This window comes from Dama dama, chromosome 22 (assembly GCF_033118175.1).
Source record: "Dama dama isolate Ldn47 chromosome 22, ASM3311817v1, whole genome shotgun sequence".
Taxonomy (NCBI): domain Eukaryota; kingdom Metazoa; phylum Chordata; class Mammalia; order Artiodactyla; family Cervidae; genus Dama; species Dama dama.
Window position 1 is genome coordinate 19,639,687 of NC_083702.1, and position 109,704 is coordinate 19,749,390.

General features: G+C 38.3%; 1 protein-coding gene, 1 long non-coding RNA gene and 1 pseudogene across 2 annotated transcripts; 2 read left to right on the forward strand and 1 right to left on the reverse strand.

Annotated features, from left to right (window-relative positions):
* Positions 1-14,842: 14,842 nt before the first annotated feature.
* LOC133043731 (janus kinase and microtubule-interacting protein 2-like) lies at positions 14,843-32,577 on the reverse strand (annotated as a pseudogene).
* A 6,974-nt stretch (positions 32,578-39,551) lies between these two features.
* LOC133043732 (uncharacterized) lies at positions 39,552-50,252 on the forward strand. The gene is made up of 2 exons (XR_009689758.1): positions 39,552-39,620; positions 49,756-50,252. It is a non-coding gene; the product is annotated as an uncharacterized LOC133043732 (long non-coding RNA).
* Positions 50,253-55,488: 5,236 nt separating this feature from the next.
* On the forward strand, positions 55,489-72,263 carry LOC133043265 (uncharacterized). Its single transcript, XM_061124093.1, has 4 exons — positions 55,489-55,584; positions 57,783-57,881; positions 66,052-66,164; positions 71,924-72,263. Exons 1-4 carry the CDS (start codon positions 55,494-55,496, stop codon positions 71,990-71,992), a joined length of 372 nt encoding a protein of 123 aa, XP_060980076.1. The 5' UTR covers positions 55,489-55,493; the 3' UTR covers positions 71,993-72,263.
* The last annotated feature ends 37,441 nt before the right edge of the window (positions 72,264-109,704 follow it).

The window sequence follows — 109,704 nt, forward strand, 5'->3', positions numbered from 1 at the left end:
GGGGAGCACAGGAACTTGCTAATAAGATTCAAAGGTCTCTTTACAAAGTTCCTCACTCTTCATCATCTGCCCAATACTCAATTATTCCCAGAAACTTTTTTTTTTTATCCTCCTGCCAGAAATTTGTGACTGTAATTATCCTGGTCCACCATTAACTTCTCAATTGTGGCTGCATCTGTAAGACCATATCGCAGGAAGAAAGAAAGAAAGGAGGGGAAAAAAGCAGAGGATTTGATCCAACCTTGCTAGAACTACAGCTCATCTATACAATAAGAAAAATATCTGAAAAAACCCCGAAAATCAGTATCTCTTCTTAGACTGAACAGAGGACTAAGGTTACATTGGAAACTATTGCTGACAAATTGAAGAGAGACTGGTGGATATAGAGACCACAACTCATTGGAGCAGAAGCCTGAGAACTGGAAACTCCACAGGACCCAGTACCAGCTTCCTTTTACAGGATATCTTCTCTAGCTTTGTGTTCTTACCCAACTGGGTGTTCTATAACTCAATCCAATTCAATTCTGACACTAACTATAGTTTGTACCAAATCCCACAAATTAAAGACCAGTGTCCCTAACAAGACTGCCAGCCACAAGTCAGGTCCATAGGCTACTCACACTTCTGCCTGGATGACTACAAATTTAAGGCTTCCCACAACCCCCTTAGGTTTGATCATTCATGGATACAACTCTCTGAACTTACTGAATGTACTGGACATGTGATGATAATTTTATTATAAAGACTGTAACTCAGGAATAGACAAATGAAAGAGGCACAAGGAGCAAAGTTTGAGATGGGAGTAATGATTTAATCACTTATGTCTGTAGAGTAATACTTGGATAAAATGCCCTTTCTTGGAAAAATCCAGGTGCATGAAAATGCCAGTGTGGAATCTGTGTCTGGAGTTTTATCCAAGTGTTACTATGTAGGCATAACTGAGCAAGTCATTGGTCACATGATTAAATTTAATGTTCAGTCTCCCTCTGCCTTTGAAAGTCACAGATCAGGAAGCTGAAAGACTCTACCTTCTAATCACATGGTAGTTGGTTTTCCTGGTGACCAGTCCCCAAGCTAAAGCTATTTAAAACCTCCACAATGAGTAATCATATTAGCATAACAAAGATACTTCTCTATCACTCAAGAAATTATAGTGCTGTTTGAAGATCTTTGCCAGGAATAAGGGGTAACGACCAAGTATATTTACTGCAACACAGGTTTTCAACCACAAATTATAGTCATCAGTTCAGTTCAGTTCAGTCGCTCAGTCGTGTCTTTGGGACGCCATGAATCGCAGCACGCCAGGCCTTCCTGTCCACCACCAAACTCCCGGAGTTTACTCAAATCCATGTCCATCGAGTTGGTTACTAAACCACAAAAACAAAATAAAAAATGAAGCACAGTTTGAAAAGTATCAGAACTTAGATATGGCAGTAATATTGGAATTATCAGACTGGAAATATTTAAAAAACTGTGACCAATATCCTAATGACTCCAATGCAAAAAAATAGACACCATGCAAGAATAAATAGGTAATGTAAGGAGAGAAACAAAAATTATAAGAAAGAAAAAAAGAGAAATGCCAGAAAATCAAAAACACTAACCAAAATGCAGAGTGCCTTTCATGAACTCATTAATAGATGAGACATGGTTGAGGAGAGAATCTCTGAGTTTAGACTATAGTAAGAGAAACTTCTAAAACTGAAAAGTTAAAAGAAAAATGTTGAAAAAAGAAGCCCCAAAATCCAAGAGTTGTGGGACAGATACAAAAAGTGTAACATCTATAATGGGGACATCAAAAGGAGAGGAAAGAAATAGAAGCAATGTTTGAGATCAATAACGACTGAGAATTTCTGCAAATTAATCTGAATCATACATCCAGGAAGCTCTGAGAACACCAAGCAGGCCAACTGTCAAAAAACAAAACAAAACCAAAAAACACAAACCAAATACACCTAAGTATATTATAGTCAAACTGCAGAAAATCAAAGATTAAGAAAAATTTTTGAAAGAAGAGTAGAGAAAAAAAGATGCCTTACCACTTTTCTCTACCTAAGAAACAATGTAAATAAGAAGAGAGTGAAGGGAAATGTTGAAACTTTGAGAGAAAAAAAAAATCCACCAACCTAGAATTCTATATCCTGTGAAATTACCCTTCAAAGTTAAGAAGAAATAGACTTTCCCAGACAAACAGACATTAAGGGAATTAGTAGCCAGGAGACCTGCCTTGAAAGAAATACTAAAAGAAGGAAGAAAAAGGAGAGAGAAGGAAAATGATATACCTCAGAAACTCAGATCTATTTAAAGAATATCAAAGAAAGAATGATGAAGAGAAAATTAAAAATGTATCTTTTGTTCTTAATTGATCAAACTGATAAAAGTTTGTTCAAAATAATAATAGTAACTGTATTTCTTGTAGTTTATGCATCAGTGGAATGAATGACAGTTATGATATAAGGGACAAGAATATAATTAGGATTATTTTGTTATTATAAGATATTACACCACTCTTGAGGTTTTATAATGTTACTCAAAAGCAGGCTTGAATTATCTGTAATTTTGTGTTACAAGTTCTAGGACAATCAATAAAAATATTTTTTGAAAGAGAAAGAAGTCCAGTGAATATAAGATAGGAGAGAAAATGAAATAATCTAAACTGCCCAACTAAAACTATGTAAAGCAGAAAAATGAAGACAAAAATGGAAGACAAAAAACACCAGCAACAAATAGAAAACCCTTACAAACATAGTCAATATTAATTCATCTGTATAAATAACCACCTTCAATGGTTAAATACACCAGCTAAAAGACAAAAATTGTCAGAGTGGAGCAAAAATAAGATCCAGTTATGTGTTGTCTATAAGAAATCCATTTTAAATATATAAAGGCACATGTAGATTTAAAAATAAGAAAGGGATGGAGAAAGATATTCCATATGAACACTAATCAAAAGAAAGTTGGAGTAGCTATGTTATATTAATTTCATGCAGAGCAACTTCTAAACAAGAAAAATTATCAGGGATAAAGTGGGACATTATATAATTATAAAACAGTTAATTCTCCAAAAAGACCTAACAATTCTTTACATGTGTGCATCTAAGAACAGTGTCAAGATATACAGCAAAAACTGATAAAACTGCTAGGAGAAACAGGTGAATTTGCTATTGTATTAATCATTGAAGACTTCTATGACCATCTATTAGAAATGGACGGATCCAGGAGACAGAAAATCACAAGGATGTAATTGTATTAACAGCACCATCAGCAAACTGTATATAAAATAATTGACATTTATAGACTACTTCATTTAACAACAACAGAATATACCTCTGTCTGAACTTCACGTTGAACATCTGCCAAGTTAGACCATATTCTGAGCTTTAAATCATACAGTGTATGCTCTCAGTCTAGTATCTGTCTGTGGCCTGGGGGTTGAGGACACCTGCATTAAGGGATTGCAACTGAAACTACAAAACAACCACTCCATGTCTATTAAAAGAGCTGAAATCCAAATTACCAAATGTTGATGATGTAGAGCAACAGAAAGTCTCATTCGCTACTGTTGAAGTGCACAGTTACCTTGGAAGTTAGTTTGGCAGTGTTTTACAAAACTAAACATATTCATCATATAACCAGAAAATCACATTCCTTGGTATTTATCCAAATGAATTGAAAACCTACATCCACACAAAAATCTGAACATGAATGTTTATAATCACTATTCATAATTTCCAAACCTATAAACAATCAACATGTCCTTCAATAAATGAATTCATAAGCTAGTGCATCCATACTATGGAGTATGTTAGATGACAATAAGAAATAAACTATCAAGCTACAAAAAGATATGAAGGAACTTTAAATATTAATACTTATTGCTAAGGGAAAGATGGCCATATGAAAAGTCATGTAGTATAACTCCAGCTATATGATAGTCTGGAAAAGGCAAAGGAGATAGTAAAAATATTAATGGTTGGGCTTCCCTCATGGTCCAGTGGTTTAAGAGTCTGCCTCACAAAGTAGGGGACATTGGTTTGATTCCTGGTCTGGGAAGGTTCCATATGACATAAGGCAATTAAGCCTGTACATCAGAACTACTGAGCCCACATGCAGCGACTACTGAAGCCTGTGCGCCTAAAGCCCATGCTCTATAAGAGAAGTCATTACAATGAAAAGCCTGAACACCACAACTAGAGAGTCGCTCTTGCTCTCCTGAAACTAGAGAAAGCCTGCATGTAACAGCAAAGACCCAGGCAGCCAAAAATAAATAAATAAATATTTTTAAAAAAGATTAGTGGTTACCAAGGTTTTGGGTTGGAAAGAGAGAGAGAAAAGAATGTATAAGTCCTGAGCACACGGATTTTGGGAGCAGTGGAAACATTCTATTGTTCAGTCACTGAGTCATTTCTGACTCTTTGCGACCCTATGGACTGCAGCATGCCAGGCTTCCCTGTCCTTCACCATCTCCTGGCATTTGCTTAAACTTATGTCCATTGAGACAGTGATGCCATCCAGCTATCTCATCCTCTATTGTCCCCTTCTCCTTCTTCAGTGAACTGACTTTTCATTTAAGGGTCTTTTCCAATGAATTGACTCATTGCATCAGGTGGCCAAAGTATTGGAGCTTCAGCTTCAGCATCAGTCCATCAGAATATTCAGGGTTGATTTCCTTTAGGACTGACTTATTGGATCTCCTTGCAGTCCAAGGGACTCTCAAGAGTCTTCTCCAGCACCCCAGTTCAAAAGCATCAATTCTTTGGCATTCGGCCTTTTTTATTGTCCAGTTGTTACATCCATACGTGACTAATGGAAAAACTGTAGCTTTGACTATAAGGACTTTTGTAGGCTAAGTAATGTCTCTGCTTTTTAACACGCTGTCTAGGTTTGCCATAGCTTTTCTTCTAAGAAGGAAGTGTGTTTTAATTTCATGGCTGCAGTCACCATCCACAGTGATTTTAGAGCCCAAGAAAAGAAAGTCTGTCACTGTTTCCATTGTTTTCCCATCTATTTGCCATGAATTGATGTGACTGGATGCCATGATCATCTTCTTTTGAATGTTGAGTTTTAAGCCAGCATTTTCACTCTCCTCTTTCACCTTCATCAAGAGGCTCTTCATTTCCTCTTTGCTTTCTCTCATAAGGGTGGTGTTATCTGCATTTCTGAGGTTACTGATATTTCTCCCGCAATCTTGACTCCAGCTTGTGTTTCATCCAGCCTGGCATTCCCATGATGTACTCTGCATATAAATTAAATAAGCAGGGTGAGAATATACAGCCTTGACATACTCTTTTCTGAGAACCATTCTGTATAATACTGTAATGGTGGGCACACGTCATTATTCATTTGTCAAAACTCAGAATATGCAACCAAAAGAATGAATTCTAATGTGCACTGTTGTGCAGTCTTAGTCACTCAGTCATGTCTGACTCTCTGTGACCTCATGGACTTGGGCTCACCAGGCTCCTCTGTCCATGGGGATTCTCCAGGCAAGAATACTGGAGTGGGTTGCCATACCTTCCTTCAAGGGATCTTCCCAACCTGGGGATCGAACCCAGGTCTCCTGCATTGCAGTTGGATTCTTTACTGTCTGAGATGCCAGGGAAGCCCATGAGTACTGGAGTGGGTAGCCTATCCCTTCTCCAGGGGATCTTCCCATCCTAAGAATTGAACCAAGGTCTACTGCATTGCAGGTGGATTCTTTACCAACTGAGCTACCAGGTAAGCCCCTAGTAATCTTCAACTAATAAGTAAAAGATATTAAGAAGGGGTGGCAAGAATATACAGAAGAACTATACAAATGATCTTAATGGCCCAGATAACCAAGGTGGTGTGATCACTCACCAAGAGCCAGTACATCCTGGAGTCTGAAGTCAAGTGGACTTTAGGAAGCATTACTATGAACAAAGCTAGTGGAGGTGATGGAATTCTAGCTGAGCTATTTCAAATCCTAAAAGATGATGCCATTAAAGTGCTGCACTCAATATATCAGCAAATTTAGAAAACTCAGCAGTGGCCACAAGACTGAAAAGTTTAGTTTTCATTCCAGTCCCAAAGAAGAATAATGCTAAATAAGGTTCAAAATATGATACAATTGCACTCATTTCACATGCTAGCAAGGTAGTGTTCAAAATCCTTCAAGGTAGGCTTCAACAGTACATGAACCAAGAACTTCCAGATGTAAAACTGGCCACAAGTTTGAGAAAACTCAGGGAGATAGTGAAGAACAGGGAATCCTGGCAAGCTGCAGTCCATGGGGTCACAAAGAGTCCAACACAACTTAGCAACTAGACAACAAGAATAAATGTGTTGATATTTCTCGTGATTTGTGACAAATGTACCAAACTAGTTCAAGGTGTAGCAAGTTAATCCATAGTTTGTGTGTTCAGGGTCAGTTTTAGCCTCCATGAACACTTAAACTTTGGAGATGAAATTTTAAATTCATAAAATGATAGGCTAACTGACTCCCTGGTGAAAAGGGAAGAATTAGGTAGAAGTAACATTTTGATGGTTAATGTTTCTAGTAGTCTATAAATAATGCAAAAATGTTTTTCAATAATTTTTTCAAGTTGTCTGATTTCAAAAAGTCATTTGGATAAATTTATCCTGAATCCAGTTTTGGTTTTTCCCATAATCATATATCTGACAGCTGCAATATGTGTAACAAGTACTGTTTTTGGTCAGTGAATTTCAATTTTTGTTTATAGAATTTCACTTTTTTGATACGTTTTGATGTTAACAGAATAATATAGAAATGTGTAATTTTGGGTAATTTAAAACAAAATCCATAATAGCTTACTGAGATGCATGCTCAGGCTTTCCCATATTTTTATGCCTTTTATTATCCTCATCACATCTAAATACTTACAGGTTCATCCTTTATCAAATTCCTCTTAGGTCACTAAGTTGCCAGGAAATTATAAATGAAAGACTACAGAGTTTGAGAACACGGATTTGAGTGTAGATTCTAGATTTACATTGCCTAGGCTTGAATTTCAGCTCTTTTGCTTGTGATGCTCTGTTAACTTGGACAGCTCTAATAACTACTCTGTGCTTCAGGTTAGTCATTGTTGTTGTAATGATTAAATGAATTTGTATATGAATGAGGTTGGACAGTTGAAGATAGGTTCTTTACCACTAGCACCACTGTTCAGTTCAGTTCAGTTCAGTTCAGTCGCTCAATCATGCTCGTCTCTTTGTGACCCCATGAACCACAGCACGCCAGGCCTCCCTGTCCATCACCAGCTCCTGGAGTCCACCCAAACCCATACCATTGAGTCGGTGATGCCATCCAACTATCTCATCCTCTGTCGTCCCCTTCTCCTGCCCTCAATCTTTCCCAGCATCAGGGTCTTTTCAAATCAGTCCGCTCTTGGCATCAGGTGGTCAAAGTACTGGAGTTTCAGCTTCAGCATCAGTCCTTCCAATGAACATGCAGGACTGATCTCCTTTAGGATGGATTGGTTGGATCTCCTTGCAGTCCAAGGGACTCTCAAGAGTCCAACACCACAGTTCAAAAGCATCAATTCTTCGGTGTTCAGCTCTCTTTATAGTCCAACTCTCACATCCATACTTGACCACTGGAAAAACCATAGCCTTGACTAGATGGAACTTTGCTGGCAAAGCAATGGCTCTGCTTTTTAATATGCTGTCTAGGTTGGTCATAACTTTCCTTCCAAGGAGTAAGCGTCTTTTAATTTCATGGCTGCAATCACCATCAGCAGTGATTTTGGAGCCCAAAAATTAAAGTCAGCCACTGTTTCCACTGTTTCCCCATCTATTTGCCATGAAATGACGGGACCAGGTGTCATGATCTTAGTTTTTTCTGAATGTTGAACTTTAAGCCAATTTTTTCACTTTCACTTTCTCTTCTTTCACTTTCATCAAGAAGCTCTTTAGTTCTTCTTTGCTTTCTGCCATAAGGGTGGTGCCATCTGCATATCTCAGGTTATTGATATTTCTCCCGGCAATCTTGATTCCAGCTTGTGCTTCTTCCAGCCCAGCGTTTCTCATGATGTACTCTGCATAGAAGTTAAATAAGCAGGGTGACAATATACAGCCTTGACGTACTCCTTTTCCTATTTGGATCCAGTCTGTTGTTCCATGTCCAGTTCTAACTGTTGCTTCCTGACTTGCATACAGGTTTCTCAAGAGGCAGGTCAGGTGGTCTGGTATTCCCATCTCTTTCAGAATTTTCCACAGTTTATTGTGACCCACACAGTCGAAGGCTTTGGCATAGTCAATAAAGCAGAAATAGATGTTTTTCTGGAACTCTCCTGCTTTTTCAATGATCCAGTGGATGTTGGCAATTTGATCTCTGGTTCCTCTGCCTTTTCTAAAACCAGCTTGAACATCTGGATGTTCCCGGTTCACATATTGTTGAAGCCTGGCTTGGAGAATTTTAAGCATCACTTTTCTAGCGTGTGAGATGAGTGTAATTGTGCGGTAGTTTGAGCATTCTTTGGCGTTGCCTTTCTTCGGAATTGGAATGAAAACGGAACTTTTCCAGTCCTGTGGCCATTGGGAAGCCCAATTAAGTATGTTCAATTCAGGTTCAGTTCAGTTCAGTTCAGTCGCTCAGTCTGACCTGGTGACTCTTTGCAACCCCATGGACTGCAACATGCCAGGCCTCCCTGTCTATCATTAACTCCTGGAATCTACTCAAACTCATGTCCATTGAGTCCAGTTCACTACAATTAAGTATGTAGTGAATATTATTATTGGTCAAAAACTCAAATTGTTTTTAGTTAAAACACAATACTGAAAATATGGGCATATTGTTAAAAACGTCAACATTTTCTAAAATTATGTGAATCCACAGTATAATGAAATCTGATGAAAATCAGAAATGGCCAAAAATTGGCCCAAAGCCATATAGTTCATATACAACATAGAAACGATTTTGGGCCAGTTATTTTTAATGCACTTGAATTTGCTTCCCTTTAGAGCAAATTTTTTTTCCAACAAATTTATAAAGTGTTTCTATATTTCAGGAAAGAAAATGTTAATGAATATTAGTTGCAACCTCTGAGTTCTCACAGCATTTGTTACCTGATAGTGTTGTTTTCTATTTATATTTGAGCTTATTATGTTTGCTATAAGCAATTTGAGGGAAAAGTATTCTATTTTTCTATATCCTTAGTCTCTAGACTAGTCCCTAGTGCAGACTAAATGTTTGATAAATGATCACCAATGGAAAAAGTATCTAATATGTTATCTTTTTAAATACAATTTAAAAAATCTGTACTTCAGTTTTCAGTTTCTTTGACCATACTGTGTTGCGTGTTCAGTCATTTTCTTCCCCCTCTAAAAGTTAGAAAAAGATTGTAATCCAGTATTTAGCCATATATACATTTTACCACTCAGTTATCTGGTTTCATACCCCAAATCTGCAAGTGTGAACTGTGGAATTTAGAGAAAATTCATTAAACTCTTATTCCTAATTTCGTTGTGAAATGAGCATGATGAATAGACTTCATAGGGTTGTTTTGAGGATAAACAAGCTATTATAAATAAAATATATAGATAATGTTGCTGTTGTTGTTGTGTCTGACTCTTTTGTGACTCCATGGACTATATAGTTCACCAGACTCCTCTCTCTATGGGATTTTTCACAGAAGATTACTGGAGTGGGTTGCCATTTCCTCCAGGAGATCTTCCTGATCCAGGGGCCAGACCCACATCTCCTGCATTGCAGGTGGAGTCTTTACTATCGAGACACCTGGGAAGTCTGACATAGACAATGCCTGACATCTAATAATACATTTAAAAGACAATTTTTGTCATTTTTTTCCTTTGGCTTTCTTTTGCATAGTCTGTAAAACCATTATGGCTGATTTATAAGGAGCTAATTTTCTAACCCTGTGTAGACTATACTCTTGCTTATTTGTGTTTCAAATTTCTTATGTTGAGTGGGACATTTGGTCCAACCTCACCAGGATGTGTCATGCAAAACAACTTCCTAATAATATCTGTGACTTTTGCTTTTGTTCAGTTGCACCATAAATTTTGAAATCTGTGACTCTGTCCTTTGGTGTCAGCAGGAGATTTTGCAATTTTATAATTGAAAAAAAATCAATTTTTTAGTGTCTTGGGTATAAAAGGCCACCAGTGGACAAGGGGCACAGAGTTTATCCTTAGCTTTAGCGTAAAAAGGTAATGGAATACATTTGTAAATTTAGTGTGTTAAAATTTAATTAAATGATTATATCCTTCATGAGTTTGAAGTGATTAGATGGTGTCTAATAAAAATAAAGCCTGCAAAAGCTATTTTATGCTATTTTTATTACCATAAGCAATATCACCACCACCATTATCATTTTTAGTGGAAATATTATAAGGTTACATATTAAAAAAATAGAAGTAATATTTAACTTATCATGGTCATCCTCATGGTCAGCTATCAAAGATTTCTCAATATGATATTTTTTCAGAGTCATCTCTGGACAGAAATCTTGAGCAGAGTGATTACTCATTATCTTCTCTAGCAAAACTTGAATTTTTCAAAAACAAATATGAAAAGGAAAGACGTGTTTGGATTTGGCCAATATGATTGTCATTTGTTATCTGTAGTAGTCTCTACTCTGTCAGAGACAGAGTTAAAGACTTTATTTTACTTCAACAATATGCATGCAGTGTGAATAAGAACAGATCAGATGGTACTTTTAATATTCCACAAGACTGTTAGACTACTGTAAAGGTCTTGTGTTACTGAACTGAACTTGGGTCTACTCATCTGATGCACAGCAAAGTCAATCTACTGACATCAGCTTGTGGTGAAGGAAAGTAATGTAGACTACTAAACATCGAGCAAGGAGAATGAGAAGCTAATGCTCAAACTTGAACTTCCTGACCCGTTTCAAAGAAGACACAGAGAAGACACTTTCAGAGAAGACACAGACAGAGGAGACAGAGAAAGAGGTTGCAGGGTGCATGATCAGCTCGTACACAGTTCTCTGATTGGCTGACAGTAAGTTACCTGGATAATGTTTCAGGAATCGCAAACAAAGCTAGTGGATGTGAACTATTTCAAATCCTAAAAGATGATGCTGTGAAAGTACTTCACTCAATATGCCAGCAAATTTGGAAACCTCAGCAGTGGCCACAGGACTGGAAAGTTCTGTTTTCATTCCAGTCTCAAAGAAAGGCAACGCCAAAGAATGCTCAAACTACCACACAATTGCACTCATCTCACACGCTAGAAAATTCTCCAAGCCAGGCTTCAGCAATATGTGAACCGGGAACTTCCAGATGCTCAAGCTGGTTTTAGAAAAGGCAGAGGAACCAGAGATCAAATTGCCAACATCCGCTGGATCATTGAAAAAGCAAGAGAGTTCCAGAAAAACATCTATTTCTGCTTTATTGACTATGCCAAAGCCTTCGACTGTGTGGGTCACAATAAACTGTGGAAAATTCTGAAAGAGATGGGAATACCAGACCACCTGACCTGCCTCTTGAGAAACCTGTATGCAGGTCAGGAAGCAACAGTTAGAACTGGACATGGAACAACAGACTGGTTCCAAATAGGAAAAGGAGTACGTCAAGGCTGTGTATTGTCACCCTGCTTATTTAACTTCTATGCAGAGTGCATCATGAGAAACGCTGGGCTGGAAGAAGCACAAGCTGGAATCAAGATTGCCGGGAGAAATATCAATAACCTGAGATATGCAGATGGCACCACCCTTATGGCAGAAAGCAAAGAAGAACTAAAGAGCTTCTTGATGAAAGTGAAAGAAGAGAAAGTGAAAGTGAAAAAATTGGCTTAAAGTTCAACATTCAGAAAAAACTAAGATCATGACACCTGGTCCCGTCATTTCATGGCAAATAGATGGGGAAACAGTGGAAACAGTGGCTGACTTTAATTTTTGGGCTCCAAAATCACTGCTGATGGTGATTGCAGCCATGAAATTAAAAGACGCTTACTCCTTGGAAGGAAAGTTATGACCAACCTAGACAGCATATTAAAAAGCAGAGCCATTGCTTTGCCAGCAAAGTTCTGTCTAGTCAAGGCTATGGTTTTTCCAGTGGTCATGTATGGATGTGAGAGTTGGACTATAAAGAGGGCTGAACACTGAAGAATTGATGCATTTGAACTGTGGTGTTGTAGAATACTCTTGAGAGCCCCTTGGACTGCAAGGAGATCCAACCAATCCATCCTGAAGGAGATCAGTCCTGCATGTTCATCGGAAGGACTGATGCTGAAACTGAAACTCTAACATTTTGTCCACCTGACTGAAGAACTGACTCATTTGAAAAGACCCTGATCCTGGGCAAGATTGAGGGCAGGAGAAGGGGACGACAGAGGATGAGATGGTTGGATGGCAGCACAGACTGAATGGACATGAGTTTGAGTAAACTCTGAGAGCTGGTGATGGACAGGGAGGCCTGTTGTGTTGCAGTTCATGGGGTCACAAAGAGTCGAACACGACTGAGCAACTGAACTGAACTGGACATTGGTAGGTTTTGAAAACTAAATCTTATCATTAGCTCTTTGATCTTGGACAGATGACAAGTTTTAATAATTAGAACTTATATACCATGATATGTGCACTGCCTAACACATAGTGGATGCTTGGGTGTGTGTATGCTAATTTGCTTTATTCATGTACAACTCTCTGGGACCCTAAGGACTGTAGCCCACCAGGTTTCTTTGCCCATTGGATTCTCCTGGCAGGAGTACTGGAATGGGTTGCTATGTCCTTCTCCAAGGGATCTTCCTGACCCAGGGATTGAACCATATCTTTTGTCTACCTGCATTTTCAGACAGGTTTTTTTTTTTTTTTACCACTAGAACCACCTGGGAAGCCTGAGGCTTAATGGGTACTTAAAATTAACCTTTATTTCTTCCTTTACAATTCTGAGATAGTAATATTTAGTTTGTCTAATTCTTAAATTTTTGTAACAATCAAATTCATTCTTAACTAGTCAGTTGTTGAAAATGGATCATTACTATAGAAATGAAAAGTATTATATTCCTTAAGAACTAGCATGTCTCACAGAGAAGGCAATGGCACCCCACTCCAGTACTCTTGCCTGGAAAATCCCATGGATGGAGGAGCCTGGTAGGCTGCAGTCCATGGGGTCGCTAAGAGTCGGACACAACTGAGCGACTTCACTTTCACTTTTCACTTTCATGCATTGGAGAAGGAAATAGCAACCCACTCCAGTGATCTTGCCTAAAGAATCCCAGGGATGGAGGAGCCTGATAGGCTGCCATCTGTGGAGTCGCACAGAGTCGGACACGACTGAAGTGACTTAGCAGCAGCAGCAGCAGCAGCAGCAGCATAGCCCACTAAATTCTCAGGCACAGCACCCTCTCATCCACCCCGTTGTTAGCCTCACAAACCTCCTATTCTAATAAATCACTTCTTACCTATCACTTTGCCTCTCACTGGATTCTTTCTGTGCTGAGACAAAGAACTAGAGCTCTTGAGAATCTCCCAAAACAGAACCTAGTAGTTTTAAATCCATATGCAGATGACACCACCCTTATGGCAGAGAGTGAAGAGGAACTAAAAAGCCTCTTGATGAAAGTGAAGGAGGAGAGTGAAAAAGTTGGTTTAAAGGTTAACATTCAGAAAACTAAGATCACGGCATCTGGTCCCATCACGTCATGGGAAACAGATGGGGAGACAGTGGAAACAGTGTCAAACTTTATTTTTTTGGGCTCCAAAATCACTGCGGATGGTGACTGCACCCATGAAATTAAAAGATGCTTACTCCTTGGAAGGAAAGTTATGACCAACCTAAATAGCATATTAAAATGCAGAGACATTACTTTGCCTACAAAGGTCCGTCTGGTCAAGGCTATGGTTTTTCCAGTGGTCATGTATGGATGTGAGAGTTGGACTGTGAAGAAAGCTGAGTGCCGAAAAATGGATGCTTTTGAACTGTGGTGTTGTAGAATACTCTTGAGAGTCTGTTGGACTGCTTGGAGATCCAACCAGTCCATCCTAAAGGATGTCAGTCCTGGGTGTTCATTGGAAGAACTGATGCTGAAGCTGAAACTCCAATAATTTGGCCACCTAATGCGAAGAGTTGACTTGTTGGAAAAGAGCTTGATGCTGGGAGGGATTGAGGGCAGGAGGAGAAGGGGATAACAGAAGAAGAGATGGCTGGATGGCATCACCGATTCGATGGGCATGAGTTTGAGTAAACTCCAGGAGTTGGTGATGGACAGGGAGGCCTGGGGTGCTGGGATTCATGGGGTCGCACAGAGTCGGACACGACTGAAGTGACTTAGCAGCAGCAGCAGCATGTCTCAATAATTAGCAAACCATATCAGACTATCACTATTTTAACTAGCAAAAGGAGAAACTTAGAGTGTAAATGCTTACCCAAATGTTTGTGTCAGGTTGTATTCATCTGAAAGCACTGAATTTTCAGTACTAGAAATACAGGGAAGTAAGAAGACTATAATGAAACACAGAAAAGAAAAAGCTATTGAGATCATCAGTTTTTTTAAGGAAAAAGTTTAGGAAAAGCTGCTGAGGTCTTCAGTTATTTAAGGAAATAGAATACTGCTGAAACTTTGGACAGAAAACAAGTGTCTGAAGACAATTTTCATGAATGCTTTGGATGTAGTTGAAAAAACACTATGGTTACAGATGTAAGACAGATTTGGTTCACTCTCCCTATGGTTGATTTATTATATCTCCAGCTTACTAAAGCCCATCAACTAGTTAGTGGTAAATGTATAAGCCAGGAGAAAATCTAAATCTATGGATATAAAAAATTACCTGCCACATAGCAAGATTTCTTAGATTTCAACTCTTCAATTTCAAGAAGATTTCAACTCTTCTCTTTCCCAAAGTAAAGAAGATAGATATAGCCTTGTCTCTATAGTTTCATCGAGTTAGGTATGAATCTTAGTTTTACTTTTTATGACACTTTGGGGAGTTCAGTTTCTTTTTGGTTATAAAAAAGATAATACATATCTTACAGGATAGTCGCTAATATTAAAGAGATGATTTGTGTATCTTGTTTAATAAACTTAAAAAATTATTTTTATTTATTTTTGTCTGCATTGGATCTTAATTGCAGCAGTGGGATTTTTGCTGTGGCCACAGACTTCTTCCTGCTTGTGGTGTGTGAGCTCCAGGCACTTGGGCTCTGTGGTTTGCAGCACATCGGCTCTCTAGTTGAGGTGTGCAGATTCAGTAGATGCAGAGTGTGAGCATAGTTGGCCTGAGGCGTGTGGGATCTTCATTCCCTAGCCAGGGATTGAACCTGCATCTCCTGCATTGCCAGGTGAACTCTTAACAGTTGGACCACCAGTGAAGTCCCATGTGTAATGTGCCTTATATTTAAATACTGAATTAATGTTTGCTTATTTTCCCATCTCTATTCTCTCCACTCTTGAGAAAGTATCCAGTGGCCAACTGATTGATTTTGCTTCTTTCATTGCAGTTTTCCAATAAAAGGAGGGGCAAATGTGCCTATTTGAATGACAATGGGGCCAGTAGTGCTAGGAACTACTGGGAGGACGTGGATTTGTTCAAAACCAAATACATATGCCCAGATGAGGAAGCAAAGCTCTCTAACTGATTTTCACACCCACAAGTAAGATACGGAGTAAATTGCTAATTTCTTTTTAAAAATATTTACTTAGTTTTTAATTGAAGGATAATTGCTTTACAGAATTGTGTTGGTTTCTGCCAAATATCAACATGAACCAACCATAGGTATACATATGTCCCCGCCCTCTTAAACCTCCCTCCCATCTCCCTCCCCATCCCATCCCTCTAGGTTGATACAGAGCCCCTGTTTGAGTTCCCTGAGACATACAGCAAATTCCCATTGGTTATCTAGTTTACATACAGTAATGTACACATCCATATTACTCTTTCCATACATCCCACCCTCTCTTTTCTCTCCCAACCACCATGTCCATAGTCTGTTCTCTTTATCTATGTCTCCATTGCCACCCTGAAAACAATTTCATTAGTACCATCTTTCTAGATTCCATATATATGTGTTAGTGTATGGTATTTGTTTTTCTCTTTCTGACTTTACTTCACTCTATATAATGGGCTCTAGGTTCATCCACCTCATTAGAACTAACTCAAATGCATTCCTTTTTATGGCTGAATAATATTCCATTATATACATGCTTCTTTATCCATTTGTCTGTCAGGAAACTATAAACAAGGTGAAAAGACAAGCCTCAGAACAGGAGAAAATAATAGCAAATGAAGGAACTGACAAAGGATTAATTTTCATTTCCAAAGTATACAAGTAGCTCATACAGGTCAATACCAGAAAAACAAACAACCCAATTAAAAAGTGGGAAAAAGACCTAAGCAGACATTTCTCCGAGAAGACATACAGATGGCTAACAAACACATGAAAAGCTACTCAACATCACTCATTATTGGAGAAATGCAAATCAAAACTACAATGAGATATCACCTCCCACCAGTCAGAATGGCCATCATCAAAAAGTCTTCAAACATTTATATGTGTTAGTATGCTGTAATGTTCTTTATCTTTCTGGCTTACTTCACTCTGTATAATGGGCTCCAGTTTCATCCATCTCATTAGAACTGATTCAAATGAATTCTTTTTAATGGCTGAGTAATATTCCATGGTGTATCTGTACCACAGCTTCCTTATCCAGAACAGACTTTTGGACTCTGTGGGAGAAGACGAGGGTGGGATGTTTTGAGAGAACAGCATCGAAACATGTATATTATCTGTAGTGAAACAGATCACCAGCCCAGGTTGGATGCATGAGACAAGTGCTTGGGCCTGGTGCATTGGGAAGACCCAGAAGGATTGGGTAGAGAGGGAGGTGGGAGGGAGGATCGGGATGGGGAATACATGTAAATCCATGGCTGATTCATGTCAATGTATGACAAAAACCACTACAATATTGTAAAGTAATTAGCCTCCAACTAATAAAAATAAATGGAAAAAAAAAGTCTTCAAACAATAAATTCTGGAGAGAGTGTGGAGAAAAGGGAAACTCTTGCTAATTTCTACTTCCATTCTTACACACTGATAAATAAAATAAAGATGTTTCTGATAATGTTTCTAAGTAAAGACACTGTTTAGCTCTTGTTTTCAATCTTTCTCTCATGTGTTGTTATTGTTCAGTCCCTCAGTTGTGTCAGACTCTTTGCGACCCCAAGGACTGCAGCAAGCCAGGCTTCCCTGTCCTTCACCATCTCTCAGAGCTTGCTCAAAATCATGCCCATTGAGTTGGTGATGTCATCAACCATCTCTTCCTCTGTCATCCCCTTCTCCTTCTGCTTTCAATCTTTCCCAGCAACAGGTCTTTTCTAATGAGTTGGCTCTTCATATCAGGTGTCTGAAGTATTGGAGCTTCAGCTTCGGCATCAGTCCTTCCAATGAATATTCAGGATTGATTTCCTTTAGAATTGACTGGTTTGATCTCCTTATGGTCCAAGGGACTCTCAAGAGTGTCCTCCAGCAGCACAATTCGAAAGCATCAATTCTTCTGTTCTTGAAATTCAGTGCTACTTTGCTTGAAATTCAGTGTTCTCAATTTTTTTTTCAGATTTCTAGGATTATAATCCTGATTGTCAGTTGAAGGTCTGTTGTAGTTATTGTTTTTTAGTGAACCCCTTTTGTCACACAAAGCAAAAGAGACAATGTGTGTTGAGCTTTACCCAACTGTCTTCTTGAGCCATTCTGTGTGTGCTTGCACATGTCTGTCACTTGAGGGCTCAACTTGGGGCTTCTTTCTTCTTCCATTGCTTCTCAATCTGGAGAAAGCACTATGATTCATGGCAGGGAATTTGACTTATGTTTTCTACTCTATTGAAGTAAGAAGACCCATCAGTATTGCAGAGTGTGATGCTTAAGTTTGTGTCAACTTGGCTCAGCCAAATATATTTAAATCAAATGGATTTGGTCAAGCATTGTTTCGGATAGTTTTGTAAGGACTTTTTTAGATGAGATTTAAATCAGTGGAGATTGAGTAAAGAAGATTGCCCTCCGTAATGTGGATGGGTCTCATCCAATCAGTTGAAGGCTTTAATAAAACAAAGACCGACTACTTCCAAGCAAGAGGAAATTCTGGCAGCAGATGGTCTTTGAACTTAAACTGAAATATCAACTCTTATTTCACTTTGGCAGTCTTTGGACTTGAACTGCAACTCTGACCCTTCCCTGAGTCTCCAGTCTGTTGACCTTCCCTGCTGATCTTAGATTTACCAGCCTCCATAATCACATGAACCATTCTTCAAAGTAAATCTCATACACATCCTATCAGTTTTGTTTGGAGAAATTATTTCTCTACCAATTGTTTGGGGAATTATTTCCCTACCAAGAAAACTTTTACTAAAGGGGATAGGAGACAGGAAGAATGCAACATGTATTCTCTGTCTATTTCCTTTGGCTCTTTGGCTGGATGATTAGAAAGCATAGGTGTTTGATAGAGGCTCGCTGGAAACATTGGAAAGAATGAGCAGTCTGCTTAGCTCTTTCTAAAGACGTAACATTAAACAACTTAGCTTTCTGAAATTTATCTATTTATATGCTTATTTGTAAGATTTATTCATATTCATTATGCATTTAACTGTATAAAATTTCAAACTACAAAAACCAAAATCTGCATCAGTAGAAGTGCTGCTAAATAAAAAGTGATATTTCATAGCGTGAAAAAAATATGCAGCATTAAAGTTAAACTGTAATGCTGTCATGGAAAGAGCTATAAGCCACTGAGGAACTTACTTGGTCATATGATTGTTCTATCTTTTTGCAGAAACTCCATACTGTTTTCCACAGTGGCTGTACCAATTTACATTTTTATGAACAGTGCACAAGGGTTCCTATTTCTACACATTCTTGCCAACACTTGTCTCTTGTCTTTTTGATAATGGCCATTCTAACAGCTATGAGACAGCATTTCATGGTGCTTTTGAAATTTTCCTCTGATGATTAGTGATGTAGAATGTCTTTTCATGTGTCTGTTGGCCATCTGTATATCTTCTTTAGAAAAATGTCTATTCAGCTCCTCTGCTCATGTTTTAATTAAAGTGTCTGTTTCTGTATCTGCAGAATTTTTTTTAACAGAAAACATGTGGTTATTGATAAAAGTCAATTAATTAAACACATTTTAATCTTACTTAGATTTGTCTTAGTCCTTACTCAGGTATTTGCTTTTTCTCATATGTGGTCACACATCATATGATTCTATGTGTATGAAATATCCAGAATAGGCAAAGCAGTGGACACAGAACAGATGGGGATTTGACAGGGGCTGGATATCCTGGTGGAGAATGGGAAGTAACTTCTTAATGGGTATGAGGTTTCTTCTTGAGGTGATTAAAACCTTTTGGAAATAGAGACAGTGGTTGTATAACATTGTGAATATACTTCATACCACTAAATTGTTCGGTTTAAAAGAGCTAATTTTACATTACAGTAACTCCCCTGCAAACGAACTATTAAGTTGTGAACTTTCAAAGATGTCAACACGCACTGAAGACCTGATAGAACTAGAGGGCCGGAGTAAGGATGAAGAGAGACAACAAGAAGTAACTTAAGAAATGAAGAGATTCATGACCCAGAAAATGGCAAGAGGTTTTTTCTTTATTTGAGGAGACACTGTTAGATTTTAATAATATGGACCCAAATGTAGAATGGGACATGAAGGTTGTAGCAGCCATTCAGAATGAAATCAAGCACTACCAGATCATCTATGATAAGAAAAGAAGGATTATTACCCAGACACCACTGAACTGTGTGTTTTTTGTTTGTTTGTTTGTTTGTTTGTTTTAAGAGGGAAGAGAGAATTGTATCCAGCAAGGAACCAGAACTTGTGCCATGAATGTCAGATGATAGTGAAGCTGCAGTTTGCCCTCCAGCTCCTATTGCTGATGATCCTTCAGCTTTACCATCCCCCACCTCCTCTCCCCCGTCCAGTCAGTAACTCTTCCTGCCTGTTTTTGCTCGATGCCAGCCCCTCTATACACAGGTGTAGTCCTGGCTACAGGGTGGGTCTTAGCTTTTGATCTCCCTTTCACTGCTGTAAACATTCTGCCATCTTTGAAGGTTTAGAAGTATTTGCTTTTCTGCGGTCTTACCCGTGTTTTCGGTTTCTCTTTTCATCTAGGTCCTTTATCTGTCTTTTCTGGATGTCTGTTTTATCTTCTAAGTCACGAATTCTCTGATGGGCCTGCTGTAAGAGCTCCATCCTCTCCTGGAGAATCTGACAATCGTACTCTCTGCTCTTCCTCAGCATCTGCCACTGTAACTTTTCCACTGCTGTCCTCAGCTCCTCCTGCTGCTTTTCACTTAATAATTCACCAAATTTAATAACAGTTTCTTGCTGCAGAGCATTGTACAAAGTTGCTTCTAGTTCCTGGATTCTCATATATGCTTGGTCGAGGGCTTGTTTCCTGTAGTCTAGCTCTTCCTCCAGATAGCCTTTGATTTTGCAGAATTGTTCCATGTCACTTTCCAATTCCTTCATTTTCTGGTGCAGGGAAGCCTCTGCTCCTTCAATTTGCTGGATCCACTTTTCTGCCAGGGACAGCACAGTGCTGGCCTGAATTATAGCCACTTGCTCTTCATTTCTTAAATTCCCATTATCACCTAAGATATCAAGCTGATTTATGAGATCAGGTATATTCACATCCTTGACACCTTCTTTCATACAGTAGATCTGGAGAGCACTCACACCATCTGAGAATGGATGAATTTGCAGATTAAACGGAGGGGATCGTCTCTCTCTTTCTTTTAGTTCTAGGTTTGGAAACTCCAGCAGCTCATTATGGTCTCTGGCATCCTGTAGGTCCTGTTGGAGCCGGTGATTTTCTGCCTCTTGTTTTTCTATCTTTTCTAAAAGGTCCTGGTTTCTCTTAATGAAAAGTTGTTTATCTTCTACCCAGTGTGAATCCTGCCCTTTCTGAGCCAGAGTTGCTTCCAGATCTTTTATTTTGGCTTTATACCTTAGCACCTGGCCTGGAGTTGTTCTTGAGCTTTGGCTTCTCTTTCAGCATCAATGATGCCTCCAGTCTGCTCCTGCAGGAGGGCATATGCTCTTTGGAGAGCCTGGTATTCTTTTGTTAATTGTCGGAATCTTAGTTCTGATTCTTCAGCTGCCAAACTCTCATCCAAGTCATGTTGTTCAGCGCCTCGTCCACCTGCTTCTTGGCGGTTTTCAGGTCCGCAATCTCCTGTAAGAGCTTAAGGCGCTCGGCATTGAACAGTTTCACGGGCCTCGATGGTGAGCGCTGTCCTTACTTTGTCGCTGCTGCCGTCCCGGAGCGTGCACAGCGCCGACTTGAGCCTCTGGATCTCGCCGTCCCGCACCTTCACTGTCCGGGCCATCTCCTGCTCGTGCTGCTTGATGAGGTTCTCCCGCACGGCCTGCAGCTCCTTCATCTGCTCCTCGTGGAGCTTGGCTTTGAGCTCCGTCACCAGGACCGTGTGCTTGCACTGCTCCCGCTCGCGGATCCTCTTGGCTTCTTGAGTCGTCTCTCGTTCGAGTTTAGATACCCTAGACTTCTACCTTGGAGCTCTATCTGGATGTCTGTGCGCTTCGTCCTGAGGTCTTCGTTGGCAGCTTGAAGGGTGACAATGAGCGCCTTGGGCTTCTCGCCCTATTTCGCTGTTTCTTGGACATTATTACTTTCTGAATGGAGTCTGTTGGTGTTGAATTCCTCTCAAGCAGGGGCTGCCATGTTCCTATGGCTCCTCCTGGGTGCGACAGCTACTGCGTGTTGCCCCTCGGGAGGGTCTCCTCAGCCACTGCCTTGGAAGCCCATGCTAAGAGCCGGAGAAGCTGTTGAAAGAAAGGAGAGATGCAAACTGAATCCATTTTCCTTGTGACCGAGTTGGATGCAGCCTCCGAACCCAACATCAGCAGCGGCTGCCGGGATTTCTTCCCCTCCGTCTCTGGTTGGCGAGGGTGCTAATAGGAACCACCCTTCCAGCCCTCGCTGGAGTACCAGCAGTTGAAGCGGCAGAAGCAGCAGCATCACCACTTGGCCTCCTCCCTCTCGGAGGATGGGGTGAGCTCTGCAAGGAGATTTCATAGACTTAATTGCTGGACCAGACTCCAGCAGTGAGACCTTGACTTCACATTTTTAAAATAACTAAATGGAACTTTTAGAAATGAACAATCTATTAACTTTTTAATAAATCAAATAAATAGCTGATTAAACTGAAGGGGTAATTAAAGTACTGTAAATCAAAGCTGAGGATAATAAAGAGATTTTAAAAACGTCAGACACTTGAAAGACTTGTAAGATAGAATGAGAAGATGCCAGAAAACATTTAATAAGAATTACGTGAAATAAAAAGAGAGGCAATGTTCGAGGTTGTTGTTGTTTAGTTGTTAAGTTTTAAGACCGCATGGACTGTGGGCTACAGATCCTCTGTCCATGGGATTTCCCAGGCAAGCATACTAGAGTAGGTTGTAATTTCCTTCTCCAGGAGATCTTCCTGACCCAGGGATCCAGTTTGCCTCTCCTGCATTGGTAGGCAGATTCTTTACTGTTGAGCTACCAGGGAAGCCCAGTAGTTGAGGTGTCAATGGCAAATAATTTTCCAGAATTCTCATTATTGGCTAATGAAAATATAAATTGCTACAACTTCTTTTAAGAAAAATTTGTCGATATCTAATAAAGTTTAAGAATGTGCATATTGTATAAACTTGTAGTTTTCTACTGGAAAGAAATTCTCAGAATAAGCACCTGTGCAGTAATGTACTTTGCAGCTTTGTTTGTGACAGAGCAATGATAGAACCTCATTGGCTGAGTCTTCCACAGGGGAAATCTCCTGATATACTCTGCTCTCACACATTAGGAAATCTGCATTTCATCATGGGGGACAGAGTACAACTCAAAAATTAAACATTATGCTAATTAATATAACTGAGAGAAAAACCTCATTAATAGAGTTAAGAATAAAGTATATGAATAATACATAAGTCCATCAAAGAATTTATTAATTTTATAAAGACCTGCTGAAACGTGCTCAGAATAAAGCTATTAATAATAAGTACTATTCAGAAGTGTGTACCATTCTGATCCTGGTTCAAAATGAGTTACATAGTTACATTATGCACAATTCTGATGGGTTTGATTATTTGAGTAGTTCACAAACTATAAATGGTAGACTAGAAGTAAGGGATGAAAATATTCCTAGGGTGGAATATAAGACTACACAGCAGGAATGACAGCTGGGGAAAAAAGAGAACAATGTAAAGTCGAGGTATCTGACAAAAAGCTTTGCCGGGGTCCAGCCCCAGCAGGATCCAGGGAAACCCTCAGAATGAACGGCGTCGGCGAATGAGAGAGAGAAAGAAAAAGAGAGAGAGAGAGACCAGACCAGGAAGGTGCGGCAGAGTCTGCCAGTTGCTTTATTTTTCACTGTAGCCTTTATACCCTAAGTTGGTACATTTCTAAGGGGGAGATAAGCACACAGACTTAGTTTAACATTACATCAGCTTGTCCTTCACTAAACCAGGTGTGCTCTGTATATTTTTTGTTTATGAGAGTCTTTTCCCATAGATTTTTTTGTACATTATCTTCTGGCCTTGAGGTTAGCAGAAAACAGAAAAGTGGCAGTCTCAAGGTACACCAAGTTGTAACATAATAGAAATACAACCCTGTTAACATAAAAGACAGTCTTTTTGCAGAAATTCTCAGCTAAATTTATCTAAAAAGTTTAACACACAAAGACTCTGTGGCTCTGGAGAGGCAGCCCCTCTTTAGCACTCCTGGTTAAAATTAACAATTATCTTATTATTTTTACACTAGGGCTAAACTCTTATTTTACTATATCTTTAACTATATTAACAATAGTTTCCACTGCACAACCTCAGCACATTAACATCAATCAAACGTTGATCTAATAACCACTTTTAAAACAATATTTTTTGTATTCTCTAATAGGGCTTCCTCACCCCCCAAAGGGCTCTGTGCCTATTAGGGCCTTTTTAATGGTTAATCTCTATGTATAATATCTTTTGGCTTTCAGGCCTGTTGACAATTTATGGCTTGCACCTGGTGCAACTTTAAGCAACTTCAGTAGCCGACCCTGTCTTTTTTGTGGTTAATCTATTTTCTTTCTATTAGGTGTCATCTCCATGGGAACTAGATAGGATTACGTTTTTTACAGAACAGAAATGCAAAGGATTGCAAAAACAGCAGATATGGCACAAAACAGGCTCTTAGTCCAAAAGTTAATTACCTGCAAGAAGTCGCCAGCTAATCTCTGTCTAAACTATTTTCTATTAGGCGTATATGTGGCTATAATATTTGTGGGGCTTTTCTCACCCCGTAGAGGGACCTATGCTTAATAGTTTCTTTTGTTAGCGTACTGTGCTTAGGATGTTTAGAACAATCATGAGCATTTTGTGCAATGAGAGCACATATTTATCAAACAAGCCAGAATGCCAGCAAAAGGGTTTGAATTGGAACATTTCCTTCATCCCTGGCCCCTTCATAGGGTACCAGAGTCCAGGAGATTTATTAATTAGTGTTTAAGTTGGTCTTTATTCAGTGAAAGAGGAGCAGGAGAGCTCTCAGCAGGCAACACAAGAATCTGCAGCAGGGCAAATAAGAACAACAGCAGGAAAGGTGGGAGGATATAGGGTGGGGTAGAGGCCGAGGCCAACCTGGAGGGTCCCTTATCCTAGACGGCCTTGCCTGTCAGGTATTTTCCTCGTGACCTCATCATGGATGGGGTGCCGGACGGCCTTGCCTGCCCGGTATTTTCTTCATGACCTCGTCACGGGCGGGACCCCCGCATAACGGCTCCCGGCAAAGCTTGTTATTTTGAATCCCTTCCTTTGGAGGTGTATCGTATTCAGTTCAGTTCAGTCCCTCAGTCATGTCCAACTCTTTGTGACCCCATGAATCGCAGCACACCAGGCCTCCCTGTCCATCACCAACTGCCAGAGTCTACCTAAACCCATGTCCACTGAGTTGGTGATGCCATCTAACCATCTCATCCAATGTTGTCCCCTTCTCCTCCTGCCCTCAATCTTTCCCAGCATCAGGGTCTTTTCAAATGAATCAGCTCTTTGAATTAGGTGGCTAAAGTATTGGAGTTTCAGCTTAAACATCAGTCCTTCCAATGAACACCCAGAACTGACCTCCTTTAGGATGGACTGGTTGGATCCCCTTGCCGTCCAAGGGATTCTCAAGAGTCTTCTCCAACACCACAGTTCAAAAGCATCAGTTCTTTGGCACTCAGCTTTCTTTATTGTCCAACTCTCAAATCCATACATGACTACTGGAAAAACCATAGCCTTGACTAGACGGACCTTTGTTGACAAAGTAATGTCTCTGCTTTTTAATATGCTATCTAGGTTGGTCATAACTTTCCTTCCAAGAAATAAGCCTCTTTTAATTTCATGGCTGCAATCACCATCAGCAGTGAATTTGGAGCCCAGAAAAATGGCCACTGTTTCCACTGTTTCCCCATCTGTTTGCCATGAAGTGATGGGACTGGATGCCATGATCTTAGTTTTCTGAATGTTGAGCTTTAAGCCAACTTTGTCACTCTCCTCTTTCACTTTCATCAAGAAGCTCTTTAGTTCTTCTTCACTTTCTGCCATATGGGTGGTATCATCTGCACATCTGAGGTTGTTGATATTTCTCCTGGCAATCTTGATTCCAGCTTGTGCTTCTTCCAGCCCAGTGTTTCTCAAGATGCACTCTGCATAGAAGTTAAATAAGCAGGGTGACAATACACAGCCTTGACATACTCCTTTTCCTATTTGGAACCAGTCTGTTGTTCCATGTCCAGTTCTAACTGTTGCTTCCTGACCTGCATACAGGTTTCTCAAGAGGCAGGTCAGATGGTCTGGTATTCCCATCTCTTTCAGAATTTTCCACAGTTTATCGTGAACCACACAGTCGAAGGCTTTGGCATAGTCAATAAAGCAGAAATAGATGTTTTTCTGGAACTCTCTTGCTTTTTCAATGATCCAGTGGATGTTGGCAATTTGATCTCTGGTTCCTCTGCCTTTTCTAAAACCAGCTTGAGCATCTGGAAGTTCCCGGTTCACATATTGCTAAAGCCTGGCTTGGAGAATTTTAAGCATCACTTTTCTAGCGTGTGAGATGAGTGCAATTGTGCGGTAGTTTGAGCATTCTTTGGCATTGCCTTTCTTCGGAATTGGAATGAAAACTGACCTTTTCCAGTCCTGTGGCCACTGCTGAGTTTTCCAAATTTGCTTGCATATTGAGTGCAGCACTTTCACACCGTCATCTTTCAGGATTTGAAATAGCTCAACTGGAATTCCATCACCTCCACTAGCTTTGTTCGTAGTGATGCTTCCTAAGGCCCACTTGACTTCACGTTCCAGGATGTCTGACTCTAGGTGAGTTTGAGTGATCACACCATTATCTGGTGTGATTATCTGGGCCATGAAGATCTTTTTTGTACAGTTCTTCTGTGTATTCTTGCCACCTCTTTTAATATCTTCTGCTTCTGTTAGGTCCATACCATTTCTGTCCTCTAGTGACCCCTTCTTTGCATGAAATATTCCCTTGGTATCTCTAATTTTCTTGAAGAGATCTCTAGTCTTTCCCACTCTATTGTTTGGATTGTTCTATTTCTTTGCATTGAACACTGAGGAAGGCTTTCTTATCTCTCCTTGCTATTCTTTGGAACTCTGCATTCAAATGGGCATGTCTTTCCTTTTCTCCTTTGCTTTTTGCTTCTCTTCTTTTCACAGCTTTGTATGGCCTCCTCAGACAGCCATTTTGCTTTTTTGCATTTCTTTTTCTTGGGGATGGTCTTGATTCCTGCCTCCTATACAATGTCATGAACCTCTGTCCATAGTTCATCAGGCACTCTCTCTAACCACAATTTCTCTGTACTGATTACAATTTTCAACTATCTTGGTACTCCTTTTTACAAAATACATCTTCTAAAGAGTTGTCTATAATCCCCTCTTCACTTACTCCTCCTAGTCTCTTCCTTGAACCCACATGAATGTCTGGTTTTGTTTGTGTATGATGTTCTTCTTTTTCTCTACCACTTCACCAAAACTGCTCCTGTCAGGGTCACGGGTGACCTCCCCTACCTTCTGACCCACTCTCTGGCCAGATGTACCCCTTGGCAGGATGGAATCAACCTCATACTTTAGAGGAGGCATGATCAGATCCTGAGCTCTGATAAGAAAATGCTGCAGCTGGCGAAGTCCTCAGAGTGCCTTGCAAACGTGTGAGAACCTTGTGCTCTGCCCTGAACTACAGAGCAGCCCCACCCTTCCCCACCACCACTGATACCCCTGCTGAGGTTGACCTGTTATATTTTCTGGGTTGTATTTTCAGAAAGTTCTGTGAAATCTCCTTTCATCACGGAAATAAGGCCGACGTGATAAAGACATAGGCCTCTCTACAGGAAGCACTGCAAACCTACTCTACCTCTAAGAAGTAAAGACTTGTTGACATTCCTGTATGCACAGCACCATTAAATTCTTCAAGCTGCATGGTTGATCTGTGTGGTTGATCTTCTGCCAGTTGTAAACCTCACTATCTGTCTCTAAGCCAAACACTCCAATTGGAATTTTGGAAGTGGAAATATCTCCATGGGTTGGCGTGGCTCTGTCTCAGCCCCGAAGGGACAGATGAGACACATTTTAAAAAAGCACACACACCACCAAAGAAGTACTTTTTCTCATGTGTACAAAAGGGAACTCATGGCTAGCAGGGATCTTGTCTCGGCCTTTCAGTGTTCACAGAGATTGGCTTTGGAGATAAATTTGTTCCAGGCATATTTGGCAAGACAACTTCAAACCATGGGCCTCCCGGGGCTTACTTGAGGTAGGCACATCGACAACAGCACCTCAAAATGCCAGAGGGAGGGTTTCAATTAAGACAGGGAGGGCTCCTCAGAAGGTAAGTGGCTTTGCCAAGAGCACCAGCGTGTGTGTGTGTGTGTGTGTGTGTGTGTGTGTGTGTGTAGGAGATGGTAGTGATACATCTTATAGTTAGTTGTTTGGGATAATAGCATAAGAACCAGGTTTCCTGGTGGGAATTCTTGACTCTTTGCTTATTGCTTCTGTGACCCTGGGCAAGCTACTCAACTTCCATGTAGTCCAATTTTTTGTGTGTGCTCAGCCGCTAAGTTTTGTCTGACTCTTTAGCAACCCCATGGACTATAGCCCATCTGGTCCTCTGTTTACAGGATTTCCCAGGAAAGAATAGTGGAGTGGGTTGTCATTTCCTTCTCCAGGGGGTCTTCCTGACCCAGAGATAGAACCCTTGTCTCCTGCATTGGCAGGCAGAGTCTTTACCACTGTGCCACCTAGGATGCCCCACTCCAATTTTACCTGTTGTGAAATGAGCAAAAAAAAAATGTGTCTATCCATCTACAGGCAGTTCTGTTTTATTCTGATGCTTATCCAAAGGGCCTGCAACCAGCTAGAGGCCAGAATTGAAGAAGTAACACCTTTGAGCCCCACGGAAGAACACAGAACCAGACACTTCAAAGTCCCCAAACTCCCCTCCAAACAATAGACTTTTGGGGACAGGCTTCTAATGTGCTTACTTGGACAATATTCAGATCTTTTCAGTGTGTTGATCAAGATTTACAGAACTCTTTTTAGTTAAGAAACAACTTCATGAAACTGCTGACCAAAAGTCCAGTGGAATAATTAATACCTCGGTTCGATCCCTTGGAAGATTCCCTGGAGAAGGGAATGGCAATCCACTTCAGTATTCTTGCCTGGAAAATCCCATTAACAGAGGAGCCTGGCAGGCTACAGTCCATCAGATCACAAAGAGTCAGACATGACTCATTGACTGACATTTCATTTTCATTTAAGGCTAAGTGAACTGATGAGGGATATTTTACTGTGGTTGTTTGGAATACTGTTGATAGTTTTTAATGCTTGATTTTTCTGTATCTATAAAGAAGACTCCCCCCCCCCCACCATTTCCTGTGAGTTTTAACAATCTAATAGATTCTTTTTAAATTCCATATATATATGTTAGTATACTGTACTGGTGTTTATCTTTCTGGCTTACTTCACTCTGTCTAATGGGCTCCAGTTTCATCCATCTCATTAGAACTGATTCAAATGTATTATTTTCAATGGCTGAGTAATATTCCATTGTGTATATGTACCATAGCTTTCTTATCCATTCGTCTGCTGATGGGTAAACTGAAAATTTAACATTTTAAAATGATTTTCCAATTTTTACTGTCTACCCTTGTCCACACCAACCTCAGAAATGTTTTGTCTTTACTTCTCATGGAAATACAGTCATCACAAAGTTTCAAAGAAAAGAAAACCCAGGAGCAATACCACATTCTTAGAGAATTCATCTTTTTTTTTTAATTCGTCTTTGAGAAGAACAAAGCAAGAAGCATCATCTCCGTCCTCTGAAATAGTACTCATGAATGAAGAGCCATGTGAATTCTCTTTCAGTCTGTAGAAGCTGTGGATGACTTGGAAACAAATTATCCTGAAAAGATACCCAACCCAGATGTCTGCCTTGGCTATGGGATAGCAAATCATGAAAGGTGACCAGTGTCCACAATGATAAGTGCTGCTTCTGTTTTTGATTGCCCAGAAATGACTGAAACAATTTTAGCATTGCATGCTGAATTCAGCATTTTTAAGAGGTTTTAAGAGGTAGCTAAAAATAGCTAAGTGCAAAGCCTAAAATGAGGCTGACCAGTGTCCACAACGACAAGTGCTGCTTCTGTTTCTGATTGTCCAGAAATGACTAATACAATTTTAGCATTGCATGCTGAAATCAGCATTTTTAAGAGGTTTTAAGAGGTAGCTAAAAATAGCTAAGTGCAAAGCCTAAAATGAGGCTGAAAACATTCTCTAAAGCCACAAGGTATTCCCTTTGTATCTTTGTAAGATATATGTCAAAATGATCTGACTCAGTCCTTGGCAATTACACTGGAGAGTCCTCGCAAAACTCCATGGGAAAAAACCCAAGAAACTAGAAATATAGATCAAGAAATCCCACATGTTATGATACGACAAGATGGCCGTTGGCTGTGTAAGAAAATAGAAGTTGTTGAAACCAAACCAAGAAAATGATAAAATGAATTGTTTCTTTTCAATTAACACAGAAGATAAAATGACAAATGGGGTGAGTATAACAGAAACCAGTGTAGGGATGTTGGCAAAAATAACTATGTGGTCATGAGGTTGACAGACTACCAAGCTATCAGCCATGTAAAACTATGTTTCAGTTGTTACAAGGAAAACATCTCAGCAGCTTCATTAGTACTGGATTAAAAAATGGAATCAACTCCAAGTAGAAAGGACATAAGGCAAGATGCACTGTATAATAACAATTTTTTGACTCCTTTGAATTGAATTGATAAAAAATATCAGCTGCTTCTTATATGAAAAAGCATTCATTTTATAGACAAGACTACAAATCCAAGTAAGATGTTCAAATGAAATTATAAGAGAGTATACATCCAGATTCAGAATGGCTACTCATTTAAACAGATATCTCACCTTGCCATGGGGTCTCAGGAGCACAGTGCCATGAGCATGACTAATGGCAAAGTGGCTAATTTCTGAAATAGACTTCCAGGTCACTTAGAGATGCTGGTTCAAAAATCCATTTGTGCCAAATTTGGAAGATGCAAAAGCAATGTTTAAACAATATTTTGGAACTAATACTTTAGATCAAAGTTTTCAAATTACCAGGACAAATCAAGTTTGTTTTTTTCTTTTTCTTGTGGAAGCAGAAAAGACAATGTGACATCCATAGCTGCTTGAGGTGTCAATACTCTTCCTAACCCTACTCAAAATGAAAAATAAAATACAGTAGTGGGAAAGAATATGTTGTTTTCCCCAGGGCAAACTCCTATCTCATTAATACATTGAACAACTAATTTTCCGCCCCATTCTCATATTAAAAAAAAAAAAAAAAAACAGGGAAAAGCAAAACTAATGATGATGTCAGTTGGAAACCTGTAGACATCTATATTCCTCCAATAACTCTAAAAACTGTTCTTCCATAGACATTCTTTTTTTTTCCCCCAATTATTTTTATTGGTTGGAGGCTAATTACTTTACAATATTGTAGTGGTTTTTGTCATACATTGACATGAGTCAGCCATGGATTTACATGTGTTCCCATCCTGAACCCCCCTCCCACCTCCCTCCCCATCCCATCCCTCTCTGTCATCCCAGTGCACCAGCCCCGAGCACTTGTCTCACGCATCCAACCTGGATTGGCAATCTGTTTCATACTTGATAATATACATGTTTCGATGCTGTTCTCTCAGATCATTCCACCTTCACCTTCTCCTATAGAGTCCAAAAGTCTGTTCTATACACCTCTGTCTCTTTTTCTGTCTTGCATATAGAGTTATCATTACCATCTTTCTAAATTCCATATATTTGCATTAGTATACTGTATTGGTGTTTATCTTTCTGGCTTATTTCACTCTGTATAATGGGCTCCAGTTTTATCCATCTCATTAGAACTGATTCAAATGTATTCTTTTTAATGGCTGAGTAATATTCCATTGTGTATAGGTACCACAGCTTTCTTATCCATTCGTCTGCTGATGGGCATCTAGGTTGCTTCTATGTTTCCATGGACATTCTTGAGTTTCTTTGCCTTCAATTTTTACCCTTACTGTAGTGTAAAGGTCATAGTCTTTCTGTGACAAATTTCTTTTACATTTCAAAAATCTGACCTAATACATATTCAAATGTATGTTTTTTTTTCCTTATTACAGTTCATTCTAAAGAAACCCATCCTGTCAAATCAAAAGAAGTTGCTTTCTTTTAAATAAGATATATGAATAAACGATTAAGACACATGCCTCCTGAAGTACAAGAGAACTGCTAAATATTTCACAAGCCCACATCATGCTACTGGAGACTATTGACAAAATTCCATGAAATTGATCTATCTCTTTATTGAAGTCTTCTTATATATTTTTATTGCTGTTCTTGTTAAGTTGCTCAGTAATGTCTGACTCTTTGTGACCCCACAGACTACAGCCCTCCAGGTTCTTCTATCCATGGGATTTCCCAGGCAAGGATACCAAAGTGGGTTTCCACTTCCTTCTCCAGGGGATCTTCTTGACCCAAGCATAGAACCTGCAACTCCTGCATTGGCAGGCAGATTCTTTACTACTGAGCTATGAGGGGAGCCCCGTCTTTTATTATCATTTTGTAATCATTAGGACTCACATGTTATAGACATATTGTTAGATTTATACTTACTTCATTTTCTTTTGAATAATCATAAATAGTATTCCTGCCAGGAATCTTGCACAAGCCTCTACACCAGCCTCATCTACTAGAGGTCAAACATTAGAAGCAAGAAAAATACAGTCTCACAGCCTGTGAAACTGAGTCCTCAAATTTGACACAGGTCAAATATGGAATTTTTCATGAAAAAAAATTATGCTACTCTAACATTCAATATTTAAGGGAAAAAAAATAAGTGCACAGGAAAGGAGGATAGTCCAGTGAGAAAGTAAGAAAAGATAGAAAATTTATTTGGTGGTCAATCAGTGTTTTCTAGGGAAAAGGGATTCTTGTCAAAAGACTTACCTTATCCCAGGCTCATTGGAAAGTGTCTCTGTACATATTGGCTGAGAGACTTTTAGTAAGTTAGATGTCCTGTACACAGCCTTTTATATCTTCCAATCAGATAGATTCTTGATGTGGGTATCCAGTTCACCTGGAGCTAGCTTTCTCTTATTGTGAGGACAAAAGCTGCCTTTGAAATGTATGAAATACTGCCCCCAGCTGACAGGAATAGCTAGACCTTGACATTGTTAGGAGATGGCTTGGCAGTCACAGTCAGGCCTGGATATTTTCCTGTTGGAGAGGTGGGAACATCACAGGACACCAACCTCATCAAAGGCACTCTGTTACCATAAGAAAGTGAAAGAAAATCTCCAAAACAGTGACAAAAAATCCAAGGCCATCTTATAATTTTCTAATTGGACACAACATCATCTCACTTTTTTTTTTTTTCATTTATTTTTATTAGTTGGAGGCTAATTACTTTACAATGTTGTAGTGGTTTTTGTCATACATTGACATGAATCAGCCATGGATTTACATGTATTCCCCATCCCGATCCCCCCTCCCACCTCCCTCTCTACCCGATCTCTAAGTTTCATCATTCTACAGTGGGGGGTGCAGGTAGTTATCTTAAGAATTAATGCTTTTGAACTGTGGTGTTGGAGAAGACTCTTTGACTGCAAGGAAACCAGTCATTCCTGAAGGAAATTGATCCTGAATATTCTTTGGAAGGACTGATGCTGAAACTGAAGCTCCAATACTTTGGCCACCTGGGACAAAGAGCCAACTCATTAGAAAAGGTCCTGATGTTAGGAATGCTTGAAGGCAGGAGGGAAAGGGGATGCCGGATGATGAGATGGTTGGTTGGCATCACCGACTCAATGGACATGAGTTTGAGCAAGCTCCAGGAGATGGTGAAGGACAGGGAAGCCTGGCATGTTGCAGTCCATGGGGTCATAAAGAGTTGGACATGACTGAGTGTATGAACAGAAACAATAATTTTATTGATTGCATCATATTCTATCAATTGAATTTCCCATAGTTTACTTCATCATTCTCTTATTGTTGGATAAAGAGTATTTCCATGTATTTATTTTTATAATTATTGAGACAATAAATGTACCTGTGCAAATTGCTTTTATATTTATGATTTCTTAAAGTTATGGATTCCTGGGCTTCCTTGGTGGTCAAGTGGTTAAGAATCTGTCTGGCAATGCAGGGGACACTGGTTTGATCCCTGGTACAGGGTGATCCCTTTTGCTGTGGGGCAAATAAGCCCGTGTGCCACAATTACTGAGCCAGCACTGTAGAGCCCTTGCGCTGCAACAACCGAGCTCATGTGTCACAACTAAAGAAAGTCTGGGTGCAGTAACAAAGGCCCACCACAGCCAATAAACAAATAAATCTTAAAAAAGATACACATTCCTAAGAGTATAACTTCTTGGCCAGATTATTTAAACATTTAAAATCCTAAGTAACTAATAGTCAGTTATTACTTAAACAGTATGTTTAAAAAATGATATTTGTTATCATTTTAGTTATTGCCAAATTATTTTTAAGACAACTTACATGACCACAAACTATTTCAGAGCACTTAAAGGGTACAATTTAGCATCATTTTTATGTTAGTTTGATAGAACACTGGCGATGTAACTTCACTGAGACTATGATTTTATTGTCTTTGATTAATAAAATTGAGTTATATCTCATCAATTAAATTACTATTTGTATTTCCCATTTTATTCTTTTTTTTTCTACTTTTTCCCCATAAATCTATTGGGATGCTAATGCCTCTCTTTTCAATTTGTATCTGTTATTTAGAAACTTTGTTTTGAGGTTCCAGAAGCAGAAGAGTAATGTGCAAGTACAGAGCATTTAACATTAAAGAAAAATCTTCTTTAGCTCAGAAAAACTTTCTCTTTAAACATAAATCTTTGGGAGGGAGATCATGGAGGAGTTATAAACAAAAAGAGCAATTGTCTGAGCATCCAGGTTGGCCAAAGTGAATGTTAACACATTTATAACACTGATATCACAGAAAATGAAGTGAAAGTGAAAGTTGCTTAGTCATTCAGGACACTTTGCAACCCCATGGAATTCTGCAGGTCAGAGTACTGGCATGGGTAGCCTTTCCCTTCTCCAGTGGATCTTCCCAAACCAAGGATCAAACCCAGGTCTCCCACGTTGCAGGCAGCTTCTTTACCAGCTGAGCCACAAGGGAAGCCCAAGAATACTGGAGTGGGTAGCCTATCCCTTCTCTGGAGGATCTTCCTGACTCAGGAATCAAACCAGGGTCTCCTGCATTGCCGGTGGATTCTTTACCAACTGAGCTATCAGGGAATCTCCTAGTCCCTTCATATCCTGCCTGAGTTCTTTATATAATTGATGTACTGGGGCTTCCCTGGTAGCTCAGCAGTAAAGAATCTGCCTGTAGGAAACAAGGGTTCAATCCCTGATCCAGGGAGATTCCACATGCCATGGTGCAACTAAGCCCACGTGCCACAACTATTGAGCACTGTGCTCTAGGGTCTGGGAACCACAGCTACTGAAGCCATCCTGTCCTAGAGCCCATGCTCCACAAGAGAAGCCACCGCAGTGAGAAGCCTGTGCACTGCAATGAGAGAGTAGCCCCTGTAGCAATGAAGACCTAGCACAGCCAAAAAAAGATAAAGTTTAAAAAAATTGAAGTATTAATTCTTTGTCAATAGTCCTGAAAATACTTGATACTTATTGTTCCATTTTAAAATTTATTTATTTTCATCTATATAGTTCAATATACTGAGGTTCCTTTTAAATTTATACCCACGTATAGATTTCATTCATTCAGAAATGACTTTGGTGTTTAGTAAAAAATAAAATATTTTAATTTCCCAAATTTTCACCCATTTGATTCAAGACACTGAGCAATGTTTTTCAATTCAATTCAGTTCAGTCTCTCAGTCATGTCCAACTCTTTGCGATCCAATGAATCACAGCACGCCAGGCCTCCCTGTCCATCACCAACCCCCGGAGTTTACTCAAACTCATGCCCGTTGAGTCGGTGATGTCATCCAGCCATCGCATCCTCTGTCATCCCCTTCTCCTCCTGCCCCCAATCCCTCCCAGCATCAGGGTCTTTTCCAATGAGTCAACTCTTTGCAAGAGGTGGCCAAAGCATTGAAGCTTCAACATCAGTCCTTCCAATGAACACCCAGGACTGATCTCCTTTAGGATGGACTGGTTGGATCTCCTTGCAGTCCAAGGGACTCTCAAGAGTCTTCTCCAACACCACAGTTCAAAAGCATTAATTCTTCGGAGTTCGGCTTTCTTGACCGCCCAACTCTCACATCCATACATGACCACTGGAAAAACCATAGCCTTGACTAGACGGACCTTTGTTGGCAAAGTAAAGTCTCTGCTTTTTAATATGCTATCTAGGTTGGTCATAACTTTCCTTCCAAGGAATAAGCGTCTTTTAATTTCATGGCTGCAATCACCATCTGCAGTGATTTTGGAGCAATGTCTTTATTCTCCATTAATTTATTTCACCATCTTTAAAAGAAACTTAATAATAATATAAAATAATACATTTATGGATTATCTCTTTTGTTTCATTTTTCTCTCTCATGTCAGATTCACATAGAAAACTTGTTTAAATATTGAAACATGTTTAGTATCTGAGGAGAGTATTCACTTGTTATTCCTTTCAGCATTATCTTTGAAATTTTTGATGTCTGTTCTTTTTATCTCAAGTATTCCAAACACTCAAAAATTTCAAATTTGGGGTTAGATGAGATACATACTTTTCAGAGTAACATATGTCTTCTCTTTGTTTTTATAATGTTATTTGTCATCTGCACAGAAAAATGTGTTCACAAAATGCATATTATTTTTTCTGTTTTCTCATCATTGAATTGAGTTATATCTTGCTACGAAATGGGATACTATTAAATTGGAAAGGAGAGCCCTGAGTATTTGGATGTTTTCATTAAAGAGCTGGCAACTTTCTCTAATATAAAACTGGAGAACAGTTTGATCATGTAGTGATATTAAAATTTTTACTACTGATGGTATTACCAAATGTTGCTACTCCTTCTCCAAGGGCGAATCTAAGCAGCCCTTGAGGCCAGTAGAAGACCATAAACTGTGGTTTCAGTTCAGAGAAGGAGGCAGGTGGGACAGACAAGCCCAAGCCCAAGTAAAGGGGCCTTTTGCTGAAATCTATATGCCAGCTCTCTAAATGGAGGCATGAGCTGTCTTCTACCCTCAGTTGTGAGAATTCTATGACTTATTTATTCCATCTGAGAGTTGTGGTGAAGCAAGTGTGCAAAGGAATCCTCAATTCAAGTAGGGGCTCTTCACTGACTTTCTGCACTGTCCTAGTGCCATTTCCTAAGTCAATGAAGTTGCCGGGGTCCAGCCCCAGTGGGTCCAGGAGTACCCAAGTGATGAGTGGTGTCGGTGAGGAAGGCGATGGACACACACGGGAGGTTGAGTGCAAAGAAAAAGCTCTTTATTTTTAGGACAGCTCAGTTTTTATAGAATAAACATTACCTCCCCCCTAAGTCACCTCATATTACAACAGATATTGGTTTCATGCTAGCCTCAATGGCCTAACATTTTCATTCTGCCAAAAACAATGTTCTATAAAATCTAAATATAATATGAATTCTTTGGACAATAAAACAATACATGGGAAGGGTTATAAAAACCATGTTTGACATTTCTGAGAACAGTACCATGTGAAAACCCTGATATTTTTCTTTACCTGAGACCACAAAACCTCAGTCTATAATATTTAACTATGAAGCAGCAAAACACCTCTATTACTATTGACGTACTGGCAGTGTGGCTGGTTAATATAAACCTTCTATACTATTGAAATCCTGTGCCACACATTTCCTAACTCTAAAAAATACCCGTAATATTCCATTTTTTAAAAATTCTTTTCTTTTCCATTTATTTTTATTAGTTGGAGGCTAATTACTTCACAATATTGTAGTAGTTTTTGCCATACATTGACATGAATCAGCCATGGATTTACAGGTATTCCCCATCCCGATCCCCCCTCCCACCTCCCTCTCCACCCGATCCCTCTGGGTCTTCCCAGTGCACCAGCCTGGAGCACTTGCCTCATGCATCCAACCTGGGCTGGTGATCTGTTTCACCCTAGATAATATACATGTTTCGATGCTGTTCTCTCAAAACATCCCACCCTTTCCTTCTCCCACAGAATCCAAAAGTCTGTTCTGTACATCTGTGTCTCTTTCTCTGTTTTGCATATAGGGTTATCATTATCATCTTACTAAATTCCATATATATGCATTAGTATACTGTATTGGTCTTTATCTCTCTGGCTTACTTCACTCTGTATAATGGGCTCCAGTTTCATCCATCTCATTAGAACTGATTCAAATGAATTATTTTTAATGGCTGAGTAATATTCCATGGTGCATATGTACCACAGCTTCCTCATCCATTCCTCTGCTGATGGGCATCTAGGTTGCTTCCATGTCCTGGCTATTATAAACAGTGCTGTGATGTACATTGGGGTGCACGTGTCTCAGATCTGGTTTCCTCAGTGTGTATGCCCAGGAGTGGGATTGCTGGGTCATATGGCAGTTCTATTTCCAGTTTTTTAAGGAATCTCCACACTGTTTTCCATAGTGGCTGTACTAGTTTGCATTCCCACAAACAGTGTAAGAGGGTTCCCTTTTCTCCACACCCTCTCCAGCATTTATTGCTTGTAGACTTTTGGATAGCAGCCATTCTGACTGGCGTGTAATGGTACCTCATTGTGGTTTTGATTTGCATTTCTCTGATAATGAGTGATGTTGAGCAACTTTTCATGTGTTTGTTAGCCATCTGTATGTCTTCTTTGGAGAAATGTCTGTTTAGTTCTTTGGCCCATCTTTTGATTGGGTCATTTATTTTTCTGGAATTGAGCTGCAGGAGTTGCTTGTATATTTTTTGAGATTAATCCTTTGTCTGCTGCTTCATTTGCTATTATTTTCTCCCATTCTGAGGGCTGTCTTTTCACCTTACTTATAGTTTCCTTTGTTGTGCAAAAGCTTTTCAGTTTAATTAGGCCCAATTTGTTTATTTTTGCTTTTGTTTCCAATATTCTGGGAGGTGGGTCATAGAGGATCCTGCTGTGATTTATGTCGGAGAGTGTTTTGCCTATGTTCTCCTCTAGGAGTTTTATAGTTTCTGGTCTTCCATTTAGATCTTTAATCCATTTTGAGCTTATTTTTGTGTAAGGTGTTAGAAAGTGTTCTAGTTTCATTCTTTTACAAGTGGTTGACCAGTTTTCCCAGCACCACTTGTTAAAGAGGTTGTCTTTTTTTTCCATTGTATATCCTTGCCTCCTTTGTTGAAGATAAGGTGTCCATAGGTTCGTGCATATATCTCTGGGCTTTCTATTCTGTTCCATTGATCTATATTTCTGTCTTTGTGCCGGTACCATACTGTCTTGATGACTGTGGCTTTGTAGTATAGTCTGAAGTCAGGCAGGTTGATTCCTCCAGTTCCATTCTTCTTTCTCAAGATTGCTTTGGCTATTCGAGGTTTTTTGTATTTCCATACAAATTGTGAAATTATTTGTTCTAGTTCTCTGAAAAATACCTTTTGTAGCTTGATAGCGATTGCATTGAATCTATAGATTGCTTTGGATAGTATAATCATTTTGACAATATTGAATCTTCCAATCCATGAACACGATATGTTTCTCCATCTGTTTGTGCCCTCTTTGATTTCTTTCATCAGTGTTTTATAGTTTTCTATGTATAGGTCTTTTGTTTCTTTAGGTAGATATGCTCCTAAGTATTTTATTCTTTTTGTTGCAATGGTGAATGGTATTGTTTCCTTAATTTCTCTTTCTGTTTTCTCATTGTTAGTGTATAGGAATGCAAGGGATTTCTGTGTGTTAATTTTATATCCTGCAACTTTACTATATTCATTGATTAGCTCTAGTAATTTTCTGGTAGAAGTCTTTAGGGTTTTCTATGTAGAGGATCATGTCATCTGCAAACAGTGAGAGTTTCACTTCTTCTTTTCTTATCTGGATTCCTTTTACTTCTTTTTCTGCTCTGATTGCTGTGGCCAAACTTCCAACACTATGTTGAATAGTAGTCGTGAGAGTGGGCACCCTTGTCTTCTTCTCGATTTTAGGGTAAATGCTTTCAATTTTTCACCATTGAGGATAATGCTTGCTGTGTGTTTGTCACATATAGCTTTTATAATGTTGAGGTATTCCATTTTCATTTCTAATTTTGTTAATTTGATTCTTCTCCCTTTGTTTCTTAATTAGTCTTGCTAACGGTTTGCCAATTTTGTTTACTTTTTCAAAAAACCAGCTTTTAGCTTTGTTGATTTTTGCTATGGTCTCTTTAGTTTCTTTTGCATTTATTTCTGCCCTAATTTTTAAGGTTTCTTTCCTTCTTCTAACCCTGGGTTTCTTCATTACTTCCTTCTCTAGTTGCTTTAGGTGTAGAGTTAGGTTATTTATTTGACTTTTTTCTTGTTTCTTGAGGTAAGCCTGTAATGCTATGAACCTTCCCCTTAGCACTGCTTTTACAGTGTCCCATAGGTTTTGGGTTGTTGTGTTTTCATTTTCATTCATTTCTATGCATATTTTGATTTCTTCTATGATTTGTTGGTTATTCAGAAGCGTGTTATTTAGCCTCCATATGTTTGAATTTTTAATAATTTTTTTTTTCTGTAATTGAGCTCTAACCTTACTGCACCGTGGTCAGAAAAAATGACTGGAATGATTTCAATTTTTTTGAATTTCCCAAGGCTAGATTTATGACCCAGGATGTGATCTATTCTGGAGAAGGTTCCGTGTGCACTTGAGAAAAAGGTGAAATTGAATGTTTGGGGGTGAAATGTCCTATAGATATCAACTAGGTCTAGCTGGTCCATTGTGTCATTTAAAGCTTGTGTTTCCTTGTTAATTTTCTGTTTAGTTGATCTATCCATAGTTGTGAGTGGGGTATTAAAGTCTCCCACTATTATTGTGTTACTATTAATTTCCTCTTTCATACTCATTAGCGTTTGCCTTACATCTTGCGGTGCTCCTATGTTGGGTGCATATATATTTATAATTGGTATATCTTCTTAGATTGATCCTTTGATCAGTATGTATTGTCCTTCTTTGTGTCTTTTCACAGCCTTTATTTGAAAGTCTATTTTATCTGATATGAGTATTGCAACTCCTGCTTTCTTTTGGCCTCCATTTGCGTGAAATATTTTTTCCAACCCTTCACTTTTAGTCTGTATGTGTCCCTTGTTTTGAGATGAGTCTCTTGTAGACAGCATATATAGGGGTCTTATTTTTGTATCCATTCATCCAGTCTTGTCTTTTGGTTGGGACATTCAACCCATTTACATTTAAGGTAATTATTGATAGGTATGGTCCCATTGCCATTTACTTTGTTGTTTTGGGTTCATGTTTATACAGCCTTTCTGTGTTTCCTGTCTAGAGAAGATCCTTTAGCATTTGTTGAAGAGCTGGTTTGGTGGTGCTGAATTCTTTCAGCTTTTGTTTGTCTGTAAAGCTTTTGAATTCTCCTTCATATCTGAATGAGATCCTTGCTGGGTACAGTAATCTAGGTTCTAGGTTATTCTCTTTCATTACTCTAAGTATGTCCTGCCATTCCCTTCTGGTCTGAAGGGTTTCTATTGATAGATCAGCTGTTATCCTAATGGGAATTCCCTTGTGTGTTATTTGTTGTTTCTCCCTTGCTGCTTTTAATATTTGTTCTTTGTGTTTGATCTTTGTTAATTTGATTAATATGTGTCTTGGGGTGTTTCGCCTTGGGTTTATCCTGTTTGGGACTCTCTGGGTTTCTTGGACTTGTGTGACTATTTCCTTCCCCATTTTAGGGATGTTTTCAGCTATTATCTCCTCGAGTATTTTCTCGTGGCCTTTCTTTTTATCTTCTTCTTCTGGGACTCCTATGATCGAATGTTGGGATGTTTCACATTGTCCCAGAGGTCCCTGAGGTTGTCCTCATTCCTTTTGATTCTTTTCTCTTTTCCTCTCTGCTTCTTTTATTTCCACCATTTTATCTTCTACCTTACTTATCCTATCTTCAGCCTCCGTTATTCTACTGTTGGTTCCCTCCACAGTGTTTTTGATCTCATTTATTGCATTATTCATTTTTAATAGGCTCTTTTTTTATTTCTTCTAGGTCCTTATTAAACATTTCTTGCATCTTCTCAATCTTTTTCTCCAGGCCATTTATCTGTAAGTCCATTTTGTTTTCAAGATTTTGGATCATTTTTATTATCATTATTCTAAATTCTTTTTCAGGTAGATTCCCTATCTCCTCCTCTTTTGTTTGACTTGGTGGGCATTTTTCATGTTTCTTTACCTGTTGGGTATTTCGCTGCCTTTTCATCTTGTTTAGATTGCTGTGTCTGGAGTGAGCTTTCTGTATTCTGGTGATCTGTGGTTCCTTTTTATTGTGGAGTTTTCAGCCAGTGGGTGGGGTTGGACGATTGGCTTGTCAAGGTTTCCTGGTTAGGGAAGCTTGCGTCGGTGTTCTGGTGGGTGGAACTGTATTTCTTCTCTCTGGAATGCAATGGAGTGTCCAGTAGTGAGTTTTGAGATGGGTCTATGTGTTAGGTGTGACTTTGGGCAGCCTGTATGTTGACGCTCAGGGCTATGTTCCTGTGTTGCTGGAGAATTTGCGTGGCATGTCTTGCTCTGGAACTTATTGGCTCTTGGGTGGTGGTTGGTTTCAGTGTAGGTATGGAGGCTTTTGGATGATCTCTTATTACTTAATGTTCCCTGTAGTCAGGAGTTTTCTGGTGTTCTCAGGTTTTGGGCTTAAGTCTCCTGCCTCTGGACTTCAGTCTTATTCTTCCAGTAGTCTGAAGACTTCTCCAACTATACAGCACTGATAATAAAACTTCTAGGTTAATGGTGAAAAGATTCTCCACCGTGAGGGACACCCAGAGAGGTTCACAGAGTTACATGATCGATGAGAGGGAGGAGGGAGATAGAGGTGAGCAGGAGGAGAAAAAGGGGGACTCAAGAGGAGACAGACAGATCTACGCAGTTCTCTGTTCCCTAACTGTTCTCTGTAGCCCAGACACCCACAGAGATTCACAGAATTAGATTGGGAAGAGAAGGGGGAAGGAGGAAATAGAGGTGATCTGAGGGAGAAAACGGAGAGTCAAAGTGGGAGAGAGTAATCAACACGCTCCTGAGTAAAAATGGGTACTGAATATTGAATTCTTAAATGTCCAAAATTGATATCAACTACTGAAAAACAAAGATTAAAAATCTAGGGTAGAGGTTAGACTCTTAAAAATACAATATTTAAAAACAAAAACCAAAACACAAAAAATTTTAGAAATATATATGAAGTTCGGTTTAAAAATAGTACCTCTTCTTTTTTTTTTTTTTGAGAGGTAATAGTGAACTGAAAATGAAAATTAAGGAGTAATAGAGGACTTTAAAAGGAAATAAGAGAAAAAAATTAAAAAAGAAAAAAAAATTCTAATAAAAATAGCAAAAATATATGAAAATGAAAATGAAATTTAAGGAGTAATGGAGGAGTAATAGGGAATTTTAAAAGAAAATAAAAGAGAAAAAATAAAAAAAAGAAAAGAAAAAAAATTTTTTTTTTTTAAATGTAAAAATATATCTAGGGATTTCTCTGGAGCTGTTGCGGTCAGTGTGGGTTCGGTTCACTTTCAGATAGCTCCTCATTCCAGCTTACACTTCTCGATGTCTATAGGCCCCTTCCGGTGTAGTCGGTGTTACCTACAGGGATTTAAACCTGTTGCACCGGTCACTTCTGAAGTGGTTCCATTTGTTTATTTGGTTTCTATTTGCCAGTCTGTTCAGTGTCTAATTTCCACCCTGACACATGCAGGCGGAGGTGGTCTCTTGTTTAGGTTCGCTTGTTCAGTCACACTGTGGGGAGGGAGGGGCTCTGCAGACAGATACCGCTGTCTGTGGGGAGCACTCACAGTGTTCCGGCCACACTGGGTTTGCCCCGCTCACGGGTGTGCGCATTCCCCGTCTACACTGCTCAGGCTCCCGGCTGCTCTATATGGAGCGTGCCCTGCGTTGCGTGCGGTTCCACTTTTCGGGTGTTCCACAAAAGTGCGGACTCGGTTGGGCCTGCGTTTTGTGCCTTCCCCGCCGGAGCAGCTCAGGCGGCCAGGAGCTTGCTGGGCGCACTCTCCCAGGTGCGGTGCGCCTTCTCCCCTCCGCGGTCCCAGCCTCAGTTTCCGTGCACGCCAGGCAGGTGCGTGCACCCTGTGTCTGTTCTCGGGAGCTGGCCTCTAGCCGCGACCCTCCCGGCGGATGTCGACCATCCAGAATCTCAGCAAGTCTTTGGTTAGAAACTGGGAGCCTGTTTGCAGTTTGGTAGGGGGTGCCGTCTCTGGGGCCGAGTTTGCCCCTTTCCCCTCCCCCCTGCCTCCTGCCTCTGGCGGGGATGGGCCGGTCTGCAGCCGGCTAGCTCTTCTCCGGAATTACTCAGTCCTTCCTTTGTTCTTCAAATGGGCCCGCAGTGTGTTCGGACTGGTTAATCTTCTCTCTCTCTCTTGCTATCCCACAGTTTAAGTTGCTATCTCACGTTAGCCTCCCTCCAATTGCCCTCAGGGCATTCAGGCCCAGTCCTTACCCTAAGCAATGATGCCCGCTTCTCTCCATTACACCCCCACTTGCTGGTGGCAGATGCGGGCGTCTGGGGTACTTTTCTGCTGGGAGTTGCTTTTAGGCATGTAATCTGTGGGTTTTATTTATTTTTCCTCCCAGTTAGGCTGCCCTCTGAGATTCGAAAACTTACCCCAGACCCGCCAGTGAGAGGGTTTCCTGGTGTTTGGAAACTTTCTCTATTACGACTCCCTTCCAGGGACGGGTCTCCATCCCTAGCTCTTTTGTCTCTCTTTTTATCTTTTATATTTTGTCCTACATCCTTTTGAAGATGATGGGCTGCTTTTCTAGGGGCCTGATGTCTTCTGCTAGCGGTCAGAAGTTGTTTTGTGAAGTTTGCTCAGCGTTCAAATGTTCTTTTGATGAATTTGTAGGGGAGAAAGTGGTCTCCCCATCCTATTCCTCCATCATCTTAGCTCCTCCCCTCCATGTTGTTTAAAGGAAAGGAAACAATGGACAAATAGCAGCACTGAAATAGCAACAATGAAAACCCTCTTGACCAAAGAACATTGACCTTTCATACCTCTACTTCTGAATGTAAATGCCTCTACTCTTTTCTAATCTAGAACATTATAATCTTCTAAGCAAGCAGCCAATCTATGCCTGTGGCCTTTTCCTTTTTGACTTGGTTCGGTACTTATGGTCATGTCCTGGGCTGAAGCAATCATGAGCATTTCTTATGCCCTCCCAAGCATAACACCACTTGCGTGGGAGATGGTCTGTCACAAACCTGAACAGGCCTTTCATTCCTGGTTGGTCATAAGGCTCCCAATGCCCAAGAGGCAGAGTAGGCCTTGGCCTTGGGGGATCTTTCTTAATAGGATTGGACTTTCCTGGGCAGGCCTGGTCACTGTATGTTACGTTCCCAAGAATTAATAGAAAACCCAACAACAGTAAGACAGAAAGAGGAAGGGGACATACTGGGCCCCCGGGGCAACCCCGAGGGGAAGAGCTGCCTTGCAGGTTCCTCTTCCCCCGTGACCTGTCACGGTCTGGGCACATTCCGGCGGCTCCCGACACAAAGCTTTTTTCATCTGGGCCGTGTCTCCTTCAATCCTCCAGGCCTAGTGTAAAGGCTGTGGTTAGAAGTCCTCAAAAACTACTTTTAGGTCACTTCCCAGAACTGTGTGTGTCATGGTTCAGGTGGGAAAACTGCCAGTCATGAAGGAACTTGGTGAATATATCATATCAACTGCCATAGCTCTAGAAATTTCTCACATATTGTGACACATATTCAACTTAAAATTTAATTTATGGTACCATCCTGGACTTTCCAGGACTTTCAGCTGGCTCAGACAGTAAAGAATCTGCTTGCATTGCAGGAGACTTGTGTTCAATCTCTGGCTTGGAAAGATCCCCTGGAGGAGGGCATGGCAACCCACTCCAGTATTCTTGCTTGGAGAATTCCATGGACAGAGGAGCCTGGTGGGCTGCAGTCCATGGGGTTGCAAAGAGTCGGACACGACTGAGTGACTAACATACTGGACTTTCTACAAGTCATATATATTCAGGCGTATTTTACTGAGAAATTCTAAGAGTAGATAGGTCATTCTTCACCAGAAGTCTCTATCATTTTGAGACATGTGTTGTTATTTACTTTAAGGTTATTTACCTGATCTCAGTAAAGTATTAAAAAATGAGCACACACATGGTGTTGCTGTCCTATATTCAAGTTCTGTCTCTCTTTTTTAAAGATATTTTTTATTTTAAGGTCTTAATTGGATTTATTACAGTACTGAGTCAATTTTCTCTTTTGGTTTTTTGGCTGTGAGGCATGTGGTTTCTTAGCACTCTGACCAGGTATTGAACCCACACCCTTTAAATTGGGAGGTGAAGTTTTAACCCCTGGACCATGGGGGAAACCCCTGTTCAGGTTCTCTTTAAACACTGTCATCATATTCAGTCTTGCTTCGTTTGGATCTTAACATGTACATCTTATGAGCACACACACTGAAGAAGGCTATTGCTTCTAATTGCTGTAAAATGTATTGAGCTAACTATGGTTCATTGTTCAAAAAAACTAGCTGGAGTTCCTTTTGTACAACATCTGGAGGAAAACCACTACCTTGAATTTAGACCCACACTGTTGAATCAGCATTTTGCAATGGTGGAAATATTCCATAACAATTGCAACCAAAACTGTGGCCACTAGCCACCTGGGGCTAGTGGCCATTTGAAATGCGGGCAGATTTTAAATTTTTATTTAATTATAATTGATTTAAATGTAAACACTCAAATGTGGTTAATGACTACTGTATTGGACACAGCAGCTCTAAATATTGGTTTTAAAAATTAAAGTATTTTAGAAAAGAATTTTTTCACCACCAATTTTTTACCACTGATGTCAGGAATGGAGAGCAAAATCAATACATATTTGCAAAACCCACCATAATATTGTAAAGTGGTGTACAAGTCGTTCAGTCATGTCTGACTTTTTGAGGCCCCATGGACTGTAGCCTGCAGACTCCTCTGTCCATCGGATCCTCCAGGCAAGAAAACTGGGGTGAGTTGGTGTGCCCTAATTAGCCTGCAATTAAAATACATTTAAAAAAACAAAATCTTGGTTACTTCTTGTGAAAAAGTGATACAGGTATAAATCAGATATTTAGGCATTGGTCAGATATTTATTTGTTATGTTTACACAGAGGAGTACCTGAACAAGGTATTACTCAAGGATTGATTCTAAATATCTGGTGCTTATAGTCATTCAGAAGATATTGTGTTAAAAAAGCAGTAAACAGGCAGTTAAATAATCAACCTTTGATAAAATTCTAACTAAGGAAAAACTATGGTATGAAATATAATTATGGTTATAAGGATGGGCTTTGGAGAGGAACAAGGGAGCCTTGGCATGGCAACTGTGTAATACTGGCAGTTTACATAGAATCTGTGAGATTCATTCATTTTACTATAAAGTAGGAATAATTGTTATTGTTCAGTTGTGTCTGACTCTTTGTAACCTCATGGACTGCAACCCGCCAGGCCTCCCTGCCCATCACCAACTGCTGGAGCTTGCTCAAACTCATGTCCATTGAGTCAGTGATGCCATCCAACCATCTCATCCTCTGTCGTCCCTTTCTCCCCCTGCCTTCAATCTTTCCCAGCATCAGGGTCTTTTCAAATGAGTCGGTATTTCACAGCAGGTGGCCAAAGTATTGGACCTTCAGCTTCAGCATCAGTCCTTCCAATGAATATTCAAGATTGATTTCCTTTAGGATGGACTGGTTGGATCTCCTTGCAGTCCATGGGACTCTCGAGTCTTCTCCAACACCACAGTTCAAAAGCATCAATTCTTCGGTGCTCAGCTTTCTTTATGGTCCAACTCTCACATGCATACATGACCACTGGAAAAACAATAGCCTTGACTAGATGGACCTTTGTTGGCAAAGTAATGTATCTGCTTTTTAATACGCTGTCTAGGTTGGTCATAGCTTTCCTTCCAAGGAGCAAGAGTCTTTTAATTTCATGGCTGCAGTCACCATCTGCAGTGACTTTGGGGCCCAAGAAAATTAAGTCTGTCTCTGTTTCCATTGCTTCCTCATCTATTTGCCATGAAGTGGTGGGACCAGATGCCATGACCTTATATTTTTGAATGTTGAGTTTTAAGCCAGTTTTCTCACTCTCCTCTTTCACCTTCATCAAGAGGCTCTTTAGTCCCTCTTCACTTTCTGCATAAAGGTGGTGTCATCTGCATATCTGAGGTTATTGATATTTCTCCTGGAAATCTTGATTATTATTCCTATGAAAGTAAGAATGATAATAATAGGTTAATAAATTTTAGGATACAATGCCTTGGATAAAATAAATACTATACATGTTAAACTTTTCATATAATTAAGTTTTCTTTGTGTATCTAAAGCATAAAATTATACAAATTCAGGAATATGTGAATGTTAAAGAAGAGCATCCCTGGTACAAAGGAAAAAATTACTTTGCTAATAGACAAGTAAAGAGATCATAAATCCTCCTAAATCCATAAGAATGGAATAACCTGTATATTTACAGATGTATATGAATAAAAATTCATACCACTTGGTGGCAGTATAATACATTGGATTAAACAGGACTTCAGCGCAAGAACTGATTTGGTACAAATCTCAGTTACCTTATTCAATGATTCTCTGAGTTCAAGCAAATTTTGTAACCTTTCTAAGTCAAATATATAGTGGAAATAATTATGTCTGTCTTGACTGCATCACATTAAAGCTGTGAGAATCACTTAAGAATTATGTCAAAGCACCTTCAATTTTAACATACTATATAGAAAGGTCCAAACTTTCATTCACAGAATCACTGCAGTTATGAGGCTGTATAAGAAAGTAATAAATGTCAAAAGCAATAGAAGCAAAATTATTCACTGATGAGCTGACACTTGCAAAATTGGCTGCCGTGCACCTGCTCTTCCCACCTGGCATTAGCCTCCATCTATGTCATGATATCAGGGAAATTGTTGACTGTATTTCACCAGCTGTCAGATGCTAAAACTTAATGCACACGGAGTGTGCTATGCAAAATAACCTTGCTTTCAAAGTATTTAAGATTTTCTGAGAGCTTTGAGATGTGTTTAAATCAAATTAGAGGTTTGTTTAAATCACAGGCAAATTTACTGAAAAAATGGGAGAACAACAGAATTATACAAATTAATACTTTAAATATACAAAATCAACAGGGACACTAAGAAGATTAGTAGCTGCTTCAAAGGAGAATGAATTGAAGACTGAGGTATTAAGAGACACTCAATAAAAATAAAATCAGAGAGGTATTCTATTTTTTTCTGCAAAAGTGACACATTATATGATTATGTTATAAAACTCAAATAAGAGCTACAGTTATGCTACTCTGCTATTATAAAATCAGGTTGAAAAATAATGACCCTCCTAAAATCTCAACACTTAATTCATTCCATTCTAAAGATTATTGAATATATATAATTGTAGCTTAAATCTTAAATATAAGATAAACTATTTTCCAAAAGTATCTTGCTTTACTTTTCAAGATTAAAGCTTACTGAACTCTCCTCCCCCACCATTTATTATAAAACGTTAGTTTTTCTTTTAGATCAGTTTATGCAAGTATACTTTATCTAGTATTAAATTATACAATGAGGACTTCTAGTACATTTTAAGACCATCTATTTAGGAAAAAATAAAGTTAGATTTGGAGACTGATAAAATATTTCCATGTGGTTAGATACATATCTTGGTGAGGTTTTGTTTTCTTTTTGTTTTTTTACCCTGACTTTGTATCGACTGAGATTTTTCTCACAAACGAATTGAGAGACAGCTAATGCTCTCAGATGGACTGTTTATTTATACACATAAGAATTTTTTGCAAATGCTTATTGATAATATATTTTCTTTTTTCATAAATTGTTACCTCATGTTTTCTTCTAGTTTTATATTGCTGTTTTTTTAACTGATTAGAAAGAGCCCCTTGTATATTAAGACTATATAGTTCCTTATTTTACATATACATTTCAAATGTTTTCTGTGTTACTTGTCTTTAATTTTTGTTACAGTGTACACATGATTTACACTTAATTTTCGGTATTTTTCTTTATTGCACCTTTCTTTTTTGACAGTTATAGAGGATCATTCTCTACCTAATGTATTTCTCTTTTGTCTAGCCTCCACTTGACTCATTGCAAAAGACCCTGATGCTGGGAAAGACTGAAGGCAAAAAGAGAAGAGGGCGGCAGCGGATGAGATGTTAAGATAGCATCGCCAACTCAATGGACATGAATCTGAGCAAACTCTGGGAGACAGTGAAGGATAGAGAAGCCTGTCATGCTGCAGTCCCTGGGGTTACAAAGAGCTGGACTGGACTTAGCAATTGAAGAGCAACAATCACATGACTCAGTGGTTCTATGGCTGTACAAAGACCACTTTGTTCTGCTCTCTTTTGCCTAGACACCCTAAATTTTCTAATGCTCTTTTTGACTATTTTACCTGTCACAATGTTGCTTCCTTAGTAATCTGTAATCAGGAGACTGTCATTCTTGGTTGAACCAAATTCACAGTAGGTGATCAGAAACGATGATTATTCACACGTAAATATTCACTGGTAAAGTTTCTCATAGGTCGAAGGAAAATTAAATAAAGACATTTAGGTGGTGTAGAATAAGTATCTTTGGGAAAATTGTTTTAATTAATTTATTTTTTAATTGAAGGATAATTGCTTTACAGAATTTTGTTGTTTTTTGCCGTGAATCAGCCACAGGTATACATAGAAATTATGAAAGAGCATGTTGAAGGGTCCAGACTCTACATCAGATAACATGGATATAAATTCTAGCTCCAACACTAGGTTAAGTTGCTCATGCTCCCTGCCACTCAGTTTCCTCACCTGTAAAATGGGGATAATAGCCCTGAGAGAGTGCTTTCAATGGTTGAAGGAGATGGTGCATCTCCATAATATTGTAAGTATGCAGTATTACTTTAATAATGTCGTTTAAATAAATCATAAAAATCTTTATTTTTGCTGTTTCCCAGTAGGTGAATACCTCCCTTATCTTTTTCATTCTTAGCTCTAATCATTTGTATACTTACAAGAACAAATTGCTCTTTACATTCCCCGGGCTTCGTCAACTCCATTAGTATATTTTTAAAAGCTACATTTGTTAGGTATTCTGCTAGATGATCTAAATCCAAAGATTAAAACAAAGTTATCCTTGATATTTACAAAGATAACTTTAATATTCACATAGTAAGTAAAAGGATATAAAAATTCATACAGTAACTGAATGATATGGGGGTCAACCTTTACCTTTTTACTCTGCTCTTTTAGTTAACACCATAAATTCTATTGCTATAATATTATTATTTCCTTTCTTTCAGGGCTTCCCTAGTAGCTCAGCTGGTAATGAATCCACCTGCAATGCAGAAGACCCTGGGTGGATTCCTGGGTCAGGAAGATCTGCTGGGGAGGGAATAGGTCACCCACTCCAGTATTCTTGGGCTTCCTGGTGGCTCAGCTGTTAAAGAACCTGCCTGCAATGCGGGTGACCTGGGTTGGGAAGATCCCCTGCAGTAGGAAACAGCTACCCACTCCAGTATTCTGGTCTGGAGAATTCCATGGACTGTATAGTTCTTGGGGTTGCAAAGAGTAATATTGGGATCTAAATGATATTGGGGTCAACCTTTAGCTTTTACTCTGCTTTTAAAAATTAACACCATAAATTCTATTGCTGTAATATTATGGTTTCCTTTCCTTTAAAGCTACTATCGTTTTTCTTTACATCTTCTCCATATTCTACCTGCTATTTCCCCCTTAACCCCTTACAGCCCCTTGAAGAATAGTCTTGAAGCATCCTTCCTTTAATTCCAAACCTTCTCTTTTTTTCATAGCAATTCTGTTAGTAATACACTTGGCTCTCAATCACTTACTTTGCTGATTCATACCTACTTAACACACATGCTGATCTAAATTATTATTTTTTTGGTGCAAAATTTCAAACAAATCAGGAAAGCATATTTGGTAAAATTTTAGGTGAACCACAGTCTTCTAAATACTTCAGAGAAATGCCATAAGCATTGTTTGAGAAGAAGTAAGCTGCCAGGAAAGGAAGAGGTTGCGGTTATCCTTCTATAGTTGCTTTTTTTTGATGTAGAAAAGAATAATTTAGAAATCTGCACACAACTCTTGGCCAAAATTAAACTAAGTGTGTCTAAAATTCAAAGCATAGAATAATCTTAATTATGTTACAGAGGAAATAATATTTTTGCTCATGTAAAAAGCCAAGCCCACCACTTGTGCTCTAGAACCCATCTCCTCTTGATTTTTCTGAAAACATTACTTTTGCAATTATTTCTCTTCCACCCTTTTTTGCAGTATTGATTTTTTATCTTTTCACTGGTTCATTTCTAGTATCAAAAAAAAAAAAAAAAAAAGCAACCCAAAGGAACAAAACCCCCCATGTTCTAAGGTCTACTATATTTAAAGTACAATCATTTCCCTTGATCATATATTCTCTTCCAGCTATTATTCCATTATTCATTCATTCTTCTCAGTATATTTGTCAAAAGATTTGGCTAAATGCACACTCTCAAATTCTTCATTTTCTGTTGTCTTTTCAACTCATTCCATTCTCTTCTCTTCACAAAATAATTTCTGATCAATATCACTAGGGACTTCCACATTGCCAAGATAATGGCCATTTAACTATCCCTGGATTTCTTGACTTCTCAGCATCCTTTGACATAATTTGCCAACTTTTGCTTAATAAAAACTTTCTTCTCTGTGTTTCCAAACACATCTCTTTCTTTTTTTTCTGACATCCTCGGCTACCCTTTCTTAATCTCACTTACTGGCTTCCTCTCTGTTTTAGCTCTAAATGTTGGAGTTTCTCAAGGACAGTACTTAGCACTGTAAGTACAGTCTCTGAGTGAGCTCATTTTGCTTCATATATAATTCTTTTTCTTGAGTTACAGGTACAAATATCTAAATGCACATTAGGCATTTCCATCTGGATGTCTAATAGGCATCTCAAACTTATGTCCACAATCAGATCATTCTTTTTCCAAATACAACTCTTCATTTCTTTCCTCTTGTCTTCTTGATTTTAGACAAAAATCATATTTAACTTCTCTTGTTATACATTTGGTCTTCTCTTGTGGCTCAGAGGGTAAAGAATCTGCCTGCAATTTGAGAGACTGGGTTCGATCTATCCATCATGATGAAGAGGTCCTGTTATTCAGACCAGAAATTCATTAATGGGGACAGTAAATAGAATTCAAAACAGACACCAACTTCCAAACCTAACTTCATTGCACGTAATTAAAATCTCAGAGGAGTATAAAGTGACCAGATATGGTGATTTTTATGCATGATTCCAGTGCTCAAAAAACACAAAAAATTCTTATTTATAGTAATACAACTTAAGACATTTGATATTTCAGTGCCAGTATACATTATTCAGTGATGACATCTTCAAGACGACCCTAGCAGAGTTCACTCAGTTATTCACTGTGTATGGAGTAGCCCTGGGTTTTTCTATGTTGTTGAATTATGCACTAACAATGAAAAAGAAAGAAGATACTTACAGATATGTATATGGGAAAGTACCTGTGTTTGCACAGGAAATAAATCTCAACATCGTGAGATAAATCACTGTGCATGATGGGTTCTGAGATTGCAAATACAAATACAACTTGACTATTCCTACCAGATGAACAAGGAAAAGGATGCTTGCTTTATTTTTCACAATACTGCGGCAAAAAAATCTCGTTTGGCAGAGCATATGAGTATATGACTATAGTTATTAATAGCCAACACACTAAGTGTTCATCCATGCAGTTTGGAATTCTGTTTGTGTCCTAAGACATAAATGAAAATTTTAAATACATTATGGAGAAGGCAGAAGAAAAATTAGATGACTTAGTGGATTATATTTAGAAAGTATGAGTCTATGGAAGCAAGGCAGAGGCAGAAGAAGATCAAAAGTTCCAAGAGTTCCACCAGAAACTTGGAATATTTACACATCAGTACTAAATGGCAACCACAAGATGAACAACAGAAAGTTGGAACTGCAAATTTCAACCGTTGATGGTAGTTCGCCATTCTTCAATTTGGAGGCTTATTAAAGTGTTAAAGGTGAATAGCAAAACAATGAAAAAAAATCATCGCCCAGATTCTTGGTATTCACACTCACATATGGCCACCAACAGACAACACTGTCACAAAGATGGTGACAAAATCTGTATATACAGAATTATTAACAGATGCTGCAAATATAAAACCAATAACCAGTTCCATATACACTTGAGAGCAACCACTTATTGATTTAAAAGTAACCCTGCCAAACTTCATGGTAAGAAAGAATAAACATGAAATCCATAACTGTCAATGAATTACAAATCAAAATAACTCAAAAAACATTTCAGTGAAGTTAATGTTTGTATTATTTAATGACTCATGGACCAAATGTCTCAATGGATGCTTTTGACAGGACCAAATGTCTTGCGAGGGATAAAGTATGGATACTAGAACTGAAAAATTAAGGAAGTTACTGTGATGCTGATAACCATGATTCTCACTATTGAAGTGGGAGGTTGTAGAAATGCAAAGGAAGAGATTAGAATAATCCATGTTGTAATGTATTAGATTTGGCACCATCAGCATAAACTTGTGGAGCCAACTGAAAAGCTTCTGATGGCCAAAGATTGAACCATGTGAACAATAAAGTAGCATTAGATTGTCCCTCAAAACATAAAATGAATGTGAATGACTTTCATTGATTTAAATGGCTGAATGAATAAGTAAAGGGAACACTAGTCAAACATCCTCTGCAGAATAAATCTAAATAATTTATGTAGATTCTCTCTACTGAAAAAAGTGGAGCATAAATCTCCACTGAAGTGCTGGCTGAGCATATTGACTTCCTTCTGAAGAGTACTGTGTGGAAATGGGGAAAAGTGAGTAATCTTGCAGTAGTTAAACCTGATGAACACCATTATAGTCAGATGATCAAAGTCACCGTCAATAGTTATGTTGATAAAAGTACCCTTCATCAGATGTGCTAAGAATGATTATTTATCTCTGTGGTCTTCCTCCAAAAACCTGTGTGTGTCAGGCACTCTGGCATGTCTCTTTGTGACCTCATGGACTGTAGCCCACCAGGCTCTTCTGTTCATGAGATTCTCCAGGCAAGAATACTGGAATGGGTCGCCATTCCCTTCTCCAGGGGATCTTTCCGACCCAGGGATCAAAACAGAGATCTCCTGCATTGCAGGCAGATTCTTTACCATCTGAGCTACCAGGGAAGCCCTCCGAAAATATATAGCCTAGTATAATGATGAGAAAAACATCAGACTACCTCAGCTTAAGAACATTTTGGAAAATATCTAATCAACATTCCTCAAAAGTGTCAAAATTAAAAAAAAGAAAAAGAAAAAAGTGAGAAACTATCACACTAGAGATATCCTAAGGAGATGTTAGAACTAAATGTATTGTGGTACCCTGAATGGGATGGATCCTTGAACAGAAAAAGGTCTTAGGTAAATATTAAGGAAGAGGTACTGGACAGAAAGTGAATAAAGTATAGACTTTAATTGAAAATAGTATATTAATATTAACCCATTAGTTCTGACAAATGTACTAATGCAACATGTTAATAATAGAGGAGGTGGAGTGTTGGGTATATGGTGACTCTGTAGTGACTTCACAACTCTTCTGTAAATATGAAACAATCCTGAAAGAAAACATTTATTTAAATAATGAAGTTCCCCTCACTCTTCAACCATATCCTTTGTGGTTTCACAGCTCTAGGCTTTGTTTCAATGCCACAGCTTGTAGGCACTGACTGCTTTTGATCAAGTGATGTCTCTTTTTCCATCTCATTCAAAGATGGATTATTCTGTTTATAGGATGTTTGGACAGATGCAAAACACAGAGGAATCAATGATGCAGAAGCCAAGGAAGCATCCCTATCATTGCCAACGTACGTGGACATGCAAAGGTAAGAATCCATAACCTTCCATGAGGCCACAGATTACACAGCTAGAATTTTCTATTGGTCTTTTAGTCTCAGACTTTTAATGAGAACTTTTAAGAACTAGAACTGGAATCTATTATTCAGAAAATTCATAATCTTATTCTGAAATAATCTGTTTACATACATGTCTCCCCATTAGACTGTGCAGTTTTCTATTTCTGCAACCCTTCTGTTCAGTCTAGTTTCTGGCATATAATTATATGTTTATAAACATTGTTAAATTGAAAGTAATGAATCAGATCTGACTTGACCTAGGTTGAAGATTAAGAAAGTATTGTAATGCTTATTTTGTTGAAGCAAAGTTATAAAGGCTGGCGTCTGAGTTTTGCTTCATGAACTGATATAAATATATAACTTTTATAATATTTCAAACAAAATTTAGGAAGATGGATGGTTATAGTACTTAATCTTACTTATGTTTCTACCTTAGACAGTAATTTTTAATATGATTCAATTCTTTTGATACTTTTGATATATTTTTCCTTTTGGGTGTCAATTTGATATATCTGATATATTTGGGTGTCTTTTGATATATTTTTCCTTCCTGGGTGTCAATCCCACTGAATATTATATGTTTCCATTCCAGATGTACATAAAGTTAAATGACAAATTTTAGTGGAAATGTTTTGAGTAGTTGATCATCTAATAACCACCCATTTGATTATTATATGAATTATAGTTTTGGAACAGAAGTGCTAATATAAGAATGATATTCATTCACTAGTAACTGGTGAATTCTACAGAGTACTTTGGTGGTTGATAGTGAGAATGGGGGGAAATGCTGAAATAGCTACAAAATTCTAGTGATACTAATAAGTTCTGGTGATAATAGTTCTGGGGGTATAATGTACAACATGATGACTATAGATATCAATTCTGTACCATATACTAGAAAGCAGCAGTGAATGTGCATCGTAAAAGTTATCACCACATCTACACACAAAATGATAACTATGTGAAATGAGGACTGCGTTACTATGGTTGAACCCATGTCTCCTGCACACATCTCCTGCACTGTAGGCAGATTCTTTACCATTGACCCACCAGGGAAGCCCCAATCACTTCCCAATGTATGTGTATATCAAATCATCCTATTATAAACCTTAAACGAAGTGTGATATGTCAATTATATCTTAATCAAGCTGAAAAAATTTAAAAAGCAATGAAATAAATACTTAAAAACCAAAACCAAAAAAAAAGAAAAATAGAAAAATATTTATTAGATAAAGCATACTGGTGTCTTAGACTTCCCTGATGGCTCAGAAGTAAAGAATCCACCTGCAGTGCAGGAGATGTAGGAGATATGAGTTCAATTCCTGGGTCAGGAAGATCTCCTGGAAAAGGAAATAGCTACCCACTCCAGTATTCTTGCCTGGAAAATTCCATGGACAGAGGAGTCTGGTGTTCTATAGTCCATAGTGTTGCAAAAAGTCAAACATGACTGGGCACACACACGCAATTGATTCACCTCTTATTTAGAACTGATAAAACCAATTCTTTAAAGATAACTAAATATGTGTTCATGGTAATGTAATATGTACAGAGATTGTAGATTTCTTTCCATCACATTAAGACAATGTGTACTCTCAGCGTTTGACATTTGTATTGTCAAGTACAAGTTGGCACACGTCATCCACCTCCACAAGGATTAAATCATGTGCTGTTGCAGCTGCTGCTTTTCAACACATCCCAAAAGGAGTTTAGGGTAGAGAGCAGGGTGCACACATCTCCTCTGTGCTTGAGTGACAGGTCTTTGGATAGTTAGATATTTTCACGATTCAATTTTATGAGCTCAATTCTTGTATCTCTCCATAGCTAGGAAAGCACGAAAATCTGTCACAGTGAGATGACTGTGTTTTTGTGACTAACAAAGGTTCACAAGACTAGCAGAAATCTTTTGGGAAAAATATGTGCTTGATTGCATGCATTCCACCCTCACCAAAACCACTTATGTACTGACCTTCCCCTTGCCTCTTTGGAGCAGCTTTTCATAGCTATCTGAAATGCTCTCTCCTAGGCTGTAGTCCTCATTTTGCCCCGAAGGAAACTTAACTTGCAACTCTCTAATGTAGTGCATTTTTTTTAAAAGTCAACAGTTTGACATATTTTCAAGTTTGTTTTAAATGCTTAAATGTTTCAGAAAGAAAAATTAATCATTACAGATAACCCCAAATGTCCCAAATGGCATCAGACTGCTCTGAAACTGACCAGCGTTGCCATGGTTACACTTGTTGCCACAGTGATAGGACTAACTATCTGGGGTGAGTAAATGAAATCTACACGTTGAACTATAGAGATTAACATGTGTGCTTTGGAGTTGTTGTTGTTGTTGTTTTTACATTTCTCTAACTTTTTCAGAATCATTGTTCACATTTAAGTAATATTCTCTTTCAATATTGTTTTATTGATGTTGGTATTATATGACAAAGTTGATAATTTCATTAATTATTAATCATTTCCCCCTATGTAGAGGAGGTAATAAATGTGATTTTGTACTCTGCTAGAAATTTTGTAATTAATTGGCAAACTGTGGGTTTGACAGTCACAATTTGCTGAAGTTTTATATTTTGGCAAAAGCACTTTGTTGAAAAAAATTTGCACAATAAGAGTTGAGAATTAAGTTTTATTTGGGGCAGAAGGAAGACTGCCTCCTGGGAGACCGTGATTCAGATAGCTCTGAGAAACTGCACCTAGGAGGAGGGCGAGGAGGTGCTAGTTTATACAGAAGTTTTGCAACAAAGGGCAGGTAATCTGAACACCAGAAGATTATTGTTAAAGAAAGTCGGATATCTCAAGTTAAGGAATTTGGCACTTGTTTATGTATGGGAAGATGCAAGAGTCTGGGCTCACTGAAATCATCCTTTCATATGCACCTCAGCTATCTGAGGCTGATATTCTACGTTTTCGCATCCTGAGCTTCTTTGGGGCTCACTCTCACAGGGAGTGGCTGCCATCTGATGGCTGTTAGATAGTAGGCATTCTCCTTCCTGAGTTCCCTTAGAGCTCACAGGCTCATTTTGGAGGGCTGCAATCACTGATGATGGTGACATCCTTGTTTACTGATAAGGAAATACTTCATTTATCAGTTGGTGAACAATGTGGTTTTGACACTCCCAATTCTATGAACTGAAGTTTTATATTTTGGTGAAAGCACTTAATTTTATGAAAGCTGATTTGGCCCTAAAAAAAAAAAAAACAAAAACTTACGGAGTTTACATATGATGATATTTTGAAGTTTTGACAAAATTTATCAGCTGCTTGAAAACTTAAGGCTGAGTTAAATTTAAGATTTATTGTAAAATGAGCTCTACTTCAACAAGAGCTATAGTCCTATCTATTATTGTTTCCATTTGCTGTGTCCTATTATATGTTAGGAGTTGTGACAAATATCTTACACTCACTAAATTTTAGCCTTCTATCAGCTCTAAGTTCATTAAATATCTCCCCTTTTTTATATATGAGGAACTTGAGGAAAAGAGAAACTAAGTCACTAGTTCAAGATCACACAGAATTCTAATCTATTATACCAAACAGATGCAAATGTAAATATATTCTATTTTTAAAAATTTTTATTATTTAGGTAACTTGTTTTTATTGTTTCTACTTACATTTTCCTAAGTGGAAATTCTCTGAGTCTCTAAGTTTATCATCCTTTGTCAAATTATAAGGCTAAAATGCTATAAACAGGAGTCCTCTGAATCAGTATTTTGTGAATTTACTTAAGGTTCCATATTAACCGATGCAATGGACATGAACTTGGGCAAACTTTGGGAGATGGTGAGGGACAGGGAAGCCTGGAGTGCTGCAGTCCATGGGGTTGCAAAGAGTGAGCAAGTGAACAACAACATTGATGGATAATTAAAAGGCCAAGGCTTATATTTGTAGGAATCTAACTAGTGTTACTACTTTTCTTCATTTCCTGGTAAGTCACCTAAGAATATATTCCTGCATTGACTACCCTAGCGAGAGGTTCAGTAGTGAGAATGGAACCAAAGACTGCAGCTGCATGAATCTTTCTCCCAGGAAGCAGCAGAACAGTACAAACTTCATAAGTAAGTGGTTTTATTTCATTGTGTTTTGGGGGAGGAAAACACTGGTTAACAGAAGAAAATGGTTCATCTGTATGCATACGAGAGCTAACAAAAGACGTGGCTAGCTTAAATGGTCAAAGTTAATTGTTCATATACCTATGCTTCAATAAGGAAGAGAGTTGTTGTTGCTTAGTCACTAAGTCGTGTCCAACTCTTTGTGACCCCATGGACTGTAACCTGCCAGGCTCCTCTGTCCATGGAATTTCTCAGGCAAGAATATTGGAGCAGATTGCCATTTTCTTCTCCAGGGGATCTTCCCAACCCAAGGTTCAAACCCGCATCTTCTGTATTGGCAGCGGATTCTTTATCACTGAGCCACCTGGGGAAAGAAAGAGAGAAGAAACGACTCTGATGGGAAAAACAATATGGGTTTTGGGGAAAGACAAGTGGGTTTTTCAGAACACATCGGAACTAATAAAGTTTGTGACAGTGTCTGTTTAAGCAGGCATGAGTAGTCTTTCCTTTTTCTTCGTGGCCATAAAATTCCTCCAGAGAAGGAACTTAAGGTAGGTTTCCTATTAGACTCTTTGGTGGGAGTTGTTTTTACCCTAAAGAGGGAATTCAGGGCAGCCTCACTTCTCAGAAGGTAACTGAGCGGGACCCCATGGGGCCTTTCTGAGTGGGACAGGTCTTTCCCCAAATCCTCTGCTTTAGTTCCTCTCTGAAGGATCTAATAGTATTTGATACACATTTCCAGAGGTGTTTTGTAGATGTTAAAAAAGTCCCCCTCTCCAACAAATGGAAGATGTTAACTACTTGATGACCTTGTGTACAGAGCCCCAGGCCTGCTGGAGCCTAAGAACTGATGATGTTCACCCTTGAAACACTGCCCTGTTCCTTCACCGTCAGCCATCAGAGAACTGTGCATGAGCTGATCACAGACCTTGCAACCTCCCTTCCTCATCTGGCTTTTAAAAGTTCTTTGCCAAAACCCTTCAGGGAGCTGTGGGATTTTTAAGGGCAGGAGCCACCCTGCCTTGCATGGCCTTTCAATAAACCTTGCTCTGCTCCAGACTGATGCTTTGCTTTGCTTGGCCTCGCTATGCAATGGACACATGAACTGGATTAACAAGATGTGTTTACTTTTTGTCTGATAAGCAAAGCTCAGAGGAGGCTTCTTCCTGCATCTGTTGAATCTCAAGTTGTCTTTCAGCTTAAAATAATTCTCATATAAAAATGGAATATTTTAGGTGGGTGAATTCAGATCCTTTTCAGTATTTTGAAGATGGTTTTCTTATTGTAATTACTCACTTTCAACTCTGGTTCCTGTTAATCTGTTCAGGTTCACTACTTTACTGTACTTCTCACTTACCTTGCTGCTGCTAAAACTCTTAAATACCACTGTCTCCAGCAGTCAACTTGCTGCTACTTCAAGTGTTACAATTCTCTTGCTAGTCAACAAACATATCACTATCTCTTTCTATTTTTCAAATTTTTAATTTATTAATTTGACATCACATACTTATTCAGTTCAGTTCAGTTCAGTCGCTCAGTTGTGTCTGACTCTTTGCGACCCCATGAATCACAGCATGCCAGCTTAGTAGGCAAATATAAAATACTTGGTTCAATGATGAAATGGCAAAAAACTTAAGAAAAATTCCCTACCCACAAGATGCATATGTGTGTGTGAGAGTTAGTGAAGATATAATCAAATGCCTTTTGCATGTGAGGTTTAACTGATGAAACTTTTTCCTGACAGAGGTCTAGAGTAGCTTCTTGTGTGAGGCATTAGAAACTTGAAAGGTAAGGTGAGCCCAGGATGTCAAGTGTGGTTAAGGAAGATATGATAATAGATATTGTTTTGGAGCAAAGGGCTTGCTGCCTAACACACGTAAAATTCAATACTTGACATCAGCTTTTGAGAGGAGAAGCTTTATCGTGAGGTTAACCAATAAGGAAATAGCAGACATATCTGTTAATCTGTCTTCCTAATCTGAGTTTCAATCATGCTTCTATGAATTAGGAGGGCAGGGTGGTATGTGAAATTTCTGATGTGGCATGTGCTGACTAAAGAAATATTCACAATCTGAAAGTCAAGAGTTATGTTTTATTTGGTGGGGATTTTTGGAACTCAGCCTGAGAGGCAGCATCTCCAGTGACCCCAAGAGAACTGCTCTGGGGAGGTGATGAGGGAGCTAGGATATATAGGAGTTTTGCATCAAAGGGCAGGTATTCAGGCAGTCAGAAGATTACTGTTAAATAAAGAAATTCAGAAATCACAAGTTAAGGAATTTAGCCCTTTTCTATGTATTTGTTGCTGTTGGTCAGTAAGTCAGTCATTTCTGATTCTTTGTGATGCCCTTGGACTGCAGCACAGCTAGGCTTCTCTGTCCTTCACTATCTCCTAGAGATACTGCAAACTCATGTCCATCATGTCAATGATGCCATCTAACCATCTCATCCTCTGTCAACTGCTTCTCATAGCTTCATTTAAAAACTTAATCATACACTACTTTGTATAAAATAGATAACTAAAGAGAACCTTCTGAATAGCACATTTAGTGCTCTGTGGTGACCTATATAGTAAGGAACTCCAAAAAAAGAAGGGATATATGTATATATGGACTTCCCAGTTGCTGCAGTGGTGAAGAATCCATCTGCCAGTGCAGGAGGCACAAAAGACATGGATTCAATCCCTGGGTTGGGAAGATCTCCTGGAGTAGGAAATGGCAACCCGCTCCAGTATTCTTGCCTAAAAAATTCCATGGACAAAGGAGTCTGGAGGCTAGAGTCTGTGGGGTCACAAAGAGTCAGACAAGACTGAGCACACACACATGTGTATATGTATAGCTGATTCACTTTGCTATACAGCAGAAACTAATACATTTTAAACCAACAAAAATTAATAAAAAAAATAAAAACAGTCATGAATCAGGTATTAGAGTACAAAACTCACTATTTTTTAAAATATGGTTGGAAAAAGTTAAATTTTAAAAGTCTCTTTACCCTCTCCTTTCTTCCCTCCCTCAGTCTCAGGAATTAGAGATGATCTGGATAAAATATTCTTGAGGAAGGTGGTAGAACATTTACATCTCAAGGCACACAGAGAGAAATGCAAGTTTCTCCTAGAGAATTAGCTTCCGCTAACTGAATGTGCAGACTTCCCAGGTGGCTCAGTGGTAAAGAATTCACCTGCCAATGCAGACGATGCAGATTTGATCCCTGGGTCTGAAGATCCCCTGCAGGAGGAAATGGCAATCCACTCCAGTATTCTTTCCTGGGAAATTCCATGGACAGAGGAGCCTGGTGGGCTACAGTCCATGTGATCAAAAAGAGTTGTTCATGACTTACCGCTAAACAACAGAAACTGAATATGCAAAAAAACAGTTTTAGGATGCTCAGAGTTCCATCTTGAGCATTTTGAGGGCTAGATTTCCTTCAATTTCTAATTAGCCATTCTCTTCTTCAGGGGATATTCCCGACCCAAGGATCAAGCCCCCATCTTCTGCATTGCAGGTAGAATTCTGCCTGTAGAATTCTTTACTGTCTGAGCCACCAGGGGGTTACCTTTCTAAATAGCCAATTCAGTTTAAAGAAGTAACATCACTCACTCACATTCACATACCTCTCCTCAGATGAACTTGAATCAGCATTCAAGTTACCATAAGGACATGCTAAGGAAGGTCAATATCAGGAAGAAAGAGCAGGATTTGGACTGTCTCTCTCTCTCTCTCTCTGTGTCTCACACTCACCCACATGCACACAGAGAGTTCAGATTATATGTGCTAATATACTATGATAAAAGTACACATAGTTGATTTTAGTTGCATTTCTTATATAATAGGGAAATTAAATGCAAAATTGTACATATGAGATATTTCTATTTTTATTCTGTAAAATGCCTGTTCATCATCTTTGCCCTTTTTGCAAAAAAAAAAAAAAGAAAAAGAAAAAATGGAGTGCTTATTTTTTATTTATGTGTTTATTGTTTAATATGAAAATTAGCCTTTCTCATAAGTTATGACCATTTTCTAAGTAAAAAACCCACCTAAAGCTATAAGCTTTTGCATAGTTAAATGCCATGAGTTATGCTAAAGTATATGTATAGTCTTGATGTTGAGTTGGGACTGTTGCTGGCCAAAATCCTGGCTTTCTCTGCCCACCAAAGCCTAATAAAAAATATGGAGAGTTTGGAGGAGATAGAAAGGTGGCTTTAATTCTCAACCAGTGGAGAGGGCAACACAGTAAGCTCATGCCTCAAAAACCGTGTCCCCCTTCCCATGAAGAAGTGAAAGTTATTCACTCAGTCTTGTCCAGCTCTTTGCAACCCCATGGACTGAAGCCCACCAGGCTCCCCTCTGTTCATGGAATCCAGGCAAGAATACTGGAATGGGTAGCCATTTCTTTCTCCATGGGATCTTCCAGATGCAAGGACTCAGCTTGAAGTACAAATATTAATTTTTCTGAGTATAGAAATATATACCTGAATATAGATTTATTTTCTGAGTATAGATTTTATTCATTTCTGAGTATAGATTTATTTTAATGCTTTTTTTCAAGTTTTTCCTTTTCATGGTGATGTCTGGAGGTCCTTGGGGCATAGAGATATTGGGATCATGGTAAACATTTTGTTTTACAAAGTTACTGATAAAGTATGCTTTGTAAGGTATTATTCTGCAACAAATGTGACTCTGAAAAGGACATTTTATTTTTCTAAGTGGTTTTCCCCTGGTGCCTTTTAGATATCTAGGCATTTAGTCTCTCTGTTTTTCTATCTCCTATCTGACTCTAAACTGTATGACCTTTAGTAAGTTACTTAAGCTTTATTTTAGTTGCCCTGTTTATTCTTTGCTTAACCTTAGCTTTAGTGCCTTTATTTATGAAATGTGGAACATGAAGCTAATAATTTTATGTCATAAATGTCATATAAAGAAAAACATTTCATACATTCATATGAATAAAGAACTCAGGAAATTACTTAATTGTAGCCCTTAATAGGAAGGAAAGAGAAGAGTGATGGGCTGCAGTCCGTGGGTTCACAAAGAGCTAGACACCACTTGTGTGCTGAGTTACTCAGTCATGTCCGACTCTTTGAGACCCCATAGACTGTAGCCCACCAGGCTCTTCAGTCCATGGGGATTGTTCAGGCAAGAATACTGGAGTGGGTAGCCTATCCCTTCTTAGGGGATTTTCCTGACCCAGGAATCATACTGGGGTCTCCTGCATTGCAGGGGGATTCTTTATCAGCTGAGCTACCACTTAGCTACTGAGTAACAAAAATTACTATTTCTGGCATTTATCTCTGTCTGCAAAGAGTCAGAAGGGACTTAGCAACTGAACAACAACAACAGTCTCTTTAAAGACTATCAGTGGAGGAGGCGTTCATCTCTTAAAAGTGAGACAAAATTTTTTTAAAGAAATTGTTTACAAAATTAGTGCCAAAATTGATTTTGATATCCAAACCTTATTTTTGAGTCTATTTCTTCTTTTTTTATGTTTTAGGAAACCCTAGCCAAAACTTATGCCCTAATGACTGGGTGCAGAAGAAAGGGAAATGCTATAACTTTTTCAAAACCTATCAATCATGGATCGATAGCCAAAAATTCTGTTCAACAATGAAATCACATCTCTTGGTGATCCAAGATAAGGCTGAATTGGTAAGAGCTCATTTGCCATGAAAAAGAAAAACAAAACAAAACAAAAAAAAACCCTTTTAAAACTAAGAGAAGAGCTTCTGTGTTCTCAGTGGTGTCTGACTTTTTGTGACCCCATGGACTATGGCCCACCAGGTTCATCTGTCCACAGATTTCCCAGGTAAGAATACTAGAGTGGGTTGCCATTTCCTTCTCCAGAGAAATCTTCCCAACCCAGGGATCAAACCTGGATCTCCTGCATTACAGGCAGATTCTTTAGTGACTGAACCGCTGGGGAAGCCCAGAGAGGTACTCATCAAAGGCACTACCCATATCTGATAATATTCCTGGTATCTTGGGTAGGACAGATGGAGGCTCCTTAGTCTTATTATTTATTTTCCCCATAAACATCAGTCTTCTTCAAGACTGCACATTGGTAGGCAAAAGGATAGCTATCTCTCCTTTGGGTAGACATTAATTCCTAGTTTTTGCTTCAAATTCTCTTTTCATCCCTTCATCAGTTGCTGTTTATATCATCCTCATGAATTCCATTAAGTAGCAAATGCCTTTACACAATATATGCAAGAATACTTCGGAAACCTTCCCATATTAATTTCCTACCTTAAGTATGTAGAAAACCTCTTCAACTTTCTTAAGATTTTCCTGATTAGGAGGATAAATATCAAAACCTTTTAAAGTCTGGACAAAGGTCAGAAGAAGCTGTTTTAATAGTGTAACAATTCACTTCTTCTGGATCCCTTTCACAGGATTTCTTACAGAGCAATATACAAGATGGAATTTACTTTTGGATTGGATTGAACATTTCTCATCCACAAAAGACGTGGACCTGGCTGGATGGCACCCCATTAAATCTACAATTGTGAGTGTTTGGCATTTGAGTGTGTGTGTGTGCTCAGTCATGTCCAACTCTTTGCAACCCCATGGACTGTAGCCCGCCAGGCTGCCCTGTCCATGGAATTTTCCAGGCAAGAATACTGGAATGGGTTACCATTTCCTACTCCAGAGAATCTCCCCGACCCAGGGATTAAACCCGAGTCTCTTGCATCTCCTTCATTGGCAGGCAGATTATTTAACACTGCACCACCTGGCATTTGAGTACTGTAGGGGGAATTTAATAGTTCAACAGCCAATCCCTGCTGGGGGCTGCCTGAATCTGCAGGGAGCCAACTGGTTCCTACAGATTGAAGACTTTAATCTTTGTTAGTGTGTAAATGATCAGGAAATTTGCCTTAGAGAAACAGACTCCTAAACTAATTTATTTTCATATTTGGCTTTCTTTTAGCTTATAGCTAATGCTAGAGGTATAAATGGGAAATCATAACCAGTGCAAAATTCTCTAAATTTAAATTCTTTTTGCGTGTTTCTTAAGAAAAGAAGTTTATAGAATAATTCTTATTTTTTTAATTGGAGTATAACTGCTTTACAATGTTGCATTAGCTTTTGCCTTAGTACAGCATGAAATGGTCACATGTATACATATACCCCCTCTCTCATATGCAAAATAAAGATCTTAGAAGACTGCTATGATCTGCGTGTTTGTATCACCCAAAAATTCATGTGTTAAAATCCTAACCACGATGTATTAATACACCATGATGTATTAAGAAATAGGACCTTTGAGAGATGCTTAAATCATGAGGGTGGAGCCTTCACAAAGGTAGCTTCCCCCACCCCAATAACTGGGAAATATTAAGGAAAAAGTTATATGTAACACAACAAACAGCCATTTGACTCTTTTCAAATTCTATTATCCCAGTAAACAATATCTATATCTATTTTATGTACCTCATTCATTTGTGTTTAAATTCTATGGGTAGAGAGTACTGAATCTTTGGGGATTCTGTGCTAATCCTCAAAACACAGGTAGAAGGTTTGGTGAGTCCAGGGCAAAAACTTCTACTTTCAGTATCAAGGCTTGGGGGATCATTAAAAGTTGATTTAACTTCTTGAAAATTTGAAATTTTGTGGTATCTCTTAAAGAGATGTGATGTGGAGGAAATGAAGAAAGAAAATAGAGATGTTCAATAGTGATACAGCAGACTTATCAGGCTGGCTGAGGGGAAGTAAAAATTGCTGAAAAGAAGGAAGTCACCCAACAAATGAATATTCTTACCCAGAGACTATTTACAATATCTTTTGTTAAAATTCATACTCTGTACTCACATATGCCACAATCTCTATACACCCTCCACACTAAATTAACTTAAAAAATTTATCTTTGATTATTTTTAATGGATATCTCGCAGCATATTTTTTCTAGAAATTCAGCATGATCCTTTTTTATTTTTTAAATATTTTATTTTTAAGTTTTGTTGGAGTATAGTTGATTTAACATGTCCTATTAACTTCAGATGTACAGCAAAGTGAATCAGTTATACATATATCCACTCCTTTTACCATTATGTTTTTCCTATAGAATGTGATGCTCTGCCACCCACATGCAAACCTGCTTAGAATTATTAATCTGCTGATCTGATTCTTTGAGTATTTTCTGATTTCTAAGATATTTCGCAGCTTATTTGTTTAAGACAGGAAAAGTTGGTTTGAACATCATGGAAAAACAGAATTTAGGGGAAGTTTCCATCTTTTATGTTAAGGATAAAGAATATCCTTATACACCCACATGCACAGAAATTTTCTTGTAGAGGTGTCTATGTGAGTTTATAAATTTTAAAAGGGAGTTGATCTTTTGTAGAAGCAAAGAGGCTCATTACAAACAGTGAAAAAAGATTTTGGAAAGGTCTTATTCTATTCTGGTAGAGAAGGCAATGGCAACCCACTCAAGTACTCTTGCCTGGAAAATCCCATGGACAGAGGAGCCTGGTAGGCTGCAGTCCATGGGGTCTGAAGATTCGGACACGACTGAGTGGCTTCACTTTCACGCATTGGAGAAGGAAATGGCAACCCACTCCAGTGTTCTTGCCTGGAGAATCCCAGGGACGGAGGAGCCTGGTGGGCTGCTGTCTGTGGGGTCACACAGAGGCGGACACAACTGAAGCTACTTAGCAGCAGCAGCAGCCTTCTATTCTGGCTCCTATAACAAAATACCACAGGCTGGGTAGCTTATGAGCAAAAGAAATCTATTTCCCACAGTTCTGGAGTATGGAATTCCGAGATAAAAATACCTGAATGATCCTGTTTTGTTAAAAGGATTCTTCTTGGTTTGCAGCCAGAGCCTTCTCAACACGTTCTCACATAGTGGAAGGGGCTGGAGGTCTCTCTAGAACCTCCTTTGTAAGGAAATAATCCCATTCGTGAAGGTTCCACCCTCATGACTTAAGCATCTCTCAAAGGTCCTAATCCCTAATATATCATTTTGAGGTTAGGATTTTAACATATGAATTTTGGGGTGATAACAAACATGCAGATCCTAGTAGTCTCCTAAAATCTTTAGTTTTCACACGATGGAACAGATTGGGAAACCAATGTTTCTTACATTTTAATTTTCATTTTAATTCCACATAGTAATGATATTTACAAATGACTGTTTAGGTTAGGAAAATATTTGGAGGAATTCCTTCATTAAACAAATTGCTTTAAAAAAATAAATTGCTTTTAATGTGCATTTGCTCTCTAAACATTGCAATGTCTCAAACCTCCAGATTGGAGAGTACATTCTTCCTAAGAAGAGAGAAAATGCAGAATACACAGAGTTGTGCTTTTAGCAGAGTGAGAACAGATGTCTGGGAAAGAGGCCAGCTTTCATGGGCGTCACTAGCATGTTGCCTTTTCCTCTATAGATTTCAAGTCCTTGGTGAGGTTGAAGATGATGCATGTGCTTTAATAACAAAAAAGGGTGTTTTTTCTGAAAAGTGTCTCATTCAGAATTACTGGATTTGTCAAGGTGTGGTTCCTTCAGCTACAGACAATGACCTCTGAATTGATCACAGGTATAATTCTTCCTGTTTAAAAAAATTATGCATTTTTGTGGAAAAACTTTGTTTCTACAACAAATATTATTGTGATACTGCTGATAATAGTGTGGATGTGGGTCACAACCCATCAAGGCAATCAGCCTTGAGTTCTTGGCTCTAACTGAGGACTGAAACGACATTTTCATAGTCATCTCTCATGAATGATACTGGCTGTTTCAGACAGAAACTATTGCTTTGTCTCCTCAAGAATCCTCTCCCTACACGTTGCCTTCAGCATTAATGGAAAAATTTTTTACTTTTTCAAAGACAAGCCATTGGATGTTACATTTTCGAATTTTCTACCATTGAATCTACACAATTGTCTGTGTCTTGTCTGTCACTTTTTATCTCCATTTCAAAAAAAAAAAAAAAAAAAGCCACACTTCTTTCTATCTAAATCAGATCTCCAAGTCTATCGTCAAGATTGTATCCACTTAATTTTTTTCAAGGAGATCCCTTCCTTGATTATGTCTTCTTTAACCTCTCTCTTCTTATGCCTTCCTTTCTATCAGCCATTAAACATGAAAGCAACAAGAAAATTGTCCATTAAATCACAAGTGTCTTTTGATTTCCACCCAGTTTTCCTCACCCCTTTTAAGTCAAATTTCCTAAAAAATTTTTATACTTGCCTTCCTCTTTCTGTTCCTCAGTCCACATTCTAAAATGTATTTTCTGCTTTACCTACTATTGCACTGATGTGTTCTCACCACACTTTTGACAAAATGTAGTCAGGACTGTTTGCTTTCACTTTATCTCTCAGCAGTGTTGCTCATTGTTGACTTGGCATTTGTTTTTGAAATCTTTTCTAACCTTAGCATCTATGATGCAAAGTTTTCTTGAAATTCTCTCTACCTCTCCAACTATTCCTCCTCAGTATTTTCTGCAACATCTATCCTCTCGTCTGATCTCTCTCTCTTTTTTTTTTATTGAAAAATTTATTTTTGAAACCTATGGTAAATACATATAAAGTTCAGCGTTTTTACCATTTTAGGCATACAGTTCCATGGCATTAAGTACATTTACATTGTGTACATCCATTACCACCATCCATTTCTAAAACTTTTCATCATGCAAAACTTAACTGGATCCATTAAGTTTTTCTTTTTTTCCAAATATTTTTATTAGTTGGAGGCTAATTACTTTACAATATTGTAGTGGTTTCTTAAATAATGATATTCCTCAGAGTTCTTGTGGGTCCTCTATTACACACAACTATTGGCTGAGCTCATCCACTCTATAACTTCAATTGCTATCAATTTATTTTATTTTTAAATAATTTTTATTGAATTGTATTTAATTTGCAATGTCATGTTAGTTTCAAGTGTACAGCAAAGTGAATCAGTTATCAGTTCAGTTCAGTTCAGTTGCTCAGTTGCATCTGACTCTTTGTGACCCCATGGACTGCGGCATGCCAGGCTACCCTGTTCATCATCAACTCCCAAAGCTTGCTCAAACTCATGTCCATCGAGTCAGTGATGCCATACCACCGTCTGTCATCCCCTTCTCCTCCTGCCTTCCATGTTTCCCAGCATCAGAGTCTTTTCCAGTGAGTCAGTACTTTGTATCATGTGGCTAAAGTATTGGAGTTTCAGCTTTAGCATCAGTCCTTCCAATGAATATTCAGGACAGATTTCCTTTAGGATTAACTGGTTTGATCTTGCAGTCCAAGGGACTCTCAAGAGTCTTCTCCAACACCACAGTTCAAAAGCAGCAGTACATATACATATATTCATTCTTTTTTTAAAGAGTCTTTTTACATATAGGTCATTACAGAGTATTAAGTAGAGTTCCTTGTGCTATATAGCAAGTTCTTATCAGTTATACATACAAAACAACTAATTTTATATGTAGCTGTGTGTATATGTTGGGGCTTCCCTGGTAGCTCTGTGGTAAAGAATTTGCCTTCAATACATGTGGGTTTGATCCCTGGGTCAGGAAGATCCCCTGGAGAAAACCCACTCCAGTATTCTTGCCTTTGAAACCCCATGGCAGGGTACCGTCCTTGGGGTCACAAAAGAGTCAGACATGACTGAACTACTAAACAAGTGTATCTATGTCAGTTCCAATCTTCCCAATTCATTGACAACTCCCAAGCCCATACTTCTAGCCCAGACTTTATTATAGAGGATTGCCCATTGGACATCTCTATGTACATCTCAAGACCCCTTAACTAATGAACTTAAACAGAGTAGCTTAGTGGATTGGTAGCAATGTGCTCACTCTAGTTCAAACCAGAGCTTTTGGAGTCAACCATGACTTCTTCCTTCTTCTCACTGTCAATATTCAAAAATTCATTTAAACCCTGTCAATTTTATCACATGATTATTTCTAGAGTCTGTCTCTATACAAACTTTATTAATCACCCAATCATCTTGGATTATTGCTCTAGCTTTTCTGTCACCACAGTCCATTCTCCATGTTGTCATCATGGTTTAGATTCTCTGAACCTCACATCCACCACATTACTCACCACCTAATTTCCTTCAGTGGCTTTTCATTGTTTAAACCTTTTACCATCTCCTCCAGCCACTCTTTATTCCTCCCCCACCTCCATGTTGGTAACGATGCAAGCACACTGACCTTGTTTCAGTTTCTCGGATGTGGCATGCTGTCTCTTGCCTCTAATCTAATCATGTGTTTGCCTCAGCTCAACAAACACTCCTCCCTTTCTCACTCTTCTGTTCAACTCTTTCTTATTTTTCAGGTCACCAGTGAAATGTCATTTGCAAGAAAATACTTCTGTGACTATTCTCCACTCAAGGCTAAATTATAAGGATTTAATATATATTTTCATATTTCCCTGTGCTGATCTTAATCTTAACATTTAGAACCTTTTTTTTTCCTAAACCATTGTTTAATTATTCACATTTCTTCATGTACTGTAAACTCTGTAAAGTGAATGATCCTCATCATTGTGCAAACAAGATGCCTGATTCGTAATGGTAGATAAGTACTTTTTATGTTGTCAACTATGTATTTGCGACATGTTCCCCAGCATCATTTTTACTAGTTAGGTAGAGCTTCCCCTAGTCTTGATAAACAAAACCTGCATACGGAGAAATAAAGTCACTGCTGTTTTTTTCCTTTTTAAATAAATGTCAGTGTTAGATTTACAGACTAATAAATAAAAATCTCCAGGTTTCTTGCTTGTTTGTGCTTTTAACGAAGAACCTACATTGAGGCTTGGAGCTGAGAGATTACTAATGTTTGCTGATTGACTTTAAATTTACCAACAGAACTATTTTAAGGTCTTAGATCCACTAACAGCAAAATTTAAAGATCATAAAAGAATTTAAAAAATTTATTTCAAATTCATATGTGTAAACAGAAATAATTATAGCTTTGTAGGGAAAGAAATATAAAATGTTCAACTCAAAAAATCAAATGCAAAAAGCATAAAACCATGCTTACTTAAACAAATGCAAAAATATGTACCATTTTATTAATATGAACACTTGAGAAATGTCAAAAAAATTGATAAATGTTACAATTGAAGGGAAGGGGAGAAAGATTAAGAGATCTGAAGATCTCTGACTTCAAAGCCAGGTTATCAATGATTTTTGAAACACTGATTTGGATGTAAACATTTAAACATTTAAATAACTAAATATTAAAATATGAGAGAATTAGTCTGCACGTTGAGTATTGCCTTGGAAAGAAAGTGGAAGTCACTCAGTCGTGTCCGACTCTTTGCGACCCCATGGATTTCTCCATGGAATTCTCCAGGTCAGAATACTGGAGTGGGTAGTCTTTCCCTTATTCAGGGAAAGGATAAGGATTGACCTGGATTGAACCCAGGTCACCCACATTGCTGGCGGATGCTCTATCAGCTGAGCCACAAGGGAAACCCAAGAATACTGGAGTGGGTAGCCTATCCCTTCTCTAGCAGATCTTCCCGACCCAGGAATTGAACCGGAGTCTCCTGCATTGCAATCTAAGTATTGTCTTAGATCAAACCAAAAACATAACTCCAAGAAGATAAGAGAATCAATAATTAAAATCCTAATAGTAAGCTACCCATAAGTATTGAATTACTATTCTGGGAACATATGTCCATAGATACCACATATTAATGGAGTTCATATTCCCACTTCCAAGTGAGCCCCTTGTTTTTTTCAACAAATTGAATGATAAGGTTTGAAGTTTTATTAACTACTATTGCTGTTGAGTCACTTAAATCCTGTCTGACTCTTTGTGACCCCATGGACTGCAGCACACCAAGCTGCATGTGGTTCTCCAGGCAAGAATACTGGAGGTGATTGCCATTTCCTTCTCCTAAGTGATCCCCCTCAAGTCAAATGGAGTGTCACGTGTTCACTCTCACGCAATGATGAGGTTACATTTCTATTTTTCTCCATTTATATTCAGTAGTGTTGAACACGTTGGCTTTCCCACTAATCATTGTAAAAATTAGCATGTTACTTCCCTGCTTTGTTTATGTTTATTAGTATATAAATACATATATACATGTGTATATTTATATTTACATGCATATGCAATATAGTTAAGGTATAACAAAAATTATAATCAAGGATAAAAAACTTTTCACTCTTAGAAGTTGTCTTCTCATAATTTGAGAAATTAAATGTCCGGTTCTAACCATACTTATCTATTATCGCCCCCCAATGGACATGTGAGAGAATATTTGTGATTTTATTTAAAAAACACCAAAACTCTCAATTTGTTTTTACAAAGTAACAACTTTATTTTAATACTAATTCATACACTTAGGGTAGGCTTTTAAAAAATCTATTTCACTAAGTAATGAAAGAGCATTAGGTCCCATAAAAGCCATGAGTGATACAAAGGGATTTTTTGACATCGTTACTCTATTGTTAGAGAAGGCTGATACATGACCATATAATTTTGAAAAGTACAACTTGAAACAGTGTATTTTCCTATTTGATTTTGGACACTCCAGTATTAGAAGGCTTACAGGTCTAATATGTGAGTATTGCAGCATCTATATCCTAGAAAATATGCATTGTTCTCATTTTATGCTTCTGCAAATATATGTGAACGGATTTATGTGTCTGAAGTTAGGCTGTTGCCATACTGGTGCTCTCAGAGGCCCAGATTCAGCTCTCTGACCAAACCAAAATGACCTTAAATTTCACCTAAAATATTAAAAAAAATGCAATAAGTAATATAGAAGCAAATAATTTTTGCATTAGGCAGATAACTGTAGTCCTACCACCATGCACTTATCCTCATTTTGTCATGTGAGCTTACAACTGAGATCTGTGCACCTCTGTCTGCATCCATGTCACATACCAGCCCAGACTCTCTCCTGAATGCCAGAACTGTACATCCCACTTCCTGAGAAGCATTTCCCCCTGGAATTCCTACCAGCTCCTTAAATTTCAGTAATTCTAAAATATCCTTTTCCTGCTATAACAGTTAGTAATCCCACTGTCCCTCTGATTGACTTCTTAAAGGGAAACATGGAATTTATTTTTTTAACATCTATTCTTCATCCCATTGTCTGATATTTTCTGGGAGTTTGTCTCCGAAAGAGTCACTTCACTCTTCTCTATTTTTCCTACCACCATTTCTGACACTGCCCTTATCATTTCTTCTTTCAATCAAGTGAAAAGACTTTCAAATAATTTCTTGGCCCATCAAGTATCTAGCATCTTTAGAGAAATAACCTAAAGGTACTAGAAGTTTAGAGCATCAGTTTTAAACTTCACTACTTCAGTTAGTATAGCAAATAATTCCCCCTGAATCTGGCCCTGGGTCTCCTTCCCTCTTTCTCCCTCCCCGATCCTCACTGTCAGCTCCAAATCTTATTCTTTCCCCTCTCATTCTGGTGCTTCTAGACAATTATAGCTTCTCAATTTTGTAGCATTTGCTATCCTCATATATGCTTTTCATTCTGCTGCCAATGTTTTTTCTGAAAATGTTCTTCCTTGAATATCTCCACTTTCTTAACTTGTCAATTAAAAAATATCTTCTCTGGACACCTCTTTCTCAAATTTTGGACACTTTCTTCCTTGTGCTACCAGTGAACCTTTCCTACTTCATATCCATTTGATTTTGTACTTCTTACACTGTTTGGTAATTCAATGTTTGAAGGTTCATCTATTCAGTGTCTGCTTTTCTAAACAAATTATAGGCAATGCTAATTGTCCCATTTATTCTATTCTAGTTTTCAATTAAAATAATCTTATTTACTCCTGATACAGGAGAACAATGAAGTAATAATACAGCATAAGCTGTTAAAATTAAGACCTTAAGAACAAAGTCCTGAGTTTTCTAAGGAACCATGCAATGGTTGGTTTTAATTAGGAAAGAGATTTTCTCTTTTTGTCTTTTATGTGAATCTGTATGGTTCTTTCCCCTATTCGTGTTGAGATTGAAATAATCAAATAAACATTTATAAAGAATGGGAATGAGGAAAGAATAGAGAGGAAAACAAAATGAGAATGAGGGTGAGAAGAGAGTTTAGAAAGATGGAAACTGACATGGTTGATAACAGAAGATGCAACAATGAGACTCTGCTAAGTTGTTTTCCTAAATTCTTGCAAGTCCAGTATGTGTTCTCTTATTTCAACTATTTAAATTTCTATTAATGAGTATGCATGAAGCACCCATAGGATGCAGAACACAGATTTCACAATTATTTCAAGAAAACAATGTTTTACAAAGAGATATTGTTAACCTTGAGTAAACATGAAGATAATATCTTCTGAAGAGTTACACATTCTGACATAGAACCTAATTCATTTTCTCAAATAGAGAGCAGTTTGAGCAGCAAGTTTCAAATCACTTCCTCACCCACCTGCCCCCCAAATTTGTACTATTCATGATGTCCATCGCACAATACGTCCTTGACATTCACAAATAGCATTCTGCAAGTTCACATTGTTTACTCATCACCTTGATTCTGTCACATGACAGTCTGAATGTGAAATCTTTTTATTACTGTTTCATTTTTTCCTCTATGTGTTCGGTGTGTGAAAGAGATTCACTCAACTAGTAAGTCAACCTGTTATGCATTATTCTTGTGTTGAACTACACTACATTATTTATGAGTGAATCTCATAAAGCTATGCAAATATTGCAAAACTAAAAGAAAATCAACTAGGACTGATAATGAAAGTAACTAAAATTATCAGAATTCTTACTTAACAAAACAAGCAATTTTGAATGACCTTAGTCAATTCATATTATTAAATCTCTTGAAATGTCATCTAAAATTTTCATACAGATTTTAATGTATTACCTATCAGATTTGATTCTAGAAGCTATTTGGGAACTTTTAAATATGCTGTGGCATATACATCTTGAATGCCAAGACTCTAACAGATTTATAAAAATGGATTTAGAGGTTTTGAGTGAAATATCAATGAACATTTCTAAGCATGAATTTCATGTACATTTATATTAATATATTTCTTTCTGAAGAAATAAAAATTAATTTTATGTAAATTATGTTAAATCTAGGGTGTCTTAACTTTTTGATGTGCATGTGTCTGGTTTGCTGCAAATCCATTTTCTAACTAAATGGGTACTGGCACTGCTGATCCCAATTTTGTGTAAATAGGCACATTCACCAATCCCAATTATTTTAAACCTGAAAGAAAACACAAAAGGGAAAGAAAAGGGCCAGAGAATGAGTGGATACTGCAGAAAAATTATTGTCTGCTCTCAGATTTTATTCTAACCCAACATCATATTATTTGAATATAAAGCAAACTGAATTCATATGTTTTGCCTATCCTAAAACATAGCTTTATAAACTGTATAGTCCATGGAATTCTCCTGGCCAAAATACTGGAGTGGGTAGCCATTCCCTTCTCCAGGGGATCTTTCCAACCCAGGAATCAAACTCAGCTCTCCCACACTGTAGGCAGATCCTTTACCTTCTGAGCCACAAAGGAAGCGCAAGAATACTGGAGTGGATAGCCTATCCCTTCTCCAGGGGATCTTCCCAACCCAGTAATCGAACTGGGGTCTCCTGCATTGCAGGCGGATTCTTTACCAGCTGAGCTACCAGGGAAGCCCTTATAAACTCAAAATATCAATAATCTATATGATGAAGAAGGGAAGGATCTATTGCCAAATATATTTTAAATGCATGATATTCTAATTATTCAACACCTTTGAAAACTAATTTTTCTTTCACCTGTATTATTATGGAATAATACATATTACACCTCTCACAGTTTCTGTACAGATTGGATGGTACAATGATTATATGAAGCATTGTGTTTGGAATATTATAGGCATTAAATAATTTGTATAATAACTTTTGTTACCATTTTTTTCCCGGGCTCATTTTTTCTCCACCAAAGGGAAACTTCTAGGAGAACGGTGTGTATGGATCATAACTCAGATCTCTCCATGATGGGAAAGGTTCTAAGCCTCAGTTTCAGATGTGTCAATTATATACTCAGGACTTACCAACCCTGGTTGTATAGCGTTCCATCGATCCACTTCCAAGTCTGCCCTGGTTTTCGCCTGAGTCCAATCCAATATTGAGAATGGTCAGAATATCGCTTCAGGAAATTCTTTAATAAAGAATATTTATAGAATAAATTACAAATTCCTCATTCTCTTGAATTTTTTGGTCTAAGTCATTATACATTAAAAAAAAACCACAGACTTTCAGATTTGGAAATGATCTCAGAGTGACTTTGCCCTTCTCTGGTTCATGACTCAATTCACAGGTTATGTTACTTTTGTAACAGCTTTTGTAGGAAATTGCATTGGGTAGCTTTCTCTCTTTTATTTTCTAGAAGAGTTTTTATAAAACAGAAATTAATTTTTCTGTGAAGGTTTGGATCTAATTTGATCAAATCTTTCTAGGTTTGGTGGCATTTAGGATGGGAGAATTTTGTTCAACAGTAAAATGTATTGAATAGTTATTGGTTCACTCAGGTTTTATATATCTTCATAATTTATTCTGATACATTTTATTTTCTGTTATTTATTACCACTAACCTAGCTTTATGGGTTGGTTTGATTTTGGTTAATAATTGCCTTGCATATCTTTTCTTTTTACCTTTTCTCTAACTTTCCTCTGTGTGTGTGTGTGTGTGTGTGTGTGTGCATTAGCTATGTCTCTGTAAGTAGGACATAACTGAACTTCATTATTTTTTTAAAGCCAATCTGAAAATTTTTGTCTTTTAAGAGATAAATTAAAAATATTTACATTTTATCATGATTTTTGTTATTTACCAATGTTGTGTTTTATTTATTTTTTCATATTTATTTTTACTGAATTCTGTTGGATTGATAGTTTTTATGTCTTTATTTTAACACCTTTTAAAACATTTTTTATTCTTTCATGATTACCACTTGATTCTTAAGAAATATGCCTATCTATATATACATTCTAATTTTTAGACTGTCTATGTCTAAACAATTCTTTAAATAATTGGACAAGGTCTTTTCCTTTTCTTCAAGGTCTTCTAACTGGGTGCCATAATTTTTTTTTATATCTCTATAGTTTGTACTTGTATTTCTTAGGCTGAGTATTTCTTTTCTCCTTTTCTGTGATCAATCTTGTCTATTCAGAGAACCAGTTTTCCTTCTGTATATCCTCACTTATTATTTTGTTCTACTCTTTTTCTCTTATTTATTCATTAATTTAACAAATAAATAATTAAGCTTTTGTTCTGTTTCCACATCCATCTGATATTTCTCACTTTCTCCTTGCTTTAATTTCACAATTTATTATTCTATGTAATAGAATTTATAACTTTGCATTTTTCCACCATTCTAATGTATTCATTTAAATATTTTTACCAGAATTTTCTACAAAATTAATGCTAATGTGGGTCGTTTCCTCTTCTGTCCATTCCTAGTAGAGCAAATTGTCAGCAAATGTTAAATATGTCCCTATGCTCCTTAAGGTCTTAATCATTCTGTCTCTTATCACCTCCAGCATTCTATATCTCTCCTGTTTCTGTTTCAAGGCATTTCGTATTGCACACTTTTGAATTTTTCTACTTTAGGCTTTTTTGTACCCCAGAGCTCCTAGATCATCTTGGCTATAACAACTCATGTACTAATTCTCTCCAGCATCTCTGACAAGCTGTTATGATTCTGCTTATCATTTCTTTCATATAGTCCCACAAAAAGCAATTATTATTTGACATAAAATAGGTAGACTAATATCAGTTCATACTGAGAGCTTTATTACAACTTTTCAATTCTGAATTGTGGAAATGGTTTTAGAGTTCTTCTGAGTTTCATTGCTATAATTCCTTTTGAAATGCTGTTGTTCTTATTGTTATTTTGTCACTAAGTCGTTTCCAACTCTTTGTGACCGCCATAGTCTGTAGTCCTCCAGGCTCCTCTGTCCACTGGATTTCCCAGGCAAGAATACTGGAGTGGGTTGCCATTTCCTTCTCCAGGGGATCTTCCCAACCCAGGCATTGAACCTGTGTCTCCCACATTGGCAGGCGCATTCTTTACCACTGAGCCACTAGGGAAGCCCTTGAGAATATACAGCCTAGGAACTTATGTGGTTGAACTTCTTTGAAAAACAGTTGTGGTCTTTCTCATGGCAGTAGTATTTAAATTGCTTTACATGGGGCCAAGGGAAAATGCCTCAGAGTGTAACTTGTTTCTAAATAGGAAGGGAAAGTCATCTCCTAAATGTTGCCTGATAACTTACCGTGAGGGTTCTTCTGAGGTGACCTGTGACATGAATGAGATCTGACTTGATATGAGCTCCTTCTATGGTTTGAGTAAATATGGAAAGTAGGAGTCCCCTCTCTGCTTATCAGAGGGTCTTTTCTGGATCATTCTTATTATCCACACCAGCTATAACCTCTGAAAATATAATTATGATTCAAAAGCATTGGCTTACCAGTTCCTCCGTGGTGTTGAATATAGCAAGAGTTGCAGCATGAGAGGCACAGAAGTTCTGGCTTGCTGCCCAGGTGGTTGTATTTTCAGAAAAATAGAAGCACTTTCCTAGGAAACCAATCCAGCCTTCCAGACATGATATGTGTTCAGAGGAGGATTTGTGTTTTTCAACTAAAAACAATTGCATAATATATTAAGTACTGAGGGGGTGGAAATCCTTTAATTTCAAACAGTAGTTCATTTGAATAAAATTCACCAGGTTAGCCCTTCTGTCTATGGATGTTAGACTTCATCGTTCCTAAATTTCTGTACTCTTTTTTTGCTAGGTTGAGAGAAAATGATGAATGCCACTTAAGTAGATGCTGTTATTGCTCAAACTGGGACTTGACGTTCTTCTCGAATGATGTTTCTTTCTAGAAAGTCACTCATTTTCATGACCTTAACTATTATATATGTACTGATATTAGTAAACTGATGTGTCCAACCCAGGCCTCTCATCAGGCATCTCCTCCATATAACAACTTAATAGACACTCATTCTCTCAACAACAAATATTCAGGAGTACACATCATTTAGTATGGCTATTATATTAGATGCATATTTTTAAAAGCATATTAAACATATATTAAAAAGCATATTAAAAAGCAGAGACATCACTTTGCCAACAAAGGTCCATATAGTCAAAGCTATGGTTTTTCATTAGTCATGTACAAATGTAAGAGTTGGACCATCAAAAAGACTGAGCACCAAAGAATTGATGTTTTGAATTGTGGTGCTGGAGAAGACTCTTGAGAGTCCCTTGGATTGCAAGAAGGTCAAACCAGTCAATCTTAAAGGACATCAACCCTGAATATGCATTGGAAAGACTGCTGCTGAAGCTCCAATACTTTGACCACCTGATGTGAAGAGCTGACTCATTGGAAAAGACTGATGCTGGGAAAGACTGAAGGCAAAAGGAGAGGGGGCGGCAGAGGATGAGATGATCAGATAGCATCACCAAATCAAAGGACATGAATTTGAGCAAACTTGGACGGATAGTGAAGGACAGAGAAGCCTGGCATGCTACAGTACATGGGGCTGCAAAGAGTAGGACTTAGGGACTGAAAAATAGCAACAACCAAGTTATTCTCATGTTATATAGGAGGAAATATAGGCTTATTTCATGTAAGATGTCTGAAATTACCCTTAATTCTGAGCTAAATTATGAAAGGCACAAGTACTATGAAACATTTTACAGGAGAGTTAATATGAACATATTTGGGAAATGGACCACCCATCTGCTAAAACTGTGGCCAGTGTAATTATTAGGATCACCAGAAAGATGACGACTGTGATCATTTTAGTGATACAAAATTTCTTTTTATTTTCTTTTGAGGGTTCTTGTGATTCCATAAGGTTGGAACAGATAGCATCTCCTATAGAAAAATTAATCAGTTCTTTATTACTTATGTGACCTTATACTGTTGTAGAATTTGAGATTAATATATACAAATCAACCACATTTCTATATACTAGCATTTATCAATAGGAAATCAAAATATAGCTTACCATTTACAATGGCATAAAAATATTGAATGCTTATGGATTTATGTCTGACAGAAGACATATAAAACTTGTACAATAAAGGTACCAAACATTGCTGAAAGAAACTGGACATAAATAAATGGAAAGATACTGTCTTCATGCCTCAGAACACACAGTAATGTTATGATGTCAATCTGCTCAAACTAATCTATACATTATCACAATCATACACAAAGTTCTCAGCAGTATTTTTTTTTGAGTAGAAATAGGCAAGCTGTTTTTAAAATTCCTATTGAAATGTAAAAAGAACTAAAATAGCCAGGTTTGAAGGAGAACTAAATTTGAGCACAAGTATTACCTGGCTTAAAGACTTATTATAAAAACTACTGTTGTCAATATAGCATAGTCTAGAAGTAGATCCACACATGTGCAGACACCAGATTTTTGGCAAAGATGCAAAAGAGGATATTCATTTTGGTAAACAGTACTGGAAATATTGGATATCCTTATACAACAAAATACTTTTTGATCCATACTACATCCCATATGTAAAAACTAATTCAAAAAGGATCATAGAAATAAATGTAAAAGCTGAAGCTATAAAAAGTTTCAGAGAAAACAGGAAATATTTTTTTGTTATTTTGGATTAGAGAAAGATTCAATCCAACCAAAAAGCATGATGTTAAAAAAATAATAAATTGGACTTGTATTAAAATTCTGCTCCTCAAAAGACAGTTTAAACAAAATGAAAAGTCAAATCAGAGACTGGAAGAAATATTTTCAAATTCAAAGTCTGATAAAGGTCCAGAATATATAAAGAACTTCATACTTAAGAAAACACACAACATAACAAAAATACAAACAACAAGGTGTAACAGACATTTCATGAAATAAGAAATATGTAGATGAAATATATAGATGGCAAATTACCACATAAAAAGATGTTCAGCATTATTAGTCATAAAGAAAGTGCAAATGAAAGCTAAATGTAGAAACTACTACATACCTATTAGAATAATTAAAGTTAAAATGTCTGACCACAGCAAGTATTAGTGAAAATATAGAAGAACTAGAACTCTCTCATTCATTGTTGGTGAAAACAGCAAGACCATTTTGGAAGGCACTGTAAAAATCTCTTAAAAAGCTAAATATACACCTACAATATGATCCATTATTTCTACACATAGGTAACTTCCCCAAGAGAAATGGAAGAATATGTCCATACAAATATTGGTACCTAAATTTTTATAGAAGCTTTATTTGTAATAACCCCAAACTGTGGGAGAATAAATAAATAGTGTTTTATCTATATGAGGGAACACTAGTAAGCAACAAAAAAGAAATGAACTACTGATAGAAACAATGACATGGATGAATATTATAATAGTTATACTGAATAAAAGAAGCCAAACTGAAATAAGTATATACTGTGTGATTCCATCTATATAAAATTTCATAAAATGCATATCTATCTATAGTGTCAGAAAGTTGATGTGTGATTCTCTCAAGGAAGGCATGCTGAAATTAGCAAAAGAAGAATATAATAAAGGGAATGAGAAAATTTTTGGTGTTAATAAATATTTCATTATCTTGAATGCATTTATGGTTTCTTGGATATTGTCATGTACATCAAAATCTATTGAGTTGTACACTTTAAATATGTTCATTTTAATGTATGCCAGCTTTCTCTCAATAAAGCTGTTAATATGAAAATCAGGTATCATTAATTCACGGTGTGTATCTGTTTATAGTGTTTATAAGCTCCCTTGGATACACAGCTGGAAATAATTTGGCACGGGTAGGAAAGAAGAAATGCTGACTCCCTCTGGATGGTTAGGATTCAGAATTGAAAGCAGAAACTCACAAAGTGTAAATTTGTTTATTTCACAAATAGAGCATAGCGCCTGTCACACCTGTGCTTCTTACCTGAAGATTGGGAATCTCCTACACTTTTCAAGCTTTCATGGTCATTCATGTTTCTTTCTGAGTAAGGAAAAAAAAAAAAAAAAATACAGGCAGGCTGGAGTGAATTGGTTTCAAGATTCCAGCTCAGTATCTGGACTTACTTCAGTAATCTGATGGAAGACAATCTCAAATGAGAATGCAAAGTTAAGACAATCTAAGATGAGAATATCATATTAAGGCAATCTCAAATGAGGCTACAACAGTAGTATATAAATTACAATAAAAGTTCCTCAGAGTCTGAACTGCTTCCTTTTTGGCACATGCTATCCACAAATCATTATCAATGTAGCTTGAGAAGCTACTAGAGAGGGCTGGCAGCTGAAATAATTCTTCCAACTGCTGGGTTCAGTGTGAATGAAATGAGGTTCAGTGGTTTATGAAGCCACAGGTTAAGCCTTCACACCATGGCCCTGACCTTCACATACTTTTAGTTAATTTGACCATTATAGCCAATATTAAAAAGCAGAGACATTACTTTGCCAACAAAGGTCCATCTAGTCAAAGCTATGGTTTTTCCAGTACTCATGTATGGATGTGAGAGTTGGCCTATGAAGAAAGCTGAGCACTGAAGAATTGATGCTTTTCAATTGTGGTATTGGAGAAGACTCTTGAGAGTCCCTTGGAGTGCAAGGAGATCCAACCAGTCCATCCTAAAGTAAATCAGTCCTAACTATTCATTGGAAGGACTGATGCTAAAGCTGAAACTCCAATACTTTGGCCATCTGATGCAAAGAGCTGACTCATTTGAAAAGATCCTGATGCTGGGAAAGATTGAAAGCAGGAGGAGAAGGGGACAACAGAGGATGAGATGGTTGGATGGCATCACCAGCTCAATGGACATGAGTTTGAGTAAACTCCGGGAGTTGGTGATGGACGGGGAGGCCTGGCGTGCTGCAGTCCATGGGGTCACAAAGAGTCAGACATGACTGAGCAACTGAATTGATTATAGATCCCAGCCACAGATCCAAGCCCCAAAGTTTTAAGAGTAAAATAGCAAGTTGTGAAAGTGAAAGTTGCTCAGTCGTGTCCGACTCTTTGCGACCCCATGGACTTAGTCCATGCAATTCTCCAGGCCAGGATACTGGAGTGGGTAGCCTTTCCCTTCTCCAGGGGATCTTCTCAACCCAGGGATAAGACCCAGGTCTCCCACATTGCAGGCAGATATTTTACCAGATGAGCCACAAAATAGCGACTAAGACTTCTTGAAAAGAACATGATTTTGCTTTAGTAATAATAATAATAGAAAAAAATCATATCTAATATTTATTGTGTTTCCTTGACAGTAAGTCTAGTTCTAAGCTTTTAACTTTTATGAAGTAATTTAAACTCACTGTAACATTATCAAATAGGAGCTTATCATTATTATTAATTCATAGATGAGGTAACTTCCTTAATGTAATAGAGAGAATAAAAAGTTTCCTTGAAGTAACATAGTCAATATGGGGCAGAGGTTGGCTCTGATCATTTAACCATTTTGCTCTCTTCTATTGTTTCTCTGTTTAAGAGTGTTGCCATGAATGCTCTGATGTGCTAAGCTTCTCCTTCCAGATTTAGAAAGCAGACCTCAGGTTCAACAACAACAAAAATACTGTGCTACGAGCATTTTGCTCAGATAATGATCACCAAGTTGTATTGTTTGACAGACGTGAGGATGAAACCATGGCAACCTGGATTTCAAAGTCGTCTCCCTGAGAGGCGAGCAAACAGTAATGGGTTGGCATTTTTTCAAAGTTGGATTGTAAGGCATAGAGTTCCCTCTAATTTTGTATGTTGAATTTTTTAATGTGTGAACATTATTCTGCATCCCCCAATTATTTCAGGAGACGGGCAGATTTTGTGTTTGTGTGACATGTATGTGCATTAAAGAGAGAGAGAGATTAGGGAAATGAATGGCTAGATTATTTCACTCGACTTTGCCTGGAGCACAAATTATTCCTAAACTTTACATGCTGTCTTATAACTATACATTTTGCTGAAGTACCACTCAGCTATTGCCACATTAGTGCTCTATTATAAACCATACCCTAAACCCTGGGCACTTACCAGCCTGTGCTGCGTTGGTTGAGGGCTATCCCACAGAAGCTGGCGACTCTGCAGCTCTGCCTCACACTGCAGCTTGCTTCTTGTTATCTTTGTTATCCTCTTGTCCAGGTTGAGGCACCAACAGCTGCTCCAGAAGCACTTCTCCTGGAGAAGTCAGAGGTACAAGACACTAATCCTAGCCACTCACCAAATTTCAAATCACTGCTACTATCCCATTGGCTGATGCCCCTTTCTGGCTGACCACAAACCCATGGGAAGTACCTTTGACTTCTACTGAAAGCCATACTGCATGTTACAAGGACCTTTTTGGGGATGTTTGTGCATGCTAGGTCGCTTTAGTCGTGCCTGACTCTGTGAGATATTATGGCTTTTCTGTCCATGGGATTCTCCAGGCAAGAATACTAGGGTGGGTTACCATGCCCTCCTCCAGGGCATCTTCCTGACCCAGGGATCGAACCCATGTTTCTTATATCTCCTGCATTGTCAGACAGGTTCTTTACCACTAGCACCATTTGGGAAGCCTTTCCTGGGGACAGTCATCCACACAATGCAGCTCGCTGGAGCATTTACGGAGCTCTCCTGCTCAAATCTGCTTTATCTGCCATTGGTCTGCTTTTGTGTTTTAAATCAATCTTGAATCTTTTTTGTTTGTTTTATAATTAAGGAGTTTACCTAAAGGATGAGATGGTTGGATGGCATCACTGACTCAATGGACATGAGTTTGAGTAAACTCCAGGAGTTGGTGATCGACCGGGAGGCCTGGCATGCTGGTCCATGGGTTCACAGAGTTGGACACGACTGAGCGACTGAACTGAACTTACGTAAGAGAGCTGTTTTCAGCCTCTTGGCATCCTTTAGGGACAATAGTGATAGGCAGTTACTTATATAAGGTAAGGTTCATCTTTTTTCAAAATGATTTACATATAAACTTTTCATATTTCTCCTGTATATTATCAATTCCCTTTCAAATTTATCTTTTGTTAAACAAAGAGTGACCAGAAACACTTAATAATGGGCAGATCACAAGCTTAATTTTATCACTGAATCATCCCATAACATCCATCTGGTTATATAATTTTATGTATGCTCATTCGCTTCAGTCATATCCAAGTCTTTGTGACCCTATGGGCTGTAGCCTGCCAGGCTCCTCTGTTCCTGGGGATTCTCCAGGCAATAATACTGAAGTGGGTTGACATGCCCTCCTCCAGGGGATCTTCCTGACCCAGGGATCGAACCTGAGTCGTCTAAGTCTCCTGCACTGTAGGCAGATTCTTTACCCTCTGGGCCTTCAGGGAAGTCCATATAATTTTGAAATTATTCCTTATTTTAACTTTGAAATTGTTTGTTAAATGGTCTTTAAACTTATTCAATCAACTCAGCATTCACTATTCTGCAGGCAATTTAGGAGAAAACTAAGAGAACTCTTTTCTTTCCAAGTCCATATCTTGCCTTCTGGGTTCATATAGTCACAGATATGGTCTGTGGTCCTCTCAAGTGCTATTCAAACTATTTGTAGCTCAGTGATACCTTTACAGGTATTTGACAAGCTTCAGAGCACTGTCCCTACAGAGGCAAGATGAGGAAACATAGAAAATTAGATTAGCTCTCCAATTTAATTCTCAGGGTTCCCTGTCCTAAGATCTTACTTAAGCAATAATTAAAAAACAACAACAACAACAACAACAACTCCTATTTACAGCTGTATGATGGAAAGAGAGTCCCATTGCCTGGGACAATGACAAGGAGCCAAGAACCTCAGAGCCTAAACGCAATCAAACCTAAGCATAGGTCTATGGACTTGAGGATAAACAAAAAAGCAAACACATAATCTCCCAAAGGAAAAAGGAAAATGCATGGGTGAGAAGTGCGGACACCGTAGGGGCTGAGCAAACTGGAAATACCTGGAAAGGTCAAGCACAGACCTTAACTCTCTTCCACATCCTTAGGAATGTCATTCTCCTTATTTGCTCACATTCTAATCTGCCTTTGAGATACTTATTATCCCTTCTCAAAGTGTTGATAAAACTTATTTTGTTGTTGTTACTTAGTCGCTCAGTCTTGTCAGACTCTTTGCCACCCCCATGGACTGTAGCCCGCCAGGCTCCTCTGTCCATGGGGCTTCCCCAGGCAAGAATACTGGAGTGGGTTTCCGTTTCCTTCTCCAGGGACCATTCCCCACCCAGGGGTTAAACTCGCGTCTCCTGCACTGGCAGGCAGATTCTTTACCACTGAGTCACCAGGGAAGCACTAAAACTCATTTGGAACTCTTCATGTATACATTTTATGAGCTTTGTTTTTATATGTGTATTCCTTCTTTCTTTTACTAAATATTGTTAAAAAGAATCAATGTATAAAATCCTCCAGGATAAAGAATTTTGCTACATGCCAAAGGAAAGGAAATATCAGTGCTTCTCAAGTTCTTCATTGCCACCCACCTTCCTCTTAATGTTAAATGTAGTGCACTTGCTACTGCAGATGTGATGTATATTATAAAATGTTAGAGGGGATAGTTTTGCACTTAAATTACATCACTTTTCATATTTTTAGAATAAATAGTGTAAAAACTCACCATGATCAGTCATTGTTATATGAGACATCTTTTTTCCCATGGAGAAAAAGTGTTGTTTATTTTAATACTTCTGATTTATTAAATTAATTATTTCATCTGTGCTTTTCTTTACTTCTTCTTTCCCAAAAGGGAAAGTAAAGTTTGAGGTCAAACATGTGGTATATAACCCAAGGCCTAAAATAATTTGTCCAAGTTTGGGAAAAAATACATTTAGCATGTTTTTCTCTTTTTAGAAATTATTCTCCAGGGACTTCCCTAGTGGTCCAGTGGTTAAGACTTCGCCTTTCAACGCAGGGGGTGTGGGTTTGATCCTAGTCAGGGGGCTAAGATCCCATATGCTTCTCAAACATCTCACATTTCTCTCTTCCAAAGAAACAAAACAAAAGAGAAGCAAAGTTGTAACAGAGTCAATAAAGGCTTTAAAAATGGTCCACATCAAAGTAGGAAAAAAGAAAGAGAACCACAACAACAAGAGAAGAAAACAAAAAGAAAAAATTATTCTCCATATCTCATATCATGGGCTTTCCGCTACTTTTTTTTCTTTGTGGGCATAGAAAGACTAACTGTTACTCTTTGCTACAGAGTAATTTTTCATGCACAATCTTTGAAGCCACTTCTTTAATTTCTCTCTGCCCTACCTACCTAATTTTCTTATTTCTTCACAAGCATATTTTGTCTGGGAATAGCTTCCAGCATTTTAATTTTCCTTTGGAGCAAATTCTCTCCCAAATCTAATCTGGACCCCCTGGAATTGCCACTAGTGGGGCTCCCCTACCTGCCAAAGGTTATGCACATAAACTAGACCGATCAATTAGTTTTCCATCTCTCCTAAACAGAAACTATTTCAGAAACAGATATTGTCCTGAACTAGGTCTTTCTTAGGTAACTTCTGTGTGTGTGCTTAGTCGCTCAGTCATATCCAACTCTCTGTGACCCCACAGACTGTAGCCCTCCAGGCTTCTGTGTCCATGGAATTCTTCAGGCAGGAATACTGGAGTGGGTTGCCACTTCCTCCTCCAGGGGATCTTTCAGACCCAGGAATCAAACTCGTGTCTCCTGCATTGCGGGCAGATTCTTTACTAGCCCTCTTAAGTAACTTACCTGATATTTCACATATGAACTCTGGGAGAGGAAAGGCATCTCTCTTCCTCTAGGATTAGAAAGTATAAAGAGTTAAAATGCAGAAGTTATTTTCCAGTCTCATGGAGAAAGCAATGTACAAATGAAGCCCAGATCCATGGGATAAAAAACAAAAATATAGAGATAAGTGCAGACCCCTGGAGAAAGCAGTTGAGTCCCCACATCCAGCCAGAAGACAGAGCTGGTGAAACAATATGCTTTCCTAGGTACTGCACAGTTGATGTAACTCCTATGTTTAATAGATAGGCCATATTTTATTATATGCATTTTATAGATCAGAAATCAAAAGACTGAATAAGTTAGTTTCATACAGCTAATACTAGGATGTCTGTACCCATCTTATGTGTAATGAAGTGAAGACTCTTCTTCCAAATTTAAAAAATTGCACTTGCATGTTTATTATAGTAAGTGTGTCCTGGATAGATATCTAGTTCCTGTCTTACTTAAGAAATAAAATATGGTCTTTGTAGATTGATCTAACTATCCAACCCTATAGCAGTAGAATATAGTAGCGGAAATTAGAGATTTTTGAAGGAAGTGACTTTATTTCTACCAAACCAGAAAGTTGACTCATAATGAGAACAAATAGTGGGAAGGGATGGAATATTATGGAAATAGATTTCTAACCTCAATTCTCAATATTGAAAGACAAACTTCTGGTTTCACTTCTTACATGGAAATGTGTGAAACTGCAATTTTTTTTTCTGGGAAGTCCCTGTTCTATTGCCAGAAAGGAGTTGGAGGTTTGACTGGTTTCTGAGCACCTTAAGATTGAGCATATTCACTTTATTCATTGACTTATTAATTCATTTATTTGAATGCCTCCTCTGTTCATAGCTTTATGCTTAGTGCTATAGGAGATGCAAAATATACAGTTCCTCAGGGGAGAGTAATAAATCAGGCTCCTTGTATTCAATAATCTACTGTCAAAACATTCTGGAAGTACTCAGGTATAAATCCCAATCTAGATATCTGCTAATAGAAGAAATATGCTGGAGTTGACTTAAAAAAAAGAAATAAAACAAACCAACCCCCACATTTATAGCCACAAAAATTTATTTTAAAAGTTTTTGAGTTGATTTGAAAAAATATATACACTTAGAGAAATAGAAAGCAATTATCAGGACCAAAGAAAGGAAAGCAGTTTGGTATACTGCCATTAAAAGCGCTAAGCAAACTTGTGATTAGTAAGAATTAAGTTTTGAGCTTTCTGGTAGTCAGAACTGAGGGGAAAACATGATTATTTCTATAGCTCTCATGATTGAAAGCATTGAATATATGAATTCCTTAGGGTTGAGAAATTTATTTTCCTAATATCTGAAAGTATATTTCTTACATGGAATTCTCTGTATTGAGATATAATAACATTAGACCACAGACAAATTTTTATTTTGTTGTCACTCTGTCACCAAAATGCAAGTGGTTCCTCCAGGACTAAAATAATCGTTAATGACTGATGCTGTTAAAGTTTGTGGGTTAAGATGTGTATATGATGCATGTGATGAATTTGTACAAAGCCAGTCCAAGGCAGACTGCATACCAAGAATGGCCAGGATGTTTGATTTACAGGAACAGGGGTTTTGTCCTACAGGGGTTCAAGTAGAAAACAGCAATATTGATTTTGAATATCCTGCCCAAGTTCACCACTGTCCCCCAAACTCTCATCTTCTCTCAACTAAATTTACCGTCTGGCCATTAAACATAATATAATCAAATAGCTAAGGATGGACTCTGAAACCAGATAATCTGAGTTTAAATTTCAGCTCTGGCACTTTCTAGATGTGAGACCTTGTAAAGTTTACTCCAATAATCCAGAATGTTTCCTCATCTTTAAAATGAAAATAATAGGGATTTCACTGGTGGTCCAGTGATTAAGACCCTGCACTTTCACTGCAGGGGGAGTGGGTTCAATCGCTGGCTGGGGAACTGAGATCCCATAAGCCCTGTAGCCAAAAAATTAAACAAACAAACAAAAAATTGAAAATGAGAATAATAACAGTGTCCCCTTAGTAGTTTTTTTTCTCCCCCCAATGAGGTTCAAATATATTCAAGATTTTTAAAGCTCTTAGAACTATGCTAAACAAATACTAAGTGCTATTGTAAGTGGTGATTTTTCAGTATTTGTGCTTGAGACCCCAGAGAGTGAGTTGTTTACAGCAAATATGGGATTGTTTGCAGTGTTAATCTTCTATTTGTTCAGTTAACATCTTAGTTACTGTTTATTTCAACTCTTCCAAGTATTCTGATAAAATGAATTCCTACTTCATATCTCTGTGGTCGATTCTTTTTCCAAAAAGCATCAGTTTCTAGTAGCCATGTTGATCTTGTAGTCCTGGTCTTTCTGTACCACAGTTGGCATAGCTCTGACTCTCAATCTTCTTTCTGTTGCCATGGTTCTTATTATAACAACCTAATTCTCTCCTCCTGTGTGTCAGTTTTATAGTCCATGTCTGTATTTAGAGTAGGGTATAATTAATTAACAATTAATTAACAATTGATTAATTATAATTAATTTCTGGTTAATGATAACTGTAGAATTGTGACAAAAGACTAGCTTACTTACATGTTTTCATCCCTTTTTTTTTTTTCCTTCAAAATTTAAAGCTAATTTAACTGTTTGATAGGCCTGTACAGGAGTTAGGAGCACTGGGTAGAAGAACAAATGGTAATCTAACTAGTGGCGAATGAGTTCTATGTTCTCAACAGTTCTGCTATTTGGGAACTCAGGATTATCTTCCTCTGTAAATCCTTGACTTGAATTTTAAAACTTGTAAATTGGCCTCAAACTTACTGAGGGATTGATGTGTATGGGTCCATATTGATGCACGTTGATGTATATGGATTACATATAACTGATAATCACACAAATGGTGACATTTGTACCAAATTTGAGAAAAAGATTCTAATCTAATTGAATGAAAATTCCTTCAGAACCTCAAATTTTGTTGCTTTTGATTTATTCTGCTAGATATTTGATGAACCATTCACTTGATTGTCTTCTAACATAAAAATCACATTGCTACTGGGTGCTTATAATTTATAAGCTTCTGTAGATGCCAGACTCCTTCCATACTTTTATTTATTCTTCTACTCATTCAGCAAACATATTCAGTATATACAGTATGTGAGATGAAATTCATAATATTTGATTAAGCAGATCCTATTCTAATGCTAATCTTCAGTTCAGTCAGTTCAGTTGCTCAGTCATGTCTGACTCTTTGTGACCCCATGGACTGTAGCATGCCAGGCCTCCCTGTCCATCACCAACTCCCAGAACTTACTAAAACTCATGTCCTTTGAGTTGGTGATGCCATCCAACCATCTCATCCTCTGTTATCCCCTTCTCTTCCTGCCTTCAATCTTTCCCAGCATCAGGGTCTTTCCAATGAGTCAGTTCTTCGCATCAGGTGGCCAAAGGATTGGAGTTTCAGCTTCAGCATCAGTCCTTCCAATGAATATTCAGGACTGATTTCCTTTAGGATGGACTGGTTGGATCTCTTTGCTGTCCAAGGGACCCTTAAGGTTCTTCTCCAACACCAGAGTTCAAAAGTATCAGTTCTTCAGAGCTTAGCTTTCTTTACAGTCCAAATCTTACATCCATACATGACTACTAGAAAAACCATACCTTTGACTAGATGGACCATTGTTGGCAACGTAACATCTATGCTTTTTAATATGCTGTCTAGGTTGGTCATGACTTTTCTTTCAAGGAGCAAGCATCTTTTAATTTCATGGCTGCAGTCACCATCTGCAGTGATTTTGGAGCCTAGGAAAATAAAATCTGTCACTGTTTCCGTTTCCCCATCTATTTGCCATGAAGTGATGGGACCAGATGCCATGACGTTAGTTTTCTGAATTTGAGTTTTAAGCCAACTTTTTCACTCTCCTCTTTCACTTTCATCAAGAGGCTCTGTAGTTCTTCTTCACTTTCTGCCATAAGGGTGGTGTCCTCTGCATAGTTGAAGTTATTGATATTTCTCCCGGCAATCTTGATTCCAGCTTGTGCTTCATCCAGCCCAGCATTTCTCATGATGCATTCTGCATATAAGTTAAATAAGGAGAGTGACATGCAGCCTTGATGTACTCCTTTCCCTATTTGGAACCAGTGTGTTGTCCCATGCCCAGTGCTAACTGTTGCTTCCTGACCTGCATACAGATTTATCAAGAGGCAGTTTTAATTTCCACTGTTTGTTGGGATCCACATAGTCAAAGGCTTTAGCGTAGTCAATAAAGCAAAAGTAGATGTTTTTCTGGAACTCTCTTGCTTTTTGATGATCCAGTGGATGTTGGCTGTTTGGCCTCAGGTTCCTCTGCCTTTTCTAAATCCAGCTTGAACATCTGGAAGTTCTAGGTTCACATACTGTTGAAGCCTGGATTGGAGAATTTTGAGTATTACTTTGTCAGTGTGTGAGATAAATGCAAATGTGCAGTAGTTTGAACATTCTTTGGCATGCCTTTCTTTGTGGTTGGAATGAAAACTGACCTTTCCCAGTCCTGTGGCCACTGCTGAGTTTTCCAAATTTGCTGGCATATTGAGTGCAGCACTTTCACAGCATCATCTTTTAGGATTTGAAATAGCTCAACTGGAATTCCATCATCTCCATTAGCTCTGTCTGTAGTGATGCTTTCTAAGGCCCATTTGACTTCACATTCCAGAACACCTGGCTCTAGGTGAGTGATCATACCATTGTGGTTATCTGGGACATGAAGATCTTTTTTGTACAGCTGTTCTGTGTATTCTTGCCACCTCTTCTTAATATCTTATGCTTCTCTTAGGTACATACCATTTCTCTCCTTTATTGTGCCCATCCTTGCTTCAAATGTTCCCTTGGTATCTCTGATTTTCTTGAAGAGATCTCTAGTCTTTCCCATTCTATTGTTTGCCTGTATTTCTTTGCACTGGTCACTGAAGAAGGCTTTCCTATCTCTCCTTGCTATTCTTTGGAACTCTGCATTCAGATAGGTATATTTTTCCTTTTTCTCCTTTGCCTTTTGCTTCCCTTCTTTTCACAGCTATCTGTAAGTCCTCCTCAGATAGCATTTTGCCTTTTGGTATTTCTTTTTCTTGGTGATGGTCTTGATCACTACCTCCTGTACAAAGTCACGAACCTCCATCCATAGTTCTTCAGGCACTCGTCTATCAGATCTAATCCCTTGAATCTATTTGTCACTTCCACTGTACAGTGGAGTTGATAAAGAGTTCATAATCTGAGCTACAGCCAGCTCCTGGTCTTGTTTTTCCTGACTGTGTAGAGCCATCTTTGGCTGTAAAGAATATAATCAATCTGATTTCTGTATTGACCATCTGCTGATTTCCATGTGTAGAGTCTTTTTTTGTGTTGTTGGAAGAGGGTGTTAGCTATGACCAGTGCATTCTCTTGGCAAAACTCTATTAGCCTTTGCCCTGCTTCATTCTGTACTCCAAGGCCAAATTTGCCTGTTGCTCCAGGCATCTCTTGACTAATCCTACAGTCTCTTTTTATCTCACAGACTCATATGTCTGTTTAGCCCGTAAAATCAAGTCTGTTTTCTTCTTGGAGGTATTGGATAGAAACCATTTCTATTAGAAAACATGAAATTGAGAGATTAATAAACTCATTATTGTTGATAATGGAGGAACATGTATTTTTCTTTAGTTTCAATTCTCTGCAGTGCAAAAAATTAATATCAAACAATGCATCCAAAATAAAGGGTTATATAAAGTTTCATCATTGTTCAAATAAGTATCTGATCTGATCGGTATTCACTAAATCATTTCTGATTCTTTTTTGACCTCATGGATTGTAGCCCATCAGGCTCCTTCGTGCATGAGCTTTCTCAGTCAAGAATACCATGGTGGGTAGCTATTTCCTTCCCCAGGGAATCTTCCCCTGGAGATCAAACCCAGGTCTCCTGCACTGGCAGGCAGATTCTTTACTACTGAGCCAGCAGGGAAGCCCCAAAAGAATATAATAGAAATATAATATATCTCTAAAATTGCAAATACTGACACTGTATTTTATAGCATGTGTAGCCACATAGAATAGGTCTATGAAATGTTTGGAAGTAAAGCACAGAACACAGAATCGTGTAGAAACACTGTTATTCTTCCACTGCACTGTCTGGGCATCATGGTGAATCCTCATATTGAGGTTTGAGGATATTGAGAAATTGACAATAACACAATAATAGTAGGAGGCTTTAACACCCCACTCACACCAATGGACAAATCATAGAAACAGAAAATTCATAAGGGAACACAAGTCTTAAATGATACATTAGATGAGATGGATCTCATTGATATCTTCAGGACATTCCATTCCAAATACAGAATACATCTTCTTCTCAAATGTACATGGAACATTCTCTAGGATAGACCACAATTAGGTCACAAATCAAACCTCAGTAAATTTAAGAAAATTGAAATCGTATCAAGCATTTTCTTCAACCACAACACTATGAGACTAGATATCAACTACAAGGAAAAAACTGTAAGAAACACAAACACAAGTGTCTGGAGCTGCTGGGACGCACCCAGGCTGTGACAAGGTCACAAGAGGAGAGAGGAACCTGCAAGGCAGCTCTTCCCCTCAGGGTCGCCCCGGGGACCCAGTTTGTCCCCTTTCTCTTTCTGTCTTACTGTTACTGTGCTTTCTACTAAATCTTGGACATGTAATATGTAGTAATCAAGCCTCCCCAGAATGGCCCAAGCCGAGGGTATGGCTATGGGCAGGAATAAGGAAAAGGCCACAGGCATAGTTTGGCTACTTGCTTAGAAGATTATAATGTTCTAGATTATAAAAAAGTAGAGACATTTAGATTCAAAAGTAGATGTACTGCTTCAGTTTACTTGCTCTTTGGTCAAGAGGGTTTTCATTGTTGCTATTTCAGTGCTGCTATTTGTCCACTGTTTCCATTCCCTTAATAAACAGAATATTATGGGTATTTTTGTAGAATTAGAAAATATGTAACATAGGATTTCAATAGTATAAAAGATTTCTATTAACCAGCCTCGCTGCCATTACCTCACTATTAATAGAGGTGTGTTGCTGCTTTAGAGGTGTTTTGTTGCTTCATAGTTAATCATTGTACACTGAGGTTTTGTGGTTTTGGGTAAAGAAAAATGTCAGGGTTTTCATATGGTACTATTCTCAGAAATGTCTAACATGCTTTTGTAACCCTTCCCATGTATTGTTTTATTGTCCAAAGAATTCATACTATATCTGGAATCTATGGAACATTGTTTTTGTCAGAGTGAAAATGTTAGGCCATTGAGGCAAAAGATTATGTATGGGACATTCAAGGAAAAAACCCTGTAATCAGGATTGTTCCAGATGAAGTCACTGGGAAAGATATGACAGAAAATGTTGATGGGAGTACGAAACCATCATCTGATGTAACATGGGGTGATGGTAAGGGGGAGGCAAGAAAAACAATTCTATATAATTTGAGCTGTTAAAAAATAAAGTAGACGAGTTCTTGCATTGCAACCAGAGTCTGTGCGCTTCTTCTCGCCGACGCCACTCATCCCTTAGGTATTCCTGGACCTGCCGGGGCTGGACTCCTGCACACGTGGAGATTAAGCAACACATTTCTAAATAACCAACAGGTTACTGATGAAATCAAAAGGGAAATAAAAAAATTTCTAGAAACAAATGGCAATGAAAACATGACAACTCAAAACCTATGGGATGCAGCAAAAGCAGTCCTAAGAGGGAAGTTTATAGCAATACAATCCTACTTCAATAAACAAGAAAAACATTGAATAGACAACCTAACTTTACACCTAAAACAACTGGAAAAAGAACAACAAAAACAACAAAAATTAGTAGAAGGAAGGAAATCATAAAGCTCTGAGCAGAAATAAATGAAAAAGAAATGACAGAAATAATTAGTAAAGATTAATAAAACTAAAAGCTGGTTCTTTGAGAAAACAAGCAAAATTGGCAAACCTTTAGCCAGACTCATCAAGAAAAAAAGAGAGAAGAATCAAATCAACAAAATTAGAAATGAAAAAGGAGAGGTTACAGCAGACAATGCAGAAATACAAAGGATTATAAGAGACTATTATGAACAACTATATGACAATAAAATGGATAGCCTAGAAGAAATGGACAGATTCTCAGAAAAGTTCAATCATCCAAGACTGAACCAGGAAGAAACAGAAATTATGAACAACCCAATTACAAGCAGTGAAATTGAAGCTGTGATAAAAAATATCCCAAAAAACAAAAGCACAGGACCAGATGGCTTCACAGGAGAATTCTATCAAACATTTAGAGAAGATTTAAGGCCTATCTTTCTAAAACTATTTCAAAAAATTGCAGAGGAAGGAACACTTCCAAACCACAAGGCCACCATCGCCCTGATACCAAGACCAGACAAAGACAGCACAAAAAAGAAAACTATAGGCCAGTATCACTGATGAACATAGATGCAAAAATCCTCAACAAAATTTTAGCAAACAAAATTCAGCAACACATCAAAAGCTCATACATCATGATCAAGTTGGTTTTATTTCAGGAAGGCAAGATACGCAAATCAAGATATACAAATAAATCAATATGTGCAAATCAATCAATATGATACACAATATTAACAAATTGAAAGATTAAAAACCGTATGATAATCTCAATAGATGCAGAAAAGAACGTTTGACAAAGTTAACACCCATTTATGATTAAAACTCTTCAAAAAATGAGCATAGAAGGAACCTACCTCAACATTGTAAAGGCCATATATGATAAGCCTACAGCAACCATTATTCTCAGTGGTGAAAACCTGAAACCATTCTGCCTAAGATCAGGAACAAGACAAGGGTGTCCACTTTTCACCATTATTATTCAACATAGTCCTAGAAGTCCTAACTATAGCAATCAGAGAAGAAAACGAAATAAAAGGAATCCAGGTCAGAAAAGAAGAAGTAAAGCTCTAGCTGTTTGCACATGATATGACACTGTACATAGAAAACCCTAAAGATAGTATCAGAAAATTACTAGAGCTAAACAGTGAATTTAGCAAATTTGCAGAATGCAAAATCAATACACAGAAATCACTTGCATTTCTACATACTAACAATGAAAAATCAGACAGAGAAATTAAGGAATCAATCCCATTCACCATTGCAACAAAAAGAATTAAATATCTAGGAATAAACTTACCTAAGGGGACAAGAGAACTGTACACAGAAAATTATAAGACACTCATGAAAGAACTCAAAGATGACGTAAATAGATGGAGAGATATTCCATGTTCCCGGGTAGGAAGAATCTATATTGTGAAAATGACTATACTATCAAATGCAATCCACAGACTCAATGTGATCCCTATCATATTAGCAATGGCATTTTCCACAGAACTAGAACAAAAAGTTTCACAATTCATATGGAAACACAAAAGGCCCTGATAGCTAAAGCACTCTTGAGAAAGTAGAATGGAGGAATCAACCTCCCTGACTTCAGATTATACTACAAAGCTACAGTCATCAAGACAGTATGGTACTGGCACAAAGTCAGAAATATAGACTAATAGAACAAGATAGAAAGCCAAGAAATAAGCCCATGCACCTTTGTTTTTGACAAAGGAGGCAAGAATATACAATGGGGCAAGACAGCCTCTTCAATAAATGGTGCTGGGAAAACTGGACAGCTATACATGAAAGAATGAAATTAGAACACTTCCTAACACCATACACAAAGATAAACTCAAAATGGATTAAAGACCTAAATGTAAGACCAGAAACTATAAAACTCTTAGAGGAAAACATAGGCAGAACATTCGATGACATAAATCAAAGCAAGATCCTCTATGACCTAGAGTAACAGAAATAAAAACAAAAGTAAACAAGTGGGACCTGATTAAACTTAAAAGCTTTTGCACTGCAAAGGAAACTATAAGCAAGGTGAAAAGACAACACTTGGAGTGGGAGAAAATAATAGCAAATGAAACAACTGACAAAGGATTAATTTCCAAAATATAAAAGCAGCTCATAGAACTCAATGCCAGAAAAACAAACAACCCAATCAAAAAGTGGAAAAAAGACCTAAAGAGACATTTCTCCAAAGAAAACATACAGACAGCTAACAAACACATGAAAAAATGCTCAACACTGCTCATTGTTAGACAAATGCAAATCAAAACCACAATAAGATATCACCTCACACCAGACAGAATGGCCATCATCAAAAAGTCTGCAAACAATAAATGCTGGAGAGGGTGTGGAGAAAAGGTAATGCTTTTGCACTGTTGGTGGAAATGTAAATAGATACAGCCACTATGGAAGACAGTATGAAGATTCCTTTAAAAACTAGGAATAAAAGCACCATATGACCCAGCAATCCCACTCCTAGGCATATACCCTGAGGAAACTAGGGTTGAAAGAGACACACGTATCCCACTGTTCATTGCAGCACTATTTACAATAGCTAGAATGTGGAAGCAATCTAGATGTCCATTGACAGATGAATGGATAAAGAAGTTGTGGTACATATGCAAAATGGAATATTACTCAGCCATAAAAAGGAACACAATTGAGTCAGTTCTGATGAGGTGGATGAACCTAGAACCTATTATACAGCGTGAAGTGAGTCAGAAAGAGAAAGATAAATATCATATTCTAACACACATATACGGACTCTAGAAAAACGGTACTGTAGAATTTATTCACAGTAATGGAGAAACAGACATAAAGAATAGACTTGTGGATATGGGGAGGAGGAGAAGAGGGTGAGATGTATGGAAAGAGTAACATGGAAACTTACATTACCATGTGTAAAACAGATCACCAACGGGGATTTGCTGTGTGCCTCAGGGAACTCAAACAGGGGCTCTGTATCAGCCTAGAGGAGTGGGATGGGAAGGGAGATGGGAGGGAGGCTCAAAAGGGAGGGGATATCTATCTATCTATTTATATATATATATCTATGGCTGATTCATGTTGAGATTTGACAGAAAAAAACAAAATTCTGTAAAGCAACTATCCCTCAACTAAACAAACAAACAAACAACAACAACAACAACAAAAACTCCTAGAACTTTAACATCAGGAATTAGTTTCCTACGGCTTAGAACATTGAGATAAAAAATTAAAAAATATAATCAAAGAGTCGAAAGAAAGCTTTTTTAAAAAGTTAAAAATAGAACTGCCACGCCATCCTGCAACCCCACTTCTAGATGTTTATCCAAAGAAAGTGAAAACACTGACTTGAGGGAACTCCCTGGCTGTCCAGTAGTTAGGACCCTGCACTCCTTGGATTTTGGTGTTTCTAGTTGGTCCTTCCTTTGTGTAGTATTTCTCTGCCTTTTCATTATTTTTTTTTAAAAAAACTTATTGTGTTTGAGATCTCTTTCTCCCAGGCCTTAAGGTCGAATTCTTTCTTCCTCTTGGTTTCTGCCCCCTAAAGTTGGTCCAGTGGTTTGTGTAAGCGTCTTTTAGGGTGAGATTTGTGCTGAATTTTTGTTTGTTTGTTTGTTTTTCCTCTGAAGGGCATGGCTGAGTGAGGTGTTAATCCTGTCTGCTGATGATTGGGTTTGTATTTTTGTTTTGCTTGTTTAGATGAGGCATCCTGCACCAGGGTGGTATTGGTGGTTGGGTGATGCTGGGTCTTGTATTCCAGTGGTTTCCTTTGTGTGAGTTCTCACTATTTGATACCCCCAAGGGTTAGTTCTCTGGAGTCAGTCCTCCCACTCCAAAGGCTCAGGGGTTGATCGCTGGTCAGGAACGAGGATTCCACAACTCGTTTGTTATGACATTAAGTGAGATTAAAACAAATATCCAAAAGTGAGAAACCAAATATGAACCCCAGACAAATGGCAGTTACAAAAAATGCAAATAATAATTAAATTAATGGAATATACACATACACCAATAAGCAAAATCAAAACAGTTCAACAAAAATAAAATACATTAGATTGACTCAGTGAACAAAGGATAACAAAAATTATATTTACCAGTTAAGAACAAAACTAACTAAAAAACAAACTGGAAAACAAAACTAAAGCAAGGTGCCAAGTGGGGAATAAAGCAATGAAAACAAAACTAACAAATATGTTGGGAGGAAAGGAAAGAAAGAAAAGAAAGAATAGATATGCAAAGTTAATAGAGGTAGATGAAGAAGATTTATATACATTAAAGATTAACTGCAAGGGGGAAAGAACATTAGCAAAGGTAAACAAAGGAATAAATGTAGAAAAAATATAACAGGTTTAAAATAATTAGAACTTAAAATTATGAAAAAGAGAAAAAAAAAAAAAAAAACCAGAAGAAAGAAGAAAGAAAAAAAGGAAAATTCAACAGAATATCAAAAGTCTAACATAGAGGTAGAGGTTTATAACAATAAAAAATGTGACTGAATATACACATATACACCCATAAGTGAAATCAAAGCAGTCTAACAAAAATAAAGTACAATAGATTGATCTGGCAAACAAAGGGAACCAAAAATTATGTCTACCAGAACAAAACTAACTAAAGCACAAACTGGAAAACAGAACTAAAGCAAGGGGCCAATTGTGGAACAAAACAATGAAATTAAAACTAACAAGTATGTTAAGAGGAAAGGAAAGAAAGAAAAGAAAGAACAGATATGCAAAGTTAAATAGAGGTAGATAAAGATTTATATACATTAAAGATTAACCGCAAAAGGAACAGAACAGTAGGAAAAGCAAACAAAGGAATAAATGTAGAAAAAATAATGATAGGTTTAAAAAATTATAATTAAAAAAAGAGAGGGGGGAAAAAAAAGGAAAACTTCCCAGAGCTGCCAAAGCCCAATGTAGAGGCAGAGGTTTATAACAACAATAAAAAAATGTGATTGAGAAAAAAAAAAAAAAAAAAAGGAAAAAAAAAAAGCTCAAAAGCTTAATTAGATTTCATAGTGCCAATAAAATCAATTATAAAGGGGGGAGTGTGGGAGAAGGAAAAAAAAAAAAAATCCAAAAGAATCTACAGAAAAAGTCAAAACATTAGAATAATAAATATTTTTCTTTAGTCACTGCTGTCAGAGCCCTTTCCCTCGCTGGGAGTCACAGTCCACCTCACCCCCCTAGGATGCCCTCCAACACTGTGCTTGATCTCTGGACCTGCTGAGGGGGCAGCTCAGATTCTAATCTGGTCCTGCTCCTGTGTGTTCTTGCCTCCAATGTCCACAGCTATCAGAACTAGTGCGTTTTATTTTGTGGGAGCACTCAATGACCTTTTACATATTCCACAGACACAGAATCTGCCTAGTTGATTGTGTGAATTTAATCTGCAGCTTGTACAGCTGGTGGGAAGGTTTTGGGTCTTCTTCCTTAGCCACACTGCCCCTGGGTTTCAATTGTGGCTTTATTTCCACCTCTGCATGTGGGTCCTCTACTGGGGTTTGCTCCTGAGGCTGTCCTGGAGGACTTGGGTTTGCCCCTGAGGCTGCCCTGGAGGACTTGGGTTTGCCCCTGTGGCTGCCCTGGAGGACTTGGGTTTGCCCCTGTGAAGGCCAGGTGTGGAGGTGGTGAAGCTCTTGGGCCGCAGGGGTTCTGGCAGCACCAGGTACTCAGGGGGGTTGGCAGCTTTGGCATCAGGAAGCACAGTGCTTTAGAAGGGGATGGCAACCAGTATTGGCCAGCGCACTCCAGTATTCTTGCCTGGAGAGCCCCGCTCCCTGACAGAGAAGCTCAGTAGGTGACAGTCTACAGGGTCACAAAGGGTTGGACACAACTGAAATGACCCTGCGCAAATAGGTGCAATACTTTTTTGCCTGTGGCAGCTCTGCCCCAGTGAGAGTTGAGCCTGAAAGTGGCGCGGTTGCTTGACTTGCAGGGACCCTGGTGATGACAAGTGTGCAGGGACACAGACTGCCTCTGCCACAGGAGTTATGGCCCGATCAGAGTCTTTTTTCTGAGCCTCTTGTGGCTGGCGATCAGAAGGCCTCTTTGGCCAGTCTTTCTCTGTAGGTCAACCTGTTTAAGCACTTAAAGGGCTTCCTTGCCTGGGGTCCTTCTCTGTTGTTTGGAGAGTCAGGCACATAGAGGGCTCCCCTGGCTGGGGTCCTACTCTGCAGACCTGCAAGTCAGGCACTTAAAGGGGCACCCAGGATGGGGTCCTATTCTGTAGTACAGTGCATCAGGTGTTTGATGGGCCAGCCTCTCTATTGTTCAGCTGCTGATGCTGGCGTGTGGGGGTGGGGGGTGGGGGAGAGGCTATGGTGATGGCTCCACCCCCTATGATTGACTCAGCAGTATCGCCTTGCTTCCATGGCTGCCCAGCTTCCCTCCACAGGCATTTTCCACACATTTCCCACCACAATCTCCTCCCTCACAGTGCCTCCATCCGTCTCTCTGCAGCAAACAGCAGTCCTCACCCTGGGATTGCTCCACAATCCCTAAACTCCAGCTCCCAGCTGCTGTGCCTTCCAGGGGAATCTGTGGCCCTGTCTGCGGCAAGGACTGTCTGATTCTCATTCTATTTAGGCTGCCACAGATCAGCTGTTTCACTCTCGGCCTTAAATGTTTCTCCTCTGACTCAGACAATTGCCCCGATGTGGAGACTGGATCCCTGCTTCAGTTCCCCCACCCACTGAGGGCAGGTGCAGTCCTACTAACACTCCTGTTTTTCCCCCTACTTCCTTAGTCCTACCGAGTTTTGTGTGGTTCTATATATTCTTTTCCCCTGGTCAGTTACTCCTGTCACTTTCAGCTGGTGTTCTGCATGCACTTCAGTGTCTGAAGGTGTATTGCTAATGTATCCATGGAGAGAGATGTATCCATGTCGACCTACTCCTCTGCCATCTTGTTCTCTCCTATTTTTAATTTTTTGGGGAACTTCTATAGTGTTTTCCACAGTGACTGCAATCATGTGCATTCCCACCTATAGTGCCCAAGGATTTTCTTTTCTCTACAGCCTTTCCTGCACTTGTTAGTTCTTGTCTTTTTGATAATAGTCATTCTAACAGGTGTGAGATGATATTTCCTCATAGTTTTGATTTGCCTTTTCCCTGATGATTAGCGATGTTGAACATCTTCTATTGTACCAATTGACCATCTATCTGTATATCTTCTTTGAAAAATGTCTATATAGATTCTCTGCCCATTTTTAAATCAGATTGGAATTTTTATTTTATTATTTTTGCTCTTGAGTTGTATGTTTTCTTTATATATTTTAGATATTCACCTCATATAAGATACATAATTTGAAAGTATTTTCTCCCATTCAGTAGGTTGCCTTTTAATTTTGTTGATGGTTCCCTTTGCTGTTCAGAGGCTTTTTAGTTTGATGTAGTCTCTGTTGTCTACTTTTCACTTTTACCTTCTTTGCTCTTGGTGTCAAATCCAAGAAATCATCACCAAGACTGATGTTAAGGAAATTATTGCTTATTTTTTTCTCTTAAGTGATTTTTGGCTTCAGGTCTTACACTCACATTTTTAATTCACTTCGCACTAACTTTGTTTATGAAGTAAGGCAGTGACTCAGCTTCACTACCTTTCATGTGGCTGTCCAATTATCCCCACACCATTTACTGAAGAGACTGTCCCGTCTTTGTTGTGTATTCCTCATTCCTCTGTCACGAATTAATTGACCATATACATCTGGCTTTATTTCTGAGATCTCTATTGTGTTCCATTGATCTGTATATCTGTTTTTATGCCAATATGATACTATTTTGATTACTATAACTTTGTAAAAAAATTTGAAATCAGAGAGCATCATGCCTTCAGTTCTGTTCTTTCTCAGTTTCTTTGGCTACTGTACATCTTCTGTGCTTCCATACAAATTTTAGGACTTTTTTGTTCTATTTCTGAAAAATGTCATTGCAATTTTAACAGAAGTTACATTGAATCTCCATATGGCTTTGGGTAGGAGAGTCATTTTAACAATATTTATTCTTTCAATGTATAAACATGGAATGTCTTTCCTTTTATTTGTGTTCTTTTATTTCTTTCATCAATGTCTTATACTTTTCAGTGTATAGGTTTTTCAGTTCCTTGATTAAATTTATTCCTAGGTATTTTATTCTTTATGATACAATTATAAATGTGATTGTTTTCTTAATTTCTCTTCCTGATAGTTTGTTATTAGCATAGAGAAATGCAACATATTTCTGTATCTTGATTTTATATCCTGCAACTGTACTGAATTCATTTATTAGTCCTACAGCTTTTTTGGTGGAATCCGTAGGGTTTTCTGTATATAATATCATGTCATCTGCAATAGTGTAAGTTTTACTTCTTCCTTTCCAACATGAGTGCATTTTCTTTCTTATCAGTTGGGCTTTCCAGGTGGCTCAGTGGTAAAGAATCTGGCCACCAAAGTAGGAAGCGTGGGTTTGATCCCTGGTGAGGAAGATCCCCTAAAGAAGGAAATAGTAACCCACTCCAGTGTTCTTGCCTGGGAAATCCCGTGGACAGAGGAGCCTGGTGGGCTACAGGCCATGGGGCTGCAAAAAGAGATGGACACGACTTAGCAACTAAACAATAACAACAAATTTACTAACTGTTAATGTTAAGAGTTGCTCTCCATGTCCTGAAAACTAGAGAAACAGGAAAGCTTTCCTAAGAATGCCTAAGAATGCCTTTGTTGAATGGCTCCCTCTGCTGGACAGAGTCGGAACTGCTTATTGTTGTCAGACAATGCTGGGACAATCTAGGCACAGCGCAAGCAAGTTCCTAGAAATACTTTTCCGGTAAATGAAATTTCCTGAAACCACTGTTAGCTGCATTGTGAGGGGAGTGGAGAGAGGGTTATTCTGGATTCCCAACACTGCAGACCTCTTCTGTTAACGTTTCAACACTAATGAGAAAGGAATGAGGTCTTGAAAACTAGAATGGGGACATATGGGAAGATCCCAAACAAACTAGGGATATGGAATACTAACTCCTATCAAGGTCTTTTTACCATTAGAAGTATCCCTGTGACCCGTGTGTGAGAAGGTTAACCATGTTTTGCCTGAAGAGACTGTAAATAGCCTCCCTTAAGTAGAAGAGTCCTGGGTGAGTGAACAGAATGATAACTTGAATCAACAAAACATTGTCCCCTCAGTCAAATTATAGACATGAGCCGGTTTACAGAGCCAGAACCTCTTTAATTAAGAGTGAGGGGCACATCCCTTGAGTAAGTGCCCTGCTAAACTGACAGACTTCTTATAGTTAATTTTTCCCCATGTTTCCCTAAAGAGATCTGTGACCATTTACCTACCTGACTATGATTTGAAGAATCAGACTTTGGGAGAGTTATGGAAATACCAACTCTGACTGACATTAATTTCAGGAGACCCAAGACATCACTAGGCAGAGTAAGTCAGTAGATCAGCATAAGAAGTGAGTTCTGTGACCGACTAGACAGTGAGTCCAATGGGTTGTAGAATCAATCATGTGGTTTTTCTCCTGGTTCTCAGTAGGGACCTGAGAGAGAGGGACCAGAAAAGTGTGGGATCCAGCATGGATGGAGAGGGGAGACTTGAGACCATCAAAGGCAGAGTCCAAAAGAGCCTTAGGGGAAAAAAAAATCACACCTGGAGTGTGATGCATATTTATTTCTCTAGATGTTACTATTCCAGTATCAGTTTTTGCTGATATTCGTGAAAGACATCAGTTAGATAAGGGAAATCTAGGTTCAGCCTCTAGCAGATTCAACATTGGTCCTGCAGTCTTCACAATTTTCTACCTCTATTATGTAAAGTCAGAGAGACAACAAAGATGGGAACTCTTAGAAAATAGTAGGATATCATTGTTCTCAGAGGACAGATTGCCCAAGGAAGGAGCAGTATGGATAGAAGTTCTCAGACCTTCAAGCTAAGTATGGTTTTGGGCTCCAGAATAAAATCCTAAATACAATGATTCAATGGCTATTATTTATTATAAGAATTCAGAATACTTGAAGAATGAGAGGACTTTATCAATGTTAATCAGTCACTCATCCATATCAAGTATAATCAAAGGTACAAGTTGACTTGGAATATTGGCACAAGTGGTTTAATTTTGTTATATTTTTAATTCCTAATTGAGAAAAAACAAAAACTGGACTCCATACAGAATTATTGTGAGTTTCACATAGGATAATAGATATGTGTATGATTTCTTTGTGTATGATTAAGCAACTCATACACACATTGTATACACATCTTACTATTTTGACATTGATCATTTGACCTTGTATACTAAAGGCTGGGGATACCAAAGTCTAATCTCTTAAGGGTTTTCCCCTAGGACTGTGTTCTACACAGCCTCACGTAAGACAGTATTGAACACTTGTAATAGATTCTCTTGGTTTCCAGTCTTTGAGAGCTTGACCCAAGATTGGCTTTATTTTCTGAAAAAGTAACGAATTGACTTTCATTCTTTCCTGTATCCTTCTTCAACACATGAGGTATGAAGTTCCAGAGCCCCAGCACAGTTTGCATGACACTGAGTAGGGGAAACCACAGACAGGGCCGTATGAAGAAAAGTCTTCAGTTGAGAGCAAAAGGGATGAGGGCAGTCAGGGATATGGGGAAAATGGCCAGATCCTCCTGTTCCTGTTCTGCTTCTGGCTGGTATCTTCTGTTTCTTGCAGCCACCAGAACAAACTCTATCTTAAGGGACATTGTCAGCAACTCTGCTGTAGCAATGGTGGCAGCTGGGTGCTGTGTGAGGAACTTGTGGAGAAAGCGTCTTCCTCTTTGTCCTCTTTAGTTTCCTCAGCTCCGTGGTTTTAGCCTTCTATAGCTCTGGTGTCCCCCTTTTTTGGGCAAACACTCCATAGTCACTAATCTTTCCAATCACTAACCAGAAGTCCACCAACTCCAATCACTAACCACGCCCTGCTGAGCACTGTCTAGTTCTGATCTTTTTGTCCCCTCTTTTCCTGAGAGCTCTAAAAAAGCTCTTCTCATTGGTTCTGATCTATTCTCCCTCACTTCTCCCATCTTCTTATTTTTGTCACAACTTCACACTGGGTTCCAATGATGTGAGTAAAAGGACCCATTGTCCCCTTTTTCCCTGAGAGCTCTATACAGGCTCTATGCACTGGTTCCTATCTCAGTTCTGATCTATTCTTTATCACATCTCCTATCTTCTTGTTTTGTCATCGCTTCACACTGGATCCTTTTACTCACATCATTGGGTGACTCCCTGCTATCAGACACCATTATGACATTGGTCAACACGTATTAACACATCAATTTCCTCATGTCTAACCAATGGTCTTATATCCTGTCTCGAGTCTTCTTGGCCACTGGGTTCTGCTAATCTTTCAAGTGCTCTTTGTTGACTTTTATCCTCGTCTTATGAACACTACTGTGTCCCTAAAATGGAACAATTTTTTTGTTGTTGTTGGGATGAGAAACGCTGGGCTGGATGAAGCACAAGCTGGAATCAAGATTGCCGAGAGAAATATCAATAACCTTAGATATGCAGATGACACCACCCTATGGCAGAAAGTGAAGAGGAACTAAAAAGCCTCTTGATGAAAGTGAAAGAAGAGAGTGAAAAAATTGGCTTAGAGCTTAACATTCAGAAAACTAAGATCATGGCATCTGGTCTCATCACCTCATGGGAAATAGATGGGGAGACAGTGGAAACAGTTGCTGACTTTATTTTATTGGGCTCCAAAATCACTGCAGGTGGTGACTGCAGCCATGAAATTAAAAGACACTTACTCCTTGGAAGGAAAGTTATGACTAACCTAGACAGCATATTAAAAAGCAGAGACATTACTTCACCAACAAAGGTCCATCTGGTCAAGGCTATGGTTTTTCCAGTGGTCATGTATGGATGAGAGAGTTGGACTATGAAGAAAGCTGAGAGCCAAAAAATTGATGCTTTTGAACTATGGTGTTGGAGAAGACTCTTGAGAGTCCCTTAGACTATAAGGAGATCCAACCAGTCCATCCTGAAGGAGATCAGTCCTGCGTGTTCATTGGAAGGACTGATGCTGAAGCTCAAACTCCAATACTCTGGCCACCTCATGTGAAGAGTTTACTCATTGGAAAAGACCCTGATGCTGGGAGGGATTGGGGGCAGGAGTAGAAGGGGACGAAAGAGAATGAAATGGCTGGATGGCATCACCAACTCGATGGGCATGGGTTTGAGTGGACTCTGGGAATTGGTGGACTCCTGGCGTGCTGTGATTCATGGGGTCGCAGAGAGTCAGACACGACTGAGTGACTGAAATGAACTGAACTGAGTCCAACATGTTATTGCTGTTCAGTTGCTAAGTTATGTCTGACCCTTTGCGACCTCATGAATAGCACACAAGGCTTCCCTTCTTTTATTCTCTCCCTTAGTTTGCTCAAACTCACATCCATTGAGTCAGTGATGTCATCCAACCATCTCATCCTCTGTTGGCCCCTTTTCCTCTTGCCTCAGTTTTTCCCCACATCAGTGCCAACATGCCACAGTTTAAATGCTTTGCTCGCCAGTTTACACCCAATGTTCAACTCAGCATATATAAGGTGGTTTGTGTTACATAAGATATGCAAGAAAACGTGTAC

Coding starts and splice junctions, on each gene's coding strand:
- LOC133043265 (XM_061124093.1), top strand. CDS start 55,494: ATGTTTGGACAGATGCAAAACACAGAGGAATCAATGATGCAGAAGCCA. Junction 55,585..57,782: donor ACGTACGTGGACATGCAAAG/GTAAGAATCCAT, acceptor TAATCATTACAG/ATAACCCCAAATGTCCCAAA. Junction 57,882..66,051: donor GATAGGACTAACTATCTGGG/GTGAGTAAATGA, acceptor TCCCTTTCACAG/GATTTCTTACAGAGCAATAT.